The following is a 144,179-nucleotide window of genomic DNA, read 5'->3' on the forward strand; positions in this document are numbered from 1 at the left end:
TAGGCTGCTCAGTCTCCGTGTACACGTATTTCTTAATAAACTTTATTTAACAGAAGAAGGGGCTGGTCTTTGGTTTGTATCCTGAATTGTCTGGATCTGATTTACATTGTCTGAATCCGATTTACATCTGAGTTGGCTTCAACACTTTAGGTGCGAGTTTGTGCCCGGACAGTCCGTGGGAAGATGTAGCAATTCACATTTTAGATCCTATATCTAACTCTGTTGATGGAAACACCATAGTCACTAAGTACCTGATTGTACTGTTAGATCTTTATTCTAAGTAGCCTGAATACAAAGTATGTGAGAAGATTGGCTCATCTACTGTGATTTCATTTGTATCAGGTGTGTTTTTCAGAGAGGGCATACCCAGACCTATCTTGAGTGACAATGGGCCACAATTTGTGTCTGAGAAATGGAAGGAGTTTCTATCCACACATGGGATTAAAGAAAAACATACTTCTGTCTACCATCCAGCAGGGAATAGTGCTGTGAAGCGCTTCACCCATGTGATAATAGGTTCTGTTCAAGCAGCCATTGGTGCAGGGAAGGATTAGGAAAAGGTACATGCATACATGGTGTGGGCTTATAGAATCACCCCGACTGTTACAGGGCATAGTTTATTCAAAACAGGGTAGAGAGCCGTTCACTAAAGATAAGAGTGTGGTTAAAACTTAAGATTCAGAGTGAGTGGTCCCCTGCCATGATCAAAAGCAGCATTTTGAAAGCACAGGAGGCTTATAGAGAATATTATGATCATAGTCATAAGGTTATGGAAGTCAAACGTAAGCCAGGAGATTGGGTCAAAGTTAAATTGACACGTAAAACACAGAAAGGGGACAGCAAGTTTTCTGATCCGCTTCGAGTTAAAAAATATATATATACGTTTAGCATTGTTGAGTGATGGGAAGATATGGCATTGTGGTAAATTGGCCAAGTGCAGTGCCAAGGTGAAGCGCTGTGGTATGAACGTACGCAAAAAATCTTGTTTTGATTTTGAGTGGCTATGGCCAGAGGTGGGGCAAAATGATGAGCATCTGCAAACCGAACAAGAACACTCTACGAGGCATGATCTACAAGGGCATTCTTCAAGTTCTACACCTTCAGTCATCCAAAATGGGTTATCACCAGCCCAAGAAAAACAGGGCCAAGTGTCGGACCCCTCTTGCATTAATAACCAAGAGGAATTGCCTCTGTTTGATATGCGTAGCGGACGGGTGGCAAGATTGCCAAGTAAGTATCGGGATTTTGTGTTAGATATAAAAAATAAAACAAGTATAATTGTGATCTGTAATTATTGTGCTTAAACCTGATTCAATTACATATATTTATTAAAAGGAAGGAATGTGTGGTATTTATAGCGCATGCCTTACACTTGCATGGGACTTGCTAAAGGAACTGGTGGTGAGGACTCGAGAACGTGTGCAACAGACGGACGTTAGCTGTGGTCCAAAACGGACGTGTCAACCTGCTTTTTTTTTTATTTTATTTTTTAAAGGATCCACAAAACTTACCTGCCGCTGAAGCGTATTCCACACCTTGTATCAACGATAAAAAAAAAACATGACCCTGCGATGGAAATCACACCATCAACCTACTATGCCCAGAAAACGAGATATGTTAGAGGTAACATTGAATTTTAAATTAAAAAAAAAAAATCGGAGCGTCAACATTTCATATTAGGAAGACGTGTTTTCACTTCTTTGGGAGTATCGGTTCAGCCGGTTACGTTTGACTGCCTGGTTTTGCCAGCACCACCTTAAACTGCCACTCGCTATCGGTGGATAAAAATCATTTACAAGTGTCCCCACCGAAAGTATAAGGATATTGCTTTGTAAGTCGACTGCCTACAAGGTTAACCTACACGCTGCCAAATCCACTCATGTGCCAGGGTCACCAAGAAACTCACGAAGAATCCCCTCCTCACGACCGGGCGCGCTCCTCGCCGGGGCTCAGATCAGGATCGCTGGATACTCACGGGCGGGTCGGTGCTCTGGGCCGAAGCCTCGCACCCCCGGCCTAGTATATCTGATCGACTCATCACGTCTGAGCCCGAAGGCGGGATCCGCTGCCTGATGCTCGGAGCCTCTGCGCACAGAGCCCGGCGACGGGGCTAGCGGCTGAGGAAGCCTTCTCATCCCAGCCCGGGGCCAGGAGCGGAGAACCCCGGGCCGGTCAAATAAGATCAATGTGTAAAAGTGCCGAAGGCGAGATCAGACACACAATTCCACTGCACAGTAAATACTCACACACAAAAAACAGCCATTGATCACGCAGTACAGACACACTTTACACGCCCTCCATCCAAACATCTCACCGTTCTGCACACGGACACAGAAGAGCTCGTGCTTTTATACACGCAAAAACGCACCCAGTGCATTCTGGGAATCATTTGTCCAATCGTCAATAACTAATAAACACTAAAGAGGTACAACACAACTAAATAGCGCATGCATGTATTTATGTAAAAACTACAAAATAGAACCTACATATAATTTTAGGAAGGAATAAAGTATTTTTGGGCCTGCGAGAAAAAAAATCTTTATTTAGGTCTATAATATGATTCATAAGGAAAAACAGTGGCGTCTTATAACAGATAACTATTCAAATACCTTGGTCAGTTTTAGATATATTTCATAATATAATGCTTGGCGGCTCAGATGGGCGAGTTGCGGACACTTGGTATCGCCTCAGGTTGATAGTTAGCAATTTAGTTTTTCGACAAAAGGGCACCGTTTCATTTCTAAAAGATGGCCGCTGGCCATACTAGGCTTCTGTCCGTCTTCACTGGCTTAGTCCCTGCAAGGGCATCACTCTGCTCTGCGATTGGTTGAAGTTCAGCAACCATTCAAGAGAGCGTTCGTCAGGCCATGCAGGCGAGCCAATCGAGAAAGCGCTTGAACTTTTCCTGGAAAAGGGCGCAGCTATTTGTTTACCAGAATATTTTTTAGCAGTTTGGTGTTATATACGATGTTATATATTCCAAGTTTAGGAGGTCACTTTAACATTCGAGTAGTATAAATACAAGGAAAGGACTAAAGTGTTTTTATTAACGTGCGTATTTTTGGCCGTCTCTCATCATTTGGTTGAGGCAGGCCTCCAACTGGGACCGTTCGTCAGTGCAGAACACATTTATTTCAGGGAGGCCGGGCGGGCAGTTTCTCTGGATTATAAACACGCAAACAGAACGATTTCATTTAGGAATTACAACGTACACCTATTATGTTATTTTGTCAAAAGTCAACATTTGGTGTATATTAAAAATAACCGCATGTAGCACCATTGCTTTCTAAACGACTCAAAACCAATCATGTATTTAGTTTTTTTTTTTGTATTCGCCTCATGTATCATTTCTGATTCATTGGTATTTAAACCTGTAGCGGGGCTCACCAGACGGCAGTCAGGCAAGCCGCCTCCACCCGGTGCACGAACGTGGCAGCCACGTTGGCGCGTGTACTGCTGCCCGCAGACTAAACGCGCCGTCGGGCATTTCCGTACTAAAAATACGGTTCTTACCACTAGCCTAAAAAACATGTCTTAAATGCTGCATTAAATGTAAACCTGCGTGTTAAAATGGACAAGAGTGAACAATCTGTGAAAATATAAATGTATATGAAATATTAATTAGCAGCTACATTTGTTTAAAATGAAACATTAAAATGCATTTATTTGTACTTTTTGTTAGTAAGTTGTCCGGCTGGGTGACGCTGTCTGCCCCGTGTGCTTGTGTTTTCACGGAGTGCTCCTATCTCTGCGGTGTTTGCCGCTTGGGAGTCGTTCACACGCACGGGGTGACGTGCGTCAGAGCGCCGTGCCTCCGAGGGCCGGGGTGCCGCCTCGCGCGCGTGGAACGAGGGGGCGGAGCCGAGCGTTGGGCCAGGTCCGCCGGCCGTTGAACGGGGCGGAAAATGGCGGCGGTGAGCCGCGGCCGAGGGGACTGCGGGAGTGTCGCCGCCGCCGCCTCCGGCCGCGGGGAGGCCTCGGAGAGCGGGCTGGAGCCCCTGTCCCGGGAGGAGGCGGCGTGCCCGCTGTGCCTGGACGTCCTGCTGCGGCCGGTGACCATGCCGTGCCGCCACTCCATGTGCCTGTCCTGCTTCCAGCGCGCCGTGGGGCTGGCCAGCCTGTGCTGCCCGCTCTGCCGCACCCGCGTCTCCAACTGGGCTCGGCAGCGCAGCCGGGACAAGAGCCTGGTGGACCCGGAGCTGTGGGAGCGAGTGCGACGGAGCTTCCCGGAGCGCTGCCGCCAGAGGGAGCAGGAGGAGGAGAGCGGCGCCCCGCCACAGGCAGCGCTAGGAGGTGCGGACGTTAATCCCAGGTGCCCCCACTTCAGTGTTAGCTGCCCTCACTTTAATCCCAGGTGCCCCCACTTCAGTGTTAGCTGCCCCCACTTTAATCCTGGGTGCCCCAATTTTAGTGTTAGCTTCCCCTCACTTTAATCCCAGCTGCCCCCACTTTAGTGTTAGCTTCCCCTCACTTTAATCCCAGCTGCCCCCATTTTAGTGTTAGCTGCCCCCACTTTAGTGTTAGCTGCCCTCACTTTAATCCCAGGTGCCCCCACTTTAGTGTTAGCTGCCCCCACTTTAATCCTGGGTGCCCCCATTTTAGTGTTAGCTGCCCTCACTTTAACTCCAGCTGCCCTCACTTTAACTCCAGCTGCCCTCACTTTAACCCCAGCTGCTGTCATTGACTGACGCTGCTGCTGGGTGACCTGTTGTGCATGCTAGGAGGCCGTGACTGCTGACTCCCCACGTGAGCTGTCACAGCACCGTCAGGCCCTTGGCATGTTTATTCAGCGGCAGTCCTTGCACGCTAGGCTCCCAAGCAGCGTGACTGGATGTTCTTCCTGCTTCAGATATGTTTGGTCAGGGCTGTCTCTCTTCATAGAGGTCAGGTCGTTACCACCCCCGGGAGAGTAACACAGTTACTTCATAAGGAAAGTAACTATGCGCCAAACACTTCTGCTCACTGGTGCATTTACACTTCTTGTTCAAAACTTTGTTATTGATCCCAGTTATTACAAAACACTCCTTCGCGTACTTTGCCCACATGCCTACGTGAACTTGTTGACAAATGGCGCTTCCTTCTTTGTCAGTGTTTCTATTTCACAAACCTGTGTCCATAATACCACTGATGTTGATAGCTTTGCGTGCCTGGTGTAAACGTATTTAGTTCATGCTTTTGCCAAACTCCTGTATAAAACGAATACATAGCAATAGTGTTCTAAAACGTAGTATGTACTGACTCAGATTACAGCATCGTATTCTTGGTGTGTTCTGACAATCTCGCTCTTTCATTCGGTGCCGTTTTGGCTATTGAAAGCTCGTTAATATATAGCGGTATGGCTGTCGCATTTTTGCAGTGAACATACTGGTCATTTGCAGATGTGGAAGAATCGAGTGCTGATACTTTAACAATGGCGCGGCGACTCTTTTTTGCATTTTTTATTCTGGAATTTTTGCCTCTGTTTGCTTTAATAGTCCGTAGGAGTCATAGGCACAAGGTTAATATGTCTTTTTGGCTCCACTTGTTATTTATTATAAGTGCACAAGGGTTGAGCCAGGGCCATTTATGTGTACTGGCTGAACGTGTGCACAGTCCATATACTGCATTTGCTTTCTTTCAAAAAGACAAGGGCCCAGATTTTCTAACTTTTTGCACTGGTTTGTATCACAAAAGTGATGCAAATTCGGTGCAACGTGTTGGGATGCTATTTACTTTCCAACGCAAACCAGGATTTGTGTTGAAAAGTAACCTAAAGTTTTATTATGTGCCACTTTGCGCCAGTGGGTGTTGTATCAGTGGTACATGGATGTTCCAGTGCAACAACCTACTAACATGAGTTAACGGGGTTTGTGCTAAAACCTTATGCTGCCTCAAGGCAGGTGTAAAGAGGATACATTTTAATTTCTCCTTATTTATTCCTAGTTTGCAGGTATGCCCCATTGTATAACACAAATGCGAAGTAAAACAGGAATAGTTTTTTTTTTTAAATACTGGAAGTGTCCCCTTCCGGTACAAAACCTATGCTTTAGAGAACCATTCTTGCACTACGGGGCTAGCGTGTGTCCACTGCTTCATGCCAGGTAAAATTGCACCAGCGCTGGGGGGGGTGGGAGAGAGAAAAATGCACCATCTTAGTAGAAGTGCACCAGCTTAGTAGAAATGGTGCATTTTTTTTTCCTCTGTTGCAAGTCAGCGGATCAAATTTGGTTGTTGTGTTTTGTCAAATATTAGTAAATATCATCCAAGATGTAAAAGAGGGGTCAACATTTCTAAACAGGTGTCTGAGACATGGGGCTGCAATTCAAAGCAATCTTGCATACCTTTATCACTCCATTATTTTTTTGGGGAAAATTGCTCTTTAAATGCACCAAACGAATTGCAACCCTTATTTTAAAATGCCATTTCGACTCATTCATGAATTCAGCTCCTCAACATGTAGAAATATGTATGGTTTACATAAGTAAAATAAATGTTCTTTTCATTTTTCTATTTGAGTTAATAGTAAGTCTGTTTTTTATGGTACTGAAATATTCAGGAGGCCTCTTCATTAAAACAAAACCTAACCGTAAAGCCTCTCAGACCACTACACATGGTTTGTATGGTCAAATATGCTCTATTATTCATGCGTTAACCTGCATATATAATATACATTGCTTAGCTTTTACCTCAACTCTGACCGCGAAGGAGGGGGATTGGGATGAACTGACACTGATGCAAATTGCCTAAGCTAATTTTACCCAGTTTGTGCCCTGCTTTCATGGTTTGTGGGATGGCAAACGTCATTGTGTCGAGCCTAGGCGGCGCACATGCTCTGTCTGCAAGACATGCTGTATTCAGTCTATGGGCTTTTATCCACGCCCAAAATTGCCATTCGTTCTTTGTTGTGCTCGCCTTAAATGCTTCCTTTTTATTGGAGTATTTTTCTAAATTTGTCCCTCCTTTGTGTGCTTAGTTCCCTCCCAGGCGATTTCACTAAGAGAACATTTTTGTTGGCCATCATACTATGTTTACGCATCTTCCTGTTACAGCGTGTGATGGCCCCTCCTCCTGTCTGAGCATTGGAGTTATTTTGGTTTTCCATAGCTATGTGCTTGAGTTTACTTAATTGATGTTTTCTAAGCCATTTTTCTATCCACTGCTGTTTTAGAAATAATTGGCTGTGTGTGTGTGTGTGTGTGTGTGTTTTGCATCCTCTGGCAGACACACTCTCATCCACTTTCAGTCTTCCTCATTCTAAAGTCCTCTAAACAATGCTGCAGCTGCTTCTCTGGTCCCAGTGGTATATCCTCATTCTTTATCTTGTAGCAGTGCTGCTGGCTTCTTCTCTGGTCTCGGTGGTAATTCCTTATTGATAGTCCTGTGGACAATGCTGCAGGTGCTTCTCTGGTCCGTCAGTAATTCCTCATTCTAAGTCCCCTAGACGATGCTGCAAGCTGCTGCTCTGGTCCCATTGGTAATTCCTCATTCTTAGTCCTGTAGACAATGCTTCAGCTGCTTCTCTGGTCCCGGTGGTAATTCCTCATTCTTTGAACTCTAGGAAGAGCTGCAAGCTGCTTCTCTGGTCCCATTGGAAATTCCTCTTTCTTAGTCCTTTAGACAATGCTTCTAGCTGCTTCTCTTGTCCTATTGGTAATTCCTCATTTTAAGTCCTCCAGACAGTGCTGCTAGCTGCTTCTCTGGTCCTGTCAGTAACTCCTCCATTCTAAATCCTCAAGGCAGTGCTGCAGCTGTGTAGGAAAGTACCATCTTGCCTGGCATGTTACCCCCATTTTTCACTGTATATATGTTGTTTTAGTTGTATGTGTCACTGGGACCCTGCCAGCCAGGGCCCCAGGGCTCATAAGTGTGCCTGAATGTGTTACCTGTGTTATGACTGTCTCACTGAGGCTCTGCTAATCAGAACCTCAGTGGTTATGCTCTCTCATTTCTTTCAAATTGTCACTAACAGGCTAGTGACCAATTTTACCAATTTACATTGGCATACTGGAACACCCTTATAATTCCCTAGTATATGGTACTGAGGTACCCAGGGTATTGGGGTTCCAGGAGATCCCTATGGGCTGCAGCATTTCTTTTGCCACCCATAGGGAGCTCTGACCATTCTTACACAGGCCTGCCACTGCAGCCTGAGTGAAATAACGTCCACGTTATTTCACAGCCATTTTACACTGCACTTAAGTAACTTATAAGTCACCTATATGTCTAACCTTTACCTGGTAAAGGTTGGGTGCTAAGTTACTTAGTGTGTGGGCACCCTGGCACTAGCCAAGGTGCCCCCACATTGTTCAGGGCCAATTCCCCGGACTTTGTGAGTGCGGGGACACCATTACACGTGTGCACTACATATAGGTCACTACCTATATGTAGCTTCACAATGGTAACTCCGAATATGGCCATGTAACATGTCTAAGATCACGGATTTGCCCCCTCTATGCCATCCTGGCATTGTTGGTGCAATCCCATGATCCCACGGGTCTGTAGCACAGACCCTGGCACTGCCAAACTGCCTTTCCCGGGGTTTCACTGCAGCTGCTGCTGCTGCCAACCCCTTAGACAGGTTTCTGCCCTCCTGGGGTCCAGCCAGGCTTGGCCCAGGATGGCAGAACAAAGGACTTCCTCTGAGAGAGGGTGTTACACCCTCTCCCTTTGGAAAATGGTGTGAAGGCAGGGGAGGAGTAGCCTCCCCCAGCCTCTGGAAATGCTTTCATGGGCACAGATGGTGCCCATTTCTGCATAAGCCAGTCTACACCGGTTCAGGGACCCCTCAGCCCTGCTCTGGCGCAAAACTGGACAAAGGAAAGGGGAGTGACCACTCCCCTGACCTGCACCTCCCCTGGGAGGTGCCCAGAGCTCCTCCAGTGTGCTCCAGACCTCTGCCATCTTGGAAACAGAGGTGCTGCTGGCACACTGGACTGCTCTGAGTGGCCAGTGCCAGCAGGTGACGTCAGAGACTCCTTCTGATAGGCTCCTTCAGGTGTTGCTAGCCTATCCTCTCTCCTAGGTAGCTAAACCCTCTTTTCTGGCTATTTAGGGTCTCTGTCTTTGGGGATTCCTTAGATAACGAATGCAAGAGCTCATCCGAGTTCCACTGCATCTCTCTCTTCACCTTCTGCCAAGGAATCGACTGCTGACCGCGCTGGAAGCCTGCAAAACTGCAACAAAGTAGCGAAGACGACTACTGCAACTCTGTAACGCTGATCCTGCCGCCTTCTCGACTGTTTTCCTGGTGGTGCATGCTGAGGGGGTAGTCTGCCTCCTCTCTGCACTAGAAGCTCCGAAGAAATCTCCTGTGGGTCGACGGAATCGTCCCCCTGCAACCGCAGGCACCAAAGAACTGCATCACCGGTACCCTGGGTCTCCTCTCAGCACGACGAGCGAGGTCCCTTGAATCCAGCAACTCTGTCCAAGTGACTCCCACAGTCCAGTGACTCTTCAGTCCAAGTTTGGTGGAGGTAAGTCCTTGCCTCCCCACGCCAGACTGCATTGCTGGGAACCGCGACTTTTGCAGCTACTCCGGCCTCCGTGCACTTCCGGCAGAAATCCTTTGTGCACAGTCCAGCCTGGGTCCACAGCACTCTAACCTGCATTGCACGACCTCCTAAGTTGTCCTCCGGCGGCGTGGGACTCCTTTGTGCAACTTCGGGTGAGCACCGTTTCACTCTACTTCGTAGTGCCTGTTCCGGCACTTCTGCGGGTGCTGCCTGCTTCTGAGAGGGCTCCTTGTCTTGCTCGATGCCCCCTCTGTCCCCAGACGTAATTGGCGACATCCTGGTCCCTCCTGGGCCACAGCAGCATCCAAAAACCCTAACCGCACGATTTGCAGCTAGCAAGGCTTGTTGGCGGTCTTTCTTCAGGAAAACACTTCTGCACGACTCTCCACCGCGTGGGGGATCCATCCTCCAAAGGGGAAGTCTCTAGCCCTTGTTGTTCCTGCAGAACCTTCAGCTTCTACTGTCCAGTAGTAGCTTCTTTGCATCCACAGCTGGCATTTCCTGGGCATCTGCCCATCTCTGACTTGCTTGTGACTTTTGGACTTGGTCCCCTTGTTCCACAGGTACCCTCGACTGGAAATCCATCGTTGTTGCATTGCTGGTTTGTGTCTTTCCTGCAGAATTCCCCTATCACGACTTCTATGTCCTTTGGGGAACTTTAGTGCACTTTGCACTCACTTTTCAGGGTCTTGGGGTGGGCTATTTTTCTAACCCTAACTGTTTTCTTACAGTCCCAGCGACCCTCTACAAGGTCACATAGGTTTGGGGTCCATTCGTGGTTCGCATTCCACTTTTGGAGTATATGGTTTGTGTTGCCCCTATCTCTATGTGTCCCCATTGCATCCTATTGTAACTATACATTGTTTGCACTGTTTTCTAATACTATTACTGCATATTTTGGTATTGTGTACATATATCTTGTGTATATTTGCTATCCTCATACTGAGGGTACTCACTGAGATACTTTTGGCATATTGTCATAAAAATAAAGTGCCTTTATTTTTAGTATATCTGTGTATTGTGTTTTCTTATGATATTGTGCATATGACACTAGTGGTACTGTAGGAGCTTCACTCGTCTCCTAGTTCAGCCTAAGCTGCTCTGCTAAGCTACCATTATCTATCAGCCTAAGCTGCTAGACACCCTATACACTAATAAGGGATAAATGGGCCTGGTGCAAGGTGTAAGTACCCCTTGGTACTCACTACAAGCCAGTCCAGCCTCCTACAAGCTGTCTCTCTATTCCCAGTGGTAATTCCACTTTCTTAGCTCTCTAAGCAGTGCTGCTAGCTGCTTCTCTAGTCTGGTAGTTCAGGCGGCTCTGAAACACTTTTGAAGTGATTTCTTCTAATATTTGTTATTTTAGGATACTTTTTCGAAGAGGCATATATTATTATGATATGCTTGTTTTCCATTTTTTAACCACATTGAACAATAAAAAAGTCATTTTGGTATGACAGTTGGCAGGTAGCAACTTAAACCAGAAAGAGCAAGGGTGCATGTTCTCCCCCCCCCCCCCCCCACCTCCTTATACACAGGCTCAAATGACATAGGTTACATGTATACTTCTTTTACCATAGATTCATTTCCCATTGATCTGAGTGTGAATGGGTAAGATCTTTTAGGTTTGGCGTGATGTTCCATTTTGTCGAACGTTTTGTAAAGCACTCTTCACCACCATTTAGAATCTTCAGATTAGTGCAGGGTTCGAGAAAGTTTGTGCATGACATTAAAGGAGGAAGGTGGGTTTCAAACACTATGCAAAACGATGGCTGGTGTCCTCTATTCTCTATCACCATTTCATTTGGTTTTCAGTTGAAGATGAGAATAAATAATTTTGGGCCTTTTGAGTGATTATTTATGAGAGAATGATTTTGTAGGTTGACACATTCTAACCATCTGTTTTTTTAACATTTGCAGCTTATCGATGTTTTTTTGGAAATTATGATGCAAATATTGTATTGGTCAAAAAAAGATATGACCAATCCTCTTGATTTATTACCGTGATATTTACCTGATGGTTCAGTTTGAATGGTTGGAGATTTTCTAGTCTGTGCACTGTTTTCTTTGGCATCTATTTGCCACTGCATTGATGGAAGACATTATACATTTCCAAAATACTTTAAATGCAGTGGTTATGCTGTCAACATATTTGTCAATGTGTTCCTGGTATTGTTTTATTAGTTGTGTGTAGCATGGTGTTGGACTAAAACTCATTGAACTGAACTCGTAGAGATGATCCATGACGCAGCAGAGTCCTCTGATTAAAGATTACATGGCTTTGGACACACATTGACCAGGCCAAACCAACCTTATTAAGGATCCCTTTCTTGCCCTCATCAAGAAACAGGAGACTCTTGTCTTTGATGTTGGGCAGAACTGGTTCAGTAATCCATGTAGATTCTGAAGACTACCCTATGACCATCTGTGTCTGCTAAAGTGGAGTGTTACCTCTTTCCATGATTTGCTTGGGTTAGGGCTTTTTGGTCCGAAAACTTTTCACCAGTTGGCCTACAGGTGTCTCCTTTAAAGGTGACATGGTAATGGCATGTTTAAAGGCAGTAGGAACGACTCAAATTTCATTCTGGTTTTTGCATGTGGTTTGACTGAGTGGAAAAATGTCTTAATGTACTAGATAGCACAGCCCCACAAATCTTGAATGCTTTTATTTTTTAAGAGCAATCACCAGAGCCACTTCCTAATTCAGAGCCTGTACTTTAGCCACTCTAGTCACTAGATAAAAGGCTACTTTGCAGAGTGGTGGCTCCTATTTTAGTCATTTTGAATTTGAACATAGTGGTCCTTGCAGCATTTGGGTGCGTTTTACTTTTGAATTTGTGACTGGTATTTTTAAAATCTTCATTTGGTTGAGGATATGCAGATTGTTTGAAGGAACTAGGCATCTTCGTTTGTTTTACTCCTTCATTTTCTTGCGTTTTAGTGAGGATCTTACTCTTGGATATCAAATCTTGATGCTGATGTTCAGGTTTTGGCTAATTCTTTGAAGTAAGCCACCTCTTGTTGGTGAAAAGAGCCAGTTTGTCCAAAGAACAAGTGGTGTGACTGAAGATGCTTTCCACCATGGTTTCAGGGTGGAGGCATTTGTAATGTTAGACATAATTTCGAGTTTTTATTATGGTGGGACATAAACATAGTTAAAATATAGTGTTACTACCAAAATATTTTGGGACAGAATGTCTTTGGCAACAATATATATATATATATATATATATATATATATTTGGCTATATATTATTCCTTTCAAGAATATTGTATTTTAATATAGTTTATATAGTTCTTTTTATTTAACTTGCTACATTTTAGTTAATATATTAATTTTAGGTGTTAGTACGATTAGTATTCTTTTAAAATGCATAGTTTGTAATTTAAGTATTTAGAATTTTTGTTTTTGAATGTAATTATTTTATAGTATTGGATTTTGGCGGGGAATAGAGTGGGAAGTTCAATTATGTATTTAATGATTAGTTTATCTTATTGAAGTTGATTATATAATTTTTTTTAATTGGTACATATTTTAGTTTATAATGTATATGATTAATAGTAAGTTATTTTTTAGTAGCAGGTTGTTCAGTTTGTAGTGGAATATGGTGGGAAGTTAATTAAAATGTACTTTAATTTAATATTCGCTTAATCTGTTAAATATTTGATTGAATATTAATCACCTTGCTAGATTTGCACTTTATGCTTTTATGCTCATGTACTGCTGCATTGCAAAGGGAAATCCCCAACCATTATTTTTAACCCCAACATAAGAAGGTGTGGCCCTGTTCCTCTGCATTTGGACCGACTCAGAAGAAGTGAATTAAAAAAAAAAAAAAAAAAAAGTGTCCCTTTACATCTTCCGAGCTTGGAAACAGGCCAGATCGAAGCACCATGGTGAACTGGGGCCAATAATAGTCTCCACTGTTGGACAAAATATAGACTTTATTTATCTTTGTTCTGGGAAATGTGTTATATTTTAAAGTCTCTTCCTTTTTTCAATTTTTACTTTTTATTTTAATGATTTGTATTATTTGTATGGCCTTGGGCTGAAACAAATAAATGAAATTCTATAAAATACTTTTTTAATTGTTTACTTTTTGTAATTTTTTAATGTGAATTAATTTGTTTGTTACTGTTTTTTTGTTGTAGACGAATAGGTGTGAAGATAGTAATTTTTAGTTATTACTATAATTGATAAACAGGAGTAATTTTTATGCTGTGCTTATGTCAATTTGTTTTATTTGAAGTAATTTAATAAGTCTTTGGAATTTTGTCTTAAATGATACTTAGTTTTTATTACATTTTTAAATGCATCTCAGATAAATGATTTGCTGCTTAAAGGTGTTTTTTTGTTTTTTTTGGTAGTCAGGCAAGAAAATGTATTTTTTTTTTCTTTTTTTTTTTTTAAATGTTTATTTTGTATTCTAGTTTTTGTATTTTTCCAAACTGATAGTATTTTTTTTCTATAATTTAACAATTTATATTGATTAGATATTGAAATATTTTTAGTAAATGATTAGGACCTGTACCCTTATATGAAATTTTAATTTCTTTCTAGAACGATGTTGTGGTTGCAGTGGCCTTGCAGTTATTTTGTGGGCCGATGCACACCCCTAATGGACACTGCAGCTCCTGATCTGTTAGTAAGATCGCTGCCAACATCCCTCCCAGACTACAGCACGCTGTAAGTCACAAAAGCATTCCTTGTGGCTTCATCTTGTTTGTGGCTGTAGTATTAGCACTTCTACTCTTGTTCAGTGGCAGCCCTGGAGATGCCAAATGGAACCTTCACAGATATATACACACACACTATACTGATGCTGTAAGGAATTTCGGTCTCGGCTACTTTGACCAGTCCATGCTGGGTGAGGCCATATGCCAGGCCTGTGGAAAGGCCTTGGAAATTACCTCTCTGGGGAATTCTAAACTGCTAAGCGCTCACCCACCCCAAACCTTCAGTCTTCCCTTAGGCTAGTTAATTAATCCTAATCTGCCCCTACCCTCAAGAACAGGATTTAAAAAAATGATTGGGGTAGGGGTACTCTGTTCTGGAATCTGTGTTTGCTCCCAGCCCAAAAGGCACCAACAGTCTTTTTCCCACCCGACCTTTGTAAAGCCCTTCTCGGCACCCCAGGGGAGGGCCAAATGGTGTGGGGGGATGGATTACCCCGTTGCTGCCAGCCGGATGTCAAGATTCTGCCCAGAAAATCCAGTTTCTTCTCATTGGCCATGGTGAATGGCTGCAGTATTCGGTTTTGGACTAGCCGGCAACCAGGGAACTCGAGCAAACCTGGGCCCTTTCAAAACATAGGAACCAAGGGGAATCCAGGGTTGTGTGGTTTGCTTAGATCCAAGAACCTTTATTTACCTAAAATACCATGTGAACATCAAAGTATGGGTCAAAAGAGGCCATTTCCCCATATTTGTGACACCAACTCTGGCACTTCTAGTCAATAGCCAAAGTCTTACTACTTTGCGTTCCCTCAGTTTTCTTGAATTAAATGCTGCCTCCCAAGTATATGTGGGTGGACCCAAAGCATGTGATTGGAAAGGACAAAATCTGCAACCATATAAGACCTGTTGTAGGCCGTTGACCCAGCCACCCAAGTAGGGTATTTGTCTTATCAGGAGAAGCTGGGGAATGCTGGATTATAGGAATTTTGTGGATCTTCACAGATTGTTGAACTCTTCCTTACAGAAATACTAGGAAAATCTAAGATTTTAGCATAAGTATGACCTTTGCAGGGTATTCGAGGTAGGAAAATCTAGTGGGATCCAGTCATGCGACAGTCAGTTTTTCAGAAATGCCTGGGTTTCGTAGTTTTCCCTTAGTACCAGCAGAGCTGGGCCCAAATACTGCAGCCACATAAAGTGCAAGAATGGATGTATTTCAAAGGCAAAATCTTGATGATTTCATGTTGCTTTTTGGGACCTTCCCTATTCTGGCTGAGAGCTATAGCCACATAACTAGGGCACTAGTTTTATCAAGAAAAGTGTGGCAATACATAGTAGTAGAAAACGTTTTGTTTTTGATTGAATATCTCCCTATATTTGGCCTCCAAATCTAAGCCAGTGTGCATGAGCAAACACATTTTACAAAATTCTGATTGAATCATGTGATATTATAGGTAACCCCAAATTCAGATTTATAAAGATTAACACTATGCCTAAATGAATTAGCTTGGGCACATCTCAAAAAGCATACCAACTTTTCAGTCATCAGATTTTACCATCTTAATTGATGCAAGGTTGATAAACGTTTAAAAACCATAGCTGCATCTCAGTTGTCTATTGCTCGTATTATTGAACAACAAAAACACTATATATCCCTGCAACCTAAGGAATCTGAGTGTCTCCGGTTATTTTTTTCTTATTTCCAGTAGTTTTTGATATTAACGTTTGTTTCCTGGGAAAACCACAAGCCATTTAAGCAAATTACTCCTTGCTAAATTCTGTATTTTGTCTAGCTTTCAGAAATGTATAGCTTTCTGTGTTTACCCTTGGTTTTCATATGTTTTCAAAGCAAACAAAGCGGGTAGAAACCACAGAAAATAGCAAAAGGTGACCACCACTTAAATTGCGAAAAATTGTGGTCATTTGTTTTTTTTTTGTGAAGATTTCGCCTGCACAGCACTTCCAACAACTCTTGAAAAGAAAAACCTAAAATGGGCTTAGAGCCCGACCACTGGTTAGCTCCCATGTCACTCATTTCCTTGCCCTCCTATTGGTCAACGAATCCTCCTCTCCTCCAGCTTCCTCCTGGGGTTTGAGTCTTTGTCCCGGCTGTGGAGCATAGGCCAAGTACAGCTTCCTGTAGTCCGTGTATTTCAACTTGTTCTGCAAGCTTTTTGTTTTTCAATTTACTATTAGTCATGCGTCAGCGATCCCTCTCCTTCACCCCTCTGGTGTCACCCTTTCCTACCAGCTGTTCTCACCATCCTGCTGTCCTTGTCCTTCCACTTGCTCTTTCACCCAAACCCCCACCCTCCTCCTTCTGTGTTTCCCAAACTCCTCTCTTGTGTTGCTTGATTCCCCCCATCCACAATCCCTTGCTTTTTTTTATTTATATATTTTTACATGTCTGCATCATACTTTTTTTTTTTTTTTTTTTAACTTTAAGCCATATTCCATAACAACATAAGTAGAAGTTCCTGTCTACTGCCAGTGCCCTTCCACTGACCGTGCTTTCCTGCAGGTACTTTTTTAAAACTATTTTCATGCACTCTATTTGAGTGCATGCATCAGAAGGCTGTTCCACCAGTCACCATCCTTGCTCTTGCTCCAACTGCCCCTCTCCCTCCTCCTGCTGTCCGTTGTGCTGCTTGCTCCCTCCCTCCTCTCCAGCTCCTTCCTTGTGTTGCTGATCCCTCTCACTTCCCTCTTGTTGCTTGCCCCTCCGCCATCTTTCCTCTAACAGTTATGTTCCTGCCACCCAACAGACTCCGCCACCTCCTCCAACCCTCCCGCCACAGTAAACATTAACAAAGCCAAATAGCACTTGCATATGTGAGAGCTATTTGGCCTTGTCAATGTTTTTCTGACATAATTGACAGAAGCACGGGCTGCTGTGCAATTTGGGGGTAAAGGGAAAAAATTGCAATGATGTGGTCAATGATGGCCATGCCACAGTCCTTTTTATTTCTTTAAGCCATGTTGCACAACATCCTGCACTGCTATGCAACATGTCCAAAACTATTGACAAGGTCAATAGATGTTGCATAAGCAAACATGTTGGCTTTGCCAATGCTTGTTTGTGTTTTGATGCAATAGCAGCTAATAAACTCCTCAGCCTCATCAGAGCAAAAATGGTGTGCCATTGTTAGTATGCCCCTGGGAAATCCTTCTCTTCGAAACATGGTCTCCAAGCACTTTGACAGATTTGTTACATCACAAAACACTTCAACCCACTTATAAACAAACACATTACTGCAATAAGATGAGACGTGGCTCCTTCACCCGTCTTTGAATTACCAAATACATGTGCTTGGCTCTCTTCAGAGCCCTGGTTGCACATGTGATCACTCTTTCACACTCACCATGTCTTTGTATTAGAATTGATCTCAAACCTTTACCATTGGCATCAGCTACAGTGATGGTGTCTTTACCTGGAATCAGTGGCTCCAAATCCATTGCGACTGTCAAATCCTTTTCTGTGGCTTCAACTTCTTTTTTACATCTGTCCCATTCAAATTCAGTGTTCTTCCTTAACAAATCTCCAAGAACTGTTTTTGAAGAAATATTAGGAATAAAACTACTGTAAGTCCACCATTCCTGAGGGGTACTTAACTTTTTCTTTGTTCTAAGGTTTCTCCAGACTTCAGATGGTGTCAACTAATGCCTTCATGGGTCTCACAGCCTTCTAAGAAACAGTGTGCCCCGAATAAGTGATCTCTTTTTTTAACTTTGCACTTCTCCCTTTTCAGATTTATACCAGCTCCCTTTAGATGTTTCAAAACTGTGCATTCTAGTTTTGTGCTGATGCCAGGTTGTTCCGTAGATTGGACCCCGGACACAATTCACACTACCAAGATCCCCTAAAAGATCATGCATCACGTTCTGAAAAAGGGCTGCCACATAGAGGAGCTCCTGAGGGATTTAAAACATCCCAAGGGGTGATAACTGCTGTAAGGTCTTGCAAGAAGTTTGGTCTGATTGTATGCAGACTCCAGGTCTAGAATAGTAAAAAAAAAAAAAAAAGCCAGGCATCCATCTTTGATGCTTCTCCAACAAATTGGGAAGCAGAAATCTGCCCACCACAGCTCCTTGTTGAGCCCCCTGAAGTCTACGCATAAGCCGATCTGTCCTCATTTGCCTAAACTCCTATCACAACTATGGCAACCATTCTCTTGCCTCTACCGGCACAATAACACACTCCACACACAACCTTAACTCCTTCTCCACTTCCTTCATGACATTCAGCAGCATCCTCCTGACGGACCATCAAATAAACAGTGCCTTTCAGGGGTGTGGAATTTAATAAAAGATCCACTTGTCCATGGGACAGGTTGCTTCATAACTCTACTTCTTGTCCTGTTAAAAAAAAAATAATAATCCACTTGTCCCTTTGGTGCTATATGGGGTGATGACCAATTATGGTAGTAATTACATTATGTAAGAGCTCTGATTATGCTTGTGCTCATTCTATGGTAGGGTTTGAATACTAGCAATCCCCTTATATTGCCACCTTTTTGCAGATCTACATATTGGGGCTGGAGGTGACAGTAACTAATAGTCCCAGGGTAGTGCCCTTTTGAGTCTGCCAACCTACTAACTTGAATGTTTGAGGGGTTTTCACCAGCTCATTTATATTTTCTCATGCTCAAAGGCTGGAAACATACTCCTGACAAAGGCAGAAGTAATATTTCTTCCAGGGTTGGGGAAAAAGTGGTTGGAAGGAAAATGAATAAACGCCCAACAGATTTCCGCATGAGCAAAGCTACTCAGGTATATCTGCCTGTGCTAAAATGCAGTTCAGAAATATTTTGTAGGAGTACGATTTCCTGTCCCACTTTTGTAAATTCTTTTGAATTCATGAAAGCCATAAATCTTCACTAATGCAAGGACATTTACCATGGGCGCACTTTTGTGACTTTAAAAAAAAAAAGATTGGGGCCCCTAATTAGATCTAGCGTTAACCAAGACCTTTTTGTTTTTATTAAAATTCTATCTCATTTGCTATCTATCGATTTGCTTCACTGGGAGTGACAGCATTGTGCTCTTTCTGATGGATACAACTACCTGTGGATTCCTCACCTAATGAATACTCCCATTGCGCCAGCACTCGACAGAAATCTTCTTCCTAGCTTCTGCACGAGGACGTCACATTCGCCCACGCGACGCCGTCTGACGTCATACAGGCAATAAGAGGTCCTCGCCGACGTCAGTTCCCTTTTTTCCGTGCCATTCGAAACGGTTATCTTCCAGGGAGCTACTGTTGCTGTTCGACAGTTAGTGTGCTTTTTGGCTGTGTTTTTCTCTGAGATTACAATGTCGCAGAGGAAGTCCGGTTTTAAGCCCTGTCGTGAGTGTGGGGGCAAAATGTCGGTAAAGGACCCACATTCTGACTGTTTGTGGTGTCTAAGTTCCGATCATGATGTTGGCAGGTGTGATTCATGTCAGCATATGAATCCGAAGGCCCTGAAACAGCGCGAGGCCAAGCTTTTTATGGCGAAGTCGAAAAAGGAGAAGAGACACCATCGAAAATCCTCGTCACCGAAGTCTCATCGGCGTCATCGGGACTCCCGGCGTCGTCGAGAATCACGGCGCCGGTCGAGTAAAGAGAGGTCTCGGTCGAGGTCGCCGTCGACTCGGCGTCGGAAGACTTGGGAGGTCAGTCCCACAGTCACTCCCCATCCGTCGACGCCGTTGCCTTCTCCAGCCTCACCGACTTCGCCCGGATCTTCGGGCCAACCGCCTTCAGTGTTTGAGGTTCCACAGCCTCAACTGTTTTCTCCGACGTTACAGACATCGAGGTCGGCGTCGGTGTCGCCTTCGATCCAGGCGCACCCCAGTACCTGGCTTTTCCGGCCCCTGGAGCCGATAATACAGCATTTTTAAATGCGATGTTCTCCATCTTTCAGCAGATGGCTCCAGGTGATGCACCGGCTGGGCCTTCGGGCCCTTTGGCTTTTAACATGGGTGCTCCGGCTCCGCTTCGACCAGCACCCTTTATGCCCTTTCTCCCCCTGGGGAACGTGGGCTTGGCGCCGGTGGCTCCAGAGACTTCGGCTCCGAGAGTTTCGGCTCCAGCGGCCTCGGTGTTTCGGCCAGTGACGCCGTCTAGGCCTTCTACGACTCCGAAGCAGTCTTCTCTCCATCCGACTCCTGGTTCGGCGCCAAAGGTACCTGCGGCGCCTGTAGACCCGACGTCGGATGGGTCCGGAGATCAGCGTCGTTCTTTGACATCTGCTGACGCCATGTCGACGCCGAGGATTGAGGAGAGGCTGCACTCGAGGAGGCTTGCTCTCTGTCTCCTGGAAGAACAGGAGTACCAGCAGAACCTGGAGGAAGGAGAGATTGAGGACTCTCGTGAGGGTCTCCATGGGCTGGACACGGCTAATGGCCTAGATACTTCCCCTGAGTGGGACTTGTCATCTCCTGGGGAGTATACAGAAGAGGCAGCCACTTTTCATGCTGTTATCAGGAAGGCAGCTAACTTCTTGGATCTGCCTTTGCCGGTGACTGAAGCGAAGCAGAATCTGTTGACAGGGGTGTTGCACCCGGCCTCTACATCAGCAGAACCACTTTTGCCGTTCAACGAGGCGCTGCTGGAACCTGTTTTGGAGGTCTGGAATAAGCCGGTGTCGTCTTCGGCTGTCAATAGGTCTGTGGCTAGGAGGTATCGGGCTGCACCGGCTGATCCTGGCTTTCTTACCAGACATCCAACACCTGAAAGCTTGGTGGTCCAGGCTTCCTGCTCGGCAAGGTCTGCGCCTGGGTCTTTTCCATCTGTGCCATCGGATAGAGACTCCAAGAAGATGGACATGGCATCCAAAAAGGTGTTCTCGTCATGTAGCATGGCATTAAAGTCCACCAATGCTACATGTATTTTAGGGAGGTACATTTATGCTCTGATGGACGAAATTACATCTACGCATACGGAGATCCCTCAAGGGCTATTGAATCTGGTATCGGACGCTCAAGCTGCTGCAACTCAGGTTATCCAATCTGGGTTGGATACAACTGACTCTGTGGCTAGAGCAATGGGCACTGCTGTAGTTATGAGGAGGCAGGCTTGGCTTCGTAGCTCAGGGTTTTCATCGGATGTACAGTCGACCCTGCTGGACCTCCCTTTTGATGGGGACAAGCTCTTTGGTGCCAAGGCAGATTCAGCCTTAGAGAGGTTTAAGGAGAGCAGGGCCACGGCCAAGTCGCTAGGCTTGCAAGCCACTTCTTCTGCCTCCTCCAGATTTTTTAGGAGGTTTCGAGGATTTGGTCGTGGCTCCTCCTCCTCCTCCTTTCGGGGGAAATTCCAGCAGCCTACCTCTGCTCTCTCCTATAGATCTTTTAGAGGAAGGGGTAGGGTCCCTACCAGGGGAGCCTCTCAGCAGCACTCTGCCTCTTCCTCTTCCTCTGGAGGGGTGCAGCAGGGGAAGCAGCCTTAGGCTTCCACCAATTCCCACTCACTCTTCTCCTGTAGGGGGGAGGTTACTGTATTTTCTCCACAAGTGGGAGGTCATCACATCAGACTCCTGGGTTACCAGCATTGTTAGAAAAGGCTACACCCTTCCCTTTCGGGAGTTTTGCCCCCCATCCCGCCCATCTTATTGTTCAGAAGAGCACCTCCTGTTGTTAGAACAGGAGGTTCAAGTCCTCCTTTCAAAGGGCGCGGTGGAGTTGGTCCCAGAGCAGGAAAGGGGTCAAAGTTGTTACTCGAGGTACTTCCTGATTCCCAAGAAGGATGGTCGGTTGAGACCAATCCGGGACCTGAGGATTTTGAATTGGTTCCTCAAACAGGAAAAGTTCAAGATGCTGACCCTAGCTCAGGTGCTTTTGGCGTTGAACAAGGGAGATTGGATGGTGTCTGTCGACATGCAGGATGCTAACTTTCCTATCCCGATACTCAAGTCGCACAGGAAGTATCTCCGGTTTGTGGTGGGGTCGCAGCACTATCAGTTTGCGGTCCTCCCGTTTGGTCTTACTTCAGCACCTCGAGTCTTCACGAAGGTGATGTCGGTGGTTGCGGCAGAGCTCAGAAGGAAGGGGATAGCAGTATTCCCTTACCTGGACGATTGGTTGATCAAAGCCAAGTCCCCGGAGCTCGTGTTGCATCATCTGCAGTCGACAACCCAGTTGTTGTTCGACCTGGGCTTTTCGGTGAACGTGCCCAAATCTCACCTAGAGCCCTCTCAACGCCTCCTGTTCATAGGGGCAGTACTGGATACAACATTGAATCGAGCCTTTCCTCCGCCTCAGCAGATTCAAGACATTCAGGCGTTGGTTCCAATGTTTCAAAGTGGAGCGGTCATTCCAGTCCTCAAGGTCCTACGTCTGCTCGGTCTGTTTGCCTCCTGCATACTGTTGGTCACGCATGCTCACTGGCACATGAGGGCTCTTCAGTGGTGCTTCCGAAGGCAGTGGTCTCAACACAAAGGAGATCTCGAAGGTTCTGTAAAGATCTCCAGAGATGCTGCCTCGGATTTGAAGTGGTGGATTGCAGGCGACAATCTTTCCCGGGGAAGACCGTTCACGCAGCCTCCACCAGTGACCACGGTCATAACGGATGCTTCCACTCTAGGATGGGGAGCTCATCTGGGGGACCTGGAGATCAAAGGGATTTGGTCTCCAGTGGAACAGATGTTTCATATCAATCTGTTAGTTACGGGCTGTACGTCTGGCTCTCAAGGCCTTCCTCCCATCCCTTCGCGGCCAGTCGGTTCAGGTCCTGACGGACAATACTACCGCGATGTGGTATATAAACAAACAGGGACGGGTGGGGTCGTACCTTCTCTGCAGAGAAGCTCTTCGGCTATGGTCCTGGGCAAAGGACCATCAGATTTGCTTGGTAGCAAATCATCTGGCCGGAGTCTTGAATGTACGTGCGGACAGTCTCAGTCGCCGTTTCTCGGCCGACCACGAGTGGCGTCTCCATCCAGATCAAGTCCTTCTAATCTTCCAGATGTGGGGGTTTCCTCAGATAGATCTGTTTGCCACCCGGGAGAACTCGCACTGCCCGTTATTCTGCAGCCTCCAGTATCCGGTGCAAGGAGCGTTGGGGGACGCGTTTCAAAGAACCTGGTGCGACCAGTTGCTTTACGCGTTTCCCCCCCATACCCTTGATTCCTCGAGTGTTGAGGAAAATACGCCAAGACCGGGCCCAAGTAATCTTAGTTGCTCCGGATTGGCCAAGGAGGGTGTGGTATTCCGACCTTCTTCAACTCTCAATGTGCCCTCCGTCTCCCTCTCAGGGCAGACCTCCTCTCGCAGTCGCAGGGGCAGGTTTTACACCCCAAGCTCCAGAGCCTGCACCTTCATGCCTGGAGATTGAACGGGGCAACCTGAGTTCCTTTTCTCTCCCGCCTGATGTAGTGGATCTTATCTTAGCGGCCAGGCGACACTCCACTAAATCTATCTACGCTAATAGGTGGTCTAAATTTGTGGTATGGTGTGGAGAGAGGCAGATTGATCCCTTATGTGCTCATTTGTCGGATGTTTTATCTTTTTCTTTGTCTTTAGCACAGAGGGGTTGTGCAGTGGCTACTGTTAAGGGTTACTTGTCTGCCTTGTCAGCCTTTATTTGTCTTCCAGACCAGCCTTCGTTATTTAAATCTCCTATAGTACTTAGATTCTTGAAGGGCCTTATGAATACATTTCCTCCAAATCCTTTCGTTATGCCTCAATGGGATTTGTCCTTGGTTCTAACTTTCCTTATGGGGTCCCCTTTTGAGCAAATGCATTCTTGCCCCATAAGATTGTTAGTTCTTAAAACAGTTTTCCTGGTTGCTATAACATCTGCAAGGAGAGTGAGTGAGTTGCAGGCTCTATTGGTAAAACCCCCTTATACAACTTTTTATGGGGATAAGGTGGTGTTGATGACCAAGGCTGCTTTCCTTCCGAAGGTTGTTTCACCCTTTCATTTGGCCCAGACAATTACTCTTTCCACGTTTTATCCTCCGCCTCATCCTTCAAAGGAAGAAGAGAGACTACACCGCTTGGACCCAAAGAGGGCGTTAAGCTTTTACATAGACAGGACAAAGGATTTCAGGCTGGAGGATCAGCTTTTCATCGGTTACGTGGGAAAGAGGAGAGGAAAGGCAGTCCACAAGAGAACACTCTCCAGGTGGGTTGTTCTTTGCATTAAAATGTGTTACTCTTTAGCAAAGAAAGAACCCCCTGATGGTATAAGAGCTCATTCCACCAGAGCTAAGTCGGCCTCCTCGGCCTTGGCTAGAGGTGTTCCTGTGGTCGACATCTGCAAGGCCGCAACTTGGTCGTCCCTTCACACTTTTGCGAAGCATTACTGTTTGGACTCTGAGGTCAGAAGGGACGGCCATTTTGCACGGTCAGTGCTGCAGGATTTCTTGGTTTGACCATTCAGGCACCCACCATCGAGTGCGGTACTGCTTTGGGACTCTATTCATTAGGTGAGGAATCCACAGGTAGTTGTATCCATCAGAAGAACGAGTTACTTACCTTCGGTAACGACTTTTCTGGTGGATACATTAGCTACCTGTGGATTCCTCACGGTCCCACCCGCCTCCCCGTTGCCTGTTTAGTCTAACCAAGTAATTCTTGAGTGTGCCCCTCTTGGTTTTGAGGATTGGTATATATCATGTATATATGTTTGTGTGTGTGTGTGTGTGTATATATATATATATATATATATATATAGTTCATATATTTATTTACTTGTTTTAAAAATAAATAATAATAATAGACCGACTTCTCAGAATGTTGTGTTTGTTTGAAATGTCATTAAATATTGCTATTGTTCTTTCATCTCAATGGATTATTATTCTCAGGCACGTAAAAAATGTTGGTACTGACGTCGGCACGGACCTCTTATTTGCCTGTATGACGTCAGACGGTGTCGCGTGGGCAAATGTGACGTCCTCGTCGACGTGCAGAAGCTAGGAAGAAGATTTCCGTCGAGTGCTGGCGCAATGGGAGTATTCATTAGGTGAGGAATCCACAGGTAGCTAATGTATCCACCAGAAAAGTCGTTACCGAAGGTAAGTAACTCGTTCTTCACAAGTAGCATATCAGCACACAAAGTAGTTTTATTCAGTGTCAGGAACGTTGTGGCAGCATGTGCTTTTTGAGAACAAAAAAGATTTTAATTTTTGTCAGTGTTGGTTTTAATGGTGAGGGCCTGGCTGCACCCACAGCTTTAAAGTTGTACAAAATCCATGTCAAAACAAGACATGCATTGACAAAACCAAAAGACTGACCATCAATGACAGACCTTTTGAAATTGCCAATGCTTATTTTTTCATGTTTTCCATAATCCTGTTGATACCTGTTTCCATTATGAATATTTTTTGGAAATATTAGCATGCATCAACACATTTTACTAAAGGATGCTTCAAAGAAATGGTACCTAAAATGTCAGTGTCCTTTAGCAAAACAGTTTCTTTCCTAGTTGCATGCTTAGTGAACAGTTTATTTTGAAAGCAAAGAATCATTAATCTTACTTTCAAGTTTCTGCAAATATTTGCAGTTAATCAGAGTATTATGAGAGCATTATACGTAGCCTCATATTGTTAAACTTTGCAAACATGTATATACTTTTTTTTTTTATATATATATAGACTGGAAGCACTGACAGTACTGCAGTCCGAGGATTACAACATTTCCTTATAGCGCTCACCCTAATAATAAAGGCTGTGCATTAATGAACCATAAATACAACATCAAACAGCATTAACATATCAACGCTTATATTACCTTAACAGCAGACAGTACCCTTCCTTGATCCATAGCATCAGGGATGTGGAATTCCTATCGCCCGGGACATCTTGTTTGGGGTCAAGGGCAACAAGTTTTTATGTTTACTTTGTCCTTGGGACAAGTAGGCCCAACCCTCTGCAGCACAAACCCTTTGGCTGCCTGTTTACAGAGAGTGGAACTCTCTACAGTTGAGGTAATGCGTTTCCAAAAGATAATGCTGTTCGAACTTGTATTTATGGTTCATTATTTGAAAACCTTCATTATTAGGGTGAGTGCTGTAAATAAATGTTTTAAGGTCACTTCACTACTGACGTTGGTTCCAGTACAAATAAAAAAAACGTGTATACACATGTTTGAAAAGTTTAGGCTATGAGGCTAAGTATAATGCTCCCAGAATGCTCTCTGATTAGATGCAAATGAGGTGTCATTTAGTAAAATGTTTTGATGCATGCTAATATTTCCCAAAAATATTTCTAATGGAAAATCAGTGTAACCATTTTCAACACGATTATGGGAAGCATGAAAATAAACAAACACTGACAAAGCCAACTGATCTGACATATTTTATAAGTCTTTTAGTTTCATCAATGCGTGTCTTGTTTTGACATGGCTTTTGTAACACGTTATTGTTGTGGGAGCTACCAGGCCCTCAACATTGTAACAAACACTGGCAAAAAAAATAAAAAAACGTTTTTGAACTCTAAAAGCACACGTTGCAACCAGTGGCATAACAAAGGCCCTGCAGCCGCCCTCCAGGGGGCCCCTTCAGCACAGCACCTGCCCTGAGTGAGTCTGGAGAGGGGGCTCCTCCATGTTCTTTGCAAAGGGGCACCCTCCAGTTTCGTTACGTCACTGATTGCCACTGTAGTTCTTGACACTGAACAAAACTACTTTGTGTGCCAATGTGCTCCTTGTGGAAGAGAAGAATGCGATATCTCACAGTAAAGCCAGCCGAAAGAGAGAGAAATAGAAGTTTAATAAAAACAAAATGTCTTTAACACCAGACCTAATTAGGGACCAAGACCCACATGTAGGTTGCTTTTTGCATGTCGCAAACAGCGACTTTCGCTGTTTGCGACGTGCAAAAAGCACATTGCAGTGCACAAACCCAGTTTTGCGATTCGGTAACCTGGTTACAGAATCGCGAAACGGGTTTGCGACTCGCAATTAGGAAGGGGTGTTCCCTTCCTAATTGCGACTCGCAGTGCAATGTAGGATTGTTTTGCGAACGCGGGCGCAAACCAATCACAGTTTGCACCCATTTCAAATGGGTGCTAACACTTACACAAAAGGGAAGGGGTCCCCCTGGGACACCTTCCCCATTGTGAATGTCACTGTAAACATTTTTTCAGAGCAGGCAGTGGTCCGCAGGACCACTGCCTGCTCTGAAAAAATGAAACGAAAACGTTTAATTTTTCGTTTTTGTAATGCATCTCGTTTTCCTTTAAGGAAAACGGGCTGCATTACAAAAAAAAAAAAAAACTGCTTTATTGAAAAGCAATCACAGACATGGTGGTCTGCTGTCTCCAGCAGGCTACCATCCCTGTGAGGCCGCCATTCGCAAGGGGGTCGCAAATTGCGACCCACCTCATGATTATTCATGAGGTGTGCATTTGCGAAGCCCTTGCGAATCACAGATTGTGTCAGGGACACCATCCTACATTCGGATTTGCGACTCGCAATTTGCGGGTCGTAAATCTGAACCTACCTACATGTGGCCCCAAATTCTTAAAGAAAGTCACAAAAGTGCATCCATGGTATATGTCGTACCCCTATAAAATATTTGTGAACTGTATTTTAGCATGGGTAAATACGCATGTGTAGATTTGCTCATGTGAAAATCTATTGAGCATTTGCAAGTTCATTTTCCCTCCAGCCACTTTCTTCCCAACCCTGGAAGAAGTTCTAATTCTGCCATTGTCAGGAGTAAATGTCCAACCTTTCTTATTATGGGAAAATATTAGAGAGAAGCTGGTGAAGACCTTTAAAAACATGCAGGTTAGTAGGTTTGCAGACTCAAAGGCATTCCAGCCCTGGAACTATTGCTTACTGCTTCCTCCAGCCCCAGTATGCAGATCTGCAGAAAGGTGGAAAAATAAGGAAATTGCTACAGTAGGGATTGAAACTGCAAGTATTCAAGCCCTACTATGGTAGTAGCCCTGGCATAATCAGAGAGGCTATTATCAGAGCTCTTACATAATGAGATTGCTGCCATAATTTGGTGCCACACTACATGGCACCAAAGGGACAAGTAGATCTTTTTACAGGACAAGTAGATTTGAGAAGCAACCTGTCCTGTGGACAAGTAGATATTTTAATAAATTCCACACCCCTGAGCATGCTGTAAACTGGCAGCCAACGGGTTTGTGCTGCAGGGGGTTGGGCCTACTTGCTCCAATGACAAAATAGATATGAAAACCTACTGTACTTGACCCCAAACAATATGTCCAGGGTGTGAGTCTATAGGAGTCTCACACCCCTGGCCTTTATTTAATTTTGTGAGGAATCTTTCAAACATCCTAGCTTTGAGGAAAAGGCATTGGGATAGAGGCAGGGAAAGTCTTCGCATCCATCTGCCACTTCATGTGTGCACACATCTGGGGATTTAAATTAGAGTAAATAAAACCCCATGGTTTTCTGATGTGGCCAGCCAAGAATGTTGTCACCTTTGATGCCATGCAGACATTCATATCGGAATACCATTCTTTACATTGGATAAGAGCATAAAAGTAAACCATCATTCTTTGTAAATGGCCTCCCTGTTTAATGCTGTGATGTAGTCCTCAGTTTCTTTTCGCTTTACATTCCTCTGTGAAAATAAAACTTTTCAAGTATAGTGCTAAGTCTCTGAAGGTAACAAAAAAAAAATCATATTCACTTAAGCTTTGGCTGTCCTCCAAACAGAGATCTGCCAGATTCCCTAACACTGCCTGCCCTTAAGCACCTAAGTAGTATGTCAGGAGACCCATCTAGCACTCTGCTCTAAGATTGGCACCACATACACGTGCATAGTTTATAAATCTTTTTCCATTTTCTTCATGACAACTTGGGTTATTGTGGATAAAACAGAAAAAAATGGAGACAGTCACTTTCTGCAGTTCCAAATCTAGTCTACACACAAATTAAGAAATTTTTGTGTGCACAGCTGGAAAGTCGTGAATACCAAAGACTGTTTAGTTTGTAAACTTTACTCCCTTAGCTGGATGGCGGGCTTGAATACCTCACCTTAGGCAAGAGAAACATACCAAACAGGTGAGAGAACAAAGCATGACCACCTTGAGATCAGATTTCTTAGTACTTTGAGAAGTAGCAAAAAGCTGGGTTGCAGTTTAATGTCTGTAAATCAGTGAGCATACACAGTGCTGAAACAAATTTATTCTGCCCCCACCAACCATACAGATGAAAATGTGCTTATGTTTTACACTCCGTGCCACTGAAGCGTAATGATCTAGTAATGACCCAGTACTCACTTATGTTGCACTTCCGCACATTAAGCAGGGTTAGGATACGAATATGACACGGTGTCCACTGTAACCAGTGAAAGAAACCTCGTCTCTTCATGCTCCTTTCCTCAAAGCGCACATGCTTACTCATGGACCGTGAAGATGAGTATAGTTTCTGACAATTTACATCTCTGTTGTGACAGAACCGCAAGAAGGCCCAGTTCTGAATCACAATTGGTTCCTACTCAAACAAGTAGATTGTTGAAGTCACAAAACCACTTAATCTGTGCTGAAGGAAGAAAACTCACTTTGTTAAGGTCCCTGGTCGATTCCCCTCCAACTCGTCACCAGTGTGACAAATAATGCTCTACACCATAGGCAGAACAAGACCATTTCTTGGACTTCATCCACTAACTCGCAAGATACAACTGCTACTCTTGGAGCTCTCCATACAATGAGATGATGCTGTAGAGTTTTTTTTTTAGAAGACCCCAGCAATGGATGAGAGCCAGCCATATCAAGACACAGCAGTCTGCACCCTTGAGAAACCTGGATCAGGTGTGATGGAAGAGGTATGAACTTATTTATCTATACAGAAACCAGGTCCCAAATCTAGAGGCTCTTTGTTAATAAGGGACCCGTTTGCACGTAAATGTGCGCTTAGGTTCTGTGCAAGCGTTCGGAAGGTAGGTGTCATCAGAGGCAGGTGGGGGTCTCTGACTTTGCAGTTACTCAGCCTGAAGCACTTCCTGCAGCAATGTAGGCTTATCTATTTACTGGTACTGTACCGAGGACCATAATCCGAATGGGAGGTGTATCAGAATTTCGGCTAGCCAATAGTTGTACCCAGCTTCTGTCTTTATTCTGATAAGGACGTTCGTTTGTACACTGCATGGGCCTAAAGATGACTCTGGAATAGCACAGTATTTCAGAACTCTGGACTCTGTCCTTTTTCTTTCTTTTTTGCTTTTTTAGTTTTTTGTTGCTTTCTTTGAAAGCATTGCGTGTTAGGCGGTATATGCACAACCTGATACTGCCTTGTATGTAATACATATTTTTTGTTAACTGAAGCCTTTCTATGTTAAATAAAATGCACATGTGACATGTAGTGTGCTTCATTTCTTTCTTGAGTTCAGCCCCTAGGCTATTCAACTAGTGTTTCTTTTTCTGTAAATGGAACCGACCTTAAGTTGTATGCAGTTTACATTATACAGTTGCACTCCCTAATTTGCGCTTACTTTGTGATAGCGGTTCGTGTGTCAGGGTAGTGAACACCGACCTAAATGCCGGTGAATCATCGTCTGCATTTTGTTTTCCTTGCCCAAGAAAGACTTGTGCGCTTTGACTAACTCTGTGCCTTATCTGTAAAGGAATTCTGCTGCTCGTTGGCATCGAATGTCCGTTTCAGTCTTGTTTAATGTTGGCAGAATTTACGTGGGCTGTTACGAGGCTTGACACTGGGCAGGGTACAGTCAGGACTCCACTGGCCTTCCCTGACCCTTATCAGTTGATTATTGTAGCCTACTTCTGAGGAGGGTTGACATGTTTTATGCAGATTACTGTATTAAGATAATTTAGCACAATCAAGCTCAACATTGAATCCGCATTGTACAACTTTAGATAACCTTCTCACATAGCCTTACCTGGGATTCCTTTAACAGTTGACAATACAGTCTTTGTCTACCAGCCTATACTCAATAAAAACAACCATCTGTGTTGGCGGTATTCCACCATCCTTCATTAAATCATTGCTTGTTGAGTCCCTCACTGTTAGCCTAAAACATCAGTATGTGATAGGTATCTTCCAATCATTGCATACTGGTGAAATATCCTTTATGCTCAAATTCCCAAATGAGTCTCGTGTTTACCTTGCAACTTCTACCACATCACCTGCCTTCCTGTGTTGGAAACATTCTATTGAAGGAGCAATAGCTAAAAAGGTTTGTGTATATTGCTGTTCACAACCTGCCTAAATTTGGGGTTATCCACAACTTTCATATAGAGTTAGACACTTTCCAGGTTGTAAGTAGTTGTGTAAGTGGCATGGTCAATCACTGGAAATGTTGCTTGAACAGTTGACTCTCTTTGATACTGTCAACCTACCGATTTTATTTGAAAACTCCTCTTACACGTTTCACTGTTTGGATTTGCTTCATCTCATACCTTTCTGGCTAAAATAATTTTGTACAGATCGAATGCTACAAATTTCCACTTATCTCTGCCCATTGTAGCATTCCAAATGGTTCTGTATTCTACCCCCTCCCCTGACCCCTTGCATGTTTTTTAACTTTTACAAGGAGGCTTTTGGATACTGCTTAGTCAATTAAACCTTGGCATCCTTCAATATGTTGACTGCATCAAATCTTCAATGTCGCATTTTAATGCATTTTTCATACAGTGTTTTGATTACCAACCAAATAAGGTTTTAGTACATTTCCTATACCTTGAAATATTTACTATGACTACAGTATCTCTTGCTCTACTTTCTTCCTTCTGACGACCACACTGTTCAACTACAGTCTACTTGTGGTGCTCAACTTATTAACGTTTGTATAGCTGTGTGTCCCCCGTGTGAAATAATTATCCTGTTCACGGTGTACGTTGCTCTGCTGCCTTTCAGGGCCAGGCCAGCTCTCAATAGAGACCTCCAAAGAATAATACAGTTCTACCTGCAGTCCACAAATCTGTTCCAAGTTATCTGTGCCTCTATGCACATTATGCTAGCTGTAATAGGACACCGCACAGTGATGCCGTATCAATAAGGTTATCCTTGAAACTTGCTTGCTATTGTATGTAACACTTCGTTTGTTGTCCTATTATGTTGTCTTGGGTAAACTGCAATCTAATTTACTCCTTTTTAACGGAAGTCTCCTTGCCCTCTCAGTTTCTGAATTTAACTTCTGCAGTTTTTAAGCATCTCGTGTGTCTGTGAGACTCAGATAAAGATGAGAAATTGCTTTGCATTTACCCAGTTATTGTAGCAAGTTTTTATTTTCCCTTATTGCGGCTCTTGACTACGTAAATGGAACTGGAAAGCTGTTGAAGAGAACTGGGGACTGATGAATTTGAGACAAGCATTAGGTGTGTCTATGGAACTGCAAGCAATAAGTGCGTGCTTGTCCTGGTGGCACTGAACAACTTGATGTTTGCACTGTTAATTACTGAATGTCAAGTATTGTATAGGGGTGAGAAAAAAGCTTGGGCTCTATCCAGCCAGAAGACAGGGTAATTTGGTCTGGTAGATCTGAAGGTGGTGTATTTACTGTCAGATGGTTAGTTGGAACCTCCGTATGACGTGTCCTGGGTCTCCCATTTTTCTGCCTTATGGACCTATGCAGTTACCCTCCACATCTGTCAGGTTATATAAGTATCAGCTGTGCTTGGAAGTAGACTGTCTTGATCTGGTGGTTTTAAACAAGAGCCGGTGTCCATGCTTGGCCCTTGTAGCATATTTTTTTGCATTTCTTTGTTAATTGCACAGGTCTTTGGGTGATAGTGTACATGTTCTTTCAGTCCAGTTTATATGCCAGCTGACCTGTCATATTTAAATCCTTACCTAAAACGTACAATGGTTTTGTAGTTTAATGTATGTTGTGCTTTTTGGGCTTTAACGATCTAATGTTTTGTCAGGACCAATGTTGGTAAAACACCTGAAACTACCTACATATGTATAATTTATTTTAAAGTAGCTGAGACTGGGTTTCATAAAGAGCTCTAATGCCCCTAGTATTAAGGCAGAGCAGAGAATGAGTAAACACCAATCTTTTACTCACCTTCCTCAGCATTGTGAGAAATGGCAAAGCGTGATTTTCCGCGAGAATTTTCTGATGCTAACGCAAAAACGAATGCAAAATAAGTACAACCTGTTTTCCACAGCTCACAGCAATAAATGCTCATCAAGCGGTTCAGCGTGATTTAAAAAAAAAAATGAAACCTCTGTTAGATATTTTTTCCAGGGAAAACTCAAAATGTTAGAATGGGGACGTCACTGTTCTAATCTACGCTATTTTCTGTGTTTCCGTGGAATATACGAGGCATGCTCAGTGTTCTTCATGTTAGAAGCATTTTAGTGTTGTTCAGAAGTGACAATACCAGTGAAATAGGAATCGGTTATGCGCACAGTTCTGATGAAGCTGTTGATAGTTTGCTGACGTTGTAATGCCGCTTGTGAGCCATGGCAGTTCCTGGTACTTTCTTATTAAATAATTAATAAATACCATCCTCTTTCCGAAGTGAGCGTGTATGTATATGATGATGGAAGTTGTATTTCCGTTCTCAAGCAGGCACAACCCTTCGTGGGCGCCCACGCTAAGCTCTGAGTCAATACTGGATTGTTTCCGGTGTTTACTGTAAGAACGTGGTCGGTCAGGTTTTACAATTACTGTAGTAATGCCCCGATGAGTAGCCTTGTTTACGGGGCACGTGACTGTGCTCTCTAGTACGGAGTAGTAAATAAACCGAACGAACATAAACTGTTTTGGGAAGCTACGGGGAACATCTCTACGTTTTTGCAAATCAAATATGGATGTTGCTAGTTTTCAACTTTGGCTCACAGAGGTCACCTTGTATGAAGGTACGGCTTGTTTGTTGTGTAATTAATATAGCCAGTTTTTATAACTTCTTGTAGTGCTTGATCTTTCTGGATAATTTTTTTTTTTTAAACCACTGCTTTGCAATCTGCCCAATGGTATCAACTTTGATTGGAGCATTTTTACAGTGTGTGCGATTGTCTTGGAAAAGCAAAAGTGATGTTACTAGTTTCGTGTTTCTAATGAAAAGTGTAGTGTCATTTATTTGCATTTCTGTCTTTCTCGTCCAATTGTAGACTACGTTGTTAACTCAGTTACTTTACTACAGCCCAATGACAAGGTTTCTCCCATCGTCTTATATGGCAATTTGTTGATTCTAGCACTAATAGTCTAGACTGACAAATAAAATGTACTAGCTACAAGTACAAGCTAGTTTTGCTCAACGTGTATATTGTGTGTGCTTTTATTAGGGTAATATTTTTCTGAACTAGTTGGATTGCTTTCTTTGTCCTTACAGAAGGGTATTTCTTGGTCCACCTTAATTTTCAAGGCTGGCACATTTAGAATGTAAAGTTGATTAATGGCTTGTAGTTCTTCATGCCTGAGCCTTGTCCTGCTTAGTGTTGTAGATTATGCTACTTTAAAATTGGCTTTTAATAGCAGACCCTACAGGAACTTCAGGAGAGACCTTCTCAGTGAAAGTCCACAACTGTGGTGGTAGTCGTGAATGTGCTGCCTGTGTACACAGAGTAAGTTACGTTTCTTACCAAATACATCAGTATATTGGTTTCAGCACATTTTATGGGGCAAGAAAAAACCTGCACTTCGTTTCTTAAAATATTCCCAGTTCATGAAATTTAAATTATCAACAATTTAGGCACTTTGGAGGAAGGTAAGGTATTTGAAACACATAAATTAACATTTAAAACATTGTAATGCTACTTAACTTTTTAAAACCTATTTTGGCAAGTACATTGGGAGAATATAATTGTTTTTCAGATACACTTGAACAGTTTCAGGTCTTGAACCGCTATGGGAGCCCACATTACAACTGGAAACACTGTCCTGAATGGGTATAAAAATTGTGGTTGTCATTGATAGCATTCAGCAAGAGATACGATTATTACTGTTGAGGGGGTGACTAACAACTGATTTGCAATACTTTGGATAAATATAAAGAGCCTGCAATGCGATAAGTGGTTTTATTCTGATTAGCCTAAAATATGTCATGGATTTCAGCATACCCTTGAAGTGTAAGGCATACATGTAGCTGCTGGTTTGGAGTCTACTTATTAAAGCATCTGTCCATGAGTGTACTTGTTGCAAGTCACTGAATAAAGTAGATTGACCGCCCTACCCTGGCGTGTCTGGGTAGACATCATATCAGCATGTGGTAGAACAGCCACTAAAGACGTGGCCCCTATGAAGACAACACATGCATTGTTGGTGAATAAGGAGTTTGCCCTGCTCAGTGTTTAGTTTGGAAGGAGAGGAGGAGACGATGGTGGCCATAGGAGAGGCCTACAAAGTAATAGTGCGAGAGCAAACCCCTAGCCCAGCATTTTGCTGTGGGGTCTTTTCATATGATTAACTGCTTTGGAATCTGAGACCATGTTTCGAAATTTAGTTATGCTAGTTCCCTTTCCTGGGACTTTCAGTCAGAAGCCACAAAAATCCATCCATGTCTTTTCTTACCTTTATTGCTGTGTAGAGGACATTTTGAAACAAAATAGTAACTTTTATGATACATGGTGGAATTGCATCTTGGATGTGTGTGACTTCATATAAGAAATTATGCTCTGTTTGCGCATTGGGGGGGTAGGGTTGGAGGAACAATTGTAACATATGTTTCATGTTTTAACATGATTCATGGTTTAATCCTATCATGGCTACGGTGTTATGTATACACACTAATCACCCAAGAGGGTACCCGTACGCTTACGAAGGAGGGGGGTGTAGGCATGTGGTCCCAAAGGTGCCTCGAGCGCGACCACGACTTCAAGTCATGCTCGGACTGCCGGGCCAAGGCTCTGAAGGCTTTGAGGGAGCAGTCCCTAAAGCAGCTTGGGGCTCGGCAGTCGGCGACACCTGCACGTGTGACTCCTCTGAGGTCTCGGTTGAGAAGGAAGTTGCGGCACCGCTCCAGGAGGTCCATGTCTTCTTCATCCCATTCAAGGTCCCCGGGACACCGGGGTAAGAAGACTAGTTAGACTCTGCGCTGCCCCCCTTTTTCAGGAGCGGATCAACACCTGCTCAAATCAGAGTTTAACAAGGCCATGTGCTGTGTATTTGAGTGGGCCAACCCCTCTGGCACCCCTTCAGGCCCCACGGGGTCGGAGGAGGCCCCATCCTGTTCCACGCCGCTGTCTTCAACTCCGATGGGGGTCTCATGGATCCAATTCCAGGACCAGACCACCTCCGGTCCCGACACTGATGCTCCTGGTGGCGCCAGCCCCATTCTGATTCCCTTTGATCAGGACCAGTCTCGCATGACGCTGCCCACAGCTGCCAGATCGTTGCCGGTCAGCCTTATTTTACACAGCCAGGCATGAGAGAAGAGTGGGAGAGGTCACTGGACCCTTTGGAAACCAGTTGGAGAGTAGTTTGGACTGTATGAGGAGCTCTGAAAGGCCAGTGGTCTGGACACCTCTCCAGATATTGGCTTGCTCTGTCCCCCCACTGTGGCTTTGGAGGGGGAGCTTCCTGTGCAGCGGTGATACATAGGGCAGTGGACTGCCCTCTGTGGCTGTCAAGATGAACATCTCACCGGAAGTGCTTGAGCCTGGGCTTCTACATCTGAACCTGTTCTTCTCTTTAACAAAGCACACAGACTTCCTGCTGGGAACTTGGTCCAAGCCCAGCACAGGGGCTTCTGTAAATAGGACGATCGCCCGCCACCTTCAACCTGTGCCGGGTGACCCTAGCTTCCTCAGTCAATACCCCGCCCCTGAGAGCTTGGTAGTCCAAGCCTCTACTTCCATGGCACATTCCCTTCCGTGCCCCCGTATAGGGAATCCAAGAGGCTGGACCATCTTGGGATGATGATGTTTTCTTCACCAGCCTGGCACTGAGGTTGGTGAACACCTTGTGCTTATTGGGCCATTTCTCACATACCATTTGGAATACGGTTGCGGTACTGCTGCATCAGGTCCCAGAGGAGGCCCAGGCCATACTCTTCCAAGCAGTAAAATACCTTGGGAAGAGCCTTGGTTAGATCTATTCGTCTTTGGTGAGAAAGCGCAATGTCATCAGTATTGCGCATTGGAGTTTCCGAGGTGGAAACCGCTCAGCAATGCTTTTCGTCGTGAGTGGTCTCAGACCTCCTATGCGTCTTTTCGCCCATACCACTCCTGCCCAGAGTTCTCAATAAGATCAAAAATGACCAGGCCCAAGTCATCCTTGTTGCTCCATACTGGGCTTTCAACGTCTGGTATCCCGAGCTTCGGAAAATGAGCATCGATCATCTGATCAGGCTGCCCCTTCAGGAGCATTTCATGTTGCAGCAGCTGGCGAAAGTTCTCCACCCAAACCTGCCAATTCTGCGCCTTCATGCATGGAGATTGAGTGGCGTCAGTTGACAGCTTTTGACCTTCTTCCCGAAGTCTGTAACGTTATCTTGGCAGTCAGGCATTCCTCCACCAAAATTGTATACGTCTGCCGCTGGCAAAGATTTGTAAAGTATTGTGCCGCAAAGTCTATATATCCTCTTTCTGTTTCTCTAGCTGATATTCTTCTTTTTATTCTTTCTCTTATGCAGAAGGATTCCGCTCTGGGCAGTCTGAAGGGCTATCTCTCTGCTCTGTCCGTCTTTCTGCGGCTGCATGACCAACCCTCTCTAAGTCCTCTATTATAGATTGGTTTCTAAAAGGGCTTGTACATATGTTTTCCCCCCATGCCCTCTATAATGCCTCAGTTGGATCTTAACCTAGTTCTCAATTACATTATGTGTGCTCCCTTCGAGCCACTGCACAGTTGTTCCCTCTGGCTGCTTACCATCAAGACAGTCTTATTAGTGGCAGCAACATCTGACCAGAGGATGAGTGAGATATAGGCCTTGTCACCCAGGCCCCACATCTCGTTATGTTTCCAGACAAGGTGTAGTGCTAGTGCTGCTCACCTGTGCCTCTTTCCTTCCAAATGTGATGATCCCATTTTAACTGGATCAAACTGTCACCCTGCCCACCTTCATCGCTCCCCTACTTCCCTCTAAGGAAGAGGAGCGACTCCACTGGCTGGACCCAAAAAAAGCATTGTTGTTCTACCTTGACCGATCAAGAGTTCAGGTTGGACGTCCAACTCTTTGTGAGGTCTGTGGGAGCAAAGTTGGGTTGGGCAGTACAGAAGCAGATCATTTTGTACTGGGTCGTTCTATGTATTAAGTTCTGCTATGCCCTGGCTAAGAAGCAGCCTCCAGAGGGCTTACAAGCCCATTCCACCAGAGGAAACGCTGCTACCATGGCGTTAGCACGTGTAGTCTCTGTCCTGGACATCTGTCAGACAGCAACGTCGGCATTGCTGCACATTTTTGCCAAACACTACAGCCTGAACTGTCCGGTTCTCATGGGCGGGCATTTTGCCCGTTCGGTCCTGCGGGACTTTCTCGTCACTTTTGTATCTAGTCAAAGGTAAGAAATCTGCAGCTAGAAATCTGTCAGATGAACAATTTACTTACCTTCAGTCACACATTATCTGATAGACACACTGTCTAGCTGCAGATTACTTACACCCACCCATGCCTCGCCGCTCTGCGGACTTGTTTACTAGGGTTAGGGTGATCCTTTTTCAGGGCCCTAATTTGAAGACGCATATGCAACAGTTCTTATCATGACTCTGCACTTCTGGTGTGGAAAGTTGTGATTAAAGTAACTGAAGCCTGGGTGGCGCCTATATTGCTGACCGCTACATCACGTCCGATGCCAAAGACTCCACCTGGAGCAGAATGAAGCCATTCAACAGCGTGCGCAATGGGTATTGCTTGAGCAAAGGTTTCCGGATCCAGCCTGACGCCTGGGAAAGTCAAAGGTAAGGAATCTGCAGCTAGACAGTCTCTACCAAATGATGCGTTACCGAAGGTAAGTATCTTCTTGCATAGTGTGTTGCCATAGTCTGGCCTGCCTGTGAAGAATGCTTGTGAGAGGGTCCATCTGGTGTTTTGAGGCAACCATTTGAACTTCTTTCATAGTATGCGTAGGAGGTGGAAGCAGGAGATGCACACTGGTTGACTTGAGCCATCATGTTAAGCTTGTTGTCTAGGATGATCCCTAGATTTATTGTATGGCATGTGGATGTTGGTCCTCGCTTCGACGGCCACCAAATAGAGTCCCATGGGGAGGTCTTGTTGCCAAAGGTAAGTACTTCTGTGTAGTCCGAGTTGAACTGCAGACTGTTGGTTCGCATCCATTTTGCAATCATGAGCCCTTAACTCCTTGTCTACCCTATCCTCCACCTCAAACCCTGGATGAAACTGGGAGGGGTAGCAAAGCATCCCAGGACCATTTGATGTGTCATTACTAGCGATGTTGAATACATATAAGTCAAGCAGCCAGAAAAAGGGTGTCATTTGGGAGCTTGGGGGTTCCTTGAAGGGATTGGGGCAGTGGCAAAAGCTTGCTTATAATATTGTGGCCTTATACCAGCTTCCTTCATCTATTGGTTTATTTAGATCAGCATCTTTGAGGTCAGTCACTACATAGATTAGGCCAGATGAATTTTTCTCACTCATCATGCTTTTGGCTGCTTGATGTATTCTTATTCACAGTTTGAATATTTGCATTACAACACAATTAAAATGTTTACATCTAGAAAGTGCATTCCACCGTAATATATTTTACCACATTGTTTCATACATGCAGTATAGTCAAGTTTTCTTTCTTTAATACTGCACCTGAGATTTTTATGTTTTTCTTTTCTTAACTGGAGTGCGTGCCAATCCCTAACCTGGCCGCCTTATTGCTTTTGGTTTATCACCTAGCCAGTAGCGCACATCATCGCAAATGTAATCAATGATAACACAACCAATACCGCACTATGCCAAGCAATTGCAATGCCAATATGTCGGGTAATGTGGTGTCACATGAACAACTCTGTTCTCCATCCATATGTTATGATGTTAGCTCTCCCCTGTTGCCTTTGTCAGTGCTGGTATTCAACAGTATTTTTGGTGCTCCTCCACGATAAGGTATTAGTGTATTTTATAGTAAACTGGAAAAAGGACAGCATACAAGTGAATAACTGTTTCAGGCAGATTGGCACAGTAGCTCCGTGATTCGCCTCTTGATACTTTAGGAATCTTAGACATTTAAATGAATGTAGAAGATATTTGTATATAGGTGTCTTCTGAATGTTGGGGGTGTGAGTTTCATCTGTAGACCCACTAGTTCCAGGATAATATTGTGGCTGTTCAAAAGGATTGTCCATTGCTTGGGACTTAAACTTTGAATTTCCAAGAGTAAGAGGTTTTGCTCCTGCGGTATCTTAGATGGCAAGAGATGTTACAAAGGTTTGCCAGATATTAGTGGGTTGATTAAATAGGAGAACTTTGTAAGCCAGGAAGTTTTAATATTAATTCCCACTTTAAGGGAAGACCATGACGATGGGGTAAAATGTGAGCAGACTTTACAGAGGAGGTCCAGTTGTAGGATGTTGAATGGCCTTAATAGGCCAAAGGACTAATGAGGGATCTCATACCAGGACAGTGTTCCCAAAGTCGAGTCACAAGACTCGGCCTTTGAAGTTGGGGGTGTTTCAAAGGGGTCCCCTTTGAGCCACAGATGTCTCCTTCAAATTTCAGCCTGGGCGCACTGCCTGCTGCAGTGTGACACTCAAGGTCCCTCGCAGGAGGTCTTTGATGTCCTTGAGACCTCCTCACAGAACAGGTGGAAACACAACAAGCCATTGGAGAGCACAATTGAGTGTCGCACTGCAGCAGGCAGTGTGCCCAGGCCAGTCACAAAACAGGAAGGGTGCACAATTCCTTCGTACAACAGTAAATACTCCTCTGCACAACCGGTTCCTCTGGCAGTGTGCACCATGCAGTACAGGGACTCCGTCCTGCGCTCCTACAAGTATATCTCTCCGTTGCTGAGTGTACCTCCCCTGGTTATACAAAAGTCAGGCTTTGAAGTTGGGGGTGTTTCAAAGGGATCCCCTTTGAACCACAGATGTCTCCTCCAAATTTCAGTCCTGTCTGCCAAGGGACCCTGGAATGTAGATCCTTATTTTTAGTGGTGCCATGATCTGCCTCCGAGAGGCCAAGTGTCAACACCTCTCCTTCCAGCCTATCCAGCCAGGTCCTCAGATGGTAGTGGTCTGTTGTTTCGGTTCTCTAAGTTTTATAGCGGTTGTTGGGGAATGCATAGATGTTTTTCCCCAGTGAAATAAGCGTTAATTGAAAAGGCACACATTAGGGATTTTAGAACATGGAAATGCCCACTTTCCAGACGTGGCATTTCCAAGGCATTACTGAGAAAACCACCTTTTCCATTAGAAAAGGTTTGTCTTTAGGAATCTAATGATAGTAAACATGATGAGACTGCTCCATTGTAATCTACTATTGCAGATAGGATTAATTATAAACTTTCCCCCATATTAACCTATGGGCAGAGCAGCTCTCATTGGTAGTGAAAACACTCATGGGCATTCTTCACTCCATGGGCACATGTGCCCTGGTGCTCCAACAAGCCTGCAGGGGCAGTCTGGACACAAGCTCTTAGAACACCGCAAGGGTGCAAATGCACCTTAACAGGCCTGCCATGACGGGCTTGGTACATATATAAAAAACAAATGTGCAATTGTGCACATATTGGCAAGTTGTGCCAGGCTCAGTATGCATATGAAAACACCAATGTGCACATGCTGGCAAGTTGTGCCAGGCCCAGTATACAGCTGAGAACACCAATGTGTAAGTGTGCACATATTGGCAAGTTTTGCCAGGTTCAGTATGCCTATGAAAACACCAGTGTGCAAGTGTGCACATATAGGCAAGTTATGCTAGGCTCAGTATGCCTGAACACACCAATGGACTATTGTGCATATATAGGCAACCCAGGCCAGGCTCAGTATACACATGAAAATTCCAAGGTACAAGTGTGAACCTGCTGGTGGGCGCCCCTTCCTAACTTATGTAGGGAGAGCGCATGCACACTTTTCCTTGTACCTGCTGCAGGAAAGTGTCCAGGGCCCTAAGGCCATTCAGAGAGGATCAGCAAAACCTCAAGGAAGATCCAATATCTGCTGTAGGAAAACCAACGCGGGACTTCTTCCCCTACCAGGGCACCGGACGCCCTTGCGTCCCTACCGTGCCCGCTGCTCCGCCCTATGGCGGTGCTCTAGGGATAGCAGAAGGCCTAGACAGGACTGGCCCCAGTGAGGAAGATGCCATCCTGAGCGTAAGCACACCTGCGCCTCCACAGCCTACAATACCAGGCCTAATACATATTGGTCAGGCTACTCTTGTGGGTGGTGCAATGCCCCACTAGTGACCAGGTCTGTACCCGCCCGAGTGTGTGAGGTATCTTTTTACAGGGCAGGCATGGGGATGGCACCACAGCCAATTACGTTGGTGCCTCTTCCTGGCATGAGTAGGAAGGGCATGCACACTTCCCCCTGCACTACAGTAGGAAAGTGCCCAGTGTCCTAAGGCCACACATAGAGAGTCAGCAAAAGACTGGGAGAAAAAAGCTAAATGTTTCAGGGTAATCCTCAAAGAAGGGCCATGTCCAACACAGGATAACTAGCTAATAAGTAGCAGTTTTCAGGTGAGAAAAGATGTTTGAGTATTTTCTAAGGCCATGCAGAAAACAATTGTCAATCACCTTCCATTTGCAACTGGGATGTCCTTAATCAGAGTTGGTAGGAGGAAGTGATGTTTCGAAGCTCTCTAACAACAAAAGAAAGGCTGTGACATTACCGACATAATCCTGCTCAACAATCCCTGGTTTCGCTTTTCTCCAGAGTCTTGCCAAGCGAAACTAAAGATGTTATACTGTGAATGTTTTGCTTTTCACTAACTTTGAAGCCTGTGTAATGAGGTGGAGTGGTGCATGAATATGAAGGATGCAGTTATTCCTGCGGTCAACTACGTTTGTGACCCAACAGGCTACAACTTTGCTTGTTTGGTCTGAATTGCACATTCCCTCATGTTCTATTTATGACTTAAATATTGAGAAATGCTCTGATCGACAGCTTTGCTTGCCCATATAAATGCAGGTGGACGAGAAGAACAAGGTTTAGTACGTTCACTTTATCTGTGAAAAGTGCACAGTTTTAGATAACTCAACCCTCAAGCCTGGAACAGCCCATGTACAGTGGAAAATCCAGGATAAAACAAAACATCTGGTCGTTGTAGATTTGTGTATGGTTGATGCTATGCTTCTAATGGTGCAATCCTTACCTTTAGTTTAAGAGCTCTTCAAATACAATATAAAACATGAGGCACTACAGTTTCGAGTTGCAATTCCTTGTGCATATTTTATTTTGGAAGCAAACCACGAACTGTCTTGTTTTTGTGCTTTTGCATGTGTTTTGGGAGAATTCTGGGTACATTGTAAATGGCATAAAATAGTTACATTTTGCAACGGTGCACATGTTTTTATACTGGAACCGCTGTCCGTAATCAAGTTGAGCTCTACAGGTCAATGTAGAGGGAGTCTCTGTATCTCATTGGTACGGCTCTATCATTTTGGAGAAAAACACAAGTGGAGTACACCAGCCCAAAAGCCCCAGAATGCTGAAGCTTTCTTCTGTGTGAATTTCAAATTGAGGAAAACTTGTTTCCACAAAGAATGAGGAAATGGAAAAAACAAGTCAGAAAAACTGGACAGTAAATTAATCTGGAGAGGGACTTGCGTAACGGGTAGGGGAATACGATTAGTCAGTCTGATGTAATTGGATATAGGTTGGGGGTAGAGGTATTAGGTTTGAGGCTGGGTAGGAACTAGAATAAAGGTGAAAAGCATAGTTGAAGGGCAACTGACTTGGTTGTAGGAAGTGAGATGAAGAGGAAAGGAAGAACTATGAAAGGGCTTCCTCTTAATCTAGGAAGGGAGAAAAAGGGGGTTAGAAGGGCGTCCCCAGTAAAAGGAAAAAACAGATCTGCAGTCCTTGAAAAAGGACTGCAGAGATCTTTTTTTCAATATGCGTATTCACCCTGGGAATACCTTTTACTTGGGGGAAAATTCAAGGAGACAGGTTTGTGGAGTCTTTTTATTTTTTTATTTTGTTATTTTTTTCCCCCCTTCTTCCAGAATCTCTTTCTTTAACTAAGATTCACATACCATTGTTATTAAGCTATGCAGAACAATGATTAAACTATTTTTCATCCAACTGCCTTGTTGGAGGGCTTTGCAGTCTGCCAAGTAGGACTGGGCAGGTGTGATTTGTAGGTACTGGTTGATTCTTCTCTTTCCCACACTGTGCAGGGGGATTGTGCTTGGCAGGAGTTGGTGTCTACAGGCCCAGATTTCTCAGAAAATCTGTTGATTTCTATTTGAGGACCATTGTATTGTGCTTTGTTTAGTCTAAGCCAGACAGAATGAAAATTCCATTGGTCCGGTTCGCCGGGCTTCCTTAATACTTAGCTGCTGCCTTTCATTTGCTGTCTGTCCTGAAGTGAAAAACCTTTTTTAAGTAGATTTTCCATTGCTACATCTCTCTAGATCCTATATGCTTCTCTTCTACAAATGGTGACCCCTTGAATTGCCTTTTTGGTGACTCTTCAGGTTACCTGAAACCTGTTTGAGTATGGTGTGCTGTGCATGTCTTTGGAGACTTTAAAGCCATCCTCCTCCCAGGTTGAACTGATAGAGTAGCTTTTCTGCACTCTGCTCAACTGTTCTCACCCCTAATATGATTATCTTATTACTTCAGGGCTTCCTTGGAGTACCCCTTGATTATGTGCACCCTGTAACTGAGGAAGACTCTCCAGAAGTGCTTTAGTCTAGTCATTAGTACAGATGCTTTCATCCCATTATCTGTTGGCGGTTGAGCTCCTTCAACAGATGGACCTAGTGGTACTGCATGCAGTACTGCTCAGTCTTAGGTTCTGTCTCGTGTACGTTGCCATCAGGTGTCTATACAGTCATGGCTATTCATAGCAGTGGTTGTTGAACAGTAGAAGATCTGTGATAAAAGTAGTTCACCTTGGCATAGTTTGGTAACCTATCAATAGAATGTGGTAGTCTCTGTCTCGGGGACACCCAGGCCATGGCCATGCCAGGATTCTGGGTGTCAAACTAATTTTTGGTAGTTGTTCGTGACATTGGTAATGCATCACATTTTGACTAGCCAATCTTTTAAACCAAAAAACAGGAAGATCCTCAATGTCATAAAGGAAAGAAAGATCTCTGTCTGTGGTGGTAAGCATTTCGTCGTCCGCATATAGTACTCCTCTTGTTTCTCCAGCGGAAGTTGCAAATCCTGGTATTCTCTAAATCTGTCTAATTCTGATTGCCAATGGCTAAAGGGCTGGCATTAATCGTAGTAGTACTAGGGGACAACTTTTCCGTATGCCCCTTAAGATTGGTAACGAATCTGAAGCAAATTCTTCACATATAATTTGGAATGTCATAAAGCCATGTCACTTTAGAAATAATGAAGCTACCCAGGTTGTCCCTTTCCAGAGTTGCAAACAAATAGCCTGACTCCACTCGATCAAAGGCTTTTTCTGCTTTGAGAAAGCACACTTTTCTGGGATCAAGGGAATCTCTTGAGTACCATAGCAAATGAGAGATTGTTTGTAAATGATGCCTAAACATTCTGCCTGTACCATATCCTACCTGGAATTCATGAATCAAGGATGGATCACCTTACCTGGCTTATTTGTGCAGATTTCCACAATAATTTTTCTATCCATATTCAACAACAATCTTTCGATGAGTGGCACATAAAGTATGATCTTTGTGGTTCAAGGATGATACACCTTACCTGGCTCATTGATGTATTTAGTGATTACAGCCGTTATTCTGAAGGGGGTGACCCATTGTTGGAGTTTCCTGTTTTAATTGGTCTGCCCTGGCCTCTTCTATTTCCTGGAGTGAGATTTGTCTTTCCAAAAGTTCCCAACCCCACATCAGACAATTTAGGTAATGGGTACTTAAAAAATAATCTGTTTTAGGTTAATGTAACTCATTGGAGACAGTTTCTTTTCAAGTTGGTCAAATATATTTTCAATATCTCATTGATACATTTGGAGATTATAGCCCTCATTCTGAAGAGAGTGATCCATCATTTGAGTTTCCTGTTTCAATTGGGGATCCAGTATTAAAATTCCTTGGTGTTGCTGAGGTAAGTACAGTGATTTCTTTGACCCGCTAACCCAAGGGATGGAGCCCAGGGTTCTATGCCATGTCAGTCACTTCTGAAATGTAAGCTTGCTCTGTCAGAACACACGAGCAGTGTGTTTTGGCCCCACCAAATGTGTAGGGTATGTTCCAAGGACCTCTAGCGTATTGCAAAAGTGAATGACTGGAAAAGGCACTGTGGTAGAAAGTGCTAGTGGTGTACTATGGCTTTATTCCTAATGCTGGTGTTTTGTGATTCTTTATAGATGAAGTCTAATCTGAAACGGCCTCGGCTCCTATTGTGCAGTGTCAGTGGTCCCCAGGGCATGGCTCGTCATTTGCATTCCCCACATCCCGCAAGTCTCTTTGTTAGACCTAAACTTTCCATGTGCTCATACCTAGATCTGCCTCGTGTGCTGTGAGCTGCCTTTTGTACCGTGATGAGTCGACCCTCTTCTGATGGGGCTCGCCTCCCACTGCTGATGTCGGAGGGGCCTTCAAGCCATGTGGTTCCGCTCCTCCTCTCTTGAATCTGGGGCCACCAGCAACTCTTCTGTGCACTCCTCCCAGTGGGTCTTGTTGTAAGCAGCCCACCCTGCCTTGTGTATTACGTTCCTCACAGGCTGCATCAGCTTGTGCCATCACAGGCCACATTGGCCTCTTAAACAATGAGATGGGTAACTCCATGAGGTGTATATTTAGCAGGGCGTTCCCTCTCGTCCCCTGGTGCCGCATAAAATATTTGTGGCTTTTGAGCACACCTCTTATCTACATTAGGCACAGGGCCTAGTCGAGGGTAGATGTGGGTAGACTGCATCTACCCACTTTTTTTGGAGGGTGGACTCTATCTACCCTGCCAAGAGGTTGGGGCCCAGAAAAATATGCTAAACGTATCCTGGTGAAATTTTTAGACACCGGCACACGTTGTCTTTCATTATGAGCGGAAACATTCAAGCGGGAAGGAGACATCTGTTTCCAGGTGGGCCCATAACAAAGGGTGAAGCTAAGGGACTCTCAGACCTCCTTTTGTTGGAGTATCCTGGCTAGGAGCAATAGGGAGCCTCACACCTATATACAATGGAGGGGAAACAAAGGCACACAGTTTATCACTTCAAAGGTAGTTAAGAGGCCTGCTTTTGACTTTGTTCAGTCCCGGTATATAAGACATATGTAGTTTCAGAATGTCAGATATGTTGGTCTGTCCCCTTTTTTACACAAATAATTTAAATGCCACTATTTTGTTTTATTTCTTTTGTATTTCTATTGCGCTACTCATCTTAATGCAGTGTCAAAGCACTTTACAGCACAGATGATTTACCGGGTACAACTTCTCTCTTCTTGGTTTAATTTCTGCAAGAATTGTTTCTTGAATCAACCCAAACATACTACAAATCAAAACGGGCAAAATATCTTTGTGTGCAATTTTTGACTGAGGTTGTAGTTCGAAGTCAAATATATTTTTGTCATCATTGGCTGGTGTCCGAGAGCACACATTCTACCTGTCACAACCTCCACTTCTCACTACTCGATGGGGAGTATTTTTCATCAGGTCCAGATACCTCCTCTGGCATACAGTGTACAACATTCTGCCACATTTTGGAAAATTCTGTCCTGGATGTGGCTGGAAAAGAAATTTTAGTTTTCTGTTTTCTTCTTGTGTACTAATTTTCTAAATAGATTGCTGATAATCTCACTCCCTCTATCCCCCCCCCGAAATGTGCAGGGGAAGACATTTTGTAGTGGGAAACGATATTCTTTGCATTTCCAGACAGCTCTCTTCTTCCTCTTCACAGTTTTCCTCTTGCACCAACCACTTTTTGTTGTACCTTTGTTGGCAATTTCAGGTAGGCAGGGTGCAATAGGTGTCCAAAAGAACATACAAATATTGGCAGTTTTGTATTGCCAAACATGGTAACTCGTCGACCTGCAGTTTTGACAAAGCAGTCGCACGCACCTGCATAACATAATGAACTCAGTGGTTTATTATATGGTGTAGTTGTGAGACCTCACATACCATCTTGGTTCCAGTTAGGTTTGTCTTTTAAACCTTAGCACAGCCTTCGGTAGCTGTTACTTCAAGCAGTCACGCTTTATCAAAGGAATAAATATAAAGTATTTAGAAGTACCAAAACAGTTGAATAAGAAAGAAACATGACCTAAACAAAATCCGATTTCAATTTAAAAATTCATAAAAATAAGAGCTGTTTTTATAGACACCAAAATGAACAAATTCCACTGGAGGGTTCCGGAGATATACCTTATCTAGCAAATAGTAAGTCACTGCTTTTCATTCAAGTCACAAACATGCATTGGCAACTACTGTGGTTAGTGGTTACTTTATAACTTTACAAAAGTTTTAATACTACTACTACAACCTGCTCTGGGCACCCGACTCTAGCAGGGAGCGAGTCACGGGGGCCAGTGAGGTTTGCTTGACCAGTTACCTTGCAGTCACCAGTCCAGTTCCAGGTTCTATGGGTCAACTGTAATAGATGCCAATAGAGTGGTCCTGATGCAAGGGATACACAATGCTGAATATGAGGACTCTGTGTGAGAGGGGTTTTCCTGGGGCTCCTCCTTATTCTGCAGTTACACTGGGGGATTTTGGTGACCGGGTTGATGCCCCTTAAAGTCCAGTTGAATCCAGCCAAAAAAACAGCTGCTACTGGGCTCTGGTTACAGTGAAACCAGTGGTTTCCTTTAATGTGTGGTAAATCCCGACTTAAGGACCAAACTCCACTCCAGCGACTGTCCCTGGTGCAGTAGACTCGGGTGTAACTTATGATGGTGTTGGCTCTGTCGGCCAGCCTGCGCTTTGGTGGTCAAGTGATTGTGGCTACTAACTCGCCAAGGCAGGCTTCTTCAACTTTTGGGGCCCTGTATTCTGTAACAGGAAGTCAGCCAACTGACTCTTAAAGTTACTTCTTCTGTCTGGGTTTCAGGAATGGATTTTTCCTTGAGCACCACAGGCACAAGGCACAATGCTGTCTTTGCTAGCCCTAAGATCAGCAGGTGCATCCCATCTTTGTCAGGTCCAGGGAGAAGCAGGACAGTCTGTTATATCTTGAATGGTGTACTTTAAGGTTTCCATGACAAAGAATGTCCGAATGGTTCTGAGTGGGAATTCCACACAGTCAGTTGTGCTGAGCTGACTGGTGTTGGAGGACTACGAAGAGCTGTCCTTGTGGAATAAAGTATTCTTACTTTAAGATGGACTTGCAGTGACACTTTCTTCGATATAACATAATCCCCTTCAGTCCTCTCCAGTGCAGATGTGATCTGAGGTCTGGGTGCATATGTTATGCCAGAACTTGTCCTCGGGGTACACAGTGACTACTTGTCAATGGGTAACACTTCATCAAGTGGCAGGCCCTTTATGGTCCTTTCTGGGAGTCATTCCCATCTTCTCCCCAGGAGGACAGGAGGTTGTCTTATGGTCAGCAACTGTAAATAGTCACTGGAAAACTTTGGGCAACTTTGTAAAATTGCCTTTTACTTAGGTTACATTAAACTCAACTTGAGTATGAGGTGGAATTTAATGCAGTGATTAATTTGATACCTTGATGTACAAACTTTAGTAGTCCCATTCAGAAGTTAGCAAAGCTGAGTGGTCAGCATGTCATCACGTACTCACCACTGTGGATTCTAGCCTTTTTATAGTACAAACATCAATTTGGGGTTTTTTACTGGTGGACATGTAAAACCACACGTTCCACTTCTTACTATACAGCACGTTGCCTTAGGGCACGACAGGCCTGACTTAGGGGTGACTTGTTCTGGACTTAATCATTAGTTTAAATGGCAAAGTCGAGTGAGCAGCTTGAATCCTGCTTTGACAGCTAGCAATGGCTGGCTCAGAGGCATGCTTTGCCACACTAGTGGTGACACAATAAGGGTTGCAGGCCACAAGGCACACTTTAATTTACCGGCCTGGGGTACCTCTGGTAGCATATACTAGGGTCTTATAAGAAAGCTAACTTATGACATTTGTGAGTGAACCAGATTTCCATGTTTTAATGATCAGAGCACTGGCACTGAGGCCTTTCTGACAGAACTCACTGCGCCTTCAGATTAGAAAAACCAGCAGCATCGTCTAAAAATTAGGGGGAGGTCGTGCAAACAGCCTGTGTCAATCAGCTAGTTTGTGCCTGTTTTCTTATGGCTTTTCTCAACCACACTATTTTTTATTTATATTTTTATAACGGTGCTCCACAGAGTCCTGATGGTGTACAACACTGCTGGGAGGAATTCTCAGAGCCATTAGGTCCTAAGTATGTCAACACATTTTTTGTGTCCATTGTACTGTGGCAGGCGGCATCCTAAAATGGTTATCCGATTATACCAAAATGGCTTTTTGTAAGCTCATTTGTGACAGTACTCTTATAATGGGTTTTGTTTTTATTCTGTAAATACCATTCAGTATGGGCATTGTAGATGATTGCGCATTCACTGCAACTGTCTAAGAGCATGAAAAGCATTGGCAAAGCCAAAACGTTTCACTGTTGAGACCTATTGGCTTTGCAATTGCTTGCTTTTTGCTTTAACAACCCAAAGTTGCGATTTCCTTTTTATCATCAAGTATGTGTATATGCCTTACTTTATAGTCCTGCGTGGAAATGTTAATGTTTAAAGTAATGGTAATACAATTAGAGGAATTAACATTGACATTGTTTGCAATAGGGCAGTAAATGTGCACGATTATTAATTGTGTGTATTACATTTTTGGGTGCTTTTATTGCATAGAAAGCAGTGGTATCAAAACCTGTATTTTACAGGGATTCATGAAATATTTAAGTTATTGCTCAGGCTGCTGTGAAATATGGCATAATATTTACATGCCTTTCTGCAGAGATTTACCTATGACCACCAGGATTATGCAGCAGGATTATTTAAATTATGTGGCAAGAAAAGGCAAGCCAAAGCAGCAGTTCTGTCTTGAATCCCTCGATTTAGCATCTACATCAGAAGTTGGTATTTGGTCACTGAGACATCAATTGTTTCTTTATGGCCTCTTTTGTACGTAAACTTGCAAACAACAACTCCTGTCCAATACAGCAGATTAGGGCGTGTCAGCAAAGGGTTGCCAAATAGTGAGACAAATTATGAAAGTGGGATATAAGTATAGAGAGGGAAATAAAGCAAGCGAAGTAGAGCGAGGAAAGAACAAAAAAGTAAGGGACAGAGAAAAAGGTAGGTAGAAAGTGAAAAATAAGTGGATGGAAGAAAGGTTTCATGAAGTACAGCTAAAAGGTGAAAGGAATGGTGAAAATTATGAAACGGATGAAAGTAATGGAAGAGTGAGAGGATGGAAAGTGAGGATGGAGGGAAGGGTGGGTGGAAGTATGTTTACATGCATGTCTGAAAGTGTGGATGGTTGAATGAGGGGGACACCTAGCAAGGGTTCAAATTTGCTTTGTGATTTATTGGCGCAATTAGCAGTTCATTTAGGGTAGTGTGTAAAATATGCAGTGCAAAAATGGTAATTAACTCAAAATGCAATCAAACTGAGTTAGAAAAATAAAGTTAAAAATAATAAAGAAAATGTCAGCAAATGGGCAAAAATCCAAAATGGGGAACTGGAGATATGAATTTTTAAAGTTTTAATTAGAAATAGCACCAAAAACGCCAATGCATCAATGATAATCAGTGGTCATGGTAGACCGTTACCTAGGGCCAATTTGAGGCTGACTGTGATGAAGCATGGGTCGAATCATTTAGCCAGGTTCTTCCTGGTCAATGATTTTACCTTCTGACTTAGTCTTAAGTCCCAACCAAATACAGGAGTACACTTCTAAGGCCCCCAAGGGTGACACTTAAGAGATTCACCAGGTGTCACGCCGAAGCCAACGCCAGGCTCCAGTTGCCATTGGCCAAGTGGTGCAGGAAAAAAAGACTTGCAGCTTCTTCCAGGCCGTGGGTGCACTTTTATCACTATATACTAGGGATTTATAGACAAATTAAATGTGCCCATTAGGAACCATGCTTAATAGGAGAGCACAGGCACTCTCCTGCTCAGCAGGGGTGAAGTGCACAGAGTTCCAGAGCAAGCAAAAATATAGGATTCAGCAATAGGTGAGAAATCGGGGGTGAGAATGCAGAAAATATTAATTTACGACTTACACTAAAAACAAATTCCTGCTTTTCACTATCATTTAATGTTTCTGTATGTTGTCATTTTGCACAAATAGTGCTCAAATACTTACATTGGTTTTCCAACAGAATATGGGTATATATGAATACATGTATAGAATCAGTTATTGCTAAGTCATATTTATTGGTTGTGTATCACTGAGTGCTGTGATGCCACGAAGGCCATTTACCTAGAAATGATGTGCCAGGTAGGCCCTGCCGAGTTCAAACCAGTGACCAGGTCGTTCATGGATGTTGTCAGTGATCGCAGAACTCACAAGTATATCTTGTTGGGATTTGTGTATATTTTCTCTGTATTGTGTTATTTATAGTGTGTAGTGTCCCTTTGTTTGGGCACAGAAGTGCTTGCTTACATGGGCAGCACGCTACAAAGTGTGTTTGAAGTGTCGTCTTTGTTTTTATCCTCTGTTAGAACTGTTTCCATGTTGTTCGCGAGGACCAGAGAGGTGCATTTATTGTGTTATGAAGCACAGTGCTTAGCAGTGTGATGGATGAAGTGTGACAAGTAGACACGAATGTTATGGTTTTCACTAATCTGGCAGCTTCCAGCATCTCCCTTTTTTTTAAAATGTGTTTATAGTCCATTTGGCAGGTTAATGCAGTGGGTTGCCCATTCTGAGATATAATATATAGATATACACACTTAAAAAACCAAAGGTTACAGCGACGTTCTAGTTAGGCTCACATTTTAAACGTACCGAACCATCGCAATTCACCAGTTCTAGTTAGTTACCTCAAGTAACTATAACTCGTGCCCCCACCATGCACAGTTTCATCAAAACTTTTACTGCAAATATGACACATTACCAATGATGTTATCAGAGATGGATGTGTGCCCCTTTCTGCACCTGTGGGTCTTTCTGCCTATTCCTAGGAGTCTGTGTATATATAATTGTGTGTATCACAGTGAGTGTTTAGGTGTGTGTGATTGTTGGTGTATTACTGAGTTGTGGATGTGAGACTTTAGGTTAGTGTATCAGCATATGAGTGTGCATAGCGCTATGTTGGATGTCTATGCTGTGTGCATGTATGTGGGTTTTTCACTGAGCGTTTGTGTCTGCTGTGTGCATGGATGTGGTTTTATCACTGTTTGCAAGTGTACGTGTGTACCTCCTGGGTCTGTATATTTGTGGGTATGAGATTTTATGCATATCGCATATTTGTATGTGTTTGCACAAGTGTGGTGGTAACACTGAGTTTGTGTGTGATGTGTGCTTTTGGGTTTATATATGTTTGAGACTGTGTATGTTACTGTGTGTGTGTGTCTTTGTGCAGTGTGCATGCCTATGTCGCTGCCCGTGTGCTTTCTGAGAATTTATTTCAAGCACTACAGTGACTTCACAAGAAGAGGTTCTAGGGGTGCCCCGTGTTTTAACAATTCTAACTCTGCCCCACTGCAATCTGACCCACTCCTGTCCAAGACAATCTGCCCAACTCCATTCTAAAACAAATTGCCCCACTCCAGTACAAAACAATTGCCGCACTCCAAAACAAACTGCCCCGCTCCAATCCAAATCAATCTGCCTTGTATATTTAAATGTAAATAATATGGTTTACTGCTAATAAATTTAGATTATAACAAAAATACAAGGAAAGATAAAAGCCTTCAACAACAGAAAGTCGTCTTTATTTGCATACATTTATTCTTAAACAATATGCTCTACAACACCCACTAACCAAGCTTAAAATTACATATGCACGTAGGCATATCATTACACTTTATTTTTTCCTACAAATGGACAACAAAAGCAAAAAAATAACAAAAAATAGTAAACTTGCACTCACATCCAAAAGGCGAGACCTATTGGCTATGCCAGTGCCTGATGTAGTTATTGTTGGTTATTGGGATTAGTTTTGGCGATACAGCAACCATTCAATCCCTTTGTGGTAGATTACATCCTGTTTCCTGAACACTTGTTATAAACGGGGTTAGTGTGAACTGAAACTCCACTGTGCTGACACTGATGGACTGTCAGAGACGAGTGAATCAGAAAACGCTTTTTGTCTCTAAGTTCTGTAGATTTTTGCAGCAAATGGGACTAGTACGACTTGCCCGGGCATGCGGTGTTGCAGCCGGGGAGGCTCTGCAGATTGGGCGGGGCGGCCTGGAGTAAATTGTCATTCCCCCACGGCACCTCAGCGTTTTTCCTCTAGTTCACTCTTGACTCAGCAATCTCCCAACTACTTCCTCCTCGTTTCTTGCAGAATTTATATTCCGAGCGCCGGTCCAAATAAGCAAACCAGGGGAGCTGCGAGAAGAATACGAAGGGCAGCTGAAAAAGGTAGGGTGCAGTCTCTTCCGCCAGTATATCTCTATCTACCAATACTTGATGCTCTATGTTACTGTAATTGTTCTAAGTTAATGGGGCTACTCCCAGCATGCATTGGTATGTACATTTATGGCAAAGTTTATTCATTTACTAAAAAATGGGAAATTATTTCAAGTCCAGATTTTTAAAAAATAAATAAAACGTATGCATCGCATACTAATCAAAAGCAAAGCATGAACGCCACCATCATTTTTTCCTGCATATGTCTACATGGCCGTCGGAGTCCGCATAAAAAACTGCTTTTGTGTACAGCTAATGAATGGTGCTTTAAATGGTTACTCCGACACTGCATTTCTGGTCCTTCTAAAGCAAAGTTAATAGAATGTAAAAACTGGCCATTTTTATCCTATAACGTGGCACTGAGCTGGCAACCTGATGTGGGCATACTCCGCGCGACTGCAGCAGTCAGAATGTAAGATTGCGTGACCAAAGTCGTGATATTTACTTCTGTCACAACGGTACTCCGTCCATAATGTAAAAGGTCTACGAGCGAGTTTAAGAATTTAACTGGGTGATTCCTACAGTATCCAAAGGATTTAATTTGCTTGGAACCCAGTGTGAACTTATGGGCAGCCACTTCAGTCTGTCTTCCTAGCAATCCACCTGACTCCAGAGGAAGCCATACAGTCTAGGATCCTTAGTTTCTTTCTAAAGGTAGTGAATAGGAAGGAATGCTCCTAGGTGAGTAGTAGACGTGATCCACTCTCTCATATCCTGGTTGATACTCTTGCATTAAACCCTGGACATCAAACACTGAAGTAAGGAAATCACAAAAGTAAGAGAGCTGTACACAGGGGAGAAAAGTAGAACACACATGGGCCAGGTACAATGCACCTTCCCTCTGTCACGAACACAATGTCAAATCTAAAAGTACTAGACCAATATAACCCAGACCGGTTTTAGTGCCAATGGAGTTTGCATGCTACACGTGGTTGGATGCTCATTATAGAGCGTGGTGGAACAGGCAAAGCCTGATCTGCTGTTAACATGGAGGAGTGTACTTCACATTGATGGGAACCCAGTTGTGGTACGTGTGGAAATGGCGTGCTGCACACGAGTGGGATGTCCGGTAGTAATGTCAGTTTTGTGTGCCTAGAGGATTAAATATCCTTGCTGGGTCTAGTATACCCGTTGCTCTGTGTTAATGTTCCACCTACCTTGGTGGTGAGGAACGTAACCCCATCGCTGCCAGGCCTTTTCCCCCTCCTGTGCCAAGCCTTTTTTTGGTTATTTGAGTTAGTTCATGCTTAGGCCTTCATAAAGTTTTGTCCACATAAGCTACCCACGCTAAATTTGCGTCCTTTTTTTCCCAACATCTAGGGATTCTAAAGGTATCCAGATTTTGTGGGTTCCCTTGGAGGAGGCCAAGAAATAAAACAAAAAATGGCAAAAAGGGGTGTAGAAGAAAACTTGTGTTTTTTTCCCCCCCTGAAAATGGCATCCACAAACTGTTTGCGGTGCTAAAATCGCCATCTTCCCAGCTTTCAGGAACAGGCAGACTTAAATCAGAAAACCACATTTTTCAACACAATTTTGTCATTTTACAGGGCAACACCCAATTTTTACTATTTGTTTTTTAAATGCTTTTAGCCCCCCTTCCAGTTATTGCCAGAAATGGATGTGAAACCAATGTGTAGATCCTTCAAGGTTTTCTTACAGAAAGTAACAGCTAAAATAAAGAAATATTCACATTGAGGTGAAAAAAAGAGCCATTTCTGTCCACGTTTTCTTCTCGAACTTTCCAGCTATGGCAGATTTTTGAAAGCAATATACTGTTAAGTCTGCTGGACTCTTCTCGTTGCGGGGATATATAGGGCTTGTATGTTCATCAAGAACCCTAGGTACACAGAGCCAATAAAGGAGCTGCACCTTGCAGTGGGTTTTCATTGTATACCGGGTATATACCAATTCATTTTGTGAAATTTAAAGAGTGAAAAGTAGGTATCAAGGAAACCTTTGTATTTCCAAATTGGGCACAAGAAAAGGTGGTGAGAAGCAGTGGTTATTTGCACATCTGTTAATTCCAGGGGCCCCACACTAACATGTGAATTACAGGGCATTTCTCAAATAGTCGTCTGTTTTACAAACTGTGTTACATTTGGAAGGAAAAAATGTAGAAAAAGACAAGGGACAATAACACTTGTTTTGCTATTCTGTGTTTCCCCAAGTCTCCCAATAAAAATGGAACATCACTTGCTTGGGTAGGCCTAATTCCCCCAATATGAAACGCAACATGGACACATCACATTTTTACATTGAAATCTGACATGTTTTTTGGGAAGTGCCCAGCTGTGGATTTTGGCCTCCAGTTCAGCCGGCACCTAGGGAAACCTACCAAACCTGTGCATTTATGAAAACTAGACACCTAGGGGAATCCAGGATGGGGTGACTTTTGGGGCTCTCACCACATTCTGTTATCCAGAATCCTTTGCAAAATTCAAAATTTGGCAAAACACTTTTTCCTCACATTTTCGTGATAGAAGGTTCTGGAATCTGAGAGGAGCCACGCATTTTCTTCCACCCTGTATTTCCCAAAGTCTCCCTATATAAATGGTACCTCACTTGTGTTGGTAGTCCTAGTGCCCGCAACTGGAAACGCAACATGGACACATCACATTTTTACGTTTGACAACTGACGTGTTTTTTGGAAAGTGCCTAGCTGTGGATTCTGGCTTCTAGCTCATCCGACACCTAGGAAAAACTAGCAAATGTGGACATTTCTGAAAACTAGACGCCTAGGGGAGCCCAGGATGGGGTAGCTTGTGGCTTTCTCACCAGGTTCTCTTACCCAGAATCCTTAACAAACCTCAATTTGGCCAAAAAAAACCCTCTTACCTCACATTTCAGTGCTACAAAGTTCTGGCTTCTGAGGGAGCCTCAAACTTCCTTCAACCCAGCATTCCTCCCACGTATCTCGATCTAAATGGTGCCTCAACTTGTGTGGGTAGACCTAGTGCCTGCAACAGGAAATGCCTCAAAACACAACATGAATACATCAAAGTTATCAATTACAAAACTACTTGTTTTTGCAGGAGGGAGAGCCTGTGTTTTTGGTCCTGGGCTCAGCAGCCATCTAGGGAAACCAACCAAATCCAGACATTTTTGAAAACTAGATGCCAGAGGGAGTCCAGGGAGGTGTGGCTTGCTTTGATCCCCCAGTGTTTTCTTAGCCAGAATCCTCAGCAAACTTCAAAGGTAGCTAAAACAAAATCCCATTTTCCCCACATTTCTGTGTGGGATCACCGCCCCAGCACAAATTTCCTACCACCCAACGTTCCCCTCAGTCTCCTGATAAAAATGTTACATCACTTGTGTAGGTGGGTCAAGTGCCTGTGACAGGGACGTGCCAAAAACATGTCGAAATTGAGGGGCGAACCAAAGCAGGAGAAAAAGTGCAGTTTGGAAAAAAAATAATTTTAGGCTGTATAGATGCAACAATGCTGGGTGGTAGTAATTTTCTGGATTCCTGCATATTCTGGAAGGTTCCATCACAAAAATGTGGGGGAAATGTGTGATTTCAAGCAAAGTTGGAGGTTTGTAGGGCATTGTGGGTAAGATAATGGGGCAGGGTGCATGTGAAACACACCACACTGGACTCACCCAGATGTTTAGTTTTCAGATGAGTCTAGGTCTCGTAGATTTTTCTACATGGCAGCATCCCAATGTCCAAAAGTGCAGCCCTCACCATTCTAAGTGGGACGATTTTGAGAGTTAGACAAGCTCTCATGGCCCAAGTATAAAACAAAAACCCCAAATAATCAAATGTCCACTTGCTTGCCGTTGGGATAAGATCTTTTAGTTTGTGGGGGGAGAGCAAAAAGACTGTTACCCCCTTTGGTTGGGGTGTGGGCATAACCATGGCCATACTGGTTGGTAGCCACCACCACTCTGTTATTTGTGTGTATTTTTTGTCATTTTTTTGTTTTAATTCCCTAGCATCTAGTAGGCTTGCTGCCCCCCACCCCGGAGAGTGGATCAGGGGTAATTGCCCCATCTGCCCACCAGTGGGCAGAACATCTTTGTCCCTATTTATTTTGTGTGTGTTTTTTTTTAAATCTCCCCTGGGTGGGTTGGGCCTTACAAAAATAGGCCGTTCTGCCCCCAAGGGGGGTGGGGAGGGCAAAAATGGCCAACAGTAATGTGCCCCCATGGTGAGCGACCCTTGCTCAAACCCATTCCAAAAACAAAACACACAGCAATCCCTGGTGCCTAAGTGATATTCCACCAAGGGGGGGGCAGAAGTGGCAAAAAATAAAATTTCCCCCCAGGGGAGCGACCCTTGCCTAAGGGGTTGCTCCCCTTGTGTGAAACTGATGTTAAAAAATAAATAAATCCCTGGTGTCAAGTGGTGATTACCCCCCCTTGGGGGCCGATTGGCCTAATAAAAATAGGCTGCTGGGGCAGAAATGGCCTAAAGAATTTTGGTCAACCTACCTATAAGTCCCTAGTATATGGCAGGGCATGTAGGTTTAGGGACCCCAGCATAGGTAGTGCACCCATAGGTGCACTGTTGAGGTGCTCAGTGTCATTTTAAAGCCAGGCCTGCCTTGCTGGCTGCTTTGAAATTAAAGTTATATGCAAGTTCGACTTTGGAATTAAAAGTAGTTCCAAAGTCTTAAACTACCTTATTTTTACATATGTCACCCCAAAGGTGTGCCCTATGTTCCCCTAGGGCTGGGTGCCATGTAACTATAAGCAGGGACCTTATAAAAATAATTTTATAAGCCCTGGTGAGGTAAAACAGCCAAATTCGTTTTTCCCTCATTGTAGTGAATTGCCTCCATAGGCTAGAATGGGGAGACTTTATATTAATTTTAAAAGTCCCCTTAAGTAACAGATACCAGAGGTCTGGTATCAAATTAATTGGTATAATAAATCCCACAACTTCCAGTTGTTGGATTTAATATAACTTGTTCAGGTAAAGGGTTTTAAACTTTACCTGAAAAGTTGCCAACTTCAGCCCTGCAGTGTTTTTGCTGCTGTGCTCTGATTGGCCAGCCTCTGGCAGCCTGGCCAGGCTGCCTTCGTGAGGTGTGAAGTGGCCTGGCTTCACACAAAGAGATGTGCCTGTGGGGGGGAGATCTCCCCTCAGCAGATGGTGAGGCAGGAAGGGGGAGGGCTGCCAAACTGGTCTTCAAAGGCAGAGAAGGACATTTGGAGCAACACCCCCACATCTTGCAAACCCAGACAATTAGGTGCCCCCTTGATTAGATTAGGAGAGGGGTGTGTTTAGGATTTTTAGCCACACCAGTGGGTGGGCTCAGCCAGATGTAACCTCCAAAAATCACTTTCAGCCATGATGGATTTTTGAGGAATGTTGCTCCCTGGGATTGATTTTTGCCACACTTCCCAGGAAGTGGTCATCACAGGGGGAAGGACCCTGCCCCTGATTGGAGAACCAGGACCCCCCTGTTTTTCACCCAGGAGCAGGGATAAAACTGGCAGACCTGCACCCACACCTCAGATCCCTATCAGATTCCAACAAGGAAGAACTACAGGAGTAGGACTGCCCTGCTGGACCCCTGACCTGCACCTGGACACTGCACTCTGGAGGACTGCACCAGCTGCACATTTGGGCTTCACCACTAAAAGGACTTTACCTGTCTTCTACTGCTTTAAGAAGGAACTCCCTGTTTGCTACAGGTACAAAGGAGATGCCCAGAGTCCCCTGCATCAAGTCCTGCAAGCAGAGCCCAGCTGACCAGCATCCAGTGGCCATTTGAGGATTCTGACCAGGTGCATTATGGGAATTGTAGTTCCAAGGAGCAACTCAGAGCTTTTGGAACCTTGGATCAAGTTGTGGAAACTTCAAGGACACAAAAAGGACCTCTGGAAGAAGATCAAGAAGTTTGGAGCAACTCCATAGGTTGAAGAGGTGCATTGTGAGAGTTGTCGTCCCAGACCCCAAGAGGCACACCAGAGCCTCTGAACCCTTGGCTGGTGCTGTGGACCACTTTCCCGAATCAAACACTTCTGAAAGTAAGTGTGACAGTGTTACCTCGTGGGTGGCCTGAACTCTGGACTTTGTTCCTTTCCAGTGTGACCTTTTTTTAACCCTTTTGAGCGCTAGTTGCTTCTATGCGCTAGAAAGCATTAATTCTTTAAAAATTCATATCTCCGGTTCCCCTTATCCGATTTTATTCATTTTGGTGTCATTTTAAAGATAAAAACATAATCTATTTTCATAGATTGATTTTGGATTTTTAAACTGTTTCCTGTGTTTTATTTAATTACTGTTTTGTGATATTTGAATGCTTTACGCTTTGTCTCCTAAGTTAAGCCTTGTTACTCATTGCCAAGCTACCAAGGGTTGAGCTAGGTTTAATTTACTGAGACCTAACTGGACCTAAGTGGAGTTTAGTGGCCTATTGCTAAGTGTAGGTACTTACCTTCCCTTACCAATAACCCATTTTCCAACAGAGGGGAAGGGGTTAAAAAGGCGAGTGAGGGAGTGACAGAGGTATATATGTACATACATTTCACAAATGTCAGGGTAAAACTTCAAAAAAAAAAATTTTTCTTCAATTCGTCAGTTGTTATCCATGCTCTTTTTACCTCTTTTTTTTTTTTTTTTTTTTTTTTTGGATACTCATTTTTTCACATTTCCTCCCACGAGGGTAGAATAACCACAACACTTCGGAGTCTACCTCAGCAGGATCTTGGATGCTGGTGCTTAGTGTCCTTCCAGTGATATGCCTGCAACTGCATGGAATTAATTTCTCTTGTAGACTTTCTTCAGTCACTACCAGCTCAATCATGCTCACAATTTCCAGCTCACTCGCCTGGTCTTGTGAGGGAGGTCGCAGGTGGACTGTTTTCCTCCTTACATGCCCAAGTACAAGACACTGTTGCAAGGGTCAGCCCTTAATCCAACACTTTTAAACATTACATACATTTGCTGATCAAGCTATTTAAGTAGTTTGGGTTTTGATGTATGTATTACACGGACAATACTCAACTGACCTTCACTCCAAACATGACCAGCATCGACTCCTTTGGTCACTTCCGTCAGTGAATGACAGCAGTGGCTACAATAGAACTCTTTGGAGTTTAACCTGGACAATTTGGAGGTTCTTTTGCTCAAACGCTCTTGCATGCATGCTGGCCATTGGAATTTTGGCCACCTTCCTGACAGGTTCGGCCTACCCTCACCTAAGGAAGTGAAAAAAAAAAGAAAAATCCGGGTGTTTATCTTGAGCCTGAACCTTCACTGTTTGATCCCGTAGAACATGTTCATCAGGAAAATCCAGTCTTAACTCTGAAAGAATGCTTGTGTAGTTATCCAGGCTCCCATATTGAGTCACCTATACTACTGTAATTTCCTCATTTTGGGCATGGACTTGGGCCATTTGAAGAAGTTGCAGAGGGCCCATAACAAAGAAGCTAGACTGACCCTCGGTCTTTCTTGTCTCTCCTCCCCGTTAGAGCCTTAAAAGCTCTCCATTGCATTCCACTAACAAAAAAGACCGAGTTAATGTCCTTGTGCCTGGTCTTTAAAGCGGTTGATTGCACTGAGCCAGATTACTTAATAACTTACCACAAATATTCACCAACTATACTCCATTTTGATTCTCCTGTGAGTCTGTTGCTCACTGTCCCCAGAGTTAGGTGGTCACGCTCAGGGCAGCATTATTGCGGAATGAGCTCCCTTTAGTTTTCATATTGTCTTGCTGGTCTTCTTAACGCCTACGTTTTCAGCACAAAGACACCTCTTTAGTTATTGCGCCTTAAAAAAATATATAACCTACATACACCTCAGAGCATGATGCTCAATAGAATTCCATCTAAAAAACCTGGCAGGGCATCCATGTTGAAATGCTAAATTCTTCTGGATTGCACCTCTTGTAGGAAAAAAGCTAAGAGCTGAGGGATATAAGCGAGAAAATCTTAGGCCATTGTTTAGCAAAGTTGCTACATTCAACATGTCTGATTGACATATTTGCATACATGGTAGACTGCTTCACAAAACACCAGTAGCTTATGCTAATCATAGACAGTAAATATATGTTCGTAACACAACTCATGCTATCAGTGCTAGTGTTTCAGTCCCTCCCTCACCCTCTCCCCCACCCCCCAAATACACACATGTACATTCTAGTTTGCTGTGCTTTTTATGGCTTACATGTTGAGCTTTAACCATTGGAAGTAGGTACGGGAGAGAAGGGATTTGTACAGATGACTGCATCAGAGGTCTTTAGATTTATGCTGCCACCTTGGAACAGTTTTATGGGGAAGATTTGAGTAACTATAAACTGTGGAAACCTGTTCATCCGTTAAACCAAACTTCATATTGATTACTGTAACCTAAGAAAGCATGAAACTGTCAGAACTATCTTTATTTAAAAATACGTTAAATGGGAAATAATGAATTTCAGTGGGTTTTGTTTATTGTGAGGAATAATGAACATGATGCAAAACATCCCACCCTTACTATTCCTGTTGATTAGCCACCACACAAAACCTGGCAAGAGATACAGAATTGTATAACTTCCTTAAAGAACATGAAGTAAGTTTACTTGTGTTGGAGACTGGGTTCATATGTAGTTCTGGCATTCCTTTTATAGAACTAGTCTATAGTCGTTTTTGCCTATTCTACTAAACACAATGAAGAAATTTAGAAAAGATGGTGGTCACCGGCATACTTAAAATTGATTAATCGTAAATACTTTGTGTACCTTGAAATTGGTCAGCACAAAGGTGAACTCTTTCTGAATCTTTAATCACTGTTTAAATGTCAGAAAAAGTATCCAGGGTGAACAGACTACTATTGAAAAGTTGGTTGTTCTTTGATCCAAATCTGGAACATTATTGTAAATGTTAAGGCAATATTTTGGAGGTTAAGTAGCATATCTGATCTAATGATGCTGAGAACCCATGGCAAATGTGGGTGATCACTGCACTTGGTGGCCAGTGACTTTAAATTCCTCAGCGTTGTGTTTACTTCCACAGGGCAGAGAGTACTATCAAAGTTCAGAATTTCTTTATCTTCTATATTTATTCTCTTTCAGTATGAATACTGATAAGCAAAGTCTTGGTAGACGCCATGGTCGATCGAGTGTTAGTCTTGTGTCACTGGCCACAGAGAAGAGTTCTATAAATTAAAAAGCCATCATTGGGTGAGACTTTCCCCATGGCTAAAGGCATAGAAATGGCAAGGGAATTGGAAGAGAAGAATGTCTGTTGTGTGCAGAGAAGCATCTCAAACAAGGAAAACTGATGTTACACAGATCTAGGAAGGAAGGAATGGTGGCAGAGAAGTAGGCCATAACAAGGTCTTTAAGCCAAAGATTGTGTTTCAGGTGAGATGAGAGATGACTGTTTTCCGAAGTCCGTGACTTGTAAGTCATGTGGGGATGTTGGGCACTTCAATAAAGTGTCAGTTTAGAAACATAACTTTAATGTTCATGTGTAATGGCAACCCAGGCTACCCAAGGGGTGCACATAAAAACTGATATACCTCTTAGTTCACTATTGACGTTGTTGGCAGGGTGGGTTTCTAAATTCATGTTTGAAAACTATCACTTAAAAAAACAAAATCAGTTCACTGATTTAAGGTGAAATGGCTCTATATGCTAATAAATGTTTTCAATTCTGAAGACACTTGACCATATTTTTACTTATTTGGTGCACGAAATCTTTAAAAAATGAAGGTGTTCCTAAAGTTATAGGGTGCAGGGCACCTTAGTTTCTTCCTTTAACTTCAAATAACCTTTAAATAAATGATTGCCCGTTTATTCAAAATGTTTTTAATATTATCGTTGAGTACAGTAATGGGCAGCCCAGTGCGGCTTTTGACCGGGGAGCCAAAAAGGTCAGGAGGGTGGCATGCGACCCTCAGGCTATACTTTGAGTCCCACAGCTCTAGTTCAAGGGCTCTCATTATGGAAAGGGCCCGTGAGGGTCCTCTTAGTGCCATACTTGCTAAATTCCCTTTGAGATCTTTGTTGGCCTTCAGTGGATGTGCAGGTAGATTTAATGGTTTAATATTGTTCCATCTGTGCCAATGTAGTTGAAAAAGAAATGTGCACTGATGATTTTGGTGGATCTACCTAGTCAGCCGTGGGACAAGTTTACTGTTGTTTTTATTGGCCCATTTGGAAGATTGCAGTTGCAGTAACTGTTTGCTGGTGTTTTGTTTTGATTACCATTGAAATTCTCTCAAGTTGAGATCCAAAGCCTATCCCACCAAGAACAACTCTTACAAGCCCATTTAATACAATATTCATTAGCACAGAACTTAAAAAATATTGATGAAATATTCATAATTCCTGCAAACTTACTTGATCAGTCTATTAATTCATCACAGTTCACAAAATGAAAAGTAAATTCCTAATAGACAAAACACATAATTTACATCCAGAATTCGTAGTTGACAAAGCCCAGAAAAAAGGAACAATAACAAAAAAGCCCCCAGCAACATGAACTAAATCAAGATATACTGAAGTTCTTTAGTGGCAACCAAGACCCCTGTTGTGTATCCAGAGTTCAGAGTCAATGTATAGTTGTAGGAAAATGCCTCCTTTGGACACGGTTACCCCCACTTCTTGCCTGGTACATGATGAGATTTTGATTGAAAGTGCACTAGGTTCCTTTTAACCAGGTCCCCAGTGCCAAATCTGTTTCCCAAAACTGTACAGTTGTTTCCCCAATTCGCAAACTCGTGAACACCCTCATTACGTTTGTAGTAAATGGTACCCCTGGCACATTGGGGTACTGATATACTAAATAATTTCCCTAAGGGCACCAACACGAATTGTGCCTCCCTAAGGGACCCTTCACCAAGCACAAGACATTCTGCCACTGCAGACTGCATGTCTTGGGGGACCTGGCACAAAGGCTGTGTGCCATCTCGTATTATAACTTTTGTCTGCACTAACGCTACATGTAATATATGTAATTCACCCCTATAGTAGGCCTAACAGCCCTAATGTAGGGTGCATAATATTACATGTGAGTGCTTATCTGCAAGAACAGACGTGCACCTGCTATGTTTTTGTCTATTCTTAAAATAGTAAGTGGACAGAGAAGCCATTTTAAATGCTTGTGCTGGACACTGGTTCCCCAGCTACATGATGACTTAACTGAAGATAGGGATGTTTGGGATCAAACATCTCGTATTGGTAAGCCCACACTGATTCCAGTGATGGATTGATCAAACCTTGCACCCAGAAGGCACCTTAGTGGTGCCCCTTGAAAACCTACCAGACTCTGGTGTGCTTGCTAGTTTGAGCCAACCTGCCACCATGAGACAAGATTCTAACCTCCTAGGGTGACACCCTTTGCTCTCGGGCAGTCAGCTTCAAAGCCTTCCCTGTAAGAGGTGTTGCGCACCCCCCACCCAACAGGATGTCCTGCAAATATACCTTCCAAGGCGGGAAGCTTCAAAGAAGCCCACTGCCCTTGATCTGCAGATCTGGCTTCCCTTACAAGGGAGTTGCCGACCCACCTGCCTCAGGACCCATTTGGCTCCTGGACAGGTGGGAAATTTTGTATTCAAAAAGGTGTGTTCACTCCTCAGGTCAGTAGCACCCCTAAGGTTAGATACCTGATGTGTACACTACATTTCAGGGTTATGCCAACTTTCCATAAGCAGTGGTCATATAGGGGGTGTATAGACCCCAAGGGCAAGTAACCCATTGGCTACTACCCTAAACTCTTCGTAATGCCCCTAAATTCAGTATTCAGGGGAGCCACTGACACCAGAGAAGCAGGTCCTGATGACTTAAAAAGCCCAAGGACACTGAAGAGCCACGAAAGCAGAAGAGGAGAAAAGAAGCAGCTGACCTAGTACCAACCCCGCCAGCCTGTCTGCATCTAGCGTCCAAATCTGTGCCAAAGTTGACTCGTCCTGCAGCTGTAACTCTAGAAACCCGGGAGGACTGCCTGCCTGCCTTTGGAAAAGACTCAAGACCTCCCATGAACAGCAGACCTGTTCTCCAGCGAGCCTCCGGAACTGCCAAAATCTGACACCTGAAGTCACCACTGCACCTGCAGCCTCTGACCTGAGTTGAAGTGGACCACCAGTGTCAACAAGGTTCCCCAGCCCTCCAGAGTCTGAGTTCATAGTGGTTTCACCTCTCCTGGACTCTCACATGACCCCCTGCAGCCTCTGCACACAGTCCACCCCCCTCCCTTACCACAACTGCTCTGGTCAGAAAAACCTGACACCTGAAGACACTTCTGCACCGGTCACCCCTAAGCGGTGGAAAAGAGGACCAAAGGTGCCTACCTGTGCCTGAGTTCTGTGAGTCCTGAACCCCGCTGGTGGTTCTGCCCGACTGGCCTTCTGGCCAGAGCCTGCAGCTTCTTTTTGAAGTGACAGGTCTCCATTGAAATGCATTTGGCACCCAATGCTGTTCTGCACTCTGCACCCCGCCACCCCTGTGCTGCTTGTGGTGTACTGCTGGTACTGACTTGGACCTTGCCCAACACTCACCTTAACTTCTGGAGATTGGTCTTGTAGGTTGCTGTACACTACCTGTTTGCAGAACTTGTTTTTCCTCCCATATGATAACATTGCAGAACTCAGAAATTGCACTGTGTCCACTTTTTAAAGTGAAAAGAGTTCCTATTGAAAAACGTACTTGCTTAAAAAAACTTTCTCTAATGCCTAAACACATATAAAGATACTTGCTATTTTTATAAATTGGTGAGGATCTCCTTTTTGAGTCATCTTATTTATTGACTGTTTGTATTTGTGGATCTCTTGCACTACTGTTTGTTAAGCCTAAGGCTGCTCGACCACATTACCCCTAAATAAAGCAGGCCCTGTCCACTCATTGGGGAACACCTGGACTTTTTACACGGTGTTTCTGATGGATACAACTACCTGTGGATTCCTCACCTAAGGAATTCTCCCCATGCGCAGCATTCAACGGAAACTTCTCTCTCTAGCTCTGCACGTCGGCGAGGACGTCACAATTGCCCGACTCCACGTGGCTCCATGTGACGTCATCGTGGCAATAAGAGGTCCTCGCTGCCGTGCTGACGTCAGTTCCCTTTTTTCCGTGCCTTCGATAACGGTTACTTTTCTGTTACACAAAGTATCCCTTCCGAAGAGCTAACGATACAGGTATTTCCAGGATGTCGGCTCAGAAAAAGTCTGGTTTCAAGCCCTGCAGGGAATGTGGAGGTCTCATGTCTGTGACTGATCCACACAATGATTGTCTTTGGTGCCTCAGTTCCAATCACGACGTCCAAGAATGCGGATCCTGCCAAAAGATGAATCCTAAGGCATTGAAGGTACGCGAGGCGAAGCTTTACTTGGCGAGGTCCAAGAAGGAGAGGAAGCGGCACCATCGGTCCTCTTCTGGAAAGTCTTCCCATAAGAAGCAACGTCATCGTGACTCCCGACGTCGGTCCAGAAGTCGGTCAGCGTCGAGGTCTCCATCGTCCCGGGGCCGCCAGCCTTGGGAAGTGAGTCCAACTGTGTCCCCTCAACCTGTGATGCCGCAGACATCCCCGGCGCCATCAGTCTTTGAAGTCGTGGAGCCTCAAAGTGATCTGGCTTCGTCAGTGCATCCTGAGCCTGAAGAGTCCAGCCCGGCGCTGGCACCGGCTCCACAGGCTTATCCTTCGTTCCCGGGTACGGATCCTGCGGCATTCCTTAATGCCATGTTTCAGATTTTTCAAAATATGGCTCCGGGAGGTGGTGCGCCGGCTGGCCCCACTGGTCCCCTGGATTTCAATCTCAGCGTTCCGGCTCCATATAGACCGACGCCGTTTATGCCATTTTGTTCGGCTTGAGATTCGAGTCAGGCTCCTGTGCCGACAGTGCAGCCCTCGACGTCGAGAGTGAGACCTTCGACGCCGGTGTCGGAGGTGATGGAGCCGAGAGGTCGGATGTCGGCATCTGATGCGGGTGCCTTCTCCATGGCGCCGATGGATCCATCTGCGGCGTCGGGTGGATCGGGAGAACCTGTCATGACGCCTTCGCGGCACCATTCACAGACGTCGCTCCGCTCCATGTCGACGCTGGGGCTCGAGGCCAAGTTGAGGTCACGTCGAAAGGCACTTAGACTTTTAGAGGAGAGGGAATATCAGCAGCAATTCCTCGAAGAAGGGGAGATCACTGATCCCCCAGGGTGACTTCCCTGGGTTGGACACAGCAAGTGGTCTTGATACCTCTCCAGAGTATGACTTGGCCTCTCCTGGTGAATATACAGAGGAGGCAGCCTCTTACCGCTCTGTTATTAGGAAGGACGCAGCATTTCTGGATCTTTCTTTACCGACGGCACAGGTGAAGACCAACCTTTTGACTGAGGTTCTACATCCTGCTACAGCCATGGCGGATCCTCTTCTACCATTTAATGAAGCCCTGATGGATCCGATCGAAGAGATTTGGAAGAAGCCTGTTTCCTCTTAGGCTGTTAGTAGGTCGGTGGGCAGGCGTGTTAGATCTGCGTCTGGGGACCCGGAGTTTTTGTCTAAACACCCTTCACCTGAGAGCTTGGTGGTGCAAGCATCCTGTTCTTCGAGGTCAGCCCCTGGTTCGTTTCCAGGAGTACCATCGGACCGGGAATCCAAGCGGATGGACCAATCGGCCAGGAAGGTGTTTTCTTCTTGCAGCATGGCTCTAAAATCTGGCAATGCAACATGTATTCTGGGCAGGTATACCCATGCCATAATGGATGCGACGAAGACTGTGCTTCTGGACATGCCCCAGGACTTGCGTAGTCTTCTTTCGGACGCTCAGGTGGCGGCTACGCAGGTTATTCAGACAGGGCTGGATACCAAGGACTCTATTGCAAGAGCCACGGGGACTTCCGTTGCCTCCAGACGGCATGCATGGTTACGCACTTCCGGATTTTCGACAGACGTCCAATCTACGTTGCTGGATCTGCCCTTTGATGGGGCAAAACTGTTTGGTTCAAAGGTGGACTCTGCACTAGAGCGCTTTAAAGAATGTAGGGCCACAGCTAGATCTTTGGGTCTGCAGGCTGCTTCTAGCCCATTTCAATCTTTTAGACGGCTGCGTGTTTTTGGAAGAGGTGCTTCCTTTCGTGGGAGATCACAGCAACCGGGGCAGCTGTCCTCCAGCCTCCCTTATCGCTCATACAGGGGGCGGGGTAGAGTCCGCACAAGAGGTGCCACCCAGCAGCAGCACCCTTCCTCTTCCTCTGGGGGGTTACCTCAAGGAAAGCAGCCTGTGTCCTCTTGCCATTGTTGCTCATACCTCTCCGGTAGGGGGGAGGCTTTCACTTTTTCTCCCCATATGGGAGTCCATAACAGACTCTTGGGTCATCAGTTTGATGAGAAGAGGTTACGCCCTTCCCTTTCGGGAGATTCCTCCTCCCTACCCTCCCAGTCCTTCCTTTTGTTCAGAAGATCATCTCCTGCTGTTACAACAGGAGGTTCTCTCCCTATTATTGAAGGGTGCAGTGGAGTTGGTTCCAGAGCAAGAAAGTGGTCAGGGGTGTTATTCCAGGTACTTCCTGATGAAGGATGGTCGTCTGAGGCCTATTTTGGACCTGAGGATTTTGAATTGGTTCCTCAAACAGGAGAAATTCAAAATGCTGACTCTATAACAGGTGCTTTTGGCGTTGGACAAGGAGGATTGGATGGTGTCTGTCGACTTGCAGGATGCTTATTTTCACATTCCCATTCTCAAGTCGCACAGGAAGTATCTCCGGTTTGTGGTAGGATCGCAGCACTACCAGTTTGCGGTCCTTCCTTTTGGTCTTCCGCACCAAGGGTCTTCACGAAGGTGATGGCGGTTGTTGCCGCACACCTCAGGAGGAAGGGAGTAGCAGTATTCCCTTGCCTGGACGATTGGTTGATCAAAGCAGAGTCTCCGGGGCTTGTGTTGCGTCATCTACAGCTGACAATCCAGTTGTTGTTCAGTCTGGGTTTTTCAATAAATGTGCCCAAGTCTTACCTAGAGCCCTCTCAACGTCTCCTGTTCATAGGGACAGTACTGGACACGACATTGAATCGAGCCTTTCCTCCGCCACAGCGGATACGGGACATTCAGGCGTTGGTTCCAATGTTTCAAGAAGGTAGTTCCGGTCCTCAAGGTCCTTCGTTTGCTCGGTCTGTTCGCTTCTTGCATTCTGTTGGTCACGTATGCACGCTGGCATATGAGGGCTCTTCAGTGGTGCCTCCGCAAGCAGTGGTTTCAACACAGAGGAGATCTCGGGGAATCGATAAGGATCTCCAGAGACACTGCAGCGGATCTTCGGTAGTGGGCTGTGGAAGGCAACCTTTCTCAAGGGAAGCCGTTCTTGCAGCCAACTCCAGTGGCCACGGTGATAACGGATGCCTCCACTTTAGGGTGGGGAGCTCATCTGAAGGATCTGGAGATCAAGGGTTGTTGGTCTCCAGTAGAGCAGAGGTTTCATATCAATCTGCTGGAGCTGCGGGCGATTCGTTTGGCCCTCAAGGCCTTCCTCCCTTCCCTTCGCAGTCCGTCAGTTCAGATTCTAACGGACAACACGACCGCGATGTGGTATATCAACAAACAAGGGGGTGTAGGGTTGTACCTTCTTTGCAGAGAGGCTCTGCGACTCTGGTCCTGGGCTCTGGACCATCGGCTTTGTGTAGTGGCAAACCATTTGCCCGGGGTCCAAAACGTACGGGCGGACAAACTCAGTCGCTTCTTCTCGGACGGCCATGAGTGGCGTCTGCATCCGAATCTAGTTCTTTACATCTTTCGGATGTGGGATTTTCCCCATATAGACCTCTTTGCCACTCAAGAGAACGCTCATTGTCCGTCGTTCTGCAGCCTTCAGTATCCGATGCAAGGAGCGTTGGGGGACGCGTTTCAGGTGTCCTGGTGCGACCAGTTGCCTTACGCGTTTCCTCCCATACCCTTGATTCCTCGGGTTTTGAGGAAGATTCGCCAAGACCGGGCCCAAGTCATTCTGATAGCTCAGGATTGGCCACGAAGGGTGTGGTATGCAGACCTTCTCCGACTCTCACTGTACCTGCCGCTCCGTCTCCCTCTCAGGGCAGACCTCCTCTCGCAGGGGCAGGTTCTACACCCCCACCTCCAGAGCCTGCACCTTCATGCCTGGAGGGATGAACGGGGCAACCAGAGTTCCTTTTCTCTCCCACCGGAGGTGGTGGACGTTTTTATCTGCCAGGCGACACTCCACCAAGTCGGTCTATGCAAGTAGGTGGGCTAATTTTGTTCGTTGGTGTGGAGAGAAGAAAATTGATCCCTTAAATGCCCATCTTTCTGATATTTTATTGTTTGCATTGGCTCACCGTGGTTGTGCTTTGGCCACGGTTAAGGGTTATCTTTCGGCCCTTTTGGCTTTTTTTTTATATCTTCCAGATCAGCCCTCGCTATTCAAATCTCCTTTGGTTGTTCTATTTTTGAAGGGGCTTACTAATAAATTTCCTCCCAGGCCTTTTATTATGCGCAGTGGGACTTGAATTTGGTATTAACTTTTTTGATGGGCTCCCCGTTTGAGCCACTTCATTCCTGCCCATTAAGATACTTGTTAGAGTTCCGGTTGGATGAACAACTCTTTATCGGATACGTGGGGAAGAGGAAGGGGAAAGCCGTCCACAAGAGAACGCTCTCCAGGTGGGTCGTTCTTTGTATTAAAAGATGTTACTCTTTGCAAAGAAGGATCCTCCTGAGGGGATCAGGGCTCATTCCACAAGGGCCAAGTCCACCTCATCGGCTTTGGCAAGGGGTGTTCCGATGGTGGACATCTGCAAGGCTGCGACTTGGTCTTCCCACACCTTTGTGAAGCATTATTGTTTGGATGCGGAGGTGCGGAGGGATGGCCCTTTTGCGCGGTCGGTGCTGCAGGATTTCCTGGTTTGACCAGATGGACACCCTCCTCCAAGGTGGTACTGCTTTGGGACTCTATTCATTAGGTGAGGAATCCACAGGTAGTTGTATCCATCAGAAGAGCAAGTTACTTACCTTCGTAACGCTTTTTCTGGTGGATACATTAGCTACCTGTGGATTCCTCACGGTCCCTCCCGCCTCCCCGTTGTCTGTCTGGTCATACCAGGATCGCCTTGGGTGTGCACTTCAGTGCTTTAGTTTCAAGGTTTCTACATATGTATATATGTTTATAGTTCTCTTTCAAGTTATTTTCAAGTTTGCAAACCATTCATGTTGGTATGTGCCCTTTTTTAAAGAATTGTGTAAAGATTTTAGATGAAGATTTTCTATAAAGTTTATTCTTTTTAATCTTAAAGGGTGTAGATTGTCAATGTTCTTTATATGTTTCAAAGGCACGTCAAAAATGGCGTGAACTGACGTCAGCACGGCGGCGAGGACCTCGTTTTGTCACGATGATGTCACACGGAGCCGCGTGGAGTCGGGCATTTGTGACATCCTCGCCGACGTGCAGAGCTAGAGAGAGAAGTTTCTGTTGAATGCTGCACATGGGGAGAATTCATTAGGTGAGGAATCCAAAGGTAGCTAATGTATCCACCAGAAAAAGCGTTACCGAAGGTAAGTACCTTGCTCATCTAGTTATTTTGTATACCACTTAAAGAACTAGCTTCCTACAATATGTTTTTTACTCCTTTTGGGCCAACAAGAACAGGCAATTAAACATTGATGTACGGTTCGGTGGCACGTACTAAATATTTATTTCACCTTCATCAGGACCAAAACTTTCAACAGAAGTTAAAGAAATAAGAATCTTCAGTCTCTTAGCATTATTGGATGTTCGCCTCTCCGTTATGAAGGAGTATGCTAAAACACCTAACAGGTTGGATCCAAATAAAACTACATAGATGGGTTCTACAAATCATCGAACAATAATATGCCATGCATTTCAAATCTTTCTCCCACGATTCCACCAAAAGGTGCACTGAAACTTAAGCTGCATCTATTAAGAAAATAGATTTCATCCCTACTACAGAAATAAGTTATAGAACCTGTTTCTCCCTCTCAGAGGAAGAAGTGTCTATTCAAGATATTTTTGGTCCCCAAAATGCCCCCAAAAATGAATATTGTCCAATTTAAGAGACAGAAATTCAGCATGTGACTTTACAATAAATCTATTCAGTTGATAAAAGGAATGTGGATGTTTGGTGGATTTAATGGATTTGTTTTTTCAAACCAAATAATGGATAAACACACATTTTTAAGGTTTACCACAGGTAAATTGCACTACAAGTACAGAGTTCTCTCTTTCAGTCTGAATTATATTCCAAGAACGGTTTCCAGACGCACAGCACTAGTAGCACATTTCTCTCGCTAAAGGAAAATAAGATTGGCTCATAAAAGCATACTCCCCAGAGATAGTTCGTTGAGATTAAAGCTTCACTATCCAGTTACTTCACTGTCCTGGATTTTCAGGTCAGTCATCAAAAGTTATATGCAACACCAGTTCAGATTGTGTACTTTTAGGAGCAGAGAAGTGTCTCCTTCGGGAGAGTGTCTTCCTTTATGAAGCTAAGTCATCAGCTTCTTCAAACTCGGTCTTCTATGGAAACGCAAGTTTCTTCCATGCTAAGAGCGATCCCATCTTGGATTTTCCTAGTTCTAAATGCATCCTTCAACTTAAAATCTTCAGCAGTGCAAGGAAGATGAGTGGAGCCAACACAGGGACAGCTGGATTGACCAGCTGATCCTCACGGTTCAAGCAAAAGGCTCACTCAAGTGGTGTTCTCAGAAAGAAAAGAACTGTATAAAGTGACTCCCTTCTTCCAGGAACTCACATGCAGTAGTGACTGATGAATCTTACTGGCTGGAGAGCCCATCTGCAAGACTTATAGATACAGGGAATGTGGTAGGAGAGACAGCAACCTTATATAAATGTGCTAGAACTCAAAGCTATAACTAGCATTGAAAGGTTTTTATCCTTCCATAACTTCAAGAACACAACCAGGATATATTAGTTAAGCAAACTGGGAAGCATCAGATCCAGAACTTTAATGCTGGTAGCTCAAGCAATTTGGCATTGACTTCTTGCAAGTCATTTGTCCATTCAAACAGAACACCTACCAGGTCTCCAGAAGTGCTAAGCAGATCTTCCAAGCAGATATTGCAATGAAGTTTGCGAGCGAGGAGGTTAGTGACAAGGTAATTCTAGATATTTTCCGGGAACTGGAGCTATACACAAGTAGATATCTTTTTGCTATCCATCTAAACACAAAATGCACAGACCTGATGGGAGCCAGATTTACTGAGCGATCCTCTTTTGACGAAGTAGTAACAAATTTCGGTATGGTTTACTACTGTTACCTCGGAGTCCACAAGTACTCACATTGCTTGAGGCAACTTGAAAATTATTCTCATAGCTCCAGAATTGCCATGATAATGGTGATACCCAGAACTCCTCCACCTGTTGTGCACAAGAAATGCAGGCCAAATCTTCTATTGAAGATGCAAGGGAGAATACAAGCATGCAGCCCACTGTCATTGATTCTTCGTGCATGGTCACATAAACCTAGACTATATGAATAAACTTGAAGAAGCCAATGTCCTTCCACAAGAATATCATATAATTTAAAATGGAAAAGATTTGTCATATGGTTTTTCAAAAACAAATACAATCCAATTGGTCGTTGTTGTAACTATACGTTACTTACTCCACTTGGTGAATTCACAACAGTATTCGTCCACAAAAGTTCACCTGGTTGCAATTACTGCATACAGAAATGCTGAAATCAAAACCATTATCTTAATCCCAGTGATTAAATACTTTCTGAAGGGTATTAAGAAAACGATCTTTCCGAGACTGCAACCTTTTCCATGAATCTATTTTTTTTCTAAATTAATGGCTCCTCCTTTTCAGTCTATCCATAAGGCCACACTGCAGCATGTGACTTGGAAGTGTTTTTTTTTCTCTCCCTTATAGCAATTACATCTGCTAGAATGGTCAACGACCTTTAAGCCTTATCTTCAACCGAGCCTTATATTTTCTTCCGTCATAAAATAGAGTTGTCTTAAGAACGAGTCCAAAGTAGTTTCAGATTTTCCCATTAACCGGACTATTTCACTGCTGTTTTTTTTACTCCTAATCCTTAAGCTCCCAGACAGAAGTCACTTTTAGACTTATTTTTTTATTGTGTTTGGACAATCCTGTCTGAAGCCCTCAAGCAACAATTAATATCGGTTTCTGCCCTTTGCAAATGCAGTATTTGTAGCATGTTTGTATAGAAACAACTTGTGGTAGAGCGGCATGGGTGTTGCTTTAACCGAGAATAAGGATCATCAAAACGAAGGCAAGATTTATAACTTATTTGCAGTTGTATATTTTTTGGTGTTTATTGGGTCAGTGGCAGTTTCTGTAAAGTGCTGTTTAACGGCTTTTTAGAGCTAACTGACTGTCAGTGAAATGTTTAAAATTAACATTAAAGGATGTTTTCATGTGTTTTCTTACACCTGCAACTGTACTACTGTCACTCTAGTCCACTCTATGCCACCAGGACACACTTCTCTGCTAACCTCTGCCTCACGCCCCTCTGCCCAGCAATGTGCTCCGCCCCTCTGCACCACTCTGCTGTGCTCTTTGCCAGTGTACTTCACTCTATGCTAGACCTCTAACTTTTAGCTATGCTGAACAGCATCCACGCTGCTGTACTGCATGGCTAAAAGACATTGGCAAACCCAATAGCTCTTGCAAAGGCGAGAGCCATGGCTTTGCCTGTGCTTGTTTCTATTGTAATAGGGAAATGTAAGGTGCTATAGTTTTTTTTAAGGACTATAAATTTGTTAGACCCGGCAGCCTTGGGTTACCCCCCCTCCAAAACTTTGCCTACCTCCTCCACTTTTCTGACCTCATTTTTGTTGACTTTAGGACTCTGCACTTTACCACTGCAAACAAGTGCTAAGATGCTTGTGCTTTCTTCCCTAAAATATGGTAACATTGGTTTAACCCCAATTGGCATGTTTAATTTACTTATTTATAAGTCCCTAGTAAAGAGCACTACATATGCAGAGATTTACTGATTAAATGCTACTTGTGGGCCTGCAGCACTGATTGTGTCACCCACTTAAGTAGCCCTCTAACATGTCTCAGACCTGCTATTGCAGAGCCTGTATGCGGTTTTAAACTGCCATGTCGACCTGCCAAAATGACCCTTTTGCCAGGCCCAGACCTTCCCTTTTTATACATACTTTGCCCCTAAGGTAGGCCCTGGAGAACCCATAGGGAGGGTGCAATGTATTTAAAAATCTGGACATGTCATGTCCTGATTGTGAAAAACTCCCAAAGTAGTTTTTCTCTACAGCAAAGCCTATCTCTCCTGTAGAAAAACATTGGGATTGCCTTATTACAATTTGAATGTAATTCACAATATAGAAGATAAGTTTTTCGAGTTTGGTGTCTCTGGGCTCACAATTTATAATCATAACTTATGGTGAAGTCCAATTTTAAATTGCAGTTCTGAAAATCCCACTTTTAGAAAGGTGGCATTTTCTTAAGCCATTGGGCCTGCTGTCTGTCTCTGAATACATGTCTGGGGTGGGTGACAGCTGGGCTTTTGGCATTCCCTCTAGACAACTGCAGTCCAAGGGAGCTTAGGTGTGAGTTGATGAGCCATCCACCCCTGATGGGCTATCCTGGGCAGAATATGAGGAAGGAGCTGGGCACAGCCGCACACTCGCATCTGAATAGGCTGTGTCCTATCCCCACACAAAGGACTGCATACCCCCGCCCTGTAGTGAGTCTGGAGCCAGGGCAGGAAAAGAGGACCTCTGAGCACTTCAAAGAACGTTCCTTAAAGTCCGCTCCACTTCAAAGGCACAACTGGGTAGAAGTAATGGACCTCTTACACCACCACTTCAGCACGTCTGGACCCATGGATACTCTACAAGGAAGAAGAGCTGCTTTGCTGCTACAAGGACTGCAACTTTTTGGACTCCTGCTTTGCCGTGCTAACCTGCTGCCTCTTGCCTGGGAGTGAGAGGTACAGGACCTGCATCAATCCACCCCAGAACGACTCCAAAAGCCAGCTGACAGGTCTGTTCATGTTTTCTGAAGTCTCAAGGACATAAAAAAATGTCCTGTGTACCTGTACTCTGCCATCTGTGAGTCAGCTAGTGACAACCCAGTCCTGGACCTTTGGAAGTGAGGCCTAAAGTGGTTCTTCAGTTAACCCACTTATCCTCATCAAAACTAGTGCAGCTTTGCCATTGCACTGATCGGAACTGGCGCATCTTCGTCATGAGGTGGAGTGGGCCCAGCTCATCACCTTCTGAGCCAGTGCATCACCCTCCGAACCTATACATTCTCTGCTGCAGGAGCAGAACTGATGCATCGCATTTGGGACCAGGGCATTGCATCGGAACCAACGCATCACCGTCTTTGCATGGAGAAAACCAATGCATCTCCTTCTGTTACAGGATTGGCAACCGAAGCATCACCTCGACTGCACCTGGCATCTTCCTCGACGTTAATGAATCCAGGATTAAGGTACTTTTGTTCAGCTGGCCTAAGTGGGTCCATGTATCAAGCCGACGCTCCATTTGGCCTAAACTCTTGACTTATCCGGTCTGGCGCAACCAGAAGTAGCTTATTAGTGCTTCTTGCATCTAAGCACTTTTCTACAGTTTAGTCTTTACTAATTCATAACTCAAGTTATACTTAATTAATTTTAGTCGTTTTGGCCTAGTTTTATTTATTAAATTAAGTCTTATTTTTGTTAAGCAGGTGTATCTTTTTGTGTAGCGTTTTCACTGTTTTACTGTTTGAAGTGTGTCCCAAATTCTTTACACATTGCCTCTTAAGTTAAACCTGACTGCTCTGTGCCAAGCTACCAGAGGAGATGAGCACAGGTTAACCTAGGGTGTGTTTGACTTATCCTTCCTAGGATTGTGGTTCCTGCTTTTGGACAGGGTGCATACCCTGCCAGACAGAAAACCAAATTCTGCAAAGCAGAAACCCAATTTCTTACAGCATTCCAGGTTAATGCTGCAATACAGGTTCTATTAAAATAATTATCTAAGAGATAAAAATTCAGTAAATGCTACTGTTTTTATAATATAGGATTTACAGTTGTCTTTATTCCAAACTGTCCACCTCCGATGAACGAAAACACCCTCTCTTACTCACCATCACTCACTCACCATCACTCACTCACCATCACTCTCACCATCACTCACTCACTCTTTCTCTCTTTATTTGCTGCAGTGTTAGAGAAATGAATCCTTTGCTCTTCCACCTTGCCATTAAATTGAATGTCGTTATGCTTTCTGCACAATTGATAAAACAAACTCTTACCTGTGTGGGGCAAGATTTGCACCCTCTGGGTCCCACCAGTGCTAAAACTGCTACAAGGCAAGGTTAAATCAGGCAAGGTTCTGGTGAACTGCAGGTCTTGAAGCAAGGAAGTTATTGTGCCTGTTGTGACTGTACAGATGTGATAGTGGCATGCTGGTTTACAGTTGTAGGTAGCCTGCTTTGAAAATATAAATGCCGTCCTTCTCAATCCCTGCTTTCCCTTTGGGCACCACTTTAGTCCTATTTTTCTTCTGGTGCGTATATATTGCTGCTTTTAGGAAATCTAAATATTCTCTGATCTGTTATGCCCTTTGGAAGTTTCAGCGTTCTATAACCATTCAGTGGTTCAATTCATAAATTCCTTGCCATATTCTGCTTGCAGTTTTCGGATAACCTTTCTGACTCGGAAAATGAGGAGCCATTCAGAGGCCGGACTGCGCATCGATCTGCTTTCATCTCCAAAAGCAGCGGTCACACTATTGCTTCTCTGACAGGGTAAGGCACTGAAGATGTGGTTGCAGATTTCATTTGTAGCATGTGTGCACTTGATATCGCAGACTGATTATCATTGAATTGGTATTTGCGGACTCTTAATTGTGACTTCCGTTAGTAAGAAGGTCCAACATGTTAGGATGCAAAATGTATTTGGGGTACAGCTGTCTTAATCAGTGCTTGCGACACAAAAATGTGCCAGAGAGTTTGCAGTGGAGCTAAAGGCTCTTGTGTTCATCTCCTGAGAACTCGTTCATACTTTTAATGCTGCATCCTCTTTTTGAAGACCTGTCTGTCCATCTCAACACCTGCCCACATTCCTTCCCATTCTCTGATATTTTGGTCGAAGTGTCATTTTTCTATTCCACAAAATCCTTTGTTCCGTTCTTGTCATAAAAAGCATGGATTCTTTTCTAGGATTTTCTTTTATCTGATGATTTTTCTAGTATGTGAGAGCTGTCACCATTCACAGATTCTCATAACCCACAGAATTTCTAAGTTGTAATGAATACTGTAACAGTTTCTGCTCCATGCAAATATCAGCAGGTTAGGATCTGTCTATAAACTCTTGCAATGACTGTGTGCATGCTTCCAGTGCCATGTCAGCAGTGCCACATATGAGCACAACTCCTGCACACAAAGTCGCCTTCTCTTTTTTCATGCCTTTGTGGATCTGGAGTGCCACCTCTAACAAATTTGGTTGTTGCCAAAGAGTTTTCAATGCAGGTTATTTTGCAGTGTGGCGTAATATCACCCTTCGAAGGTGACAAGCTTCAAACCATGTTACATGTGCCAGAACCCAATGTTTGTAATGAACCTGCACAAAGTCCTCTGGTGATGCCTTCTGTGACAAATCGCAAAACCAAAGATAATTGCTGCAGTGGGCAGGAAGATATTTTTCTTAGTGCAATTATGAACTCTTTCTTTTGTTGATCTATAGTGTTCTTCTCTCAGACTTGGCGCACAAGGTTTTTACCTGTGCTGTTTGAAGACCTGTACAGTGCATTTCCTCAGTCGTTATAAGCTAGGGAAGATGCAGTTAAGTAGATTTGATGATCTTGTTTAGGCACTTGCAACCCAGTTGCTCGTTCAATGTGTGCCAGTGTTCTTATCAGAAGACACACTTTGATGCAGTCTTCTGGGTTTTCCAGAAACATCCCGCATCTTTCCTGGATGTGTTCTCGGATGGGGCTAGACTTTTTCAAGAAAAGGCCAATGAAACCTTAGAGTTTAGGGAAATAGCGCAGCTATGGCGAGCTCCTTGTGATTGCGGTTTTCTAGGGGTCTCTCCTTTTGCCAGCAGCAGCTGTCGTAGCCTATCCAACCACCTGTGCAGAACTTTCATGGCACATGTGGCAGAGGCAGCACCAAATGATAACTCAGCATCAGTCCTCTTCCTCTCCCAGTAGCAGCGATTTCAACCCATGTTAGATTGCCTTTCAAGGGGGCATGTTGCATGTTCTAGTTGGTTATGCTATCTCCTTCTGGACACATTCTCTATGTTTACACCTTATGTTTGTCAGCCTAGTCAGCATCCTCCCCAAAGAAGTATTGATGTACCCTCCAAAGGGCATATTGAGGTTTCACCCAAGTTGGAACAGAGATTGCGTTGTTGCTATTGGTAATTCCTGTTCCCAGAAGAACACTAGGGGTTTGAGACTGACCGTAGATCTTTGATTAAGTACCTGGTTCCATAATAAAGAGAAGTCCAAGAAGCTGCAGCTTTTAGCCCCTGGGGATTTAATGGCAACCATGTACCAGTCTCCAGTTCCCCCATTGAAGTGTCTGCATTTTATAATTTGACCAGACCTTTTCCAGTTCACTCCCCTGCTTTTCAGCGATTCAGGTCTTTACAAAGATCATGTCGGTTGCAGCCCATATTTGCAGACTTGGAGGTACCTGAATTATAATGTACCTTGATGGCAGTCTCACCACGAGTAGCGGTGGACCATCTACAAAAAACAATGTTGCTTTTGTCCTCCTTGGACCCTTCCAACAACGAGGCTAAATCTCATTTTGAACCTTCAGAGAGGTTCCCCTTTAACAGAGCCATTTTTCTCATGGTTTCCATCTCTTCAGCAAAATCTGGCTACTCAGTCTAATCACAATGTATTGGCCGAGAATTACTGTTCCACCCCTGTTGGGCCTGAAACTCTTTGGTCTGTCAGCAGCGTACATCGTGCAGTTATCTTACACTTGGTGTCACATGCAAGCCAATCAGTGGAATGTGCATATCCATTGGGGAAGCCTCTTGGGCAGGATCCATGTCTCAAGAGGTAGCTTAGGACCTCTGCTTGTGGGTGACGGACATCAGTCTGAACTATATCATACCATTCTGCTTACCACCTATGGCAGTCGCAGTGGTAACTGAGGCATCCTTTCTCAGGTTGAAATTTAAGTTGACAGTGTGTTAATTAGAGGCCTTTGAGCTACAGTGAAGTAGCTTGGTGGATCAATCTAGAAGCTGATAGTACACTGGAACTCCCCGACAGTCTAATAGTATACCTCAACGTTCGTCTAGTGGCAGACTAGCTCAGTAGTTCTCACAATCTGGTGCGCTTTTGGTAGACCATTTTGCCACCACTGAAAACACTGTGTTCAGCATTTTGTACTCTGGTGTGTTCTTTAGGGCCTCTATGAGACTGGTAATACCTTTCCATACATCCCCACTTCTTTTAATCCCATGGTTACTGAAAAAAGTCGGACCTAATCGAACACTGCTTGTTCTGCTAAATCCAGACTCTGCTTAGAGGGTCTGGTACTCTGAACGCTTGACTCAGCTCATTCACTCCACTTTTAGTGCCTTTTCAGGAGCACCTGCTGTCCTAGTAGCAGTGCGCAGTTTTACATCCAAACATCCACAATCTACATTTCTGTGACTAGAGAATGAACAGAACCAACTAAGAGGTTTCAGTCTTGTGTCTGCTGTGGTGACTGCCATATTGGCTGATCGCCGTCCCTCCTCCAGGGCTCTGTATTCAGGCTGTTGGGATTAAGTTGGGATATGCTGTGAAGAAAAACAAACCGACCCCCTATATGCAATGTTGTTTGTATTGTGTCTGACCAGCAAGGCTTTGCAATGTACACAATTGTGGGTTACTTATAAGACCCTGAAGAGAGGTTAAACTGGTTGGACACCCACATACCATTTTTTTCTATATTGATAGGACCCCGGGCTACTGTCCGGGCTATAAACTGTTTGTTTGGTTTGATGGAAATGACCATAACATGTGGCTTGTCCTCTACATTAAGGTGTTATTCCTTGGCCTATAAGGATCCTCCTGAGGGTCTGGGGTCTCATTCCACCTACGCAAAGACTTCTGTTGTACCCTGTCTTTGACATCTTCCCTGCAGCCTTGTGAGCATCTGTCCAAACTTCTACTGTATCTATTTTGAAGGCCACTGTTGGTAATATTTCTTGCTTGATCTTCCTGCCCTTTCTGGCGCAAGTCTTCTAACTCCCCTCCTTGGATGGGGGCACTGCTTTGATACTGATTTACAAGGTGATGACTCTACACTTAGGAGCATCCACAATAAGAATGTGTTATTTCTTGTTAGTAATGCCCTTTCTGGTAGACGCCCTAACTGCAGATTCCTTACCTCCTGCCCACCACCTTGTTCTGTGGCGCGAACGTCAAAAGTAATAAAACCCAAATTGGGTTTTGCATGCTACCAGTATAAGTTCAATCTTGCCATTCATGCTTAGTCTCGAGAGTGGAAAAATAGGAGACAACTGACATCAGTGTGCAGGATTGAGGACTACAAGGGGGTCTGTTTCATTATGTCCTGAGTCAGGACAGATTTGTGCCTGAGGATGCTGACCCCACATGAATGTGCAGGAGCTGTTGCAAGAGTTTTCGAATCCATGAAGAGATTCTCAAGTTGAGAAATGAGCGGTTAGCTTTTCTAACGGAATTATGCTTGTAGACAAATAGAATTAAGTAGTATTTAATTTGAGTGATCTTCTCCCCCTTTCTAAGTGTGGCCTGATTTAGAGCCCTAATTCACAAAGGGCATTGGTAAATGTCTACCTTAGGTTCTTTAAGTTCACTACAACTCCTCTATGTGGGTGTTTATATCCTAGTAGGAAGGGCTAGCTGCACTTTTTTGAACAAAGATCAGATTGGGGCGCTTTCCAAATTGAGACATTACCTCAGTTAGGCAGCCCTGAGGCCTTAGATTGACAGGTTGTAAAAATGAAAAGTGTAACTGATTCGAGTCTCAAAACTTTTATGGTAGCTGTTCCTACATTTAGATAACTTATTGTTTGCACATTGAAGCAATTAATCTTAAATGCCTAGGCAGCAATAGTGGCAAGGGCCTGTTACATAATGGGTGAACTGTCAATGTTTACGCCACTGTGCATCTTTAAACAGGTCAGCAGAGGCAAAGTGTTGCTTTATTTGCATAGGACCATACGCCAATGCAAATGAGGGTACACCCCCTTACGGTAGCACAAGTGCTATCTGCATTACAGAAAGGGGTGCCCACATGTCTATGGCCCTTTCTGTAATACTAAAATGCCCTGGTGGTGCAGACACTATACACATACAACCATTGGCGCCTCCTGGGCACTGTACATGATAGAGCTCCATGTCTTGAAGTGCTGTATCAACATAGATAATTAAATATTTCCCTGTTTATCATGAGCAAGGGCCAGGTCTGTTTACAGCGGGTGCCAGGACAAGTATATGGTTTGGTGCAGCACCCATAATATGTCTCTGCTGTCCAAACTAATGTATTGTTGGTTTTGTCTTTGGCTCAGCAAGGACTTGCAGTGGGCGCTGTTTAAGAAAGAAAAAGAATTGCCATCCTTTTCAGCCTTTTTGCATTTACCAGACCAAACAACCTTCTTCAAATAACCTGTTGTGATGTGATTTCTCAATGGAATGATCCACATTTCCTCCTAAATCCTTTGTGGAACTTAATTTGGACTTTCATTCTCTTATGTGCGCCCTCTTTGAGCCTGTTGCATGATCTTTCTCATTGCAATAACTTCAGCTCATCACATAAGTGAGTTGTAACCTCTTTAGTCCAATTGCCCTACATCACCTTTTTTAGGACAAGCTAAAGCTGAGGACTAGAGCTGTCTTTCTACCAAAGGTTGACACTCCATTCCATTCACAGTCCATCACACTTCTGACATTCTAAGTTGAGACTTCATTTGGAAACCATAAGAGCAGAGAGCAAGACAGTGCATTGAATGACTTTGTCCAGATGGCTAGTGCACTGCACTAAGATTTGTTACTCATTGGTCAAGAAGCAGCCCCCAGGAGGATTTAGAGCCCATTCCACAAGGGACAAGGCTGCTACCATTGCATTGACACGCGGAGTGCCTGTCCTGGATATTTGTTAGGCTGCAACATGGGTATCCATGAAAACTCTTATGAAGCATTACCGCCTTAACACCCAGGTGTGATGGGAAGGGCATTTTGGCCATTCATACCAGCAGGAGGTTTTGATCTACAGACTCTCGACCAGGGGAGAGACTACTTTATTAAGAGATGTACTGAGGTTAAGGTGGAGCGGTGAGCTCCACTGGCGGAACCAACCAAGTATTTGGCACTGTGCTCTACTTTGAGTGTGGACTTTAGCGAGAAACTCTGCTAGCTCCGGAGTGGAGCTTACTGCACTAGTGTTATGGGCCACACAGCACAAGTGCAGATTGTCTGTGTAGGAAGGTAGCCTCTTTCTAGCCTTGTTACCCCCACTTTTAGCCTGTTTGTGAGTATGTCAGGGTGTTTTTACTGTCTCACTGGGATCCTGCTAGCCAGGGCCCAGTGCTCATAGTGAAAACCCTATGTTGTCAGTATGTTTGATATGTGTCACTGGGATCCTGCTAGCCAGGACCCCAGTGCTCATACGTTTGTGGGGTATATGTGTTCCCTGTGTAGTGCCTAACTGTATCACTGAGGCTCTGCTAACCAGAACCTCAGTGTTTATGCTCTCTATGCTTTTAAAATTGTCATTGCAGGCTAGTGACAAATTTTACCAATTCTCATTGGCACACTGGAACACCCTTATAATTCCCTAGTATATGGTACCCAGGGTATTGGGGTTCCAGGAGATCCCTATGGGCTGCAGCATTTCTTTTGCCACCCATAGGGAGCTCAGACAATTCTTACACAGGACTGCCACTGCAGCCTGAGTGAAATAACGTCCACGTTATTTCACAGCCATTTTACACTGCACATAAGTAACTTATAAGTCACCTATATGTCTAACCCTCACTTGGTGAAGGTTAGGTGCAAGGTTACTTAGTGTGTGGGCATCCTGGCACTAGCCAAGGTGCCCCCACATTGTTCAGGGCAAATTCCCCAGACTTTGTGAGTGCGGGGACACCATTACACGCGTGCACTACATATAGGTCAATACCTATATGTAGCGTCACAATGGTAACTACGGACATGGCCATGTAACATGTCGAGAATCATGGAATTGTCACCCCAATACCAAAATGGTATTGGGGTGACAATTCCATGCATCCCGGGTCTCTAGCACAGAACCCGGTTACTGCCAAACTGCCTTTCCAGGGTTTCCACTGCAGCTGCTGCCAACCCCTCAGACAGGTTTCTGCCCCCCTGGGGCCTGGCCAGCCTGATCCCAGGAAGGCAGAACAAAGGATTTCCTCTGAGAGAGGGTGTTACGCCCTCTCCCTTTGGAAATAGGTGTGAAGGGCTGGGGAGGAGTAGCCTCCACCAGCCTCTGAAAATGCTTTGATGGGCACAGATGGTGTCCATCCCTGCATAAGCCAGTCTACACCAGTTCAGGGATCCCCCAGCCCTGCTCTGGTGCGAAACTGGACAAAGGAAAGGGGAGTGACCACTCCCCTGACCAGCACCTCCCAGGGGAGGTGCCCAGAGCTCCTCCAGTGTGTCCCAGACCTCTGCCATCTTGGATTCAGAGGTGTTGGGGCACAATGGACAGCTCTGTGTGGCCAGTGCCAGCAGGTGACGTCAGAGATCCCCTCTGATAGGTGCTTACCTCTTTCAGTAGCCAAGCCTCCTTTCTCCGTAGCCAAACCTCATTTTTTGGCTATCTTGAGTCTCTCCTCTGGGTTATTCCTCAGATAACGAATGCAAAATCTCACCAGAGTTCCTCTGCACTTCCCACTTTGACTTCTGCTAAGGATCGACCGCTGACTGCTCCACGACGCCTGTAAAACCGCAACAAAGTAGCAAGACGACTACCAGCAACATTGTAGCGCCTCATCCTGCCGGCTTTCTCGACTGTTTCCTGGTGGTGCATGCTCTGGGGGCTGTCTGCCTTCACCCTGCACTTGACGCCAAGAAGAAATCTCCCGTGGGTTGACGGAATCTTCCCCCTGCCAACGCAGGCACCAAACTTGTGCATCATCGGTCCTCTGGGATCCCTCTCATCCTGACAGGCGTGGTCCCTGGAACACAGGAGCTGGGTCCAAGTGTCTCCCACATTCCAGTGGTCCTTCTGTCCAAATTTGGTGTAGGTAAGTCCTTGCCTCCCCACGCCAGACAGTAATCCTGTGTACTGCGTGATCTGCAGCTGCTCCGGCTTCTGTGCACTTTTCCAAGGATTCCTTTGTGCACAGCCTAGCCTGGGTCCCCAGCACTTTGTCCTGCATTGCCCAACTCGCTGAGTTGGACTCAGACATCGTGGGACCCTCCTTTGTGAGACTGAGTCGACCGCTGTCCTCAGATCTTCTAAGTTCCTGTTCTGGTACTTCTGCGGGTGCTGCCTGCTACTGCGGGGGCTCTGAGTTGCTGAGTGCTCCCTCTGTCTCCTCCTCCAAGGGGCGACATCCTGGTCCTTAGCAGCACCCAAAATCCTCAACCGCGACTCTTGCAGCTAGCAAGGCTTGTTTGCGGTATTTCTGCGTGGAAACACTTCTGCAACCTCCAGCACGCTGTGGGACATCTTCTGACCAAAGGAGAAGTTCCTGGCACCTTCCGTTGTTGCAGAATCTTCGGCTTCTTCCACCTGGAGGCAGCCCTTTTGCACCTTCATCCGGGGTTTAGAGGGCTCCTGCCCCCCTCTCCCCACGCCCGGACACGTGTGTGACTCTTGGACTTGGTCCCCTTTCTTTACAGGTCCTCAGGTCCAGGAATCCGTCTTCAGTGTTTTGCTGGTGCTTGTGGTTCTTGCAGAATCCCCTATCACGACTATTCTGTCTTTCTGGGTTAGTAGGGTAACTTTACTCCTACTTTTCAGGGTCTTGTGGTGGGGTATCTTGGACACCCTTACTGTTTTCTTACAGTCCCAGCGACCCTCTACAACCTCCCATAGGTCTGGGGTCCATTTGTGATTCCCATTCCACTTTTGGAGTATATGGTTTGTGTTGCCCCTAGACCTATGTCTACCTATTGCATCCTATTGTGATTCTACATTGTTTGCACTACTTTTCTTACTGTTACTTGTTTTGGGTTTGTGTACATATAATTTGTGTATATTACTTACCTCCTAAGTGAGGGTATCCTCTGAGATACTTTTGGAATATTGTCACTAAAATACAGTACCTTTTATTTTTAGTAACTCTGAGTATTGTGTTTTCTTATGATATTGTGCTATAGGCTATAAGTGGTATAGTAGGAGCTTTGCATGTCTCCTAGTTCAGCCTAAGCTGCTTTGCCATAGCTACCTTCTATCAGCCTAAGCTGCTAGAAACACCTCTATTCTACTAATAAGGGATAACTGGACCTGGCACGAGGTGTAAGTACCACAAGGTACCCACTATAAGCCAGGCCAGCCTCCTACAGTCTGTGTTTGCACTGTGTGTCCCATAACTAGTCTGCGGCCCAGTTATGTGCCACACAGTGCAAGCACAGACAATCTGCTCTTGCGCTGTGCAGTGGCGGCTCCTCCGTGTGGGCAGAGGAGCGTCCCCCTCCCAACCCCCACCCCCCATGAGCAGCAGAAGCTGCAAACATTTCAAAAGGAAGGGACAATAAAACTGTTTATTGTCCCTTCCTTGTGAAAGGGGCAGGGCCATGGGGTCACGAGAAGTGAGGGGAGTGCACTGTGCACGCCCCTCACGACGCATGTTTGTATGGCCAGCCGTCGCGGGCAACTCTGTTGATGGGCTGGAGAGAGCCTGCACAGGCTTCCAGTCTGCCTGGGAGCGCCCTGGCTGGGTGCTCCCAGCCAATCCTGAACCTGCTCTGAGCAGCGTCAGGATTGGCACAGGGCTGGATGGGAGCCTGTGCCTGCCTGCAGGACGGAAGAGAGGAGCGGTGCGGCGAGAAGCGGCGCAGAGGTTATTTTATTTTATTTTTTGTATCACAACTTCTTTACCCACCCCACCCTGTAACCCCAGCGAGCCGCTGTTGGCACTGTGTGGCCCATAGCTGGGCTGCATGTTATCTTGCCGGCTACCATGTCGGCGTAGAGCTTCCACTAAGGGGCCAAGCTCCAGATCCAGGCCTCCCTTCTTTCACTGTCCTCAGCAGACTGGGAGCAGAGGGAGGCAGAGAGCCTGGCAACAGGGACCCTGGACCCAGACAGCATTTGAGGCAGGTAAGGCCGGCCTAGTTTCCCTTTCTCTTCTGTGTGCACACGGGGGATGACATTGAGCATGGACAGTATTTGCATATGGGGGGGAGGGAATCTGTGCTTGGAAAAAAAGGAAACTTGCAGTGTAGAGATCCACTTAAAAAGAGCCTGTATCCTCAGAGTCCCTGGGAACGGAAATGGTGGTATGAGGTACGGGCCTGAGGCCAGCAGGGATAGCTGGAGACCGGGGGAGCATTAGCTGCTGAGTGGTAGTCCGGCAGCCCCCGCCAGATGTCTGTGGCATAGTAGAGTACCTTAGAGCCCAGTGGCAAGCAAGGCTAGGCACTTTGTGAAAATACCAGGCTGCTGGTGGGGAGCTGGTTTGCTGCTGACTAGTGCTGGGCCCTCAAGAAAGGGCAGTCTGAGGCTGTGTGTAAGTGCAAAGGAAGCTATTGCAAAGCTGGTACAAGACGGAGTGTGCTTGGCCATTCATAACAAGTTTGTGACTGTGTGCCAGATCTCGAAAGTGCTAAGCAGGGTTGGGCCACCTGACCCTGCTTAGTGCTTCCGAGATCAGGTGGATAAGCCAGGGTGGTAGCCAGGCGGCCCTAGGCAGCATGTGGAATTCCAGTTTTTTACTGACTCCGCAGAATCCCGTGGAGTAGAACTCCATGAGCTTTGCCCGGGCCTAACTGAGATCAAACCTGTAATGGCTTTACAAATCATGTGGTATATATCCTTCTATGTGCAAAGGCATCACTTCTTTGAAAGTGCTATTATTAAACTTTTCTTGCTGGGTCTACCTTACCGGCCCATGCACCATTTATCCACCCTAAGCCACGGGTTAACCAGTAATTACTGCCATATGCAAGGCATGTAATTCATAAGAATGGCCACAATGTGCCTGCCATTATGCCATGCATGACCACCGTTAGGGTAATGGGTCTAAGCATGATGTCAGGAATGGCCTCCTTACGCTAAAGGAAACGGTAATATGTCTGGGGCAGCAAGTACAACAGGGTTGAGCACCTTTATGCGGAGATGGGCCACAATGCCAGAGCTATCATTTTGACGGTAATCCTCTCCCCACAATTCTCGTACATCCATGCTCTCTATGTATTTTAAAAATAAACATAACTCCTTTTGCCCGCCTACTTCATTATGAAATAGCAGACACTGCTTCACCTCTTTGCAGCGCTTTGCTTCTTTTGGATACAGGAGAGCCACATATCTAGTTACAGCATGGGGTATGGACCTCTCTGGCCCTGCCTAGCCGCATGGCCTGGTACTAGGCCTGCCTACGTTCAGAAGTTAGAACTGCAGGTTTGCAGCATGAATCATTTTCAGGGTTCACATGCTGTGCATCATTCGGCCATCTACAGGTTGGGTCTGGAATTCTTCTTTTTTTTTTTTTTTTTTTCCTCTCTCTCTCTCCCTCTCTATTTGGGCGTCATCGACCACCATTTGCTGCTAAGTCCTCCCCAGTGTGACGTCCGACGCCGCCCTGAAAGTTCCTGTGCGTGGTAGCCCTCTTCAGATTCTTTTTTCCGCAGTTTGGTCTGGAAGCATGGAAGGAACTCCGAAGTTTTTTGAGACAACGCCAAACATAAAAGAAAGCACATACAAAGGAGAAATGTCAAAAACACACAAACGGTTATCACAACCCTACCAGCACTTGGCTTCAGTATAAACCACAAGAACTCATCACCACAACAAGAAAAAATCTTCTTGGGGCATGACTGGATGCAAAGAAAGCACGGGCTCAAATGAGTAAAGGCAATCACCGCCACAATCATTACGGCTGGTTTTGACAGTAGGTGAGCTAATCTCTGCTTCACACTCAATACGCTACACGCTTGATGCAAAATAGGTGGGCCACTCACTTGCATTGGTTGTTTGGCACTGTGCTATTATTCTACTAACTCATGGTAGCCCAGCGGGTCAGTTTACCCTGCCTCCCCACTGCTTTAGGCCGTGTCTTAACCCCTTCGCTGCCAGGCCTTTTTCCCACCTCAGGTGACAAACCTTTTTTGGGCCGTTTGGGGCAGTTCGCGCTTAGGCCCTCATAACGTTTTGTCCACATAAGCTACCCACGCCAAATTTGCATCCTTTTTTCCCCAACATCCTAGGGATTCTAGAGTTACCCAGACTTTGTGGGTCCCCCTGAAGGAGACCAAGAAATTAGCCAAAATACAACGAAAATTTTGTTTCTTTAAAAAAAAAAAAAATGGAAAAAAGGGCTGCAGGAGAAGGCTTGTTTATTTTTTATTTTTTCCTCCTGAAAATGGCATCAACAAAGGGTTTGCGGTGCTAACATCACTATCTTCCCAGCTTTCAGAAACAGGCAGACTTGAATCCGAAAACCCAATTTTTCAACACATTTTTGGCATTTTACTGGGACAGATCCCATTTCTACTATTTTTTGGTGCTTTCAGCCTCCTTCCAGTTTGTGACAGAAATGGGTGTGAAACCAATGCTAGATCCCAGAAAGCTAAACATTTCTGAAAAGTAGACAACATTTTGAATTCAGAAAGGGGTAATTTGTGTATATCCTACAAGGGTTTCCTACAGAAAATAACAGCTGAAATAAAAAAATATATTGAAATTAAGATGGAAACAAATGCCATTTTTATCCACGTTTTACTCTGTAACTTTTTCCTGCGATGTCAGATATTTTAAAGCAATATCCCGTTACGTCTGCTGGACTCTTCTGGTTGCGGGGATATTTAGGGCTTGTAGGTTCATCAAGAACCCTAGGTACCCAGAGCCAATAAATGAGCTGCACTGTGCAGTGGGTTTTCATTCTATCCTGGGTATACAGCAATTCATTTGTTGAAATATAAAGAGTGAAAAATAGGTATAAAGAAAACCTTTGTATTTCCAAAATGACACAAGATAAGGTGTTCAGAAGCAGTCGTTATTTGCACATCTATGAATTCCAGGGTTCCCATACTAGCATGTGAATGACAGGGCATTTCTCAAATAGACTTTTTTTTTTACACACTGTATAAGGGGCAATAACACTTGTTTTGCCATTCTGTGTTCCCCAAAGTCTCCCGATAAAAATGGTACCTCACTTGCGTGGGCAGGGAAACCTACCAAACCGAAACATTTCTGAAAACTAGACACCCGAGGGAGTCCAGGGAGGCGTGACTTGCGTGGATCTCCCAATGTTTTCTTACCCTGAATCCTCAGCAAACATCCTAATTAGCTAAAAAAAAATCATTTCCCCCACATTTCTGTGTGGTATCACCGTACCAGGACAAATTTCCTACCACCCAACGTTCCCCTCAGTCTCCCCGTTAAAATGATACCTCACTTGTGTAGGTGGGCCAAGCGGCTGTGACAGGGAAGAGCCAAAAACATGTCGAAATTGAGGGGGAACCAAAAAAACAGTTTCAGGCTGACAAGTGTGGCAGAATTTTTATCAGTATAGATGCGACAATGCTGGGCGGTAGGAATTTAGCGCATTCCTGCAGTTTCTGGAAGGTTCCTCCACAAAAATGTGGAAAAAATGTGTGATTTCCAGCAAAGTTGGATGTTTGCAGGGCATTGTGGGTAAGAAAGTGGTGCGGGGTACATGTGAAGCACACCACCCTAGAATCACCCAGATGTTAAGTTTTCAGATGTGTCTAGGTCTTTTGGCTTTTTCTATATAGCAGCGTCCCAAAGTCCAAAAAGTGCAGCCCTCACCATTCCAAGTGGGACGATTTTGAGTGTTAGCCAAGCTCTCATGGCCCAAATGTAAAACCAAATCCCTAAATAATCAAATGTCCTCTTGCTTGCTGTGGGATAAGACTGTTACCCCCTTCAGTTGGGGGGGGGGGGGAGTGGGGTGCATAACCAGGCCCGTACTGGTTGGTAGCCACCACCACACTATTTTTTAAATATTTTTATTCCCTAGCATCTAGTAGATTTTCTGCAGCCCTACACCCCTATTGCGATTGGGCAGCAGAAATGATGCAGAGACATGAAAGGAAAGGCTTTTCCTTTCCTTTCATGCCTCTGCCTGCCCCATCCTCCTGAGTGGAAGAGAAATGCTGAGCTTTTCTCTTCCTTATCGCGCTGGAAGCATTCTTCTAGGGCGATGGGAGGTGACCTCTGAGGGCCTCTACCAGGACGTATTGCTTACGTCCGTGGGGCCTCAGTGCCGCGCCACTGGACGTAACCACTAAGTCCTTAGTGGGGAAGGGGTTAAGCACCCTTTTAGAGGAATTGCCACTGTTCCGTTTTTCAGTTATTTTTTTTATGTGATAGATGTATACAGAATTCAAAAAGTATTAAATTACTTTAGGTCATCATAGTGGCGTCATTTAAATGTTGTTTATAAATAAATTTAAAACTAATAATGAAACATGATGCTGAAATAATAAATTGCCCAAAAGAATGAAATTTTTATTTGAAAAATGAACAACTGGTTCAACTAAAAAGAAAGGTGAAAGAACTCTTGCTAAAACGGGCACTAGAAAGAGCACCAACCGAAGAATTAAGGGAAATTACTCACCCTATTTTCTGGTGCCAAAACAAGATCTTACACTAAGACCGCACCTGGACCTCCGGTTCATAAACAAATTCATCTGCTTTCAGCACTTCAAGATGACAACCCTACAGAAGGTAATACTAATCCTACAAAAAGGAGACTACATGGCAACCACAGACCTTCAGGACACCCACCTGCACATACCAATAAATCAAGGACACAAAAAATACCTCAGATTCGTATTCTGAGTGCACTATTCAATGTCTTACCATTCTGAATAAAATCGGCACCAAGAGTTTTAACAAAATGCTTGGCGGCAGTCACAGCATTCCTAAGAAGAAAGGGAGTTCATGTATACCTCTACCTGGATGACTGGCTTATAAAAGCACATACAAAGGAGAAATGTCAGAGACACAAACAGTTATCACAACCCTACAAGCACTTGGCTGAAGTATAAACCACAAGCAATCGTCACCACAACAAGAAAAAATCTTCTTAGGGGCCAAACTCCTGGTCAAGAAAGCCCGGTCTCCAAAGAGTACAGGCAATCATAGAGCAAACTCTTCTTTACCAGAAGGGGCAATCTCTGACACTGAGGACAGTCATGAAACTATGGGCATGATGGCATCTCGCATCCTGCCTATACCAAATGTGAGACTACACATGCAACCAATCCAGGAATGGCTAAACAACAATTGGCCACAAACCACAGGGAGTTGGAAGGATCTAGTGGTTGTAACAGAGAAAATACAAAAGGTGATACAATGGTGGGCATCCAAAAACCTAACCAAAAAAAGACCTTTCAAGACGACAACTTCCTCTGTGACTATCACGACGGATACATCCCACAAGGGATGAGGAGCACACACGGACAATCTAAGAATCCGAGGCGAGTGGAACAAAACAGATGTGATAAAACATCAATTTCCTAGAACTGAAAACCGTGTTAGTGGCCCTGAAAGCATTCCAAAGGCATAAATCAGGGAAAACGGTACTAATACAAACAGACAATACAACAATGTTCTACCTGAACAGGCAAGGAGTGGTACAAAATCTCTCATCCTAAGCAAGCTAGCCCAAGAACTATGGAAGGTTTTTTTTTTGTTTTTTTCCTCCTCTATAGTGAACTCGACAAACTGGGTGGGACCACCAGGGTGGCAAAGATTCTCAGAAACAGAGTTAGTCTGATATGTAACTTTTTGTTACTTGGGTCGAGAGCTGTCATAACAGGATCAAACTCCTAGGGTATTAAATTCTTCTTTCAGTAGTTCCCCTCTCTGGTTTCCCAGAGCTGGACATATGCAAACCACATGGATTAAGGTCTCCCTGGTCTGATGGCATAGTCTGCCTACCTTTGGTTGCAACCCAGCCTCTTTTTTCCATTTTGGTAGGAAGTCGAGAGTTGGTATATTTCCCAACCTCAACCGTAAGAGGCTCTGTTCAGTTTTTCGGGCTAGTGGGGTGGACAGGATACGTGATTCCTTGTCCAATGCATAGGAGTTTAGGACTAGCCATCAGTGTGATCATTTCAATAGTTTCCATATCTTCTAGCTGGCTTAGAATCCTAGCTGATTGTTAACTGCTTTTCTGAAAGCTGGTGCCAGCAGTGAGCTGCCCCACAGGTCGCCGGGCTATGCCTTTTTCCCAATACTCCTTAAACATATTATTGCCCCTCTCAAGATTGATTTCCTGCCAGATTAAGTTTGCTAAAGTCCCTTTAGGGACTAGATGTAGTTTATAACATCCCTTGACAAATGCTGCCGGCCTTGCCCATGATTGCTTTATTAGCGAAAATTCCAATCTGACTTGGGCTGGGTAAGCCGATCTGGGTAGTTGAAAAACTTGTTTATATGATTTCACTAGTAGCTTATCTAGTATGGCCACTTCCGTCCCTCTCATTATTTCTGTCCCATATGCAAGAGTCAGAAGTAATTTTGCTCTCATAACCATGGTCATCGGCTTTAGTGGCTGCCCAAGGATGGACTTTGCTAAGTTTCTAAAGGCCCCATTTAAAACTTGTGCCTTCTGCCGAATTACTACTTCGTGGCCTGCAAATGTGCCTTTAGAGTCGATTTTAATCCTTAGGTATGTGTATGCTACTACTTCCTCAATAAGCTGCCCATTCAAATTCCATTTACAGTGTGATGTAGGTTTACGGTTGAGGGGGATTATTTTAGATTTCCCATAATTTATCCCAAAGTCACTAGCCAACACACATCCTCCTAGATTGTTCAGGAGTTTCTGTAGGCCTACTCTGTGATTACTGAGCAGCAGCAGGTCATCAGCATAAAGTAGGTAGGATATTTGACGACCCCCCAGGGTTGGTGGGTGAGCTGGCTGTTTAATAAATCCGCTATATGCAAGTTAAAAAGAAGCAGAGCTAGAACACAGCCCTGCTTTAGACCGACAGTGGTTTTGATGGGCCTGGGTAAGTACGAGCCGTCTCCCACTTTGATTTTTACCCAGGTGTTAGAATGGAGCATAATAATGTCTTTCAGTAGATTCGCCGGCAACCCCCACTGCTGTAATTTTATCCATAGTTTGTCTCGGGGAACACAATCAAATGCAGCCTTAAAATCCACAAAGCACATATAAAATGGTGTCCCTGTGGCCTTTGCTCCATTAATTACCAGACTTAATGCCATGAGGTTTAACATGCCCTGTTTTTTCGTGAAACCGGTTTGATTAATGGAGAGCCTTCCTTTGTCCTTGCCCACCGTTCTAAGTGCTGCAGGATTCTTATGGAAAAGTATTTTAAGTCTACATCCAAGAGGGTGATTTGACGATAATTGAAAGGTAAGGAAGCCTTCCCTACCTTGTAAATAGGGTGGATTATTGAATCCTTCCAACTGTCTGGGACAGAGCCTGTTGCTAGGATGTAATTGAACATTATGGCGAAGAAAGCCACCCATCTTGTAGTAAATTGTTTAAATGGGGCCTGTGGTAGGCCATTAGGCCCAGGAGCGCAGTCCGATTGTGTGTTTCTATTATCTTGATTATTTCAAGTGAACTAAAAGTAATGGGCTCCTGAAGCTCAGACCTACCCACAGTCGTCTCCTATTGAGCTGAGTCAGTATCTAACAGGGATGTTTCTTTAAAGTTGGATTTCAAATATTCCACCCATGCCTCCTCTGATGTTCGCATTGTTCGCAGCTCTGGGGCCTTTCTTTATGTTGTTAATCAAGCTCCAGAACCGGCTAGTTTGCCAATGTCGATGCATAATGTCGTTTTGCCCATAATGTTTCCTGCTTTGACTTTTAAAAAGCCAAATATCTCTCTTTAGTAGGGTCCTCTCTTTCCATAGGGTTCTTAGAATTGATCCATCAGTCAGATGATTCCGCACTTGTCTCAGAAGCCTATTCACCCTCTATTTCCTCTGTCGTATTGCTGTTGCATGAGTATGCTATTTCTGTACCCCAGGTGTGCCCCCCCTAAACCTGCCCCTCCCTGTAGACCGCTTAATAAGGCTTATAGTGAAGGATTCCCATATAGCAACTGCCCTTGATGGATCGTTGGTCATGGCTTCCAATTTCCCACCCGCTTCCTCTGCTTGAGCTGCGACCAAATGCGAGCTCCATCTTAGTCACTTTGAGGAGTTTTGTTTCTTCCTGGATAGGCACTTGGGTCTGGATTGTAATTATTTGCGGGTAATGATCACTTTCTGGGTGATCTCGGATTCTGAAATTCCTCACAAATTTAAATAGGGGGGGCATTTACCAAGGTATATTCTAGGTATGAAACCACCTTTTCAGTGGCTCTTGTCCAGACCGGGGGTAAGTCTGACAGCAACCGCCCGTTTAATGCAAGGAAACCTGCTAGCTCACAGCTCTTAATTAGTTTATCACCAATTTTATCTTTCTTTCTTCGGTGTGGTAGGTTTTGAGAGGGCAGTGGAACCGCTAGTTGTACATGATCCTCACTTGGGATGTGGAATAGATTGAAATTTCCTGAAACCAACCAGTAGGCAGAATTGTGTGCATTTTTTATGTAGAGTAGATGTTTTAGCTTCTAGTATTTTCTTTTTGGGATTAATGTACACGTTGATCAGGACCAAAGGATCATGAATATTTTTTGCCCAGCCGTCCAAGCAAACCCACTGGAAGGGCTGATCTCCCGTCTGACCTCCGTATGGTTTCGCCCCAAGCTTGGAATTTATATAGATTGACAAACCTCCTTTTGCCCTTCCAGGCATGTTGTGTTTCACTGCAAGCTTATTAAATTCCTTATAACCAATTAGAGGAAAGTTCGTAAGTGCCCATGTCTCCTGCAGCATTACGATATCGAAGGTGCTAAGGAATTAGATAACCTCTGCATCTTCCATCTTCAACTGGAGGCCCCCCCTATATTGGATGAACAAGTACTTAATGATCCTTGCGTCAGGAGAGATTTTGGACTGTCATTCAGGCTTTTGGGGGTAATCTGGGGGCTAGCGCGGTTGGAAGCCAAGACCGCTTGTCTTGGGAGTGGCTTTCTCTCGAGGGATGTCTGGATGTTATCCTTCTCCGGCCCTCATCTTCCCTTACTTCTATTATTAAATCCGGTTGGGCTGCCGCTCCTTGTCCTGTCTGGTCTTGGCCAGATTCTCCAACATGGGACTTCCCATTTACTCCTCGTAGGACGGACCAGGTGATTATTTCTTTCTTCTTTGGATAACTTGCCTGCAGCAGCGGGTACGAGTATCTTTCTGTTAGGTGGAGGCATACCTCAATTCCACGAAATCACCCACCCTAAGCAAGCTAGTCCAAGAACTATGGAAGTGGGCGATTGCTCAGGGGAGCAACCTACAAAAATTCACCTACCAGGAGAAGACAACATAGAGGCGGACAAACTAAGCAGGCAAGAAAGCATCACACAGGAATGGGAGATAAAACAAGGGAGGCTAGAAAGAATTTTCAGGATTTGGGGCACACTAGCAATCGACTTGTTTGCATCAGCAGAAAACAAAAAAAGCCCACACTTTGTGTCCAAGTTTCCACACCACCAGGCAGAAGGGAATGCCCTGTCACTAAACTGGTCAGGGAGATTTGCATACACCTGTCCACTGATTTCCCCTAATATCAAGGGTACTGGAGAAGGCCGGGAGTCCAGGAACAAATGTCATCCTTGTAGCCCCTCAATGGGCCAGACAAGCATGGCACTCAGATCTACTCAAACTGTCCAAGGGACAGAGTATAAAGATCAAGCCGGAATGAGACCTACTTACAGGTGTTCGACCTGGAACCAGCAACACTCAGCCTAACAGCATGGCGTCCGAATACTTAGAATTCGGAGACCTAAACCTGACCCACAGAACCATGGAGATACTAAAGGAAGCTAGGAAGCCAACAACAAGGAGATGCTACACATCAAAATGTAAAGGATACCTTCAATGGTGCACAGTAAATAATACCCTAGGGTCAATGTCTAGGCAGGAGGCAGTAAAAACCTATCTCACACACCTGCTAGACCGTGAAATCAGCTACGTTCCTCAAGGTACACTTGGTGGTGCTGCAGCACCCAAAGACACACTCGACAAGGAAAAAGGGTGCGACCCTGGCATTCATAGCAGATGTGCCCATGTGTACTATCTGCGCAGCAGCAACATAGGCATCCCCACACATGTTCACAAAACACTATAGTGTGGACAAGATACATGCATTAAGAAGCCCAAGTGGGACAGAAAGTACTACAGCACCTGTTTGCAAGCTTATCATTTCAACCCAACCAACCCAATTGAAGGGGAAAACCGCTGTACAATCTGATGCACAGCATGTGAATACAGAAAAAGATGCATGCTGCAAGACGAAATGGTTACTTACCAGTAGTAGTTTTGCAACCTGAAGAGTTTTCTGGATTCATATGCGACCTACCCACTTCCCTGGAAATGAGAACAGGACAAACAGAAGAAAAAAGGGTAAAACAGGAAGTAAAATCGCAACGAGAAACAAAGATTCAGAAGATGGCTACCACGCACAGGAACTTCTGCGGTGCCGTCTGAAGTCATTCGGGGACAGACCTAACACCAAATGGTGGTTGACCACGCCCAAAAGAGGGGGGGAGGGGAGAGACCATTCCAGACCCAACCCCTAGGTGCCGGAATGATGCACAGCATGTGAATCCAGACAACTGTTCAGGCTGCAAAACTACTCGTACTGGTAAGTAACCATTTAGTTTTCTCCCATCTTTGCCTTGGTCGCCAAGATGGTAATACTCAGACGGAGGACAGGGGCATTCCGAGGTGCTGGGTAGGACGGGAGCATGAATGCCACACCCTGTTCCATTCAGTTCCCAATTTCGTTCACTCATTGGCTGAGCCTGTGGATGCAAGCTTTTGGGGTTCCGCCTGTCTGAATTCAGGGCAATAGGTTTTGAGCCACAGTCATTACTGCTGGTTTTGACAGTAGGTGTCTGAGCTAATCTCTGCTTCACATTCAATACGCTATACGTTTGATGCAAAATAAGTGGGCCACTCGCTTGCATTGGTTGTTTGGCCTTCTGCTATTATTCTGCTAACTCATGGTAGCCAAGTGGGTCAGTTTAACCTGCTTTCCCACTGCTTTAGGACTTGCCTTAAGCACCCTTTTGGAGGAATCGCCACTCTTCTGTTTTTCATTTATTTTTTATGTGAGAGATGTATATAGAATACAAAGTGTCAAATAGGTCATCATAGTGGCATCAGTTAAATGTTGTATACAACTTTACATAATTTAAAAATAATAATGAAACATGATGCTGAAATATTAAATTAGCAAAAAGAATGAACATTTCATTTGAAAAATGCTTTCATTAAGAAATGAGTGGGTCCCAGACTGCCCTTTAGTGATGACGAGCATTGCTATTTTGTATGACTGATAATTCCAACCCACAGAAATCTATAAATTGATACCACCATTCCCTCCCCAGTTTGTGGGTGGATTTTTACCAAGCCATAGTTGAGCAGTCTGTAATCTAGCCAAAATAATTGCTGCAAATACAATTACAGTATATCTCCGTGTGACAGCTGCGGAGAAGGCTAACCGTATCACTTTTCGGCAGGGGGAAACATCAATACCTAGAAGTTTACCAATCTCTTGAAAGACCTGCTTGAAGTAAAGGTAATAAATGTGTGGTACATGCTTCACAAATCTGACATCAACAAGGTTTGAGCCAATGCCGCATCCCCCTTTTTGTGGTGAAATATTCAAGTTGTATATGTTGGACCTGGCCATTTTTTTTGCAGGGTCATCCCCAAACGTTTTGCCTTCCTCCTCCTGTCTTTTCTGACCTCTTGTTGTTGGGTCTAGGACTCTGAGCACTTTATCACTGCTGATCAGGGCTAAAGTGCATGTGCCCTTCCTTTCAAAGTGTGTATGATTGGCTTACACCTAATTTGCACATTTAATTTACCTCTAAGTTCCTTGCACAGTAGTATCCCTATACCCAGGACCTGTAAATTAAATGCTACTAGTGGGCCCGCAGTGCTGCTTGGGCCACCCACAGAAGTAGCCTTTCAAACCTGTCTCAGGCCTGCTATCAAAAGACCTGCATACTCAGTTTACTGCCACAGGGACCTGGCATCTAAATTTACTTGCCAGGCCTGGAACTCCTCTTTTACTACATGTAAGTCACTCCTAAGGTAGGCCTTAGATAGCCCTGTGGGCAGGGTTCTATATATGTAAAAGGCAGGACATGTCTGGTTGTGTGGGCTGTCCTGGTAATGACAAACAGCCTATTTGGTTTCTCACTGCTGTGAGTGCTGCCTTGCTCATAGGATTGCGTTGGAAATGCCCTACCTTATGTCTAGGTGGTATTGTCTGATCTATGAGAGGTAGCGTAGGCATGTTTAGTATGGTTGCAATGGTAGTGAGAAATGCTGCTTACTGGTTTAGGTGGATTTTTTTATTACCATTATAGAAATGCCACTTTTAGAAAGTGAGCATTTTTCTGTGCTCAGGACTCTGGTGTTTTGCAGCTTGACTCCAGGCCACCTCTGGGGCAGAGTGACAGCTGAGCATTGTGCATACTTTTCAGACAGCCTGAACACAGTGAGGGTGAAGGTGTCAGAGGTGCATCTACATACTGAATGGTCTTGAGAGAAGTAGAGGCAGGCACACCTGCATTTGTAAAGGCTGTGCCCTGGCCTCACACAAAGTGCTTGTTAATCCCCCACTGATGTCTGGAGCCTGTGCTGGAGAAGAGCGGGGACACTCCTAGAACCAGTTAGGACTGGTTGGAGCCTCTTCTCTCCCAGTTGTGCAAAAATGAGTATAAGTACAGAGGTTTTTCCCCATGTTAGAGAGACACAAATGGCCTAGTACACTGGATGCTACTGGAAGGACTCGCCAGGAACGGGCTTGGGACTTCCGCTGTTGTGCTGACCTGTGACCTGCTAGGTCACTATGAAGGACTGCAACTGCTTGCATTGCCCCTTGTGCCGGCCTGCTTGTTGCGGGGGGTGGGGCTGCAGCACCGTGCCTCCATTGCTGTATCCAGGGGTTGGGATCTATGCTCCCGTTACCCCAGTATTTGGAGGAGCTTCTGCTGGGGCTTGGTGCATGTGGAGCGCTATATCTAGGGCCTCCAGTGGGGAGAGGCTCAGAGGATCGCCGGACTGGCTCGTGAGCCAGAGCTGTTGGAGAGAAGCGCCCTGGGAGGGGATTCCCTGCGCTGGGACCCACACGCCGCTCACACTACAGCGAGCAACACCCCGAGAGAGGAGGATTGCCGCATCGAGGCCAGTGCGCTAGGGAGAGTCCCTACGCCGAAGCAGCACTCCCACCCAAACCCCACCCCTAAGCTGCCGTCTTGCGATAAGGGAAGAGTGTGGGCGGCTGCCCTTGCTGGCAGCCTCACTACGTGCTCCTGACGAGTACGGGCGGTAGCCCCAACTCCTGTTTGAGGGCATGGGTGGATTTGAGGAGGTCCCCCTGCTGCCCCTAACCATGTGTGCCCCCTCATGTTGCTCATTCCTGCGGAGCCCTGAAACGTGGGAAGTGATCGCAGGACGGGTGGGGATCCTCAACAGAGGTCCTGTCCCTGCTGATTTAATTTCCTTGGTTACTGTATAATTTTTAGTAGGGGTGCAGGTGTTCCTGTATTGCTCCCCACTGCCCCGTTGGAGATAGAAATTACCATGCAGCCCCTGTTAGGAGCCCAGGAGTGATGGGCCCTGTACTCTTCTGGTGATAGGCGTGGTGTTTGTTTTTGAGCTGCGTGTTGTTGTTCCCTAGGGTTGATGTAAGGCGCGTCTCTTGTGACCAGAGCATAATTACTGTTTCAGGGTCAGCAAAAGTTGCACTCCAACATTTTTTTTGAGAGGTGCTTTTTAGGACATATGCAAAAGATGAGAAAATCCCTATTTGCGTGCATGATGACGTCTTACCATGTTTATTATAATATGGGTATTTTAGGGGATAATGATGATCTGCCGTGTGGGAATGTTCCATTCTATGCATATATTTGGTGATCATGACAACCCGACTACTGCTTGTGTTGCAGAGTAACCCGTAGCCTTTATCTGACTACTGCTGGCTTTTTGCAGCGTACTAGTAGCCTGTGTGATGTTCTGACAAATGCTTGTGTAGCAGGGTATTACTGACATGTTGTGTTTGGTCTAATATTTTGTGCAATACAGTTGATTTTTATTTACCTTGGTGTTTCCTTTGTGGTGTATTTGTGTCACGTGTATTGTGCAATCGCTTTACACATTGCCTCTGGAATAGGCCTGACCGCTCGTGCCAAGCTACCAAGGGGGTGAGCAAGGGTTATCTTGGGTGTGTAACTCCCTCGCCCTGTCTAGAGTGGGTGGGTTCTGCCTGTGTTAGATGCATAGCCTAGCCAGCCAGAACCCCATTTCTAACAGTATAGTTTTATAGTGTTAGATTTTAAAGCTCGCTACGGATAAAATTGACTCCAAATTATACTTTGTTCAATCTCTGTAATATTTTCTGGTTCCATGAGCCTAGCTTTATATCTGTTCAGATGTTGCACATTGGTAGCTAGAGATGTCTATAGATAGCTATATATGTTTAATGTCATTCTTGGATTCCCATGTTTCTCTTCTACAACACTGTTCTTTGCACCTTGTTTCTGTTGTACCCCTAAGACTGTGACCAAGGAAGCAACCTCCACTGATGTATTTATAGTCTGTTGCTTCTGGGCCATCCCCCATCAGTCACTCTGCTCTTTGCTACTGATATATTAAGTGGTTCTTGCAACCATGAGGGCCTCAACAGTTTTAATCATGCCTTATCACTCTACTAGGTTTTCCACTACCTTATCGTGATGGTTATGGTGCAGCTTTCCTCAGCTAATACCCCCTCTGTCACGTCTTTATCCAAGACCTGAATAGTTTGGCCCCTGGGGTACTGCCGGTTTATAACAGTGTGGCATTTCAGTAAAACGGAACCCAGGGCCGTAAACCTGTATCATCTTACCCATTCTAGGTTTTGGAGCTGTGCAGCTTTGCAGGAGTGTTAGTTTTGACCACTTCCCTGTTACAGGGTGCAATTTGGATCCTACCATAGCTCAATGACCAACCATTACATTGGATGCCCAGACCATATGCCCAGACATGAGTCACTTGCTCTTTGTGTTACTGAAACCCAAGCTGCACCAGACTGAAGATACCGAAATAGCTTGAGGCCAATCTCAGGTTGCTTGTGTTCCTGTTCAGGGAGGACCTAGCTTGGCAGTTCAGGCTTGATTGTTCTATTGAGCAGGACCATGGCTGATTTGCACATGGGTGGGTCTAATCTGAGGTAACATGGTGGATAAAATAATGATGGACTGGTGGTGACCCGAGTAATTACCAGTGGTTGAAATTAATTCTAGCTTTCTGCCCATCACTTTTTCAATTATTTGAACTGCCTGAAGCATTTCAGTTCTCACTGTATTCACATCTCAGGACATATCTCTCCTGCTAATTTCTTAAGGCTGATCCAATCCCAAATGCTCCAGATACTCCAGCAGAACTGACACAGAGATCTATGGTTGACTGAAGTTAGACAGTGAATCCTCTCCATGTATCAGGACTAAGTGGGTTGTGAATCCACTCCTTGTCCCTCAGACCTGCCATGCCCGAATCCCTAGCAGCTCAATGGTTCGGGCAAACACTGTAACTGGGAGGCAGTCCTGTTTCAAATATCCTTGCCTTTACAGTAGGTAAGCAAAATTTGAAACTTTGGCCAGGGTGCTTTCTTGTAGAGATGGAGAGTAAGGCTACAAGACTCTTTTTTGTGCTATCCTTTAACCCATCCCCCCAACTTCTTTGTTCCTTAACAGAGGTCACCTGAGACAAAGTATGATACATTGGCAGGAGGTCAGTGGTAGTTTTTGGAGAATTAACTATTTTCACACGATTAATGGTTTTACATTTTACATTTCTTTGAAGGAATGAAAACCAGGCAGAGAGAAGTCAAAGCTGCGATGATGCTGTGAAAGACCGATCAAAAAACCGGCGAAAGGCCTTGCCAGGCAGTAAAACAAAGGTAACTGCACCTACCCACAGTAGTCGTACACTAAATTCCAGTGCAGCAGGATTGCAACCATAGACCTAACTATTGCACTGTGCCCTGTGGGCCTGTATGAGCCAAATAGACTTGTTTTGCAATGCTGTTCATGTTCTACACAGTACTGCACATACTAAATGTCACTGATTGCACATAAATTCTAACTGCGTCAAAGAATATCAGTATACTGCTCCTGGTTAAAACCAGCTATTGATGTGTTAATTCTTGCCAATTACTTTCAGGAGTGAAATAAGAAAACTCAAGCCCTATTTTGTTGTTAATGAAGAAGATGCATAGTTTATTAAATGACTAATCGGTCAGGTTCCCAGATGGCTACATTCCATCATAAATAGTTGCAGTTCCACTACGTGTAATTTGTTTTGCTTAATTTTTTTTGTCCACCACACGTCTGCAATTTCAGTAGTATAACAAAGTAACAGTGTCGTCTCGAGTTAACCTGTAAATATTTGTAACTCTGCTTTTATTTGAGCCGTGTTTCTCTCCCCAATTGTGTATTTAGGAAACCATTATACACATAACCTTTAAGTTTATAGGTCTATTGCCTTTGTGTTTGCGATCTCTCTAGCATGAAGCCTAGCACCAGAACGCCTTGACAGGAATTTGCCTGCTTTACAAAATATTAAATGAAAAAACGTCTGGCAAACTTGATTTCTGTTGAAATATAGAAAAATACTGTAGGACAGGCAGTAAAATATTGTAGAGATGAATGCCTATTTTCCATGGTGTCCTTGTTAATAGTCATAAGCATTGAATTTCCTCTTCCACATGCTTAGTCCAGGAGCCCTCTAAAATAAGAAATAGAAGCACACTTCGTCCCTCCTTTTCTGTAGAAAAGCCCAATTTAAAAAAAATCACAAAACAGTTAAGTAAAAAAGACTACACTGACCAAGCTGTTTTTCGTTAAAAAAAAAAATCTAATTTAATTTTTAAATGATAGTGGAATGAAGATCGTGACCAGGAAAATCTTTCACAGACACTTTTTTTTAAAGCAAATTATGCAACCAAAGCCATGTAGGCAGGCTGCAGAAAACTGAGGATTGCACTGCACCTTTAAGGGAATCTCTTTTGTATTCCATCCATACTATCCCATTGCAGGTCAGTTTTATTTTTCTTGCTCCTGGTGACAAGATCTTGGGCCATTGCACTTGGGCTTATCTTTATTTTTTTTTGTATTGGCTTTTTTCTGCTTTTGACACCATTTCCAAACCTTTCAGAACATATTTCTTTCTAAGGGTTTTGCTCCTTGTGTCTTTTTGGGGAAGAAATTAATGTCCAAAATTGTTTATATTTTCCCATCAAGTGCTATTTTTTTTTTTTTTTTTTTTTTTTTAAGCAATTACTGTTCCAGTAGCAGGAAAAGAAACATCATCTGGTTCTAGGTGCATAGTTTGACTACCTGAGTATCGTTAACCTGATTACTGCCAGAAAATATCCAGGAGAACTCGTAAGGACAGGCAGAAAATTCTGCTTTGTGGCTTGCTGGAAGACCAGCTCTGGTGCCAGGAGCCTAATAATGGGAGATCTGAAGCACATTGAGAAGGAGCCCCTTTGGCTGTTCCTCTTTCTATCGTCATCCGAGACTCCCAGAAGAAAGATTGAAGAGTAGACATGCCTATGAGGAAAGTCCCACCTGGGAGAAGAGAAGCCTTTCCTGTTTCATGTCCAAGACCATAGGGTGTTGACATGCTTGCTGTCAGAGCAGGTATACCATTGAGTCACTCCTGTCCACTCCATAGTTCGGTGTTTAAGTACCAGACGGCATCAATGTTAAAGCACCAGTATATTTTTAGGTCTAGCAGAATGCACCTCTTCGCTTAGTGGGGTACGATATTAAAACTGAGACTCCCCGATATTTTAGCTACACTACTATAGCGCTATTCGCCAACTTGGAAAGTATCTCCTTCTGTACATCTTCAGTGACATCTTCCCCAAGATGTTAAGTGTCTCCATGTTGCTCATTCTACTCTCCGTCTCTGTGCAAGTGTCTTTACCAGCAGCGTTTCCACCAACAACACCAGTGCAACCTCTGCCTTCTCCAGACTGCACCTCCATTACCCACTGTGTGCTGTCGGAGTCCTTTTAGAAGATCTAGATTTCCCCAAGCAGACGTCCTCATTCTCCCCATTCCAGATGGAGGGCCAAAGCTCCTAGCCAATATCTTTCGGTTCAAACAGTTTCTTCTATTTTATTAGCAGCTACTTCTACTTGCTAAGGACTCTGTTTCCGAGATAGTGGACGACAACACAACCTTCTCTGAGGTTATAGAATGTTGATCAGTGTAGCTGAATGTCCTGATGCCTGCTCAAGTTCTCACATTCAGTGATATTCAAGGCTTCCTTCATCTGTCTGCATCTAGCCCCCTTGTTCCCTTTGGACTTGCTCTCCTTGAGTGGGGGTGCAGTTATTTTAACAAATGCTGGCTACGTAACGTCTTGTAAAGGTTTTAAAGAAATCAAAGCCTCCTGACCTGGATACACTTTCTTAGAGCAGATCCACAACCAGGCTCTTATTGTGTCAGCAGTAAGGCTAGGTAAAATCTTGTGCCTATCTGAATTTTGAGAAATGTTCATAGTGAAATGTGACTTTCCGGTAACTAGTGCCACTTTTTATGTCGAGGGTAAGCGTTCAACCTCGTGTATACTTTAGTATACTTCTTGTGGCTTAAAGCGATCTCATTTGTTGTTTGCAGTGTCTATAAAAATTCTTGCTTGCTAGTGGTCAGTTCTGCCTTTTTCTCCCTCCTTTTTCTGTTTCAGAGCTGTGACCAGCTACTGTATTATTCCACTATGGTTTCTTTATCTGTTGCTGTGAAGTACTATTTTTGTTATTTATTTGGTGCTCCCCTTTCACTGTGGGTGTTTTAGGCTGGTAGCTGCCTGCATTTTATTGCAGCATTCTGACATTTGTTTTGGCTTTATTCCAGTGCTGTCCTCCTTTACCTTTGGCTCCTTAAATAAGCTTATTTTACAAAAGAAACACCTGGTCGTTTAGCTCACTGCTTATATAAGCCACAATATGCCCTTTCTAATAGAATGCAGATAAACCTAGAAGCAATGATGTGAAACTTGCTTAGCCTCCCATCGCATCCCGAATCTTTCTCTTCAGGGACCCTCCCTGCCAGCACTCATGACATTACACACACAGCATTGCTTATCTCCTTTATTGGGGCCATAAATCTTCTCAAGCAGCTCTGCTCGCTGAAATGCGATGCAAGATTGTTTGCAAGACTTTTCATTCTGTTAAAATAAAAAGAAAATACTTTTCCATCCTTATTTTCCAATTTCTCTTCAGACGTTTACACGACGCGAGAAAGTGCAGTCATCTTCTCATCTCTCCTAATGGGCTAGCGATAGCCGCCAGTGACCACCAAAACATGGCAGGAAAAGACAAAATGATGAGACAGGGTGACCAATTTATGTGGCAAGAAAAGTCCAGTTCTGAATTTACAATGCTAATAGCTCTAACTCCAGAAAATGTGAGACCTGTTGTATTGCAAATGCTTGTTTACCTGAGCGTGCACCTCGAATTAAAAAGTCTCATGTGATACCAGCAGGAGATTGGTTCTGATAGAAAATGTCACTCAGCAAGGCATTTTATACTCTTAACAAGCCTCCCACTGATATCTCCAGACACATGGGCTGAATAAAATGCGTACTGAGCAACTTTGAGAGCCACAAATTTCACCTGGATAATTAACATTTCACCGTGGCTTAGTCAGCAGCAAGAACAATTCTCATAGCAGCACTATCATCTACTGTCGTACCAGAGATGGGAAAGCAAGCTAATGGAATCAGTTGGTAGGAACATGACAGGACTTCAACAACTGCCATGAAAATGACTAGGGCTATTACCTTTCTAGGTTGGTGCAATAGTTTCCTTTTGAGCTGGTTTCCAACCAAGTAACAATTGCTGCAGCTTACTCCTCAGACTAGGCTGTGCATAGGTAATGCATTGAGATGCAGTCCCTAGCTTATCTTGACCGTTGTAAAGCATTGTGCACAATGATGATGCATGAAATGTGAATTCCCTGACAGATTTCATGCAGATGATAAAATGCAACAGGTGATGTTCAAACCTTGAAAGTCAACGGAATGGAGATTAAAATGTAGTAAAAAAAATGCATAAATTATTTGACAGACATTTCTATCCCCAGAGGGTTCAAACATCTTGGTGGCAAAAGCAACATTAGCAGCAAAGACCAACTTACCACAAAAACAAGTCTAGTAAAGTGGAGTGGAGAACAGCGTTCTTCTGATGTTGCACTTAAACCTCCTAGTGAAGCAGTGACATCTCAGTTGCCCCCCTTTTGAGGGGATAATACCATCACTCAGTCACAAAGTAAGCAACAGGTGGGTGCTGACTATTCTGCAAAATGGCTGCTCACTGAGATTCAAATTCTTCCTGAGATCAGGTGGCCAGATCCTGCAACTCAAGTTTCCAAGCTAAATTTGGCAGCGTGGCTCCTGAACACATACATCTGCAAGAAGACTGTCAGTACATTTTTAAAGTAGCATCCAACCAGAGCGTTTTACACTAATAAAATGAAGAGTTGGCATCTGTTGTAGTCATAACTACTTTACTCTCTCCAGATCTCATGAAGAGGCAGTACTCCTCTCGGTCTTCACTTAGCAAGATCTAGGCTGCACTTCTCCTCAAGGTTTCATATCAGACTATTTCAATAACCACTTTCTTTTTAGAACTATTAATACAGCCAAGTAGCTCTGAATACTTTGCCCCTTGTTTCGAACTAAACCAAAATCTTGGTGTTTAATGTTAGCAGTACTGATCTTAGAAGCGGGAGAGCATGTATTGTCCCTGTCTCTATTTGCAGAATACTTTGTGTTGGTTCCACAATGTGAATGACCAGATGTTCAGGCAGGAATCAGTCCCAAAGACCTCTGCAAATGGAGCGAAGAACATTTGTGATCCCGCTTTTTATATCTGTATTACTGTCACTGAACACCAGGTGACTGACACTTCTCAGCTGCAATTCTGTCCTAGTGTGCTAATCTACGACCCTTCTGAAAGGTATCGTTCCCGGAGAAGCTTATTCCAATGTCGTCCCTCAGAACCATCCTCGAGAGGTGTGGAAGGGGTGAAGATCCCAGAGATAAGGAAGCATTTGCATCATAAAGCAAGATCTCCATGACGACCAAAACGCTCTCACCATCTAGAAGAAAAAGCTCTGGCTTGAAGCTGAAGTGGAAGCCTTCACAAAGACAGTTTGATGAATTCCTCTAGGGTTTTTACAAATAGAGAAGACCAGATGGTGGACCTGGAGCCTCCCACTATGTCAGAACCCAGAAGGAAGATTAGGAAGAAATCTTCTATGAAGCAAAGTCTGTTCATTCAGGGGTTCCTACTAAACCCAGAAGCGGAAGGGTGGTAGGACATGGAGGCAGACTCACCTGAGGAAGGAGTGGACACCTGCTCCTCCAGAACCTTCTCAATAGATGACATGTTTATGTGTAAAGCCATTAAAAAAAAAAAAGGCTGCAGGCACATGAGGTTCAGCTACAGGAAAAGCAGTTGGAGTCCTGCTTCCAGAGGGGAAAAATGTTTGCCTAGGTAGCCAACAGTTCTCGCCAAGGTTTAAGAGGCCTTCAGGGATCCAGCTACAACCAAAGCATATACAGTACTGGTGGAGAAGAAATATAAGCATTCTTCTAAGGATTCATCATACATCACGTGCAATGTAGATACAGAGTCGGGTACACAAAAGGGCTGCCTCTCCCACTAACAAAGCCTGCCCCTGCCACATCCAACCCCCTCCCTCCCCTTTACCCCCAACCGAGAAAAAAAGATGGAGATGGTATGGCAGAAGATGGAAAGGTGTGCAACAACTCAATAGCTAATTGCCAACTCCAATTCCTCCCCAACAGCTAGGCACATCAACAGTGTGAAGAGATGGAGCTGGTGCAGCACTTCCCTGAGCAGTCCAAAGGCAGAACAAGGCAGCTCACCCAGGGAGGCTAAGGCCCCAAGTCTGCAATGGATGCTGTGGACTCTGCCAGTAGGCAACCTTGCACAGCTCTTCACGTCTTAGAAGGCCTGCATAGTTGTGAGTGTCTGGGTTCCAGCAGGAGGTGCAAGCTGCAGTACGAAATACCCACTTGACAGACTACAGTCTTTTTGGACCTACGTATAACAGGTCACAGCAAAAGATGAAAAAAGCAATGTGGGCATTCCAGTTCAGGGGAATCCTTCCGAGAAGGACAGGCACAAAGGAGACCATCAGGAAGAGGAGGGGCTCAACTAACCACCGCCACTCTAGGTTTGTACATCATGCCACTTCACAAACCACACTACTTCATTGGCAATACTCCAGCGCACAATGGTTGTGCTTTCAGGGAAGCTGTTCGAGAGACTGGTTCTCCTGGAGAGGAGGGAGGCAAACAACTAAGTGACTTGTCAGCACATACCCACTTATACTCAACACTGGTAGTGAGCAGGATTGAACGGTTCATCAAGGAATGGCAAAACATCCCCTCCGACGAATGGATTGTAAATGTAATAGGACATGACTATTGTAGAGAATTACTAAGAACAACCCCCAAGCCTATTGTAGAGAATTACTAAGAACAACCCCAAGCCTAAGAACAAAGGCAGCACTTTTCACCAAAGACTAAGGATTGCATCTAGAACAGGAGGTGGAGGTAGAGGAACCCCTCAAACGTGCAGTTCAGAAGGGCACCAACAACTCATGAAATCCAAAGAATCGTCTTTCTGATACCAGAGTAGCATGACAGTTTGTGACCCATTCTAGACCCGTGCACACAAATTTTATAGGAACACAAAAGTTCAAAACTACCACACTACAAGAGGTTATCCCATGCATGCAGGAAGGAGATTACATGGCAAACCTAAACCAAAAAGACAGATGTCTTCAAGTGCCAATGGGAAAAACAACACCAACCATTACGAAGGTTTGCTATGAGTAGGTTGCACTCCCAGTTCACTGTTCTCCATATCTTAGTAAACTCAGCACCAAGAGTGTTCTCAAAGTGCTTGATGGCAAGGGTAGCACACCTCGGAAGGCAGGGAATCTATGCCTACTCTTTTCTAGATGACTTTCTGATTAAAGCAAGATTGTTCACACTGTGCCAAAGGGGCATAAGGACTGTCATGCAAATGCTTCACAAATTGGGATTCTCCTTAAACATGGAGCCATTTTCACCCACAGCAAAAGAAAATAATTTCTTTGGAGTGACAATGGACTCAAACAAAGCCAAAGCAATCACAACCAAACAGAGGATCTAGCGCTGATCTAGCAAATTCGCTTGTACCAGAATGATGGTCTCTGACAATGAGGGCAGTTGGGAAGGTAAAGGATTGATGACATCTTGCATTCCCCTTTTACTACACACAAAGGTAAACATGAGACCACCCCTGGAATGTCTACAAGGACAGTGGTCATGGGAAAACGGCCGTTCGCAGTATGAAGTGGCTGTCGCTACAAAGGTAAAGACAGATGTTATGGTGGAACACAAAGTTTTTCACGGTTGGCAGCTCTTTCAAACATCCATCCCCCTCAGTGACTATCACGACAGATGTATCTCACACAGTATGGGGGTGCGCATGAAATCCCTGAACATCAGAGGCCTATGGAGGATGGAAAAAGCAGTCATCCTTGAACGTGACCATTTTCTTGGTTTTATATATATATATATTTTTTAAAACAGTCCAGGGATAAATTGTTGAAATTGAAACAGACAATACAGCCACAATCTTCTACCTCAACAAATAGGGGGACAAAGTCACGTGCTCTCCCAGTTATCACAGGCTGATGGAGATTGGCCATCCAAAAGAGGATATCACTAGTAGCCGTCCACCTTCTAGGGGTGCAGATATGTAAGAGGACGGCCTAAGCAAATAAGAAAACTGCTCCATCGGGTGGGAGCTTAAACAACGAAATGCACTAAAACTCCAATTAGTGAACATCTTGTACAGGTGAGGAGAACCACAGAGACCTTTTTGCTACAGAGGCAAATACCAAAGGTTAGCTTCCAGGATCAAAGGGGAATGCCCTCACTTCAGACTGGTCAAAGATATATTCATACCCTTCTCCACCAACATGTGGTGCTGAACAGATACTGGCAGGCCTCAGTTAGGCTAGCACTGATCACTTCCCAGTGGGCCAGACAAACATAGTTCTGAGCTGGTGGAGATGGCACTGGCAGAGTAATAAAACTGCCTCCTCAACAGGACCTGTTCACTATGAAACCAGGAACACTTGGTGTAGAAGCATGGTTCCTAAGAACATAGTTTGGTCACCTACCATGCAGGACAGGGGTTCTCAAGGTGGCGTAAAGAAGAGGAATCACACAAGAAGTTGCTATACAGCAACATTGAATATTAACATATTGGTGTATGAAACAGGGGGTCAAGGATGACTGGGCACAAGAGGTCACAGTGGTCAAATACATCACCCATCTCCTAGATATGTCTGTTATGCTCCTCTAAAAGTGCACCAGTTCCTGTAAGAAACCAGGTTGTTTGAGGGATGTGAAAGACCCATCTAGGTAACAACCGCAGTCCTTATCAGAGTGAACCAAAAGTCACAAAAATAACCTGTTAACCCTATGGAAGGTTGGCACAAAAGCAGTCAGGCTTAGCATAGAAGCAATGTGTAAAGTATTTATGCTACACACAACAGTAATAAAGTGAAAACACAACAAGAAAAACACCTGACCAAATCCAGAAAAAAGTAAACTTTAATAAACCTGATACCAGAACACACAAATTCAGCCAGTAGATCTGGATACATATTCAGTTTCAAAGATTTATGTAAATATAGTGCCGAAAAGCACAAAGGGTCCCTTGTGATCATTCAGTCATGCTTGACCAGGAGAAAAGTCACATGTTCACGCCGACCATGATGGAGCATGGGTCAGATACAGGGCCCCTCGTGGCGTTACCGTCTCAGTGTTTGAAGTAACACCCTAAGTGATATGGCTATGCCCAGATGTTGGTCACATGCTCGCTGTGCCACTGTTTCACCCAGAATGGGGCTAGTCAGGTCTTGGGTTGCTTGTGTGTACCACTGAAAGCATGTTTTCTAAGTATTGACCATGTGCCATTAATTCATTTCTTCAGTAAAACATATTTACTGAATTCATTAACTTGTTAGGTTGGACTTGCATTGTTTAATGTGGTGGTTGTTGGAACTTGTAAACATATACTGTTTCTTTTCTTTACAGATTTCATTGGGTGTAAATTCATCTATTGCTGGAGTTCTTTTATCAACTGAAAACAATCGCTCCTTCTCAGCGCCGGACTTCATCTCAGACAAACGTCCTTCTGGAAGCTTGATCCCCATGCCGCAGAAGCCTGAGCGATCAATCAGCCCAGAGAGCAACGACAGCATTTCTGAGGAGCTCAACCATTTCAAGCCTATTGTTTGCTCACCTTGCACTCCTCCCAAAAGACTTCCCAATGGGAAAGTCCTACGGCCACCAATTATAAAGTCTACACCACGTAACCTAAGAAGGAATCTACAGTCTCCAACCTCCTACGAAGCAAGTCCGAGAGTTCTGCAAAAATGGGATGTCATTTTTCAAGATCGACAAACCAAAAAAACCCTATCACAGGGCACTTTAACGTCGTCACCCACGATTTCTGGTGAAGATATTCCAGCAACTGATTGGTCTAAGAAAAAAAGTCTGCCTGTGAATAAGGAATTACATGACGAATGTGAACAGAACGCAGGAACCTCTGTCTTGCACCTCATTAGTTCTGAAAGAGATGGCAGAAGTAAAAGCAGGGAAAATTCAAAGGCTTTAATACCAAAAGATCATGCTTTCCTTCTGCCCAATACAGTCCCCCAAAAACCCTCTGAGAACAGTCAGTGTTGCTCAGACACTGAAGTTCCAGCAAAATCTGATCTGGATGTTTCGCAAATTCGCAGAGTGGAATGCCGAAGATGTCCCATGGCCAGCCAGTTGGTAGTAGAGAGACAAACTGGAAGCCTTCCTTTGGCCAAGACCAAAGGAAAAAGGCAGAGCAGACAACAGAATAACTGTCTAGTGAAAATGCAAAATGGTACTTGTGGTGTTGGAACTGAAAGGCCCCCTTCCCAGCGGCATGGCCGCAAAAGACGATGTAAAACCAAGCATTTGGAGCAAAGAGAATCTTTGAAAAGACTTAAGCAAGTCACCAATGAGTCTCCACTGCTGGTAGATGACCTGTTGCGGACAGAAGAGTGTAAACTCAGGCAAGAGGAACAAGATAGGAAGCTGGCCTTCCGACTTCAGCGAGTGTTAAACAGTGAAATCCACACTATCAATAGGCGCAGGGGTAGTGAAGATGAATACCTTCTGCGTTCTAATAGCACCACACGTGCAAGCACTTAAGTTTCTTTATGGACTTGTGTTTAATAATGATAGGGGCCTTTACAATGGGAGATATATATATATTTTTTAACTAAATGGCCTTTGGATCAAGATAGAAGCTTTGGTCATTGCAGGACACACTGAAGTGGACTTTGGCTGCTAGTAGGCAGATTTATATGCAAGTTAACGGGCACTTTACGTCAGCAGTTCTTAACATTTTTCATTACGCATTAATCGATTAATCGATCACATGTAAAAGCACAAATAAGTAGCAATATTTCTTTGTTGCCAAAAAAATGTAAAGAGAAAATGTACAAATTCTGAATGTGCAGTAATTCTTCTATCAGACTTTTGGGAAAACAGATATTTTGTTTTTGGTTGTAATGGTCTTAAAATCAGAGGGGTCAATTTTTCGTAGCAAAATTGCCTCCAATACCTGGGCTGAAGGGATAGCCTTTATGTACCGTGGCCATGCTTCAGATATTACGAAGCTGCAACATGTGATGAAGAAAATTCTCCTAAATTATTGAGGCCTAAGACGGGTTGACTGGAGGCAGAATGTTAATGCTTTATCAGTTGCACGGACTTTGGTCAAGTTACTGTAGTAACAAGAATCACATGTGTACAGATACCTCTTGACATATGCAGTTGCGCTGAGGAATAAAATGCTCTACAATCCCCTTGCTTAAATAGTGTAAAAGACTCATCCTTTTCGTAGTGTTTACTTATAGAAGATTGATCCTGTAGTAAGCGCCAGGTCATAACTTTGGTGGGCAGTTTTCAGGAGCTTAGACTTTTTCATCATCAGACTTTGAATAAAGGCAACAGAGATAAGTGAGAAGGACGAGAGTTGGGAAAACAGTGAAAAAGTTAAAAGATTAATATGAAATAGAACCTGCAAGAGTGAGCTAGTATGTGCAGAGCGATAAAAGAAAAGGGCATGAGGACGTGCAAATGACGAGGCAGTCTTAGTCTTCTGAAACACTGGCATTTGGCAATGGGCTTCTAAGGAAAACTTTGGACACATGACTTTTTTTTTTTTTTAACTGAGCACTAATTCAACTAAATAGAAAAAGGCTATATGTAAGCAGAATGAAGACTGTAAAGAGCTTTTGGTGATGTGGAGTGCTACTTATGCAGGACCTATGCCCCTTTTATCGCACATTGGTTAATTTCATGTGTCATGTGCACTCAAGTCTGGGGATTGTTGAACATTTTTTAGATGACTGTCATTGAATAACAAAACCACCACTGTTTCTTATTCTGATGTATGCTATACTGTTAACTCTTGCCCTCTCTTATAGGATTTTCATTCATAATGTTTGACTAGCACTTTCAAGAATATCTTTTATCCTAGCCATTTGGGATTTCTAGGTCATGTTTTACCACAACCTCACAGGACATGCCCAGACACCCAAAACTGAAAGAGAGGAATGAAATAGTTTTGGATTCAGGAAAACCAGCATCAGTCAACAGATAATTAACCTCAGATCGAAAAGGAAACCTGTTCGCTTTTGGGTCTGGAAAGCAGAAAATAAGATACAAGCTCCTACCGTACCTGGGCTGGGGCTATATTGGTGAGGGATGGTGCAGACTCGCCAAACTAGCAGTCAAAATCTTGCAAGGTGTTTCTAAATTTCGTAAGCTTGGCCAAAGATTATGGATTGAGATTCATGCCCCTCCTCAAGGCAACAGATTGGTTTAAACTAATTAGTAGTGCAGTTCAGTTGTGACATCCTAAGTTGGTGGTATCCCCTTGAAGCTGTCTGCATATGCTCCTGTGAAAATGTTCACAAACTGGCAGCTGGAATCTCTCCTCTGGCTGTAATTGTCTTCTCACCTACCAGGCTATGCAAGCTGTCTGACTGTGACAGACTTATTTTAGGCTTGCCAAGCTCTTACAGTGGGCTTAAAGCAGACCAATCGCTTGGTTAGCTTTGTCAATCTGATGGAGACAATTAGCCACATATTCCTTATCTTCGAATTCTGGAAAACTTTACTTCAGCAGTACCTCTGTGCGTCAGTAAGGGGCGTTGTGCAGCTCCTGCGACGATGTCCGTGGATATGATGTAGACTGAGTCCATATAGTCCCTCCCCCAATGCTCTGACATCAGTTTTTCTTTTCCGAGCAGCAACACTGATCCGGAGAAGCAGTTCCCGCTGGCCATTTTTGGCCTTCCCGTTCAACAATTTTTTCATCTTGGAACAATGTTATATGCCTACTGGCTTTAAGCCTTGTGTGTCCTGTGCTCGACAGATGTCTGTCACGGACCCCCACTCTGTTTGCCTGTAGTGCATAGGCACCCACCACGATACAGGTGACTGTGACGCCTGTCAACAGGTTGAGGCCTTAGACGTTGCGAGAGGGGGTGGCTGAAGCTCCTGGTGGCACGGGTGGTGCAGTCTTGCAGGACACTCATAGGCGTTGTAGTTCATCTACCACTACTAATCCAAGAGACAGTTCTAGGAGTCAATTGGTACGGCTCCCTCAATGTCTCCGCCGATAAGCGTTGTCCACTGTTGAAGTTGGGTCCTACACCGGCTTCCCCGCGCCACTCCCTCAGATTTTCAGAGGAAGAGTCTTTGCAGGAGTCAACCCTGTCCCTTCCACCTTATTGTGACTCTGGCCTGGACTATTATTCGTCCTTGTATGCCGTTTTTGGGTCTCCTCCTCCCTCTAGAGCGCCTTTGGGCCCTAAGGAGGTGGCGGGTGCCCCGACATGGTCCTCACTGGTGACTTCATCCTCTGTGCCCGTTGGGCACCTCGACTTCGTCTCCAGAGTTGGATCGGCGCCAATGCACAGCTTTCCACGACTCCCATTGTCTGCGATTGGTTCCTCACTTCCATCGCTGACTTAGGCAGTGGTGGTGCATACGACTTCGCTCAGCGCCCCCATTGTTGTGTCTCTGGAGTCAGGTGACACCCCTTCTGCGGTCGAGGTCTCTCCTGGCATCGTTCAACATCTACTTTGATGCCGGGAGTGGTGCCGTTGGAGTCGAATGTTCCTCAGTTGGCGTTATCTGAGCCTCACACTATTGTTCTTCCATCGGAGTGGCCTGGATTTCATTCTCAACCACCTCATTCCGGCACCATTCTGCTTCCCTAGTCGGATTGGTTGCTTGATTTGGCCAATGGGAGAGTGGTCTTGATTCCTCGCCAGCATCCAGCTTATCTCCTGGTTTGGCTGCAAGGGCTAGTTCTGCTTTTGCAGACATGTTAAATGTATATAGGAAGTGTTGCATTTACAGCGTCCTACTGCGAGATCATCCACAGATCCTTTGTTTGATGTTGCATCCTGGCCAATCTTCTGTGGAGCCGGTCCTGTCCTTATTGTGAGGGAATTTGATATCCTCTTGGGAGTTTGTACCCAGCCATTTTCTGCTCCCCTTGTGGAGTGTTTTATCTCATACAGATACAGGCCAGCTTCTGAGGATGCATCGTGCCTTCACTGGCATCTGATTACTCAAAGTTTTGTGGTGAAAACTGCTTTAACTGCACACAGTCTTACGCAGATTCCTCCTGTTCTGCCAGAGCGAGAAGCCAGACTGCTGAACGCTTCTGGTAGGAGGATTTTCACCTCATCTAGTTTGGCCTTGCGCTCCACTTATACTTCTTGTGTTCTTGCCCGCTTCCCCCACGTTCTGTAGGACTCTGGAGTTTATTTTGCCTTCTACGCCTTACGAGGCTAGACCTGCTCTCACACCCTTTCTACGGGATGGTCAGCAGGCTGCCAAGCTTAGTATTCAACGTGGTCTGAATGCCACAGATTTGGTTGGGTGGATTATGGCTTCTTCAGTAGCGCTACGGCAAAGGACCTGGCTACGTTCTTCCATTTTCTCAGAAGCTGTATGAGATTAGATGCTTGATATGCCCTTTGATGGTACTTGACTTTTTAGATCGCATGCCGATTCAGCCTTCTGCTGCTTCTGAGATGCTCATTGTGGGACTTTGTCAGGTCCGCTTCATACCCCTGAGTCTTTCTCTGACTTGTTTTCTAGCTCAGAGGCAGTTGTACTTGTTTCCTCTGTAACACTTCTTTACTCTGCCATTGTGGTGTATGTTCTTGTTGTCATTTGATACACAGTGAGAGGTTCCTGCTCGGCTTTGTTCTTGTCATGTTTGAATACATCATGAAGGTATTGCTTAGTGGCACAGTTAACTGCCTCTGGTGGAGCAGGCCACTCTTGTTCAGTGGTTTTCAATCCAGCTAATGCCCTTTACTTTCATTATAAGCTGGTGTTACCCTTACAGTGGTCAGTTTTTGTTATTTCGGACCAGGTTTGGGGCTCATTCCTCTACACGGAGTGTTTTCTGTTGTATTCAGTTTATCGGTGGGTCGCCTATAATGTATGTGCTCTCTACGGAGAGTTGTGTTCAGCCCCAGCTCTTCAGAGCAATTGGTGTAAGCTTTTAGCTACTCTCTCCTGCTTATTTGTTCCCTACTGGGAACTTGCTCGGTGCTCCTATTGGAGCAGTTTGGTTCCTTATGTCACTAGGGTTTCTACTGCTATATTTGCACATGTCCTTTTCCATTGGTATTTTAGGAGAGGCTTTTTCTGCCCATTTTTCATGGTCTGCTTCTGTTAGACATGTGGGTACCACTTTTATTGCAGATCGTCTTTTCTGGTTATTTGCTCCAAGTCAGGAGCGCCATCTGTTGCCTCTAGAGAGCCCTACTTGCAATCTCCTTCTGACCTTTTGGGATAGTCTTGAGGGTAGTCCCTCTTTTGCTCTGTTTTAATGCATGTAGGTATATCTTATTTATCTGTTTATATTTTCCATATGAATATGTCCTTCCTCCTTTCAGGCATGGGCCAACTGTTCAGTGGACATGTTCCTTGATCGTGAGTCTACTATTGGCAGAGCAATGGTTGTATCCTACCTCTGGTTCATGAATTGGATCTTGCCCGTTGGCTCCATTCTTGCATGAGGGATTTGTGTAGCACGCCCATGGGATGTTCTTAAAACCTATTATTTCATACAATTATTATACCGGTTATTGTCTCCCCCCACCCTACTCTGGTAAGTTGGTGTATGGGTTCCTCTCCTTCGGTTCCCATCTCACTGGGGGTGGGTGGAGGGTCACTTTCTGTGTATGTATTCTTAGTCACTTCTTGTCTAATGCAGGCATTTTCAATGCAGGCTTCTACTCCTATCATTGCTTCTTTATTGCTAGTTCAGCACTGTGAAGGTTTTCCTCTTCTTCCTCACATATTATTTTTGTGTTCACTCTATTTTCAACGGATCTGGTTATTCCCTTTCAGCCTTATAGGGTTCTAAGGTCTGGTATCCAGATCCCATACTGGGGATAGATTTTTATATACTCCTTTTCGCAGTTTTCATTCTTGGTCCACACTTGGATCGCTTTCTTCTACACTGGTTGTCCCTCCAAGATGTTATACTTTTACTTCCGTTCTCCCTTCAACTTATTTTTTCTGTGTTGCATTGTCATTGTTTTTGCTTATGTCGTTTCTGTGATTGGAATCTCCTCAAAGGGTATTTCTCTACCTCATGTTTTTCATGTACTGCAAAGTTTGTCTGTTCCTATCAGCTGGTGGTTCTACCACCCTCTACTTTCTTTGGTGCTCTGGCCTTGATTTTCATCTTCGGCTGTTTATTTTTTTTTTTTTTTCTTTGTCTCTCCCCTTTTTCTTTTCCTCCTGTGTTGTTGCTCTTGTGCAATCATTTTCTTTCTAATTATCTTGGACCAGGAGCAGTGCTCAAGGTTCAGGTCTTGAGACATTGGTATTATTGTCAGCTACAGATCAAGGGTTCAGATCCCTCCTATGGGGTCCTGGTGCCTTAAGTTATGATGTCTATATTGTCCTGGTCCTATGCATGTCGCTGAACCATTTCTGTATGGACCTATCATGTCTATCCCTCTATATGGGCCCCTGGCAGTTTTTTCCAGTCCGAATTTACCCATTTATAACATGCCATTGGCAAACCTCTTGTGTCTTCTGTCGACTGGCTTTGTGCCCCACAGTTCTGTTTCATGTCTACGCATATTTCCCCTGGATGTTCCTGGACACATACAACCTGATGTCCAGTTTATCTCCCTTCGCTTACGGCTTCTTGCAGGTTTTCACTATACACCTTGGTTCAAGCAGCAAATATGTACAGCTTCCCTTCTTTCATACCCTTTGGTGTTTCCCCTTGGTGGGTGTTACTTTCCTTCTATCACAGCCACTATTTGGACACTTTTGCATCTCATTACTTCGGCTCCTTTTTGGGAGCAGTTCATGTCCTTCCCTGTTGTGGTTCTCTCCCAACAGATTAATTTTCATTGCCCTCTGTTTGGACCCCCATGACTTATCATATCTTCTTGTAATATTCTGTGGGTCGTCCTTTCTGAGTGAGCTGCATACTTTTTCTCACCCTTGTCTATCTCATATCTGGTCTACTACTCCTTTAGTTGACCGGTTGTTTATTGCAAGACTTGGGTGGGATGTGTTTGCAGCCGCCTCCTTGGTTTGCTTTGGTATCTAATTCTGAGACAAGGAATCTTTGGGTAGTTGTCTCTTATCAGATGAACAAGTTACTTACCTTCAGTAATGCCTCATCTGGTAGAGACAGACTAGCCGCAGATTCCTTGTCGATCCTCCCCGCTCTGTGAACTATCTGACTTCGGTCTCACTTAGGGGCATTCTTTTGCTATGCTTTTCAATTTAGTGGTTGTAACATCATATTTACATCCACCTCTTTGGTGTATACACTGTACCATTGCCAGTTTCTGTGTGGCTCTGCGTTGTGCAGATTCTAGTAACAGAAGAAACTGACGTCAGCGTTTCGGCAGAGGGACAATATGGACTCCATGGACGTCATATACGGTGATGGTATTGATATGTAGTCGCATGACGCCCTCTACCGATGTACAGAGATACTCCTGAAGAAAAGTTTTCTGGATCCAGTCTGATGTTTGGGGGAGAATTTTAAGATAAGGAATTTGTGGCTAGTCTGTCTCTACCAGAAAAGGCGTTACCAAAGGAAAGTAACTTGTTCCTCATTTCCTGTCTTTATAGACAATTGCTTTCTGTGTCTGTTTTATTCTATCATGTGTTTGTCCCTCTCCTGGAGCATAGCCTATCCTCTAGACTGACTGACTTGTGTCCTTCCACTGCCCCCTTTTTGTGGAACCACTTTGTTCCATTGAGTACTTTGAGATTGCATGTATTTCCTAGCTCTCACCTCAGTTGGCCGCCATCCGCCTCCGTTGTTGCATGTGCTGCTTGGTGTTTCGTGTAATTACCAACTATTGTAGCCACAGAAGTGACTACAATACTGTTTTTTTTTTTTTTTTTAATACCCAGAGCCAATACTAAAGGTGACTTTGTTGCAAAAAGGTCTTTACCTTATCATTACAGCTAGCCTCAGTTGCTGTTTAAGAAGTTATTTACAATTCATTCAGCAGAGGCTGCAAAGGCGCATTTTCTTCTTTTTCTTTCCCACCTTATGCCTTTGATTAAACGTCTGTATTTAATAGTTGCAACACGTTTGCTTATTTTTTTATTTTTTGGTCCCGCCAGAGTCTGAAGGTATTAGTAACAGTACATTAATCGCTGTCCGCGAGTAAACAATTTTCATTTAGTCCTAACCATTAGTAAATCTGTCTGTTTGATTTAAAAACGTGCTTGCTTGTTTTGATCCTGAACGTATTGCTCCTGGAGCAGGTCACACATGGCTTGTTCCAAAAAGATCATTGTTAATTTCAGTTATTGCACATAGCACAAGTGTTCTGAATCTAACTACAAATAACTTCCATATCATCCCAGCTAAAAGGAAGTGTATTATAACTTTTGCCCAGGGCAAGGTTATATCTTACCACCTAATTCAGCAATGTTTCTGACATTGGTGGGTGACTGTGTCAAAAGCTTTAACAATGTGAACTTGAAAATGTAAATACCGCATGCCACATACATCGCTGTCCGTGTGAAACCCTGACCACTTTGACAGTTTTTTTTTTATTTTCAATTTTCGTGATTTCTTTATAGTGCAGACATTGCCCACAAACGACAGTGAGCTCTACAAGAATAGTGTTGCCAAGCAATCGACGCAGGAGTACTTTCAAGTTACGACATAGGACAAATTAGAAGCTGTTATTCAAGAGCAAGTGACAGAAAAATTATTACACTTCAGTGCCTTTCAAAGAGAAGAGCTTTGAGGTCTCTTTTGAAAATAGCATGACACATGCTCATAGAGAGGGAGTCCCACGTTCTTGTCCTTCGTGAGAAGGACTGGTTCATGAATTGCTCCCATTTGGCGGTGGAGGTGGGCTCAAGAAGAAGGGATTGAGCGTTTCTTGAACCTTTTTTGCACCTGAATTTTTACATTTTTCAGTTAGGTATGCAGGTAAAGAGGAGTGCAGTGTCCTGTGAAGACAGTGTTAAATTGGACTTTATTCTCTACAGGCAGCCACTGGAGAGATTACAGTATGAGTGACATGGTCAAAATTCTTGTGACCAGTAACAAAGTTGGCCACACATCTAGAATTGCTCTAAGTGGGCCTGAGTTAACTTCGGGGAAAATAAAAGGCCTACATTTGAAGTAATACATATGACTGATTAACTTCACTGTCTAGAGCAGTATGTGTTTAATTAGTGGGCTTCTTAGTGTCTAAAACTTCAAAATTGTAAGCTTTAAAATGTAAAGCTCCAGGAGATACTAATCAGTGTCCATTATCCTGAAATCCTCACCACTCCCACTGTACAGTGCTACAGTTTGTTGACTAACTCCAATGCAGCAGCACCACACAGATACGTGCGGTAAATGCTACCGCACCTTGATATCCACTTTACCTTCAACCCTTCTAGAATTCCATTACCTGTTCAGGGCCCTGAACTTAAGTGACACAGGAAAACCAAATTATGCTATTGGGATGGCAAGAAAAGGTAAATTATGCAGCATCATTGGGCATATTTTGTGATACTAATACTTCCTTATTTTGTCCTTTTTACTCATGTTAACAAGGTCTGGGCAAAGGTTTCACCTAGTTTGCGCCAGTAACACATAAATTGCAACTGAGCAATAACCAGTCAAACTTTGCAACGGTCTTCTACTGCACAGCAACACAGATTACTGCATGTATAGTAACTTTTGATCTGTTTGAGTTGGAACCAAAGTATTTTGGTTGAAATCTGCAAACTATGCAGCAGATGATGGATTATGTGGCAAATCCATATTTAATAGAAAATGCAGTTGCCTGATTTGCATAATTTCAGCGTCCCTGCCCATATTTGTCTTTAAAACATCAGAGATAGTCTAAATTGTAATAGTAAGGTAATACATTAGTAATACCTGCTTCCTTTTGCTAGTAGGAATACTTGTGTTAATGTTACATTTTTTGCCCTTGAAAAGTCACACATTTACTCTAGTGTTTTGAATAGGCATTGTGGCAATTGGGTTACTGGTTGACGGAAGTGAAACCCTGCTGAAGCAGCAACCACAATTTTGTCTTGGTGAAACACAAAAGCAGTCGGGCTTAAGTTGGAGGCAATGTGTAAAGTATTTATGTAGCACTTCAACAGTAATGAAGTGAAGACGCAACACTAGAAAATTCTTGCAACAACTTAGAAAAATATGAATAATTATTTGAACTATTGGAGCTTAAAACACAAAAATCCATTTAGTAGAACTGGAGATATGCAATGTTAAAGATTTAAGTGAAAATAGTGCCTGGAGCACAAAGCGCCACCTGTGGTTATCTGGCACATGTTCAGGTGGACCGCGATGGAGCACGGCCGTATACTGGGACCAAGTTAGACCTGACAAACAAAATACCTTAAGTTGTGGAGTGTTGTGATGCATCGCATACCAGCTGTTCTGAAGATGCTGCTGTGCAAAGTCGTGTCGTTGTCAAGGATGCAGTTGACAAGGGTCTTGCAATACGTAAGGCTTGTCAATGGTGCTTCGCACCCTGGCAGTTCTGATGAGACTGCAGGCTGCAATGCAAAGTCTGGCGTCGGGATGTTTCTCTGCAATAAGGCTAAAGTGGTTGCTAGGTGTCGTTACGTTGTAGTGGTTCTGGTCAGCACCTTCAGGACCACTTTAAAGGGTTCAGGACTATGCTGGCAGCACTTGGTGGGGGAGGGGGCAAGACTTGCTGCAAAAAGAGTCTAGGTGCTGGGTTCCAGGTGGTTGGAGCTTTTTCTGCCTCTTGAGGCTCTGATCGGGAGGCCAGCCAATTAGTTCTTGGAGTCACTGATGGTCCTGGGATCAATCCAGTCCATTCACTCAGGCAGGAGGGTAACTGAGTAGCAGTCCTTCTTGCAGAGCAGCACAACAGTGCTTCTGAGTCTTCCACAGGTCCAGAGGTGTACTGTGGAGTTGGGTCAGAGGGTCTAATATTTATACCTGATGCCAGCTTTGAAGTAGAAGATTCTGGTTGTTTCCACCTCCAGAGGTGTTTGGAATTTCCTTTCTCCCCTGCCCTGGCTCCAGCTTATCTGGGTTCACAAAATACTTAATGTCAAACCCTTTGTGAGTGTGCCCAGGCAGAGCCTTTGTGATGTAGAAGTGTGGTAGGTGACAGCTTCTCCCCCCTCAAGTCAGCGATGGCCCATGCTACCGACAACTATTTCTCCTTTGTCTCAGTCTGGAAGCAGTGCACAAAGACCAGCTGCCAACTTAACCTAGTCATGTGACTCAGTATACAGGCTACAGGCATCAAATGGTTGGAACATGAAAATGACATTTCTAAAAGTGACATTTTCAGATTTGTGATTTGAAATACAACTTTACCATTAGAGGGCTTCACATTACAGTTCTTCAGACACCAACCTTAACATTCCTACTTGCCCCAAATTGAAAGTTATCACTTATTAAATGTAATAAGTTAACTCAATTTTATCCTGTGGGAGAGGTAATCCTTTCAGTAGTGCAAAACAGATTTAAGAGTTAAGTATACATGTAAAACCTAAAAGCACATATCCAACCCTTTTAATACAGTGCACCCTGCCCTATGGGCTGCTTAGGGCCTACCCTATGGGTGAGTTAAATGTATTGAAAAGGCATGTTTAGGCCTTGCTAACAGTTTATTTTGTTATATTGAAATAGCAGTTTAAAACTGCACTCACAGGCATGTCCTGAGACATGTTTAAAAGGATACTTAAGTGGGTGACACAACAAATGCTGCAGACCCATCAGTAGCATTTAATTCACAGGTCCTGGGTACATGTAGTACCACTTTAATAGATACTTACATGTAAATGTGCTGGTTGGGTGTACGCCAATTTTACCATGTTGAGAGCACATGCAATTTAGCACTGGTTAGCAGTGGTAAAGTGCAGAGTCCTAAGGCCAATAGAAATGAGATCAGCCAAACTGCAGGAGTAAGGTAAAAAGTTGAAGGAAGACCACCCTAAGGCTGTTGGATCACTGAGTCATAGTGTAGGAAAGTGTCACTGCTGGCATGGTTTACCCCCACCCCACACATACACTTTTTGCCTAATGTTGATGCCAACTTTGAAGGCGTGCTGGGATCCTGCTACCCAGGCCCCAGCACCAGTGTTCTTTCCCAAAATCTGTACCTTTTGTTTCCACAATTGGCACACCCCTGGCACACAGTTAAATCCCTTGTAAAAGATACCCACGATAGCAAGTGCCCTGTGTCCAGGTAAGATCCCCAAGGGCTGCATGATGTATTATGCCACTTTAGGGGACCTCTCACCAAGCACATGTACACTGCCTTTGCAGCTTGTGTGTGCTGGTGGGGAGAAAAAAGGAAAGTCGACATAACCCCCCTCTCAGGGTGCCATGCCCAAAAAACACTGCCTGTGGCATAGGTAAGACACCCCTCTAGCAGAACTTACAGCTCTAAGGCAGGGTGTACTATACCACAGGTGAGGGCATAGGTGCATGAGCATATGTTCCTACAGTGTCTGTCCATTCTTAGACCTTGTACGTGCAGTGTAGCCATATTGAGTATATGGTCTGGGAGTTTGTCATTACGAGCTCTACAGCTCCATAATGGCTTCACTGAATACTTGGAAGTTTGATAGCAAACGTCTCAGCACAGTAAACCCCTGCTGATGCCAGTGTGGGCTTTATTGAAGAATGCACCCAAAGAGCATCATAGAGATTCCCCTTGTATGTTAGCCAAACTACTAGTGCAGGACTGACCGGTCTGTGCCAGCCTGCAACTTTCAGACAAGTTTCTGACCACATGAGGTGAGAGCCTTTGTACTCTCAGTGGTCAGAAACAAAGCCTGTTCTGAGAGGAGGTGCTTCACACCTCCCGCCTGCAGGAACTGTAACACCTGGCAGTGAGCCTCAAGCCTCGGGTTACAGTGGTCCAGGGCACTCCCAACAAGTGTAGACCCGCCCGCCCCCCGACAAAGACCCACTTTATGCGGCAAGTCCAGTGGGGAAATTTGGGGAAACAGGGAGGAGTGACCACCCTAGCCAGGACCACCCCTAAGGTGTCCAGAGCTGAGGTGACCCCCTCCCACAGAATCCTCCATCTTGGTTTCGAGGACAGGGACCAATAGTATTAGGTTTTGTGCCACCCTCACCAAAGCAAGTGGAGACCAGGAGGGTGTAGCCACCCTCAGGGACAGTAAAAATTTGTTACTGCCCTCTGACCCCTAAAATGCCCCTGAATCTAGGATTTAAAGGACTTTCTGAACCCAGCTCACCAGATTCCTGGCAACTGGATAAAAAGGACTGCATAGCTGAAACCCCCAGCAGAGAATCAAGACAACTGACTTTGGCCCCCAACCCACAGCCCGTGTCCAGGTGGGCCAACCAGCTAGAGAGGCTCCCCAGGCTATTCTGAGCAAGTGCCCACCCTGGGTTGACCCCTACCCCCATGACTTCGCCTGCAGAGGGAATCCCGAGGATCCCCCTGACCTCGAAAGCTCCGGATGAAGATATCCGATGCCTAAAGACACACTGCACCCGCAGCCCCCAGGCCTTGGAGAACTCGACCTCCAGTGCAGCAAAATTCAGCAGGCAACCCTCGTCCCTGTCCAGCCTGTGGTTTGCCCGAGATGACCTCCTGGACCTCGCCTGCAGCCTCTGAGTGACCCTCGGGTTCCCCTCATAGAGAATCATTGGAGACCTGACATCTTGTTTGCACCCAGCTGCCCCAGCGCCACTGAGGGTATATGTTTGGTGCCTACTTGTGGCCCCCGCAGTGCTTTTCTAAACCTCCAGGTCTGCCCTCTGAAGACACGGATACTTACCTACCTGCAGATCTGAATCAGAGTGCCCCCCTCTCCAAAGGAGCCCATGGTAATTTTGTCTCAACTTTGATCTCTGCACCCGGCAGGTACTGTGTTGCTGATGGTGAGTGTTTGGGGTTACCTTGAACCTCGACTGTGGACTTCCTAACCCCTGGAGACTGGAACTGTAAGTGTTGTACTTACCTGCAAATCGATCAAACTTTTCTTCCCCACCCGCCCACGAACTGTTTCTGAAATTTGCAGTCAACTTTTAAAACAGATAATTGCCAATATTTCAAAAATTGTATAACTTATCGATTTCAAAGTGCTATTGATATATGTGTGAAATACAAAAACTATTGAATTACCTGCAACTTGAATCTTGTGGTTCTAAAAATAAATTAAGGAAAGATAATTTTGCTATATAAAAACCATCGGTCTGCAGTTACGTAATTGAGTGTGTGCTTCTTCTATTGTCTGTGTGTATAACAAATGCGTTGCACTACCCTCTGATATGCTTAACTGCTCGACTACACTACCACAAAAGAGAGCATTAGTATTATCTACTTTAGCCTCTGTTACGCCTCTGGGGACAACCTAGAGTATGCACACTATATTTCAATTTGATATAGTATATACAGAGCTAGCTTCCTACACATAGATTAATTGAAGTTGATCAATAAAGGAGTAGATGTGAGGTGTTATTGGGAGTGGTGGACCTGTGTGCCAGATAGTGGGCTGACTTGAATAGTAAAGAGGAAAGAGCCTTGAAAGCCTGTCTAGGAGTACATATTAGACAAAAGGTTTGGGATGAATCAGAGGGGAGGGAAAAGAAGAGGTGGAAGCTTATTTTTATTTAGGTATTTTGTGATTTAATATTTTATATATAATTGTATTTGTGTAATAAAGATATACATGTATGTAGACATACAGGGACATGTAAATATACAGGGAGTGCAGAATTATTAGGCAAGTTGTATTTTTGAGGATTAATTTTATTATTGAACAACAACCATGTTCTCAATGAACCCAAAAAACTCATTAATATCAAAGCTGAATATTTTTGGAAGTAGTTTTTAGTTTGTTTTTAGTTTTAGCTATGTTAGGGGGATATCTGTGTTTGCAGGTGACTATTACTGTGCATAATTATTAGGCAACTTAACAAAAAATATATATATACCCATTTCAATTATTTATTATTACCAGTGAAACCAATATAACATCTCAACATTCACAAATATACATTTCTGACATTCAAAAACAAAACAAAAACAAATCAGTGACCAATATAGCCACATTTCTTTGCAAGGACACTCAAAAGCCTGCCATCCATGGATTCTGTCAGTGTTTTGATCTGTTCACCATCAACATTGCGTGCAGCAGCAACCACAGCCTCCCAGACACTGTTCAGAGAGGTGTACTGTTTTCCCTCCTTGTAAATCTCACATTTGATGATGGACCACAGGTTCTCAATGGGGTTCAGATCAGGTGAACAAGGAGGCCATGTCATTAGATTTCCTTCTTTTATACCCTTTCTTGCCAGCCACGCTGTGGAGTACTTGGACGCGTGTGATGGAGCATTGTCCTGCATGAAAATCATGTTTTTCTTGAAGGATGCAGACTTCTTCCTGTACCACTGCTTGAAGAAGGTGTCTTCCAGGAACTGGCAGTAGGACTGGGAGTTGAGCTTGACTCAATCCTCAACCCGAAAAGGCCCCACAAGCTCATCTTTGATGATACCAGCCCAAACCAGTACTCCACCTCCACCTTGCTGGCGTCTGAGTCGGACTGGAGCTCTCTGCCCTTTACCAATCCAGCCACGGGCCCATCCATCTGGCCCATCAAGACTCACTCTCATTTCATCAGTCCATAAAACCTTAGAAAAATCAGTCTTGAGATATTTATTGGCCCAGTCTTGACGTTTCAGCTTGTGTGTCTTGTTCAGTGGTGGTCGTTCAGCCTTTCTTACCTTGGCCATGTCTCTGAGTATTGCACACCTTGTGCTTTTGGGCACTCCAGTGATGTTGCAGCTCTGAAATATGGCCAAACTGGTGGCAAGTGGCATTGTGGCAGCTGCACGCTTGACTTTTCTCAGTTCATGGGCAGTTATTTTGCGCCTTGGTTTTTCCACACGCTTCTTGCGACCCTGTTGACTATTTTGAATGAAACGCTTGATTGTTCGATGATCACGCTTCAGAAGCTTTGCAATTTTAAGAGTGCTGCATCCCTCTGCAAGATATCTCACTATTTTTGACTTTTCGGAGCCTGTCAAGTCCTTCTTTTGACCCATTTTGCCAAAGGAAAGGAAGTTGCCTAATAATTATGCACACCTGATATAGGGTGTTGATGTCATTAGACCACACCCCTTCTCATTACAGAGATGCACATCACCTAATATGCTTAATTGGTAGTAGGCTTTCGAGCCTATACAGCTTGGAGTAAGACAACATGCATAAAGAGGATGATGTGGTCAAAATACTCATTTGCCTAATAATTCTGCACTCCCTGTATACATATATGTACGGATATGTGCTGACACATAAAATGATAGTCATGAACATGATTGTAGATGCAAATCCCCAGAACGCTGTAGCCAGCGTGCTCCAAACCGCTATCAGTTCCGCAGTCGCCAGCATGTGCAGAAAATCCAAGACCTCTTTCTCAACAAAACAAGAAAAAAAAAATCGGAATTCCGGCAGCTACATTTGGCATTCTTTATTTGCAGCAACATAGAGCATTTTTGAGAGATTCAACGTATGCACATACATGTAATATTTACACATGTATTTTGTGCATATATTTTCTATATAGATGTAAACCCTTTTAGTGGCATATACACAACCACATGTATATAGGTAACCTCATCTATATCACTAAACAAATATATTTTGCCATGTTGAAATATAAATGCTTTTTTTCTTAATATCTTGTAGAAAGCATGAAAAGGAGTATGCATAGATACAGGTACTTAAACACGATATTTACATTATCTGATGTGTTGTACACAGAAGCGCAAAGATCCTTGTACAGAATCCTGTGTATATGTGATATCTACAGACTTTGAAATTCATATATATCTAAAGCTTAACCATATATAAATTCTTAAGCATATTTTTTTTATATGTAAATCTTCTCTTCTAATACAATGTTTAATCTTGTACACAGATACATGTACATAGCCTTATTTACATGTGCGTCTAATGCACATACATGCTTGGATTCTCCTAATCATAATATGTTTAATTTGTATTTACTGATTAGAAATATTTGTGTACACGCAGGTGTATATACATATGTACATACCCATGTAAGAGTATACATCCCTATGCAAAGCTAAACCTATATTAATGCACAAATCCACATGTACAAAGCAGCAGTTCCATTTTCAGCTAAACATTAATCACTTAGTGCATAAATATACCTACAGTCCCATATATGTGTATTTTTTTATTTTTATAGATGTATGTCCTTTGAATAAACATTTATACTTGAAAACCTACATATATATATGTTCGATGGCATGTGTAGCTGCAGATACACATGCTGTGCACATCCCGCCATCTGGTGTTGGGCTCGGAGTGTTACAAGTTGTTTTTCTTCGAAGAAGTCTTTTCGAGTCACGAGATCGAGGGACTCCTCCCATTTCGGCTCCATTGCGCATGGGCGTCGACTCCATCTTAGATTGTTTTTTTTCCGCCATCGGGTTCGGACGTGTTCCTTTTCGCTCCGTGTTTCGGGTCGGAAATTTAGTTAGAATCTCGGAAAAATCGTCGGTATTGTTTGCGCTCGGTATCGGGTTAGTTACAACAGATCGACACCGACTTTTGAAGAGCTCCGGTGGCCCATCGTTTTTTTTTTTGGATTCTCCGTTGGGGCCTGGTCGGCCCGGCCACGTGTCTCTTCAAGGCTGATGGAACGGACCCCATTCCGCTTCTGCCCAAAATGTCATAACAAGTATCCGTATACAGATCAGCATCTGGTCTGTAACTTGTGTCTGTCTCCAGAGCACAAGGAGGATACCTGTGAAGCATGTCGAGCGTTTCGGTCGAGGAAGACATTAAGAGACCGAAGAGTGAGAAGACTGCAGATGGCGTCGGCGCCGACAGGACAAGGGCGTTTCGAGGACAAAGAAGAAACCTTCTCCATCCAGGAATCGGACTCGGACGAGCTCGATCCCGAAGAAACGCCGAAAACCGTGAGTAAGACGTCGAAACATAAAACTCACAAGAAGACAACAAAAGCCCAGGGGACGCCACCGCCAACAGGCCATGGCTTAACCCGAAAAATAGGTGACCGATCATTGGCACCGAAAAAGGGCACGCTTGTGGCGAAGTCATCCGACTCCAGTCGAGATACCGCCACACAGCAATCTTGGGCCCGAGACAGCGGCTCCGAGCAGATTCGGCACCGAGACAGTGGCACCGAAATGGTTCGGCACCGAGACACCACGACGCTGAAAATAAAAAAGGTTTCCTCAGAGCCCAAAAAGACGACCGAAAAGGTTTTGATTCCGAAACATCCAGCCTCGGAACCGAAAACAGGTTCCTACACAGAGGAACAGGGATTGTCCTCCCAGATGCATGGACATAAGTCAGTAGAGCCAGACTACACTCAAAGAAGGCGCCACATTCAAAAAGACACAGGGAAGATAAGCACTCTTCCCCCAATTAAGATGAAAAGAAGACTTGCCTTTCAAGAAAAGGACAAGCAGCCACAGGCAAAGGTGGCAAGACAAACAACTCCACCACCATCAATGCACACATCACCGGTAGCCACTCCACCACTGATGCAATCCCAGACTCATACTGCAATGAGTCAAGATGATCCCGACGCATGGGACCTTTATGATGCTCCGGTATCAGATAACAGCCCAGACTGTTACCCTGCGAGGCCGTTGCCACCTGAAGACAGTACATCCTACACGCAGGTGCTCTCAAGGGCAGCTGCTTTTCATAATGTCACCTTGCATGCAGAACCAATTGAGGATGACTTTTTGTTTAATACACTATCCTCCACTCATAGCCAATACCAAAGCTTACCTATGCTCCCAGGAATGCTAAAACATTCCAAACAAATATTTCAGGATCCTGTAAAAGGCAGAGCCATAACTGCAAGGGTGGAGAAGAAGTACAAGCCACCGCCAACAGACCCTGTTTATATTACACAGCAATTAACACCAGACTCTGTGGTTATCGGGGCAGCTCGTAAGAGAGCAAACTCTCATACCTCGGGAGACGCACCACCTCCAGACAAGGAGAGTCGCAAATTCGATGCTGCGGGTAAAAGGGCTGCAGCACAAGCAGCAAACCAATGGCGCATTGCCAACTCACAAGCACTTTTGGCAAGATACGATAGAGCTCATTGGGACGAAATGCAGCATTTCATAGAATACTTACCCAAAGAGTTCCAGAAAAGGGCACAACAAGTGGTGGAAGAAGGACAAAGTATCTCCAATAATCCGATACGGTCAGCAATGGATGCGGCAGATACGGCTGCAAGGACAGTAAATACTGCAATAACGATAAGGAGACACGCATGGTTGCGTACGTCCGGATTCAAGCCGGAAATACAACAAGCAGTGCTGAATATGCCCTTTAATGAACAGCAGTTGTTTGGGCTGGAAGTTGACACTGCTATTGAGAAACTCAAAAAAGATACTGATACGGCAAAAGCCATGGGCGCACTCTACTCCCCACAGAGCAGAGGCACATTTCGCAAAACACAATTTAGGGGAGGGTTTCGAGGTCAACCTACAGAAACCACAACCTCACAGGCAAGGCCCACTTATCAAAGCAAATATCAGCGGGAAGTTTTCGGGGGCAATATAGAGGGGGACAATTCCAAAAGAATAGAGAAGTTCCAAAGCCCCAAAACTCCTCAAAACAAGCAGTGACTTACAAGTCACACATCCCCAACACATAACACCTGTGGGGGGGAGACTAAGCAAATTTTACAAACATTGGGAGGAGATAACAACAGACACTTGGGTACTGGCAATTATCCAGCATGGTTATTGCATAGAATTTCTAAAATTCCCTCCAAACGTCCCACCGAAAACACACTATGTCAAAACAACATATAGATCTTCTAGGACTAGAAGTTCAGGCATTGCTACAAAAAGAAGCAATAGAATTAGTACCAAACCAACAGAAAGGAACAGGAGTTTACTCCCTGTACTTTCTCATACCCAAAAAAGACAAGAGTCTGAGACCTATATTAGATCTCAGAACATTACCTACATCAAATCAGATCACTTTCACATGGTGACATTACAGGACGTAATCCCACTGCTCAAAAAACAAGACTACATGACAACACTAGACCTAAAGGATGCATATTTCCATATACCGATACATCCTTCACACAAAGTACTTAAGGTTTGTATTCCAAGGGGTCCATTACCAATTCAAGGTGTTGCCATTCGGAATAACAACTGCTCCAAGAGTTTTTACAAAATGCCTGGCAGTCGTAGCTGCACATATCAGAAGGCAGCAAATACATGTGTTCCCGTACCTAGACGATTGGTTAATCAAAACCAGCACGCTGGAACGGTGTTCACAACACACAAAGTACGTCATAGAAACCCTCCACAAACTAGGTTTCTCAAACACAGCAATACTTAGGGGTGACAATCAACACAGCAAAAGGGATTGCCACTCCAAGCCCACAAAGGGTTCAGGCATTTCACAATGTAATACAGGCCATGTATCCAAAACAAAAAATACAAGTCAAAATGGTGATGAAACTCCTAGGCATGATGTCCTCATGCATAGCCATTGTCCCAAACGCAAGGTTGCACATGCGGCCCTTACAACAGTGCCTAGCATCACAATGGTCACAGGCACAGGGTCAACTTCTAGATCTGGTGTTGTTAGACCGCCAAACATACACCTCGCTTCAATGGTGGAACAGTATAAATTTAAACCAAGGGCGGCCTTTCCAAGACACAGTGCCACAATATGTAATAACAACAGATGCCTCCATGATAGGGTGGGGAGCACACCTCAATCAACACAGCATCCATGGACAATGGGACACTCAGCAAAAACAGTTTCACATAAATCACTTAGAACTATTGGCAGTATTTCTAGCGCTGAAAGCATTTCAACCCATAATAAGCCGCAAACACATTCTTGTCAAAACAGACAACATAACAACGATGTATTACCTAAACAAACAAGGAGGGACACACTCAACACAGTTGTGTCTCCTGGCACAGAGAATATGGCATTGGGCGATTCACAACCACATTCGCCTATTAGCACAATTTATTCCAGGAATTCAGAATCAATTAGCAGACAATCTCTCTCGGGATCACCAACAGATCCACGAATGGGAGATTCACCCCCCCAAATACTGAACACTTACTTCCAGAGTTGGGGAACACCACAAATAGATCTATTTGCAGAAAAGGAAAACGCAAAATGCCGAAACTTCGCATCCAGGTATCCACAAGATCAGCCTCAGGGCAATGCGTTATGGATGAGTTGGTCAGGGATATTTGCTTACGCTTTTCCCCCTCTCCCACTCCTTCCATATCTGGTAAACAAGTTGAGTCAAAACAAACTCAGACTCATACTAATAGCGCCGACATGGGCAAAACAACCTTGGTACACAACACTAATAGACCTCTCAGTAGTGCCTCATGTCAAGCTACCAAACAGACCAGATCTGTTAACGCAACACAAACAACAGATCAGACACCCAAATCCAGCATCGCTGAATCTAGCAATTTGGCTCCTGAAGTCCTAGAGTTCGGACACTTAGACCTTACACAGGAATGTATGGAGGTCATAAAACAAGCTAGAAAACCTACCACTAGACATTGCTATGCAAATAAGTGGAAAAGATTTGTTTATTATTGCCATAATAATCAAATTCAACCCTTACACGCATCTGCCAAAGACATCGTAATATACTTACTACATTTGCAAAAATCAAAGCTAGCTTTTTCTTCCATTAAGATACATCTTACCGCAATTTCAGCTTACCTGCAAATTACGCACTCAACTTCACTATTTAGGATACCAGTCATAAAAGCGTTTATGGAAGGCCTAAAGAGAATTATACCACCAAGAACACCACCAGTTCCTTCATGGAACCTCAACATTGTCTTAACACGACTCATGGGTCCACCTTTTGAACCCATGCACTCTTGTGAAATGCAATACTTAACATGGAAAGTTGCATTTTTAATTGCCATCACATCTCTAAGAAGAGTAAGTGAGATTCAAGCATTTACCATACAAGAACCATTTATTCAAATACACAAGCATAAAGTAGTTCTACAGACAAATCCTAAATTTTTACCAAAAGTCATATCACCGTTCCACTTGAATCAAACAGTAGAATTACCAGTGTTCTTCCCACAGCCAGATTCTGTAGCTGAAAGAGCACTACATACATTAGACATCAAAAGAGCGTTTATGTACTACATTGACAGAACAAAACTAATTCGAAACACAAAACAATTATTTATTGCTTTCCAAAAACCTCATACAGGAAATCCAATCTCTAAACAAGGCATTGCGAGATGGATAGTTAAGTGTATTCAAACCTGCTATCTTAAAGCAAAAAGAGAACTGCCTATTACACCAAAGGCATACTCAACTAGAAAGAAAGGTGCTACCATGGCCTTTCTAGGAAATATTCCAATGACCGAAATATGTAAGGCAGCTACATGGTCTACGCCGCAAACATTTACCAAACACTACTGTGTAGATGTGTTAACGGCACAACAAGCCACAGTAGGTCAAGCAGCACTACGAACATTGTTTCAAACAACTTCAACTCCTACAGGCTGAACCACCGTTTTTGGGGAGATAACTGCTTACTAGTCTATGCACAGCATGTGTATCTGCAGCTACACATGCCATCGAACGGAAAATGTCACTTACCCAGTGTACATCTGTTCGTGGCATTAGTCGCTGCAGATTCACATGCGCCCACCCACCTCCCCGGGAGCCTGTAGCCGTTTAGAAGTTGATCTTGAACATTTGTAAATATATTACTTTAAACTACATTATGTACATACGTATTCACTCCATTGCATGGGCACTATTACTAGCATACACAACTCCTACCTCACCCTCTGCGGGGAAAACAATCTAAGATGGAGTCGACGCCCATGCGCAATGGAGCCAAAATGGGAAGAGTCCCTCGATCTCGTGACTCGAAAAGACTTCTTCGAAGAAAAACAACTTGTAACACTCCGAGCCCAACACCAGATGGCGGGATGTGCACAGCATGTGAATCTGCAGCAACTAATGCCACGAACAGATGTACACTGGGTAAGTGACATTTTCCATATATATATATATATATATATATATATATATATATATATGTTCGATGGCATGTGTAGCTGCAGATACACATGCTGTGCATATCCCGCCATCTAGTGTTGGGCTCAGAGTGTTACAAGTTGTTTTTCTTTGAAGAAGTCTTTTCGAGTCACGAGATCGAGGGACTCCTCCCATTTCGTCTCCATGGCACCTGGGCGTCGACTCCATCTTAGATTGTTTTCTTTCCGCCATCGGGTTCGGACGTGTTCCTCTACGCTCTGTGTTTCGGTTCGGAAAATTAGTTAGATATCGGAAAAATTTGACGGTATTGTTTGCGTTCGGTTTCGGGTTAGTTAACACAGATCGATGCCGAATTTTGAAGAGCTCCGGTGGCCCTTCGGGGTTTCGGTTCCCCGGCGGGGCCTGGTCGGCCTGACCACATGCGTCGATCAGACTAATGGAACGGACCCCATTCCGCTTCTGCCCCGAATGCCACAACAAGTATCCTTACACAGATCAACATTTGGTCTGTAACTTGTGTTTGTCTCCCGAACACAAAGAGGATACCTGTAGAGCGTTTCGATCGAGGAAAACGCTGAGGGACCGGAGAGCGAGAAGACTTCAAATGGCGTTGGCGCCATCAGGACACCAAGACTTGGAGGAAGAAGAAAACTTCTCCATTGCTGACTCTGACGAGGCCGAAAAAGAACAGACGCCGAAAACCGTGAGTAAAACCGCCCCAGCCAAAACTCACGGTAAATTCATCAGAGCCCTGGGGATGCCACTGCGGGCAGGCCATGGCTTAACCCAAAAAAGCGGTGACCGTCCATCGGCACCCAAAAAGGGCACACATGTGTCAAAGTCATCCGACTCCGGTCGAGATACCGGCACAGAAAAGACTCGACCCCGTGACACCGGGTCAGAACAATCTCGACATCGAGATACCGGCACCGAGACTACTCAGCACTGAGAGATCGGAACACCGAAACACAGAAAAGTGGCTTCGGAGCCGAAAAAGGTGGTGGAAAAGGTTTCGATCCTGAAACATCCGGATTCGGAGCCGAAAACAAGTTCATACACTGAGGAGCAAGGGCTTTCCACCCAAATGCAAAGCCATAAATTCGGACAGGAACTAGAGGCAGGGGAGCCAGATTATACACAGAGAAGGCTCCATATCCAAAAGGAGACCGGGAAGATAAGAACTCTCCCTCCTATAAGGATAAAAAGGAAACTGGCTTTCCAAGAGAAGGATAAACCTCCACAAGCAAAGGTGGCAAAACAAGTAACTCCGCCACCATCACCTCAACGCTCACCGCAATCATCACCAATCGCTAGCCCGCCTATGGTGCAGTCTCCAACACACACAAGCATGAGCCAAGATGACCCAGATGCATGGGATCTTTATGATGTGCCTGTGTCAGATAACAGTCCTGACTGTTACCCAGCAAGACCATCACCACCTGAGGACAGTACTGCTTACATGCAGGTGGTGCCAGAGCAGCGGCTTTTCACAACGTCACACTGCACGCTGAACCAATCGAAGAAGACTTCTTATTTAATACTCTGTCATCCACACATAGTCAGTACCAGAGTCTTCTAATGCTACCGGGAATGTTGAAACACGCAAAATACATTTTTCAAGAACCCGTGAAAGGCAGGGCTATTACTCCTAGGGTGGAGAAAAAGTACAAACCGCCACCAACAGACTCTATGTACATTACGCAGCAACTGACACCGGACTCAATAGTAGTTGGCGCGGCACGTAAAAGGGCAAATTCACACACCTCCGGAGATGCACCACCACCCGATAAAGAAAGTCGCAAGTTCGACGCAGCGGAAAAAAGAGTGGCAGCCAATCAATGGCGCATTGCGAATTCACAGGCTTTACTGTCAAGATATGACAGAGCCCACTGGGATGAAATGCTACACTTTATTGAACATCTGCCCAAAGAATTCCAAAAACGTGCACAACAGGTGGTAGAAGAAGGCCAAAGTATCTCAAATAACCAGATACGTTCAGCAATGGACGCAGCAGACACAGCTGCGAGAACCGTAAATACAGCGGTAACAATTCGGAGACATGCATGGCTGCGCACCTCAGGATTCAAGCCCGAAATCCAACAGGCTGTGCTTAATATGCCTTTTAATGGACAGCAGTTGTTTGGGCCGGAAGTGGACACTGCTATCGAAAAATTGAAAAAGGATACAGATACGGCTAAGGCCATGGGCGTGCTCTACTCCCCACAAGGCAGAGGCACTTTTAGGAAGACACAATTTAGAGGGGGGTTTCGGGGTCAAACAACAGAACCCTCAACTTCACAAACCAGGCCCACATACCAGAGCCAGTACCAGAGAGGAGGCTTTCGGGGACAATACAGAGGGGGACAGTTCCCTAAAACTAGAGGGAAGTTCCAAAGCCCCAAGACCCCTCAAAACAAACAGTGACTTCAGTGTCCCAAATCCCCAACACGTAACACCAGTGGGGGGGCGACTAACAGACTTTTACAAAACTTGGGAGGAAATAACAACGGACTCGTGGGTCCTAGCCATCATCTAACATGGTTATTGCATAGAATTCCTACAATTACCACCAAATGTGCCGCCAAAAACACATAACATGTCCAAGCAACACATGGATCTATTACAGATAGAAGTCCAAGCGTTGTTACAAAAAGAGGCAATAGAACTAGTACCCAGTCATCAAAAAGGGACAGGGGTTTACTCCCTGTACTTTCTCTTAGCCAAAAAAGACAAAACTCTAAGACCTATATTAGATCTCCGAACACTAAATCTTTTCATCAAATCAGATCATTTTCACATGGTAACACTTCAAGACGTAATCCCCTTACTCAAACAACAAGATTACATGATGACATTAGATCTCAAAGATGCGTATTTCCATATACCCATACATCCTTCACACAGGAAATACTTTAGGTTTGTATTCCAAGGAGTAAATTACCAGTTCAAAGTGTTACCATTCGGAATAACAACAGCACCAAGTGTATTTACAAAATGCCTTGCAGTAGTAGCAGCACATATCAGAAGACAGCACATACACGTATTCCTGTATCTAGATGACTGGTTAATCAAAACCAACTCCCAGAAACAGTGTCTTCAACACACAAAATACGTCATAGAAACCCTTCACAAACTAGGGTTCTCACTAAACTACCAAAAATCACACTTACAGCCTTGTCAAATACAACAATACTTAGGAGCAACAATCAACACAAAAAAAGGGATTGCCACTCAAAGTCCACAAAGGGTACAAGCATTCCAGAATGTAATACAAAGCATGCACCCAAACCAAAAATATCAGGTAAAATTAGTGATGAAACTACTAGGCATGATGTCCTCATGCATAGCCATTGTCCCAAATGCAAGATTACACATGCGGCCCTTCCAACAGTGCCTAGCAACACAATGGACACAAGCACAGGGTCAACTTCAAGATGTAGTGTTGATAGACCGCAAAACACACACCTTGCTTCAATGGTGAAATCCTGTAAATTTAAACCAGGGGTGGCCTTTCCAAGACCAAGTGCCTCAATACGTAATCACAACAGATGCTTCCATGGTAGGGTGGGGAGAACACCTCAACCAGCACAGCATCCAGGGACAATGGGACACTCAGCAGAAACAACTTCACATAAATCAGCTAGAACTACTAGCCGTGGTTCTAGCGTTGAAAGCATTTCAGCCGATAATAACCCACAAACACATTCTTATCAAAACAGACAACATGACAACAATGTATTACTTAAACAAACAGGGAGGCACACACTCATCACAACTGTGTCCCTTAGCACAGAAGATTTGGCATTGGGCGATTCACAATCACATTTGCCTAATAGCGCAATACATCCCAGGAATTCAAAACCAATTGGCAGACAATCTCAGTCGAGAGCAACAACAGATCCACGAATGGGAGATTCATCCACAGATACTGCAAACCTACTTCCGAAGGTGGGGAATACCGCAAATAGACCTATTCGCAACAAAAGAAAACGCAAAATGCCAAAACTTCGCATCCAGGTACCCCACAGCCTCACTCCAGAGGCAATGCGTTATGGATGAGTTGGTCAGGGATATTTGCTTACGCTTTTCCCCCCCTCCCACTCCTTCCGTATCTTGTAAACAAATTGAGTCAAAACAAACTCAAACTAATACTAATAGCACCAACTTGGGCACGACAACCTTGGTACACAACACTACTAGACCTGTCAGTAGTACCTCATATCAAACTACCAAACAGACCAGATCTGTTAACTCAACACAAACAGCAGATCAGACACCCAAATCCAGCATCGCTCAATCTAGCGATCTGGCTCCTGAAGTCTTAGAATTCGGACACCTAGACCTTACACAAGAATGTATGGAGGTCATCAAACAGGCTAGAAAACCTACTACAAGACATTGCTATGCAAATAAATGGAAAGGATTTGTTTATTACTGTCAAAATAATCAAATTCAACCATTACACGCGTCCGCAAGAGACATTGTAAGCTACTTACTACACTTACAAAAATCGAACTTAGCTTTTTCGTCCATTAAAATACATCTTACAGCAATTTCAGCATATCTGCAAATTCCACATTCAACTTCGCTATTTAGAATCCCAGTCATAAAAGCATTTATGGAGGGTCTAAAAAGGATCATTCCACCAAGAACACCACCAGTTCCTTCGTGGAACCTCAATATTGTATTAACGCGACTCATGGGTCCACCATTCGAACCCATGCACTCTTGTGAAATGCAGTACTTAACCTGGAAAGTAGCCTTTCTAATAGCTATCACATCCCTCAGAAGAGTGAGTGAAATACAAGCCTTTACCATACAAGAACCCTTTATACAAATACACAAACATAAGGTGGTTCTACGCACAAATCCAAAATTTTTGCCAAAAGTTATATCACCGTTCCACTTAAACCAAACAGTGGAACTCCCAGTGTTTTTTCCACAACCAGACTCTAGCTGAAAGAGCATTACATACATTAGACATAAAAAGAGCTCTAATGTACTACATTGATAGAACTAAACAGTTTCGCAAAACAAAACAATTGTTTGTAGCTTACCAAAAACCTCATACAGGGAATCCAATATCCAAACGGCATTGCCAGATGGATAGTTAAATGTATTCAAACCTGTTATGTTAAAGTTAAAAGAGAACTGCCTATTACACCGAAGGCACACTCCACGAGAAAGAAAGGTGCCACAATGGCCTTTCTAGGAAATATACCAATGACAGAAATTTGTAAGGCAGCCACATGGTCTACGCCTCATACATTTACTTAACATTACTGCGTGGATGTGTTAACAACACAACAAGCCACAGTAGGACAAGCAGTACTAAGAACATTATTTCAGACAACTTCAACTCCTACAGGCTAAACCACCGCTTTAGGGGAGATAACTGCTTACTAGTCTATGCACAGCATGTGTATCTGCAGCTACACATGCCATCGAACGGAAAATGTCACTTACCCAGTGTACATCTGTTCGTGGCATGAGACGCTGCAGATTCACATGCGCCCTCCCACCTCCCCGGGAGCCTGTAGCCGGTGTAAGTTGACTGAAATTAAACTTGTACATTTGAAAATTTGTAAATATAACACTTTTAAGCACATTATGTACATACATACTTACTCCATTGCATGGGCATTATTACTATATACACAACTCCTACCTCACCCTCTGCGGGGAAAACAAACTAAGATGGAGTCGACGCCCATACGCAATGGAGCCGAAATGGGAGGAGTCCCTCGATCTTGTGACTCGAAAAGACTTCTTCAAAGAAAAACAACTTGTAACACTCCGAGCCCAACACTAGATGGCGGGATATGCACAGCATGTGAATCTGCAGCGTCTCATGCCACGAACAGATGTACACTGGGTAAGTGACATTTTCCATATATATATATATATATATATATATATATATATATATATATATATATATATTCACATTCACATATAATAGAGCCATCCCTATTAAAAGTAGAGATTCATGTACCTCCACATATACACTCCATCATATGTATAAGATTTCTCTATACTGACACGTGTGAGAGAAAGGTGTATGAGGTAAAAATACACATGAACATTTTAGGAAAGCGCCCCTTTTTGACATGGACACTCCTACTTTTTGCCTGGTATGCTATGCAGTTCTGACTGAAAGTGCGCTGGGTTCCTGCTAACCAGGTCCGTAGTCCCATATCCCTTTCTCTAAAACGGTACAGTGCCCAGTCAGAAATACCTTTGGCCCCCCTGTGAGTCCCTAGTAGATGGTACCCCTGGTACCTAGGGTGTGGGTACGAAAGAGGGTCCCCAAGGGCTGCAGCATGAATTTTGCCACCTTTCGGAACCCCTCACCTACTACATGCAGACTGCTATTGCAGGGTATGTGTCTTGGTGGAGCTAAAAGTTAAAACACAACATGGCACACCCCCTGTGCACCATGTCCCCTAACACTACATTCAATATATGTAAGTCACTCCTACTGCAGGCCTTACAGCCCTAGGGCAGGGTCCAATATATTACATGTGAGGACATATCTGCCTGAGCAGACTTGCCTCTGCTATGTCTTTGGTGATTCTCAGACATAGTGCGTGAGCAAGGAAGCCATTTTAGTACATGTGCTGGATGCTGGTCAATACGAGATCCCCAGCTACACGATCGCTTCACTGAAAATAGGGATGCTTGGTATCAAACATCT

The 144,179-nt window shown here is 44.3% G+C and overlaps 1 protein-coding gene and 1 non-coding gene across 2 annotated transcripts; one reads left to right on the forward strand and one right to left on the reverse strand.

The window, feature by feature from the left end:
- Window positions 1-1,949: 1,949 nt before the first annotated feature.
- On the reverse strand, window positions 1,950-2,354 carry LOC138252492 (small Cajal body-specific RNA 2). Its single transcript, XR_011195225.1, has one exon. It is a non-coding gene; the product is annotated as a small Cajal body-specific RNA 2 (non-coding RNA).
- A 1,455-nt stretch (window positions 2,355-3,809) lies between these two features.
- Window positions 3,810-115,706, forward strand: RNF169 (ring finger protein 169). Its single transcript, XM_069203811.1, has 5 exons — window positions 3,810-4,293; window positions 54,489-54,565; window positions 79,142-79,254; window positions 104,547-104,643; window positions 113,886-115,706. The coding sequence occupies exons 1-5, from the start codon at window positions 3,906-3,908 to the stop codon at window positions 115,035-115,037; spliced, it is 1,827 nt and encodes a 608-aa protein (XP_069059912.1). The 5' UTR covers window positions 3,810-3,905; the 3' UTR covers window positions 115,038-115,706.
- Window positions 115,707-144,179: the final 28,473 nt, after the last annotated feature.

This window comes from Pleurodeles waltl, chromosome 8, assembly GCF_031143425.1.
Source record: "Pleurodeles waltl isolate 20211129_DDA chromosome 8, aPleWal1.hap1.20221129, whole genome shotgun sequence".
Taxonomy (NCBI): Eukaryota; Metazoa; Chordata; class Amphibia; order Caudata; family Salamandridae; genus Pleurodeles; species Pleurodeles waltl.

Bases quoted from the DNA above. Each gene is read 5' to 3' on its own strand.
- RNF169 (XM_069203811.1), top strand. From the start codon at position 3,906: ATGGCGGCGGTGAGCCGCGGCCGAGGGGACTGCGGGAGTGTCGCCGCC. The intron at 54,566-79,141 runs GTAGGGTGCAGT...TTCTGCTTGCAG, and splicing joins ACGAAGGGCAGCTGAAAAAG to TTTTCGGATAACCTTTCTGA. The intron at 104,644-113,885 runs GTAACTGCACCT...TTTTCTTTACAG, and splicing joins TGCCAGGCAGTAAAACAAAG to ATTTCATTGGGTGTAAATTC.